General features: G+C 47.2%; 7 protein-coding genes and 1 non-coding gene across 16 annotated transcripts in view; 6 read left to right on the forward strand and 2 right to left on the reverse strand.

Moving 5' to 3' along the window:
* The first annotated feature begins 2,451 nt into the window (after positions 1–2,451).
* On the forward strand, positions 2,452–35,023 carry HAS3 (hyaluronan synthase 3). Of its 5 annotated transcripts, none has more exons than XM_066584170.1 (4): positions 2,452–2,482; positions 24,980–25,585; positions 29,082–29,183; positions 29,370–35,023. In XM_066584170.1, exons 1-4 carry the CDS (start codon positions 2,471–2,473, stop codon positions 30,297–30,299), a joined length of 1,650 nt encoding a protein of 549 aa, XP_066440267.1. In that variant the 5' UTR covers positions 2,452–2,470; the 3' UTR covers positions 30,300–35,023. The 5 variants fall into 5 exon arrangements, with proteins under 5 accessions (XP_066440267.1, XP_066440270.1, XP_066440269.1 ...); XM_066584173.1 differs by lacking the exon at positions 2,452–2,482 and adding an exon at positions 15,771–15,898; XM_066584172.1 differs by lacking the exon at positions 2,452–2,482 and adding an exon at positions 15,771–15,893.
* Positions 35,024–38,241: 3,218 nt separating this feature from the next.
* CHTF8 (chromosome transmission fidelity factor 8) lies at positions 38,242–45,563 on the reverse strand. The gene is made up of 3 exons (XM_066584000.1): positions 45,472–45,563; positions 41,773–41,890; positions 38,242–39,309 (listed from the first exon to the last, which is right to left on the reverse strand). Exons 1-3 carry the CDS (start codon positions 45,492–45,494, stop codon positions 39,082–39,084), a joined length of 369 nt encoding a protein of 122 aa, XP_066440097.1. The 5' UTR covers positions 45,495–45,563; the 3' UTR covers positions 38,242–39,081.
* UTP4 (UTP4 small subunit processome component) lies at positions 45,563–63,990 on the forward strand. The gene is made up of 17 exons (XM_066583999.1): positions 45,563–45,607; positions 49,721–49,881; positions 51,705–51,896; positions 51,981–52,065; positions 52,159–52,248; positions 53,397–53,608; positions 53,690–53,861; positions 53,939–54,030; positions 55,426–55,522; positions 58,511–58,575; positions 59,252–59,374; positions 59,483–59,639; positions 60,537–60,643; positions 60,739–60,834; positions 60,917–61,102; positions 61,319–61,429; positions 63,406–63,990. Exons 2-17 carry the CDS (start codon positions 49,723–49,725, stop codon positions 63,520–63,522), a joined length of 2,061 nt encoding a protein of 686 aa, XP_066440096.1. The 5' UTR covers positions 45,563–45,607; positions 49,721–49,722; the 3' UTR covers positions 63,523–63,990.
* Positions 63,991–74,393: 10,403 nt separating this feature from the next.
* On the forward strand, positions 74,394–102,792 carry SNTB2 (syntrophin beta 2). Its single transcript, XM_066584001.1, has 7 exons — positions 74,394–75,006; positions 88,329–88,530; positions 88,645–88,840; positions 90,359–90,501; positions 98,028–98,224; positions 98,758–98,939; positions 102,027–102,792. The coding sequence occupies exons 1-7, from the start codon at positions 74,469–74,471 to the stop codon at positions 102,117–102,119; spliced, it is 1,551 nt and encodes a 516-aa protein (XP_066440098.1). The 5' UTR covers positions 74,394–74,468; the 3' UTR covers positions 102,120–102,792.
* A 6,180-nt stretch (positions 102,793–108,972) lies between these two features.
* VPS4A (vacuolar protein sorting 4 homolog A) lies at positions 108,973–126,366 on the forward strand. The gene is made up of 11 exons (XM_066584086.1): positions 108,973–109,096; positions 115,971–116,082; positions 116,622–116,766; positions 117,387–117,448; positions 117,912–118,031; positions 118,692–118,848; positions 118,926–119,074; positions 121,572–121,653; positions 124,060–124,279; positions 124,355–124,495; positions 125,766–126,366. The coding sequence occupies exons 1-11, from the start codon at positions 109,076–109,078 to the stop codon at positions 125,865–125,867; spliced, it is 1,311 nt and encodes a 436-aa protein (XP_066440183.1). The 5' UTR covers positions 108,973–109,075; the 3' UTR covers positions 125,868–126,366.
* A 4,337-nt stretch (positions 126,367–130,703) lies between these two features.
* Positions 130,704–135,454, reverse strand: PDF (peptide deformylase, mitochondrial). 4 transcript variants are annotated; one of them, XM_066584093.1, is made up of 3 exons: positions 135,414–135,454; positions 132,689–133,258; positions 130,704–131,164 (listed from the first exon to the last, which is right to left on the reverse strand). In XM_066584093.1, exons 2-3 carry the CDS (start codon positions 133,242–133,244, stop codon positions 131,007–131,009), a joined length of 714 nt encoding a protein of 237 aa, XP_066440190.1. In that variant the 5' UTR covers positions 133,245–133,258; positions 135,414–135,454; the 3' UTR covers positions 130,704–131,006. The 4 variants fall into 4 exon arrangements, with proteins under 4 accessions (XP_066440190.1, XP_066440193.1, XP_066440192.1 ...); XM_066584096.1 differs by having other exon boundaries at positions 135,410–135,438; XM_066584095.1 differs by having other exon boundaries at positions 132,689–133,255; positions 135,410–135,436.
* A 63-nt stretch (positions 135,455–135,517) lies between these two features.
* The window catches only part of LOC136582827 (uncharacterized), a 219,436-nt gene continuing 212,466 nt past the window's right edge, over positions 135,518–142,487 (forward strand). The window contains exons 1-3 of one of the 2 annotated variants that reach the window (XM_066584087.1): positions 135,518–135,645; positions 138,903–139,010; positions 139,929–139,985. In XM_066584087.1, the coding sequence (XP_066440184.1) occupies positions 139,944–139,985 (42 nt within the window). In that variant the 5' untranslated portion in view covers positions 135,518–135,645; positions 138,903–139,010; positions 139,929–139,943. Of the gene's footprint in view, positions 135,646–138,473; positions 139,011–139,928; positions 139,986–142,487 lie in introns of those variants that run through there. The other variant, XM_066584088.1, reaches the window with a different exon arrangement.
* Positions 139,800–139,880, forward strand: LOC136582929 (small nucleolar RNA MBII-202). The gene has a single exon (XR_010787256.1). It is a non-coding gene; the product is annotated as a small nucleolar RNA MBII-202 (small nucleolar RNA).

Raw genomic sequence — 142,487 nt, forward strand, 5'->3', positions numbered from 1 at the left:
TTTTGCGCAGTGTCACACCCTTCCCCTTGCGTATTTTCGCACCTGCCATAGACTTCTATCAGGCCAGGAAAATAGGGCACATCCTACTTTTTTACGTGCGGCGAGATGCGCATGGAAAACGCACTTAGGAGAACGAACCCATTGAAATCAAGGAGTTCTATTCTCAGCCTTTAGCGCAGACAGATCTTGCATGCGCAAACACAGTTGTGTAAAGAAACCCCAAAGACACAACTTGGGACTTAAACACATGACCGCGATTTCGTCATGTTTTGCGGGCGTGAAAATCACGTGTATATGTACAGATTAGGTGCGGATTGCAGAAATATTCCACTCCTGTGAAAGCTCCCTCGGAGAAAACCATCAAATTAAACTATTGTACAAAAAGTTAAAAAAGAGTCTTTGTTGTCCGTAGCAACCAATCGGAGTGCAGCTTTAACTTTTGTAGAGCCACTTAAGAAACAAAAAACGCTTGGAAGACACTTCTGTGCCAAGCGCTGTCTCACACATTCATCGGAAGGGAGCGCCTATTTTGCATTCGTTACCGAGGAACTAAGTGTCCCCCCCCTCCCCTCGTAATTGTTCTCATTATATTCAGGAGCCCAAAAACCTGCAGCAACCGCGACTGCACGGAGTTCACTGGCGGTGCACTGTTACAGCGCTGAGCAGCGATCCTTGCTTGTGCGACGCTCGTCTCTGCCCAAGTCGACATGCAAGCCTAGCCTTACACTAAATTACGTATATGGCTGGATTTTACCTCCCATTCTGTCTTTATATTCTGGTCACCCCCCTCTCTAAAGACCCAACAGCTAGGGAGCCTGCGGCAGCTGCTGTACACAGTGACTGCACCAGCAGAATAGTGAGTGCAGCTCTGGAGTATAATACAGGATGTAACTCGGGATCAGTACAGGATAAGTAATGTATGTACACAGTGACTCCACCAGCAGAATAGTGAGTGCAGCTCTGGGGTATAATACAGGATGTAACTCAGGATCAGTACAGGATAAGTAATGTATGTACACAGTGACTCCACCAGCAGAATAGTGAGTGCGGCTCTGGAGTATAATACAGGATCTAACTTAGGAGTAGTATAGGATAAGTAATGTATGTACACAGTGACTCCACCAGCAGAATAGTGAGTGCAGCTCTGGGTTATAATACAGGATCAAACTCAGGAGCAGTATAGGATAAGTAACGTATGTACTCAGTGACCCCACCAGCAGAATAGTGAGTGAAGCTCTGGGTTATAATGCAGCATGTAACTCAGGATCAGTACAGGATATGTAATGTATGTACATAGTGACTCCACCAGCAGAATAGTGAGTGCAGCTCTGAAGTATAATAGAAGATGTAACTCAGGATCAGTACAAGATAAGTAATGTATGTACACAGTGACTCCACCAGCAGAATAGTGAGTGCAGCTGTATTTTTGGGGTTTTTTTGCACAAGCATCAGTGATAATGAACCCATTGAAAACAATGGCTTCTATACTCTGCACATTGCGTGCGCAAAACGCCTGAGTCAGTCCGCCATTAAGGCAGCTTCAGACGACCGTATTTGCGCATTGTTTTGCAGCCACATTGCGCAGAGAATAGAAACAATTGATTTCATTGAGGTCATTGTCACCATTCTTTTTTCACGCGCATTTCATTTCTTTTTTTGAACATTAAGTTTTTTTTATTAAAACTTTTGAACGTTACGTGCTCTATTTTTGTGCACGGTGAAATTCGATAACGCCGGGGACTAATTAGGCTACTATTAATATAGCACTGACATGCTCTGCAGCGCTGTACATAGACCCCCTGCATCTTACAGTATCGCTCTTCTAGCTCCCAACACTGCGAGAATATACAAAGTCTCCACATATATAGACCTGCTCCTATTCAGACACATAGATCCGGTCCCATAAAGTGGCCTTGTGAACCAGTGAGCACCTGCATGCTGAGACTAGTGGTCCACCAGCATCTTCCAGTCCGCCTGCAAAGTTTCAGGAAACTGCTGAAAAAGTTTATCCTAATCCGTTGGCTCGGCCAGTTTCCAGCAAGGAGTCTGACACACGTCCTTAGACAAACAGCTCTGTGATTCCCGCAGACTATTAGCCGCGGCACTGTCCTCGCCGGCGCACAGTGGAGGTGTATGTCCTGATGATGTTTATGGATGAGATGGACGGAGGGCTTTTTCCAGGTTCAGGAGGACGAGAGAATGAGCTGCCTGTTCCTCTCTCCTCTCCTGGATCCAGTTTCAGACTCCAAACAAGGAGATTTTTGTGTTAAAAAAAAAAAAAGAATTTTATTTATATCCCTGTAGGAAAGTAGGAGGAGGGCGCGAATGTCGGGCCGCTCCATGCAGAAGGTAAGGCAACCAAAAGTACCATTTCTCTACATTGCAAATTATTAGGTGTTTTCTCTACAGTAAGCACTGTGGATGTGAGATACGGATGTGAAGAAGGAAAGTCTTGATATGTATCCACTCTATGTCACAAATGGTAAGTCACTTTTCTTAAGACTTTTCTTAAGACGTCATGATGCCATGCATGGCTTTAGCAGCTGATGGACTAGTAGTACCAGCATGCCCAGGTAGACAAGTTCAGCAAGACCAGGAGGTAGAATACAATACATCCTAATAGGAAAATAACAGTAAATCTATATTCAAAAAGGCACCCAACGTTGGGGTTATGTGGGGTCACCCATTTCTTTTATCTGTCGCCTACAATTACTGCGCCCGCTCTTGTGCCAGCGCCTGTCTATTCTGCATGCAAAGCAGCTCTGGTGTTGGTGATTTGTGGCTATTGTTGGGCTGTTACCACGGAGCTCCTGGAAAAGTTGCCTTATTCATCTATTGCATGTCTGTCTGTGCTTCTGGCTGGAGATCTCTTGAGTCGAAGCCCTCAATCACATCTATGTAGATGCAAAAGACCTTCGCTTAGGATGCTTTTGTCTGGACGAGTGGGCATTTGTATCGGGAGCACAGAGCCAGGCTGTAGTCATTAGATGCCACGTTTCAGTAGTGAAGGCCAAGACTCGGTGGACTGCAATATGCTATAATGTTGTATGCCATATACTTGCTCTGTTTCGGAATTATATATATATGTATATGTGTGTGTGTGTATATACATAATATACATATATGCAAACACACACATATATATGTATTCCGAAACAGAGCAAGTGTGTGATATATAGCATTATGAAGTCTTCGACTTCACTACTGAAACGTGGCATCTAATGACATATATATACTCATTCACATCAGTATTTTGCTGTCTGTTTCTAACAGATCTGCTTTTTAATGGGTCCCTCCGGGTGTAATTTTGTATTTGTGATGTAGCTATGTCCCCGTATATACTATATATAATTGGGCTAGTGTTACCTTGGTTAGTTATTCCTTGCTATCTGACACTCCTGGCCTCTTTCTCCTCAGATGGTAATGTGATCTCAGTTCTGACCAGCTCAGATCTACTTGGGTTTATGCTGTCAGAAACTAGTCAATTTCTCATTCTGTGTGATGCTGTTACATGGTTTTACCACAGAAACTGCCCAAAAGCAGACACAGACACTCTTGTCACAGTTACTGATGATGCTCCTGTCCCACAGTTAGACTAGAGGAGATCACAGCTCATCCTGCTGACTGTATACTTATGGTCTGCAACTTATTTAGGTGAATATAGAAGGTAATGAATAGAGATGAGTGAGTATACTCGCTAAAGGCAATTGCTTGAGCGAGCATTGCCTTTAGCGAATACCTGCCCGCTCGAGACTGATGGTTCGGGTGCCGGCGCGGGGGAGCGGTGAGTAGCGGCATTCAGCAGGAGGGAGGGGGGGAAGAGAGGGAGAGAGAGATCTCCCCTCTGTTCCTCCCCGCTCTCCCCCGCAGCTCCCTGCCCGCCGCCGGCACCCGAACCTTCAGTCTCGAGCGGGCAGGTACTCGCTAAGGGCAATGCTCGCTCGAGCAATTGCCTTTAGCGAGTATACTCGCTCATCTCTAGTAATAAATTAAACTGTTCCCTCGGCAGGCAGAATGGTATAGCTTCTAGCTAATGCTGTGCGGATGCATCATGGGATTGATTTGAAACTGAAAGTAAAAATTTTCACCATCAAGACAGTGTCTAATAAGCATCAGACAGGGGGCTGCACTCCAGGGAAATGACTGGAATACACAGATGAGACCTCCAAAGTGTGACAGGCAATCAGGTGAGGCGATGTATTTTAGCAGGAGCGGCCCTTTAACCCTTTCCAATCCACTGTCTGACCTCTGAAGACATTATGATTTAAGGCTGTGAACAAGCGCTAATCTTGGTGCTAAACTGCCATATGGAACAAAGAGAAGAAGTCAAAATACAAACTGGTAATAAAATACCTAGCAGCGCACAGAGGAGGCTGCCTGGATCTCCCTTTCACACTAAGGGCTCTTACCCACGAGCGGATATACGCCGCATTTTCACGCGCATATATGGTACCCATGTCACACGGGCGAATATGAGGCACGTAAATACGCCGGCGGCGGGAGAAATAGAACATATATGTGGCCGGCTCATGTATGCTCAGTCAAAAGATAGTTCTGGAACTATCTTTTGGCCAATGTACACCGGCGGGTCCTATAGACTCCTATGGGAGAAGGGAGAGAGAAGGGAGGGGGAGGCATTTTTGCAGCATCCAACGCTACAAAAAGCTTACAGGTGTCTTTATATAGGCATTGGAAAGTATCCTGAGGTTTTTAGCAGAGCGAGGGTTTTCCGGGGTGCGGCTTTTTTTTTTCCGTTTAAAAACGACGCTCGCTGTCATGTGAATGGACAAAAAAACACTGTCCGTGATCGTGGAAAAACGCCCATTCATGTGCTTATACGGAGCAGGCATGAAAACGTTAAAACGGCGTCGCCATATATCCGTTCATGGGAAAGAACCCTGACCCCCGCTTGAAGCTGTTTTAGGAGCAAATTATTTTTCGTCCCTCTGACAACATTCGAGGCTCCACTGGTTGACTGTCTGAAGGCCCTTTTACACGTACATAATGATAAATTGCTCAAACAAGCGAAAATGAAGAATAATCGTTCAGTATAAACGCGGCCAATGACTGAATGACGAATGATAAATCGTTCGCTTTTCGTTCTTCGTTCATGTTATGAAAGCATAAACATCAAATGAAATATTGATCGTTCAGTCGTTTTCAGTCACTCAAACATGATTGTGAACGATTGAACAATTTCTGGTGTGAACGAGCCAACAACGTATATACAGGCTGTACGAGGGGACTCCAAAATCATTCACTCTTTCAAACGATAATTGCTGCAACAGCCTTTATTTTGGTGACACTACTAGTCCTCGGCATTCCCCGAAAATAAGACTCACCCCGAAAATAAACCCTACCCCGATTTTTAAGGATTTTGGGGAGGCTTGAAATATAAGCCCTAGCTGTATGATATAGAAAAAAAGGAATTCTTACCGAGCAGGCTTGGTCCGGGTCCTCCAGCTGCTGTCCGGAGCTCCGCCGTGCGTCCTGCAGTCTACGTTTGCCCACAGAAGACCACTACCTATTTACAAGATTCATAAATCCACCTCCAAGAGGCAATGGCTCTGATTGGTTCTTAAGCACTGCTCGGCCAATCAGTGCAGTGCTTGATGAACCAATGCGATGGCTGTGATTGGTACATCGAGCGCTGCATTGATTGGCTGAGCAGCGGTCAAAGAACCAATTACAGCCACCGCGTCGTGAAGGCGGGAATCTATGAATTGGCCAATCCATGCCGCGGCTTAGCGTGTCGGAGCTCCGGAGAGCAGCAGGAGGGACTTGGACCGAGCCTGCTAGATAAGAATAATAAGACATCCCCCCAAAATAAGACCCAGTACCTTTAGATGGAGGGTGCACTTTAAATGCAAATTTCTTTTGTTTAAGTTGGTTACGGCTCTGTATAATCACACACATCTGTATAGATCACATGCGTCAAACTCAAAGCCTGCAGGTCAAATCCACCCTAACACATAATTTTATGTGGCCCGTGATGAGGTCTGGACGCAGAACGATCGGCTCTCCACTTTCCCCAACGGATGCAACCAGTGCTTTGCAGAGGGGGTGACGCCATCTTGGATTCTGAAGTTCTGCGTGTATGTTAAGAAACACGTTGAGGTGATGGCAACCACCGATCGGAATAAAATGCTCGGAATGACAATAATGCTTAATTAGGGCTAGCTGTCTTCCTTTTGTTGTACGCTGGTAATTTCCTCCCCCTTCCTTTTCTCCAGCTGCCATAGAAGTCTATGGGAGCTTACTGCGTATCACGGTGAAGATGGCTCAAGACCTATGTTTTCACGCAGCGCATAAAAAGAGGGGCATGGTTTCGTGCTGACGGAGTGCGCACTTGCACACCCCCATAGACTAGTATGGTGCCTTGGGTGTGCAAAAATAGAGCAGGTCATGTGAATTTTCGCATATGTGAAAATTAGCGCAAAAATGCAGAATGTGAGGAAACCCATTGAAATCAATGGGTTCTACTGTATACGGTTTGCGCAAGTGATTTTGCACGTGCGAAAACATGCGCAAAAAAACTCCTCTGCAGGAGCCCTAATGCTGATGTGGATCTCCATGAAAATGAGTTTGACACCCCTGGTATGGATAGACAGCACCCACACACTGCATACCCAGTCTTTTGCTATCAGCTGGCACTCTTCTGCCAGGCAGTCCTGGCATGCTTGTACACACAAACTATGCGATTGAGACATACAGGCTGATGCTCGAGGCGTCTCTTGGCGCACACTGTTATGCAACTTCACAGAGGAATTCCTAAGTGATCTATAGCAGTCAATACAAGCAGCGGCGCCCCATCCCACCAGGGCAACCACTGCCTATATGCCCCATGAAGCTACACTTATTAGTGTGACAGCAGTGCCGCTCCTGACGGCACCATTACCATCCCAGCTGGGCACATGTTTGTAGGTCGGGCTCCTCTATGCCCTCTTAGTAACAGTGAAATGATATGTGATGGATTGCTGACCTTTATTTGGTGAAGGTCACCTTGCACACAGCTATTTGCAAAAGTGATGTCATAAATACGCTTTGCAAATGGAAACTGTTCTAGGGACGTTTGCATGCACTGTTTAGTTAACCCATTAAGGACCAAGCGCTATAAGTATATGGCGTTTGGTCTTGGGTTTAATTCCAGTTGATAGTAAATATACTGTGTGGGATTAAAACTCCTCCAATCTAGCAGGTACAGGTCAGGTGCTGAGATGTCAGGCACAGCCGAGGACCCGGAGGAGAAGACAGAAGTAGTTTTGACCGCTTCTACCTTCTCTTTTCCAGGCTACATAACAATCAATGAGCGTTACGTAGAGAACGCAGGAAGTGGCACTGCTGTTTCCTGCATGGGACCCGGTGATCATCAGCGACCACCGGAATGTCAGAGCTGCAGGGTCTTTGCAGACCCCTGATCAGCTCTGACAGTGACTATTGTCACTATAGGTGGATTTTTTACCCCACTCCCTTTGTGAACATTTCCCATGCCGCGATCTATATAGATCGCGGCAGGGAAGGGGGGTTAACAGCGCGCTTTTTCTATGATGTAAGGGTACGTCATTTTGCCGGACGTACCCCGCTCCCATGATGTACCCTTACATGGGGAGGGAAGTATAAGTATAAGCTCCATGTCATGCTATTGAAGGTCACAGCTAAAGCCTTTGCCAGGCCAAGTCTGCCGAACCGCAAACTACCCAACAGAAGGTGTTTCCAATGTAGGCTTGGACAGCTCCACCTGGTGACCTCGTCTGGTCTTCATCTCCAGCCTATAGGAGGGTGGTATTTGTAATAAAAATAAATAAATCTTGTTATTTGTATAGCACCAACATATTCCACAGCGCTTTCAGGTAATTTATTTATTACTCCCCAACCAAGCTGGGTACTTATTTTACCAACCTTGGAAGGATGGAAGGCTCAGTCAACCTTGAGCCAGCTACCTGAACCAAGCAGGGATTGAACTCACAACCTTCAGGTCATGAGTGAGATCTTAAGACTGCATTTCTGCTACCTTAATACTCTACGCCACACAAGGCTCAAACACTTATATTTTTACAAGTCCGGTGTCCACATTGTATCCTGATACCTGTGGTGCCGACCATCTTCTACAACATAAAGTTTACGATACTGTCTTACTAATGTACCTGAGAACCATGACATCCTACAACAAAAGTCCTTGTCGTATGAGATTGCAAAAGCTGGTTAAAAACATGAGGCTATTTTCCCAGACCCCACCTGCAAAAGAAACAAAACACAATATAGTATGGCATATAATCACATTGTAGCCCCAAATCTCTGCAGGGCTTCTTCCACTCTACACTGGTCCAAAATGTGACTCAATGACCGCGTCTTGTTTATATTTACGTCCGGCACATTACCAGACCCGTAAAGCTATTATTACTGTAATTATTGTTTTCAACACATTTGATAGTTGACATGACCTCTAGAAGTCCTACTGCCACCACCCTACGCATGATGCCTCCTGTAGAGGTTGTACACGGTCAAGCCAAAGCTACCTCTTCTATAAATCTTCTCGGAAGTGACACCATGACACTGGGCGATGGCCCTCAAGAACAGAACTTTAATTATAGTTAAAGCCAAGCACTTCTGTGGAAACCAGAGTTATGTAACACTCAGAGATGTGCAGTACGTGACTCGAAACCAGATTTCTGCAAGTTAGCTCATGAATATACTACAAAATGGCCACCCCGTCGTAGGAGGAGAACTTTTGCCTACGTTGCAGATGTTACTACTTTAATTCTGAATAGTTGTTATGCAGGGGCGTAAGTAAAGGTTCAGGGGCCCTGATGCAAAAGGTGAGCTGGGCCCCCCCTCTATCTGTATCTGTACCCGTACCCATACCTATTGAAGCTTCTGGACCCCAATGCAAAACCTGTAAAAGGGCCCCCAACTATAATGCTTTATTCATAGTACTGGGCTCCCTATATGGAGAGGAGAGGCCTTATGGGCCCACTAAGGCTCCTGGGCCCGGGTGCAACCGCATCCCCTGCAGCCTCTATTGTTACGCCCCTGTTCTTATGTAGTTCCGTAGTGCAGGTCAAGAATTTATTACGGGGCAACTGAAGTCATTTTTTTCTCCCTACTCCCTCCACCCCCCTCCCCCCCCCCACTTTAAAAAACTTCTTTACTTAAAAAGACCAAGATGTCTGGTAATATAAATCTTCGTGGTGAAAGATAACCAAACACTTCAGCTGTAAAGTCAGTTAGTCCAAACATGCTTCTATCTTTAGTAATGATTACTTTTGCAGCGCCTGGACACTCGCCTTTCTGGTAGATATAAAAACCTGAAAATGTAAAGTGTTGTATAGTTATATATACATCAAGTGTCCAGCACTGTTAACATCAGACGATTACGGCTCAGATAAGCCACTTTTTAAGATATCATCTTGTAGAGTGTTGGACCACCATTGGCCTTAAGAACTACAGCAATTCGTCATGGTGTAAATTCCACTAGGCGATGAAATCATTCTGCAGGAATATCGGCCCATGGTGGACAGGATTGCTTTTTGTCGTCGCTGCAAATTAGCTGGAGATGCTGACATGTTCTGACCAGCTGACAGGAAGGGTTCATCGATTTATCCTCCTTGTGCCATGATGTACACTGAACGACCACTGCATTAGGAACATCTATTCAATAACAGGTTGGTGCACCTTTTTGGGTGATCACAGCTTTCAAACGCTGGGAAACAGATTCCACAAGGCATAGCAGTTCTATCAGTTGGGGCATTTTGGGGATAAGTGGGAACAGATCTTACAGCCCTTTCCAGCATATCCCAAAGATGTTCACTAAGGTTACAGTCCAGTGAGTTTAGGGGCCAAGGTACGGTGAAGAATTCATTGTCATCTTCCTCCAACCACGCCATAGTGATCTGAGCTCGATGACCAGGAGCGTTGTCCTGTTGAAAGATGGCAATGTATTCAGGAAAGACTTCTTGAAGATATGGGTGTAGATGGTCAGCTGACAGGTCTGTAGTGTTCACCATTGTAGTATGATGGCCAATGGTCCTAGGCTATACTAGGAAAACTTTCACCAGACCATGACACTGCCAACAACGGCCTGTTGAACCAATAGTGCACCCATGGGATATGGCTTCATGTTGTTTACGCCAGGCATGAATCTGGCCATCCGTATAGTTCCGCAAGAAACGGAACTTGTCAATCCAAGCAACCTTCTGCCTTGTATTCAAGGTCCATTGATGTCTTTCCTGGGCCCATGCAAGGAGTTGTTGGCAATGACACAATATCATCAGGGGCACCTTTGTGAGTCTTCGGCTATTGAACCCTAGTTGATGCAAGGTACTCCGAATAGTCATTGTGGAAATTTGGTGAACTTTCCCACTGTTTTACTTCTGGGTCAGTTGGTCCACTTTGGAACGTCATTGCTGAGATAATACATATGCCTTCACACTCACCTCTAGAATCGACCACACATGGTCTGCCGCTGTTTGATCTTCTGTCGAATGTCTGTCCATCATTTCACCAGTCTTGGTACACTCTTGGTTTGTGGATAGCCAACAAGTGCAACTGTTTAACCACACCTCTGGGCACCAACAATCTGCCTGCAGTCAAAGTCAATGAAGTCACCATATTTACCCATGACTGCCAAATGTTGCCTTCTGCTGTGCTGAGAGCAGATCATGGCATGGTATTGCCTTACTGATTGCAAGGGTCAAGCATTGATTTGAAAGAATGCGGCCAACCTATAGGTGGCGATGCAGAGGTATTGTTCCTTCTTCCTTACTTGATCACAGGATGTAGCGCGCCAGCTGCTTTCCCAATGCAGTGATCGTCCCTTGTATATCGCCACTCCAAATAGGAACAGCGGAATGAGTGTCAATATCTGGAACCTGGCAGACTGCTCCCCCTACTGATCAAACCTTAATCCTTTCCAATCCACTGTCTGACGTCTAAAGACATTCTGATTGAAGGCTGTACAGCTCCGACGTCAGAAGACATCCGGCATGATATTCTTACTATAGATTACTGGCCGCTCTGTTCTCAGGGGCCTCTCCAGCATGTCACATACTGCAGTACTGGCGCTAGCCAGCAGATGGGGCCATTGTGTAATGGTAGAAAGAGAAAGCCCCCTAGGAAACCCTGAATCCAAAATTGGATTGCAAAGGATTAATGGCCCATACTGTCAATACGCAATACGTTTACTTGTCCATAGTAGTAGAGATAAGCAGCACTATATTATGTTGATAAGCGGCACAGGAAAAGTACTAGGAAAGGTGTAGAGAAGAAGGCATCACACAGCGTTATCCGTTCCTGGTCCCAGCAGGGCATGTTTTAATGCTTTAGCTACAGTTCTTGTTGTCTTCGGTAACTGGGTGTTGCCGTATTTCATGATATATCCTGCAATCTAATGAAATATAATGTGCTTGCTAATTAATCATTGGCGTAATACAGCCAATGCTGTACTGTACCTGCAAGACTTAAAACATAGGGGATTTTGGGATAAAAGTCTTAATTTGTCCCCTTGGGCCTTGAGGTGTTATTTCCGGTGTTATGTTATACAGAAGGGTGCGGTCTATTTGCAAAATTAGTGCTCTGCTTTGTCATGAGGAAGAATAACTCATTCTGTAAATCCCAAATTGTTACTGTAAGTGGGAGGAAAAACTGCACTCTGGGTAAATTCTCCTTAAAGGGGTTTTCCCCTAACTTAAAATTGCTTCAGAACCTCACTATCCTTCCTAGTTGCTGATGATGAGGACATGTGACTGTTGCAACCAATCAATCACAATAGAAGGTCACTGCTGTGGCCTATGATTGGCTGCAGCAGTCACGTGTCCCAATCGGCAGCAATCAGGAAGGACAGAGGGGTTGTGAAGCAATTTTAAGTTATGGGAAAAAACAGGCTCAGACTAGCCCAAAGGGGAACAGGTGAATCCCCCAGTGGGCCCCAACCCAAGCTGTGGACAGTTGGTGAATCGGAAAAAGGTTATATTTGCATGCATCAACTATCATCATGCTGTATCAACTATTTCAAGCTACTATTCAAACAATAGATGTCTTGTGTAAAGCCACCCTGGGAGAAGCTGATATGATTAATCATAGCACTATGGGCTAATATATTGCAAATCTAGATAATGCATACTCTACAGTAACCGTATTCGGAGAACCCAGTTCTGACTAATCATCATGGGTGTAACTTAGTGGCATCGCTATAGGGGTCCCAATTGTGATCAGGCCCCTGAGACCTAAAACCTCCCTTCACCACACTAAAGCTGACATGTTAGTAATTTTACTGTTTCCTCTGAGTGGGCCGATGGCTTCTCTTCCCGTCTCCTCCGCTGTCTGGATTTCCTCCTCTCCAAACATTACAGGGGAGGAGACTAAGCCGAAGTGATGGATGAGATGTGCTGACCGTGAAGTGCGTGGGGACCCAAGCCAAACTTTTTGCACCTTGTCTTATGAGCTTTTAACTACGCCCCTGGTGTAACTACAACAGCTAAGGGGTCCAGTGGGTAAAGATGAGGATGATAGAAGGGAAGAAGTAGTGGATGGTTTGAAGGCAAATTAATAAGAAATCAAGGAAAGGATGAAGTGATATACAATTAGGAGAATAAGGCCGGATTTACTCGGGGGCCTATATGCACATGCAAAATTTGTGCGCGCAATATGTAGCGAATAGAACCCATTGATCTCAATAGGTTCATTCACATGCGCATATTTTTCCTGCGCATATCCGTCACGCAAAAGAAAACGAAGTATGCTCTATTTTCCTGTGCATTTGCATACCAAAAGCCCCCATAGAAGTCAATAGGGATGTGCAATATGCTAGGACAGTGACGGCGAACCTTTTAGAGACCGAGTGCCCAAACTGCAACCCAAAACTCACTTATTTATCGCAAAGTGCCAACACATCAGTGGGCGGGGCCTATCACGATGTATGATTTTACCTCCATCGTTCTAAAAAGGACAAGGCTGTTTCAAAATAGACAGCGTGCAAATTTTTACTGCTTTTTGGATGCAGAAATGCTGCAGAGTTTGCCACATAAATTTCTGCTGAGGACATTCTGCAACATTTCCGCCATGTGTAAACATTCCCTAGCGGTAATAGTGACAACCCACAGCAGACCCAGCTGTAAAGGTGACCCCCCCCCCCCCAGAGCAGCCCCAGCAGTAACTGTGAACCCCCCCTCCCCCCCCCACAGCGGCCCCAGCAGTAATAGTGACATCCCACAGCGGCGCCAGTAGTAATAGTGACATCCCCTTCTTCCCCCGAGACCCATATACTTACCCCCTCCTCCTCTTCTCGGCACTGCTGCTGGCGCTGATCCCGGGTGCACACTGTGACGTCAGTATGTGCTGCCAGATGCCTCCTCCCCTGCTCTCACGAAACCAAGTAGGAGACGTCAGGGGAAGAGGATCCCGGGTGACATCACAGTATACAGGCGGGATCAGTGCTGCTGAGTGAATGCTGACAGGGGAGCCGTAGCCCCTGACGATATTCACTAAAGTGGTGAGCGGCCGACGGCGGCGCATGCCAGCAGGAAGGGCTCTGCATGCCGCCTCTGGCACCCGTGCCATAGGTTCGCCACCACTGTGCCACCATCTGAGACTCATTAGACTAATTACCCAATGGCTAATTCAATGGCTGGGAGCAGCTGTGCTTTTTTTTAAGTGTGGAAATACACATTTTGTGCACACCAAATGTACAGTAAAATACGCCTATGTGCGCACAAAAAAGCAACCTTCATTCCTAACTATAAGCATTTTTAGGTCCCAGACTCATTAGTGAACACAGTCCTGGTGGAGCGGAGGCACCAAGGTTACTAGTTCGGCCCCTGCTTATCATATAGATATGTTACAAGATTACGTTGATGGAAAACCGTGAACTCAAACACCAATTTCAGCGCTCAGTCATAGGGAACCATTGATTTCAGTGACGGGCTGTCTTGAGCCGCATGTCAGAGGTTTGGAAAGGCAAAAATATCAGAGCAGCGCCTAGAGGTTTTCTTTTGAAAACAGGTACAGGTCGGAGATCATGGAGCTCCACCAAAGTCATCGTCTCAACTGTTCGTGGGACATTTCAGAAGGTGATTTTAGGTGGATTATCCCTTTAAGTCCTTTCATTGGTATGGCTTCAAGTAAGTAATGGAAAAGTGCAACTCATATGTTTTAAGATCTCTGTTTGCTGACATGGATGGAAACATTTCTATTGTTCTAGTCTTGTTTCTTCCGAGGTGCCGCTGTCAGCCCTTCAGCACCCCTGCAACATAGTTGCTTAGATCTGCTACTGTAATTATGTTATAAGCTTTGTTCTGGTGTTGTACTTGATAGTAGTCCGCCTGCACACGAACGGGTCGGATTCCTGCTTTTCCCGCGTCATCGCCCAGCAATGACATGGAATCCGCAACTTTTCCGCAATGTCAATTGCGGAAGGGCTACCGGTCGGACAGCTTCCATTGACTTCAAGCTGTCCGCGCCATAATTCACAAAACAATAGAGCATGCTGCGATTCTTTTATCCGTGAGTGGACATCTATTGGTTTGAATTTGTGCGAAATGCCACAGATTGTCCGTGCGGGAGGCGTTCGCGGATTCCACAATTCAAACTCGTTCGTGTGCAGGTGGCCTCAGCTTGGTTCTGGTGACTTATTTATGTTCTGAGCTTGATTCTGGTATTGTAGCTATGTACTGAGATTGATTTGTGTTGTATTTATGTACTGAGCTTGGTTCTGGTGCTGCATCTATATTATAAGCTTGGTTCTGTGGCTGTATTTATGTTAGGAACTTGGTTCTTCTGAGGTTGGTTTGTGCTGTATTTATTTACTCAGCTTGGTTTTGGTGCTGTATTTATCTACTGAGCTTTGTTCGGATGTATGTATTTATTGATCTTGGTTCTGGTGCTCTATTTATGTACTGAAGTTGGTTCTGATGTTCTATTTTTATATTGAGGTTGGTTCTGGTGTTGTATTTATGCACTGAGGTTGGTTTTTGTGTTGTATTATGTTATGAGGTTGGTTCTGGTATGATATCTGCGTACTGAGCTTAATTTGTTCTGTATTGTTCTACTGAGCTTGGTGCTGCTGCTGTATTTATGTACTGAGCTTTGTTCTGTATTTTGTTATAAGCTTGGTTCTGTGGCTGTATTTATGTTATGATCTTGGCTCTGGTATTGCATCTATGTTTTGAGGTTAGTTTGTGCTGTATTTGTGTACTAAGCTTGATTCTGGTGCTGCATTTATGTCTGAGGTTGGTCCTGGTGCTGTTTTTGTTATGAGATTTGCATCTGCTATTGTATCTATGTACTGAGCTTGGTTCCAGTGCTGAATTTGTGTACTGAGCTTGGTTCTGGTGCTGTATTTATGGTATGAGTTTGCTTCTAGTGCTTTATTTATGTTCTGAGCTTGGTTCTGGTATAATATATGTTCTGGTGTGGGTATGCTGCTATATTCTTGCTTTCTGCACACGCATATGCTATATATATATTTTTTTCTTTTTTTCTTACGACAGAGAAGGGGGTGCCAAAAAAATTCCGCACAGGGTGCCATCTAAAATACCCTATAATAACAATTTGAAATTTCCTATATTCTCTTAGACCCCGTCTTGAATAAAAGGAACACCTGCTACCTACTGACAGATGCCCATAGTCCCTGCTCCATATATAACATTTTACGTGCTTTTTGCCTAATAAATGACAACGTAATGATCTCCAGCATCCAGTGGCTGCACGAGGGAAGGGCCTGCAGATCTTATAATTGACGGGGATCTTACAATTGACTTCCATCCTGCAGGCAAAGAAGCACATGGAGAAGAGAGGTGTGCACAGCGCTCCAGCTCCTAGATCAGCGGCATCACATGGAGAAGAGGTGTGCACAGTGCCACAGCACATGGGACTGAGGAAAGGAGGTGCCTCATCATAAGGTGGGGTGAGTTACAAAAAGATAAGGGGGGAGGTCTGGGACTGTTCTGTAGGTGGTGGGCAGGGAGTGGGGGTGGAGGTTAAAGCAACCTGCTGATGGGAGGAAGAAAGCGCAGGGCAATGAGGATAAGAGTGAAGTATATAGTGCAGGAGTGGAATGAATGGATCCCTATGGGACCAGAGGGGTGCAATGTAGAGTGCAGGACGGAAGAACATAGAGGGGTGCAGAGAGAGGACTGCATATAGAGAAGTGCTGCAGAATACAGAGGAAGGATAGATGAAGGAAAGAGGGGAGTAGCAGCGTAGAGCGCTGCAGTATATGCATGGGGTGCAGCGAGACTGCTGGAGCTGCAGTGGGGCAGAGGTGCCATGAATGCACAGGAGCAGCGTTGACCAGAGGAGCCAGCATGCATGAAGAAGAAAGCTGATTAACACTTTTGTCTTCTGCTGGGAGGAAGAAGATGCTCAGCGCTGCAACTGACGAATAATCCATATAGGGGCAAATGCAAGGTGAGGCTATCGCTGCGTGGGATGGAGTCTTATGAATGGGCTCTTTGCTGCATGCATGATGGGATATAGAGTAGCCGGCTGCCAGTTTGTATCCATTCACAGGCATACTTCACGGTGCCTCCTGCTGTTCTGCATTGTGCCCAGGACGGGGATCCTTGCAGCCGGATGGATGTCCTTGTAGGGAAGCAACACTTACTACTATTTCTATATAACCGAAATCGCAGCTTCTGGGGAATGCCAAGTCCCAGCTTTCACTTGCGGTAGATGTCGCATGTGGCGGTGCGACATTGGTACTTTTAGCGTTTCATAACACATAAAGGTCCCTCCATCATTCATTCTGCGGCGAGCGGAGTCAGAGTTACATTCTCCTTCATTTCCCTTCGGCCCCTTACACCACTTACAGGACACATAAGGGGATTTCTTCGGCGGGACAAGACACTTCGTACCGTCCACTAACTCATATCTTAGTAGTAATACTCCATACTCAAACATCATACTCTCTATTATCTCGCGGGGTGGACAAAAATATGGAAACATCGTATGAAAGGCATGGGATTTTAATCATTTACACTGAGCTGCCCTTTTGACCCCTGCTTGGTTGAGAGCTTTCCTGACAAATTTGTGTTTACTTCACCTCTTGCCCTGCTCGGGGGGGTTTGGGGAGTCAGCTGGTAACAGCAGCTCAAACTCTTGCCCAATGGAACCTTGTTGCTCGGGCAGATGTTCACAACTGTGTCATATTACTTCCACTTAAGTTACATGGGATTATAAATCATATTTCAATAAGACATGTAGAGAACAATATTAAGGCATGCATTTCGTACGGTGTTTCCATATTTTTGGCCACGCCCTGTACATCCTAAATTTCTGGAGCCTCACGGCAGACGTGCACTATAGATGCAAGAAGACATCTTTCATAATTTTTCGCCTCACATCTCTCAATGGCGTAAATCCATATCCTGGTCCCGGACTGAGGGGGCGGGGCCTAACATTGCGGCCGCTGGCTGTGAGTGGCTGTTTGCAACCCCCTTACATAATTACGAGACACTCTAAACAGAGTTTTAGAAAGTTTCAGAGATTGATAGGAGAGAGTCCGATCACAGACATAGAAGGCACTTTGGATGGAAATGGTTATTTCTGGGAATTTCTTGCAGTTTTAATGCAGTTTCTGTACATTAACCCATTCTGATGCCTGTGCCATCCCAACCGGCACCGGAAGGGGCATATTGTATATATATTATCTGACAAATGTCAGCATTGCCTTTTATGCCGCCATCCTATAACACTATCCATGGCTGGCCTTAGCTGAGTGTGACCTGTTTGGGGGTGGTACCAGGCAGATGTGGGCTGGGAACAATTGTTCACCTTTGGTCCCCCAGCAAGATGATCTTCTTCCTTTATGCAGAAGTGTCTTTTGAAGCTGCATCGCTCCTCCTGACTCTCTCTCCTCTTCTGTGTTGTTCTGAGGCGCCACTGTCAGTCCATCGGTGCACCCGCAATACAATCATTTAATTTTGCTACTGTATCTATGTATTGAGCTTGGCTCTGGAGCTGTATTCATGTTATGGTTGGTTTGGTTCTGGTGCTGTACTTATGTTATGGTGGGTTTGGTTCTGGTGCTGTACTTATGTTATGGTGGGTTTGGTTCTGGTGCTGTATTCATGTTATGGTGGGTTTGGTTCTGGTGCTGTATATATGCTATGGTGGGTTTGGTTCTGTATGTATGTTATGAGCTTGGTTCTGGTGCTGTATTTAAGTTATGGTGGGTTTGGTTCTGGTGCTGTATATATCTTATGGTGGTTTGGTTCTGGTGCTGTATATATGTTATATTGGGTTTGGTTCTGTATTTATGTTATGAGCTTGGTTCTGGTGCTGTATTTAAGTTATGGTGGGTTTGGTTCTGGTGCTGTATATATGTTATGGGGGTTTGGTTCTGGTGCTGTACTTATGTTATGGTGGGTTTGGTTCTGGTGCTGTACTTATGTTATGGTGGGTTTGGTTCTGGTGCTGTATTCATGTTATGGTGGGTTTGGTTCTGGTGCTGTATATATGCTATGGTGGGTTTGGTTCTGTATGTATGTTATGAGCTTGGTTCTGATGCTGTATTTAAGTTATGGTGGGTTTGGTTCTGGTGCTGTAAATATGTTATGGTGGTTTGCTTCTGGTGCTGTATATATTTTATGCTGGGTTTGGTTCTGTATTTATGTTATGAGCTTGGTTCTGATGCTGTATTTATGTTATGGTGGGTTTGGTTCTGGTGCTGTATTTATGTTATGAGCTTGTTTCTGGTGCTGTGATTATGTTATGAGCTTGGTTTTGGTGCTGTGTTTATGTTATGAGCTTGGTTCTGGTGCTGTGTTTATGTTATGGTGGGTTTGGTTCTGGTGCTATATTTATGTTATGAGCTTGTTTCTGGTGCTGTGTTTATGTTATGAGCTTAGTTCTGGTGCTGTATTTATGCTATGAGCTTGGTTCTGGTACAGTATTTATTCACTGAGCTGTTCAGGTTATGCTGCTATCTTGCTGCTTTCTGTACAAGCAGAACAGAGGCAGATTGCCTGTCAGTGCAATACATATCATATTTTTACTTATGGGGGGTGCCCATAAAACTTCTGCACAGGATGGCATCTAACCTGAGGCCGGCACTGTCACTGTCCCCTATCTGTCTTATTCATAAACTTGCCTCTTAGCTCAGATCGGTGTGGATTCCCTCCGGTGGCGCCGGGTGTTCTGTGTCACCTTCACTGCATAATCCGAGACTTTCTAGCAGGATAAATATCTGAGCTGCATTGCAGGGACGGAGGCTTCTACATGACGTGCTGGGAACGTTGGGAGACAACCAGTATGGCCACCATTGTCCAGCTTTTTGTGCACGCAAAAATACAGTAAACACATAGAGGTGCGCGCAAAAACACAACGCCAATCATGCAAACACACGTGGAAATGCGCTTACACCCGTGTGCAGCCAGCCTAACTTGCAAAAAAAAAAGATGCAGGCATGCTCCCCTTAATTGAAATGCTCAATTAAGTTAATTAGCTCAATATGTACTATTTGTGTGCGAAAATCTGCAGGAGCGAGAATGAAAAACGCATGCAAAATATGCGCATGTTAATGAACCTAGTTAAATCAATGGATTCTAGTCACTGCCTATTGAGCGTGCAAATTTCATACACGGGCCTCATTCAGATGAGCGCTGTTGCGTACGTTTTTTCACGCAGAAAATCTGTTTCAATGGTTGCACTCACATTGGCTGATATTCTGTGCGAGTTTTCACTGCTGGCGAAAATACGCGATATGCTCTATTTTGGGCCGCATTTGCGCCCCAGAGGCTCCATATGAGGCTATGGTCTGCGCAAATGCGCCCTTGAGCCGAATACAATTGCACTATTCACTGTGTAAATTTGCGGTGTTAATTGATACCACCAGGGACTAATTAGGCTGTCCCACCCACTTATTAGAATGCCCCGCCTGTTTAAATATGGCGCGGGGGTCTCCTGTGCCGATGTGAACAGAGTGGGGCAAAGATCAGGAAGGAGCGTAGATCCGCTCACCAGAGGATGGGATCGGGCTTCATTCAGGCCTCCTCTCGTGAACGCCATTACGCCTGCGCCCGTGTGAAGGACGCCATGCCACGCAGATTGGATTGCGGAATATTCCAGTATTCGTGAACGCATCCTTAGGGCTTATTCAGATGACCGTATTGCGCAGGTATTTAGTCGCGTTCAAAAAAATGACCATGTTAAGCATCGGATTGCAATGGGTTCATTCAGATGAACGATTTTTTTGATGCGTAAAATATCTGCGCCGAGAAAAATAGCACATACGCGACTGTTATCGGTTGACGATTTTATACGCCACATGAAAAGATAAGCCTTGCCCTATCTTTTGAGGTAGTACGCAGCAAGCTCCCATAGACTTCAATGACGGCTGAAAAAAAGGGAGGTAAAGGGAGTTACCCTGCGTACAACGCCGGGAAAACAAGACCGCTGGCCCTAATTAGGCATTATTGGTCATTCCGAGCATTTTACAGCGATCGATGGTTTTGATCGCTTCAGTGTATTTTTTTCCTGATACGCAGCGGCGGCGGTATGTGTGAATGGCTGAAAATACGCAAATGAAGATCGGGACTTGATTGCAGCAAATCTTCATGCGATTATATGGTGCGTATGGGCGAACGTAAAAACACATACGGTCCTGTGAAGGAGGCCTTAAGGTGTGTTCACACGTTGCAGAAATGCTGCGGTTTTGTTGCGAAATTTCCCCCGCGGAAACGCAGCAAAAACGCATGTTAGAGTCACAGCAGAAGAGCCGCGAGGGTATTTGCTTTAATCCCATTCACTTTTAATAGTAAACGTTTCCGCTGCGGAAAAACCGTAGCATTTCTGCAACGTGTGAACGCACCCTTAAAGGGGACCAACATATTGATGACCTAACCTCGAAATAGATGATCAATATCAGAACTGTGGGGGTCCGCCGCTCAGGACCCCTGCAGCCTTTTCTCAGGCCTCTGAAGTCACATTCATTGGTCACATATCCTAAGAGCGGCTCAGTGTCATTCAAGTCAGTGAGAATGAGCTGCTATACCAGGCACAACCACTATGACACATACAGCACTGTGCCTGGTATGCAGAGAAGTGACTGCAGCACTCACATCAAACATCTGATTGGCTGGTTGATTTTTCACACAACCGTATTTGCGCATGTTTTTTACGCGCGCAATACGCAGAGAATAGAACCCATTTATGTCAATGGATTCGTCCTCATGAGCGTGTTTTGCGGAAAAAGTAGGACCTGCTAACATTCTGCGTATAGCAAAGCAAAAGCCCCCATAGAAGTCTATACAAAGTGCGCAAACACGCAAGGGGATGCGTGCAACACTGCGCAAAACTACAGGAAAAAAAACCCACTGCTAATTTAAGAGGTGTGCCCCTAATATAGCGCCTCTATAGGGGTGACCGCGTCCCCATTGGTTACACCTTACAAAATCTAAACACAGATCATACAGAGATCACCTCTGATTGCGGATCGTGCAGCTACGGATCGCTGGCGGCCCCCTCACACACAGCCTGTCATTAGGATTCCTCCCCGCCCCTCGTCATACCCGTCCTTTGAAGTCTCTTACAGGTAGCCTTCTCATTTCCTCCTCTTCCTCATTACCTGCTTGAGGCCCGGTAATTATCGGAAGACTATCAGCGGTCCGCAAAACTCTTTTTTTGTTTCTTACGTTAATGGGAAAGGGTCAGTGAGTGCCGCTTAATGACCCCCATCGGCCCGGGGGCTTCAGATCCCATTGAAGAACTTTTGAATCCTACATGAAAAATAAAGATCATAGACACAACAATACAAAACGATCGCTAAGGATGATGGTTGGCCAACCGCGGCAGCCATCTTGTTGTGGATGTCCGTTATGCCGCGTCATTTTAGGTCCAATTTATTAATATAACTATATATGGTGTTGTCTAAAATTTCCTATATTAAAAGAACAATAGCGTACGTGAATATGGCACCATGGATGCGCTACATGATGGTATGGTGCTCGGGCTCCTGGGGGCCCCGAAATGTGTTGTAGCCCCTGTAAGAGATAGAGAGTAAAATAAAGTATGAAAAAGCCAATTTCAAAGTTTAAAGCCAATGTATTTGTGCGCTGAACGAGGCTTTTTTTTGCGGGCGTATGGGAGTATTTCACTGCACTTTTACCGCCCGCAGGGCCGCAAATAAAGGCAGCGATTGACATGGCTAATTTGTTGCAGATGTGTTCTTTTCCCAACGCAATTACACAGTACTTCACGCATCTCCTTCCATATTGCACGCGCGTGTGCGCACGCCCTGTAGACTTCTACCCTGTTTCCCTGAAAATAAGACATACCCTGAAAATAAGACATAACATGATTTTCCAGAATTTTTGAGGATGCAAAATGATTTTTCAGGCTTTTTGAGGATGCTTGAAATATAAGCCCTACTCCAAAATTAAGCCCTGCTAACAGTTAATTTAAAAAAAGTCAATTTAAATAGTGTCCAGGCAGCTATACACGTAAAAAAGTTAAACCTTTTTGAACAAAAATTAATATAAGACACTGTCTTATTTTCGGAAAAATACGTAAACCTTTGGTGTGCAAATACACATTCAGATAGAGCATGTTCTACCACACCCCGTAGTCAAAAGTACTGAGACCGGTATCATATATGCCGGGGGGGGGGGGGGGGGGTGTAAGATGCGACAATTTGAATGGCCAGTGATTGAACGACAAACGAGAATTCATCACTCCATGTAAAGGGGCCTTTCTTCAGGGCTCCTTCACACGGGCATTTACGTTTTCGCATTTGTCTAAGTGCAATACAGCAGTGAACAATGCGCTTTTGCGTGTGTAACGCCGCATTTTATTAGGAGTTTTGCGCACACGGGGCATCTTCACATGGGCACGGGATACACCCCCACCCTGATTTAAAAGGCGATTTAGACTAATGAGGTCCAGATGTGTTCTTTTCCCTTTGGTTTTGCGCTTCATTTTGCACATCCTGTTGCGTGTGCATTTGGCCACCCCCGTAGACTTGTATGGGGCGCTTTGTTGCGCAAATAGTACAAAATCCAGCATGTTCTATTTTATTTCACGCGCGAGAAAGTGAGAATGAGCCAATAGAAATCACAGGTTCTATTCTCTGCTTTTTGCATACGCAAAAATTCCATGCGCAAAACAAATACGCTAAAATTCCGACACATGGCCCTGAATTAATTACCCCACCAAGCGAGTTATCTAGCCCCCCAAATATGTTAACACTTGTGTCAGTGTGGTAGAGATACAAAAAAGTTATACCCACTGCACCCCCGCCGCTCCCATTCTGCAGATGCCTGGTCCCCCACAACTCCCCACTTCTAGCGGCAGCGATGACATCACCAACACAACGGAAACGTGACCACCTACAGCCAATCACAAGATCACTTTGGCCAGTGAGTAGTTGCAGAAGTCACGCCTGTTTTGGTAGGTCATCGCAGCAGCACCAGGAAGTAGAGATCAGCGGGGGACGGGTGCTGGTGGGATGGAAGTGGCAGGGGATCAGGTCAGGTGGGTATGACGTTTTTTTTTTTCAGCATTCATAAGAGTGTGGTGTCCATAGCAACCAATCACAATGCAGCTTTCATTCTACCTCAGCAGTATAGGAAATGAAAGCTGCGCTGTGATTGGTTGCTATGGGCAACAAAGACAGATCTTCTTTTAGACAACTTTTCCCTGGTCCACCCTGTATAACAGTATGCAGTAGGGTATGGTGGCTTTACACTGAAAAAATATGGCGTGCGTCTCCCACTGAACACTGATTGGCTCCCACCTTTTTGACCATTGTGCCATCGCACTTGGTTCTAAAAAACGCATAAATACGTGCGAGGATACACGCGCTGCAGCACTAACTGTTCGGTCAAACAAGCGTAGCGAGAGACCGCAGAGACGAGTGTTCACTTGCTCGTATTTTTATGCATTCTGTGGACGCGGCAGCCAATGAGCGTGCATTGGGTAGGGGTTGAAACTTCAAATACATGCCCGCCAAAGACCCTCACGCCCCCTCTCCCCCCCCCCCCCCCACTCCCCTCTGCAAGCCCCCGCTCACCCCCGGCGCCCCCCGAATCTTTTCGCCCAAGTAGTCAGTTACTCAAAAAAAACGGTGCTCGATTGCGAAATCGCCCTAAACGAGTACGTTCGCTCATCTCTAGTTGGGGTCCATCTACCTCCATTCACAGGCAGTTGCTCATAGATTGAGCGACTCCCTGTTCAAACTGAACGAGAAGACTCTCAGCAGTCGTTCCTTTTCAGTGAGCGAGAACTGAGCTACTCAATGCCGTGTTGGGGTCGTCATTCACGGGTCAACAGTCGCCTGAAATCATTCATTTGAGCAATTATCCATCAACTATTGACCCATGTGAAGGTACCTTTAGATACCTGCACTCATCTGTAGGCAGCCAGTGGTTGCCAGGTGGAGGATGACACAGCGTACTTGGGACCTGTAAGTCCCCCAGTGGTCAGCGCCGGTTCGGTTGTTTTTCTGACCTGGTTTGTGTCTAGAATCAGCGTCCTCAGTAAATGAGCACTTCTAAAGTTAATTTGACCTAAATCGCCTGGTAATAACACAAGATTGAAGGCATGGCTGCTGGATGACAGGTCTCTGCCTGACTGCTAATGTTAGGTTACACAGCGGCTGCAATTGTCCTGTGCCGATCGGTCTTCTGGGAATTGAGGTTTCCATAAAAAATTCATTATCTCAGCCAGGGGGTTTTCTCACATACAAGTAGGACGCTCTAATTAACGGCAAGGGATTTGTTTGCTTAATTCTCCCATAATTCTATTTTAGGACATCAGGGGGCGCCTTAATTATTACATAAAAAAAAGTTTGCAAGTTGGAATAAACTTTTGCAAAGTCAGAAGTGAAATGAATATATAATTAAAACAATTACCATGAGTGATGAAGAACTAAACCGGCAAAGTTGGCAGATGCCGCACGCAGACTGGTGGAGTGGCATGTATTGACTTGGTGCTGGAGTAATATTTCTGACTCTCCCTAATTCCTCTCTGCTTTACTCTTGTGGCACAGATGCCTGGACGGCTGAAGACGGCCCTGAAGATCTTGGGCACAAGCCTATTTGCTGTGCTGGTGCTAGGGGGCATACTTGCGGCTTACGTGACCGGGTACCAGTTCATTCACACGGACCGCCATCACCTCTCCTTTGGGCTGTATGGAGCCATCTTGGGTTTGCATCTCCTCACTCAGAGCCTTTTCGCTTATCTGGAGCACAAACAAATGCGGAAAGGTGGCAAAGGTCTTTCAAGAACCTCCAGGGTGGCATTGTGCATTGCAGCCTACCAAGAAGACCCTGAATACCTGAGGAAATGCCTGCAATCAGCTCGACGGATCTCCTACCCGCACCTCCGCGTAGTCATGGTGGTCGACGGGAATTCAGAGGATGATCGGTACATGATGGACATTTTCCGAGAGGTCATGGGATCAGAGGGCACTTGCTGCTATGTATGGGACAACAATTACCATGATGCACAGGAAGGCGGGCAGGAGGGTGAGCGAGGAGTGCAGGAGCTGGTGCAGAAATTCCCATATACCTGCATCATGCAGAAATGGGGAGGGAAACGAGAAGTGATGTACACTGCGTTCCGGGCTCTGGGCGATAGCGTGGACTACGTGCAGGTAAGGAAGGAGGAAATGATTTGAATGCGTTTATAAAAGGGAAAATCTTTACTGAAAATGTACATTTCTGTTTTGGGTGCTATAAGTTAGATTTAGGGCTCATTCACACGGGCGTGAAATTCACGCAGCCATCGTCTGCGCAAAAAAATCGCAACTATAGCTGTGGAAAATTGTATGAATGGACGATTTTTTTGGGCTAAAGTTCCGAGCCTTATCAGCATTGAAACAACGCTGATGATCGCCGGAAAAAATGCGCTGCCGGTCGGGAGTTCGGGGACGAGAGAGATCGACGCAGCAGCCCTGAAGTCCCTCGTTCGGCTGAACGGAAAGTTTTCACTTTTAAATGACGTGCTGTAAGCTCCTGTTAGTCCCCGGCAGGGGTTAAAGGGAACCCCTGGCGAGATGGAGGGAAGCCCCAGGGAGTCCCCTCATCCCCATGATGCAGGGAACTCTCAGGAAGATAAAGGGAAGCCCCAGGGAGTCCTCCGCCCCCAAGATGCAGGGAACCCCCGGGGAGATGAAGGCAAGCCCTGGGAGTCCCCTCATGCCTGCGATGCAGGGAACCTCTGAGAGATGAAGGGAAGCCCCGCCATTGGGATGAAGGGAATCCCCTGCCACAGGGCTTCCCTTCATCCCTGCAGGGACACAGTGCTTCTGGGTTTAGTGGCGCAGCAAAGCTCCCTCCCCCTCCCTCCCCCTCCCTCCCTTTTTTTCCAGCTCCCATAGGAGTATACAGACTCTCCTCTGCTTTGCACACCAAAGATAGGTTAAGACCTATATTTTTGCGCAGCAGGGAATTTCAGTTGCTGAATTTCAGTCGCTGATGTCCTATCTTCTTGGATGCGTTTTTTTTCCTCTGGCGCGCCTAAAATTCCTTCGTCTAAGCGTTTCAATGGGAATCCATTGGTTCAAATAGTCACATTTTTTTGCGCGTGTAAGCTAGCTGCGCAAATTCCTTTGTGTGAATGAGCCCTTAGGGTGTGTTCACTTTTAGCTGATTTGCTGTGGATTTTCTGCAGCTGAAAAAATATGCAGCAAATGTGAATTAACATCTGAGTCATAATCCGCACTACTTGTCGCAGATTTTGGTGTAGATTTCACTTCCTCAATAGAGATGAGCGAACGTGCTCGGCCACGCCCCTTTTTCGCCCGAACACCGCGATTTCCGAGTACTTCCGTACTCGGGCGAAAAAATTCGGGGGGCGCCGTGGCGGCACGGGGGGTAGCAGTGGGGAGTGGGGGGGAGAGGGAGAGAGAGAGGGCTCCCCCCTGTTCCCCGCTGCTACCCCCCGCACCGCCACGCCTCTCCCCGCCCCCCGGCGCCCCCCGAATCTTTTCACCCGAGTACTGAAGTACTCGAAAATGGCGGTACTCGGGTGCGTAAGTACTCGAAACGAGTACGTTCGCTCATCTCTATTCCTCAATTGAATTTAAAGTGAAATCTGCAGATCTGCACCAAATGATAACAGATAATGATGCAGATTTGCTGTGGATTTTTCAGCTGCAGAACGTGTTAATGTCAGGCTGTGTTCACACGGGACAAATTTGCTACGGATTTTCACTGCAGATTCTCTGCATGGAAGATCCACAGACTGCAGATGAGATCTTCAAAATCTTGTCCACACGCTGCAGAAAAAATATCTGCTGTGGAAATGGACATGTGGTGCAGAATTTAAATCCTCGGCACGTCAGTTATAACAGCGGGATATCAGTATGAAATTCACTTTTCTCAAATAAGGGGGTGAATTCTCACCAAATGATGCGATTTTTTTAAAATGCGGATTTTCCATTGTGGATCTGATCTGGATTATGATTTCTCCAGCAGGCTTTGGGGTATTTTGTCGCTTTCCGAATTGAGTATCGTGTGCACACATCGTCGACCAGAATCAGACACAAATGCTTGTCTAAAACCGGGAGAGTCTCTACACTGGCTAGGCTCAGGCTTTTTATTATAACACATGACAACCGCCCTTCAATGGGCGTGCAACAGATTACATCAGTAACATATAAGATTCTCATTTGTTGGATCATATAGAATCCCCCACCTCTCTGCCCACCCCCTCTCAAGTCCAGTATAATGTGGACTTTTGTCCTAGCTGAAGTCATCTCCGTGTAGTGATGAATCATTGTTTACCTAGCTTCAGGATGAGAGTGGAAGGGGGCCTAGGTAAACACTCAGTATTGAACACAGGATATACACGACACTATGGCCCTTTAACTCTTAGAAACTGGTTGAGCAACTTCTATGTACTTAGAGCAAATACATCACCCATCCATTGGCTAGCAAATACCATGATTAGATTGTGTGTGTGTCCTTTAAACTCTTGAGCTAAAAGTCATTACAACAACAAAATACATTTGGGTTATATTAATCGATAGACATTTTATAAATAATCATCATGTCTATCACAGATCTGATGTGGGATGTCCACTGCGGACACTCTGCACTAAATCCGTCCCATGTGGGCAAAGCCTTAAGCCCATGTTCACACGACGCACATTTGCCGCAGATTTTCCGTGTGGATTTTCTCCATGGAAGATCCGCAGTATTTACAGTAACAGCAATGTGGATGAGATTTTCAAAATCTCATCTTCAGTCTGCAGAAGAAAATGCACCCTAATTCAGTGCAGATATTGACCCGTGGTGCGGGATTTAAATCCACAGCATGTCAATTTTAGCAGTGGATTTTTGTTGTAGACTTCAACGGAGAGGCTGTAATCCACATCCAAATCTGCAACAGCAGCTGCGGATTTGGAGAGCAGATTTTCCATGCAGAACCTACACAGATAATCTGCAGCAAAATATTCCAAAAATTTTTTTGCATGGAAATGCTGCAGATTTTCCGTGCAGAAAATCAGTGCAAATCCGTCCCGTGTGAACATGACCTTCAAGTGGCCATGCAGATTCGAAAGCTGTTAGTTAAACGCTTGTTCTGGTAACACCAACACCCATCTACAAATGTGCCAGGCATGCATGTGAACTGATTGTAGACAGGGGAGAAAGCTGCTGCCAGTGCCTTTGGCGGTGGCTTATCTCCCCATGAACTAAAGGATTGGGTAGTTTTGTCTGCTCAATCCTTATTGCCCCTAACATCTACCATTGGGGGAGAGATAGTCGGTTGGGATTTTCTTTCTCTATGAAGGTGTATTAACTGCACTGCACATTGGTTTCAAGAAGCACCACCACTCTTGTCCATGGTCTTTGTCGGTATTGCAGCTTGAATGTGGCTGAGCTGCAATACCACACACAACCTATGGTCAAGAGGGGCGCTGTTTCTTGAAGGAAAAAAAAAAGGCCTATTTTCTAATCTTTTTCAACTGCTTTACGTATACAATTCCCAGCAGATTTGTCTTGTGACTGATGACCGTATGGCATACTCAGACATAAAACCCGCTTTAGCGACTATTTCAAGTGACTGTTCAGATGTTATTTGTCCCATGTAAAGCATCCAAAAATCACTGTTCTGCTCTCGTTATCAATTCTCCCTGGTTGTAGGTTTGTGATTCCGACACAGTACTTGATCCGGCATCTACTGCAGAAATGCTGCGTATATTGGAGGAGGACCCTAAAGTTGGAGGAGTTGGAGGAGACGTGCAGGTGAGAGTAATTCATCAAGGGCTCATTTTTGAATAGTTGATCATCATCATAAAAAGAAATTTATAGAGTACCTCCTAAAAGTGGGAAGAATGTCACACTTGTTATTTCGCTTCATCTTAGATATGCTTTGTGCTGCCCTCATCACGCTTTTTACTCAACTGCCCCAAAATGTCCTTCTCTTTACAGATCCTGAACAAGTACGACTCCTGGATCTCCTTCTTGAGCAGCGTCCGATACTGGATGGCATTTAACGTAGAGCGAGCTTGCCAGTCCTACTTTGGTTGCGTCCAGTGCATTAGTGGCCCCCTGGGGATGTATCGAAACAACCTGCTGCAGTACTTCTTGGAGGATTGGTACCATCAGACCTTCTTGGGTCAAAAATGCAGCTTCGGAGACGACCGTCATCTCACCAATCGAGTGCTGAGCATGGGTTATAGGACTAAGTACACAGCACGCTCCAAGTGCCTGACCGAGACCCCCACCAAGTATTTGCGCTGGTTGAATCAGCAGACTCGGTGGAGTAAGTCCTATTTTCGGGAATGGTTATACAACGCACTGTGGTTCCACAAGCACCACCTCTGGATGACCTACGAGTCCGTGGTCACCGGCTTTTTCCCTTTCTTCCTGGTGGCTACAGTGGTGCAGCTCTTTTACCGTGGCCGTATCTGGAACATAATGCTTTTTCTTTTAACCGTCCAGCTAGTGGGCATAGTGAAGGCGACTTACGCCTGCTTCCTGCGTGGCAATGCCGAAATGATCTTTATGTCTTTGTATTCTCTACTTTACATGACCAGCCTGTTGCCTGCTAAAATGTTTGCAGTGCTCACAATCAACAAGTCTGGATGGGGGACCTCTGGCAGGAGGAAGCTGGTGGTGAACTTCATGGGTATGGTGCCAGTGTCAGTCTGGTTTTGTGTCCTTCTGGGTGGTCTTGTGTATACAGCATACTGCCAAAGTCAAGACCCCTTCACCGAGACCGAACTATTATTCCTGGTGACTGGCGCAGTCCTTTATGGCTGTTACTGGTTGGCACTGCTCAGCTTGTATCTGGCCATAGTTGCCCGGCGCTGTGGGAAGAAGCAAGAACTGTATAGCTTGGCATTAGCAGAAGTATGAATGACGGGGACTGGATGGAAATGTTGATTGCATATTATGGCAGAGCCAACCAAAGACCTTGCTTCCAGGAGAAGATGGTAAAGTATTGTCCTATGAGGTCTTCTTTCTGGACAACAGGAGGAGGACCCGCGTTACAGGAGGCATTTCTCACCAGCAATGTCTTACAGAGACCTTTACTATGCAAACATATACCTCAGGCAAGTCGAAAGAGAGCAATTTGCCAAAGCAATACAAGCCATAGTTGGCACAGCCTTAAGAGATCCACAAATGCCCTAATGGTATGGTGCCACCAAGCTGTTTAACTGTGAGAAAGTTCTATGGAGCCCAACCATCAGCGTTAAAAGGCTGTCGATAGGAAGATAATGCCCATAGGTGTGCCCGTAACCTACACCAAATAAATAATGCAACATGGTGGAAATCATGGACGACAATATGATTGTACAATGGGGCCTCTCATACCAGCCTGTTCTAGGTAGTCATGAGTAATACTGGCATAAATGAGATTTGCGTGGCATTAACAGTGATGGAGGTGGCGATTCTCTATTTTATAACATATAGGGATTAGTGCAATAAGATATATACATGAACAATACCTTCAATACGTCCAGATGGGAGTCCATATACAACAGGGGCACAACTATCTTTTATTTCGGATCTGCTTTCTGAGACCGTATTTACACGGCCGAGAATTACGGGTGAGCTCTGTGCGAAATGTAGTGAACATGCGCATTGTAGTTACCCATTATTTTCAATAGGTTAATGTACATGAGTGATTTTTCGCTCAAACCAATAATGCAAACTCTATATCAATTTGAGTTTCTTGGACCGACATCGAGCTCACCCGTGTAAATACGGCCTAAGGGTATGTTCACCAGGGGGGCTTATTTGCTGCTGACTTTTCACACCTGGAAATCGGCAACAAATAAGCAGCTAATCTGCTGCGGCCACATGTGCACCTAAAGGCCCATTTACATGCAACTATTATCGCTCAAATTTCATTCAAACTATGGTATATGAGCGATTATCGTTGCGTGTAAACGCAGCCATTGTTCACTCTTCGGCTGAACGATGATTTTAAGGTGAGCTTAAAATCCATCGTTCAGCCAGAGAGAGATAACAGAGACGCTGTGTTCTACACGGGAGTCAGAGATTACATTGTATTCTGCCGACAGTCCCTGTGAGAACAATGGAGCTGTGTGCAGAGCTCAGACCACATGCTGTGTTCTGCAAACAGCTCCCAGAGGCCCTTTTACACAAACAAATTAAGCTATTAAAGTGTTAATTGACATTAGTGTCCATTAGCACTTAATGCAAAACGATCTCTAAAACTGTCAATCTTTCAATCATTTGAAGGACTGTCTTTGCGTGTAAATGGGCCTTAATAAGGTGGATTTTGCCACAGATTTTGGTGCGGTTTTGCTACAGGCTTCAGTGGTTGCAAAGATAAAAATTTGCAGTCAGAATCATAAATAGACAGGCTGATGATATAAAATCCACAGCAGTTTTCAGTCTAGCAACACCCTTGAACGCCATTGTTGGCTTAAGCTGTCTATACACCCTCCAGAACCTGGCAGCCGTTTTCCGTAGTTGTCCCATACACATAAACGTTTGTGTATTTAGGGAGATAAGCCACAGCCGGGCAACTCTGGTAGTAGCTTATCCCTCAAAGAACAAAAGGATCAGATGTTGAAAGTCAACTTCTCCGATCCTTGTTTTCCCCAACATGTTACAGAGTTTTCCAGTGCCTAAACTCTAACGTGTATTGGACCCTTTACCCCATGTATGTAGGCATCTCATTGTACCCAAAACTCAGCTCATCGGAGAAAGGTCTGACAGCTCCACTGATGTTATAAGTGGGGCAGATCCTACCAGAACCACCAAAATCTACTGACCAACGTCTAATTCTATTGCCACATGGATAGAATCAACATTTCAGGACCATGAAACTTGTGAATACCCTCAGACCTCTCTTATATCTGCCTGGTCAATATTACACTCTCCTGCCAAAAGTAATTGGACGCCTGAGCAAGAATCAAAAGTAGTATTTGTTTACATATGTTAATACTTAGTGGGGCTCCTTTGGCCCTAATGACATTGGATACTCTCCATTGCATACTTTCTACTAACATCTGATACACTTCAGCTGGTGTTTCCCTCCATTCATCCTGCAAATGTCTGGCGAGTTCTCTCAAAGAATATGGATACTGTTCATATTTCCTGACCCGATGTTCCAGTTTGTCCCAAAGATGTTCAGTAGGTTCTAGTCGGACTCTGTGCAGCCGGTCCAACTGTGAAACATCCATCTCCTCAAAGCAAGGCGCGTTGTCTTGTTGGAAGTATGGCCGACCCTTCCCAGAGCATTGACAGATTGTTTGCAGCACATTATTGCCTAGAATGTCAGGGTCACCTCTGTGTTCATGCTTCTTGTCATTACAACCAACGAACCGAGACCATGCCACGTAACACATCCACAGACCACGACAGAACCTCCACTGTAATTATCTGTTGGCACAACGCACTCAGGCAAAAGGTGTTCCTGAGGACCCTCCACACCCAGGTACCTCCATCGGATGGGAAGATGGATTAGCGCGATTCATCACTCCATAGAATGTTCTTCCATTGTTCAACTGTCCAATGAGGACGCTCCCTGCACCGCCGTAGACGGGCCGATGCATTGCTCTTCATAATGGACGTCTTGTGTGCAGCGGTACAACCCGCATATCCCATCACAAACAACGGCCGACACCCCCCAAGGGTCGGCATCTCATGCAACATGCTAACAAGACACAATCTATTCTACTGATCGTGGCCTCCAAATACTTTTGGTAGGAAAGTGTGCATGATCCCTTAGGACTCTGGTGCTGCGGCTATGCAACAACCCCATAAGAAAATGCAACTTGCACATTTGCTCAGGGCTATGTCTTACATCCCATGATGGGTTACAGGGACTGCTGCGCTCCATCCCTTTATAGTCTGCATTATAGTCATATTCAGCCATGTTGCTATAGATGATACCACAAGCCCCGGCTCTCAGGCGGAGGGTTGAGTTGGTTCTGCTATGATGTCGGGCATCACACGGGCTACCAGTCCGAACCTACGGATTGTTTTACAAATCTTTTGAGCCTACAGAACCAGCAACGAGTATTTTACCAATATTAACCCTTTCCAATCCACTGTCTGACATCTAAAGACATTCTGATTGAAGGCTGTACAGCTCTGATGTCGGAAGACGTCCGGCAGGGTATTGTTACTGTAGATTACTCGCCTCTCTGTTGTCAGGGGCCTCTCCAGCATATCCCATACTGTAGTACTGGCTCTAGCCAGCAGATGTCGCCATTGTATAATGGCAGAAAGAATAAGCCCCCTAGGAAACCCTGAATCCAAAATTGGATTGCAAAGGGTTAAGGCCTCAACTCAGATGGCTGTATGTGAGCTGCGCCCGGGTACAGCTCGTGTCGCACAGCACACGGACCCGTCCATAAGCGGTCCGATTTTGTTCATCCTACTAATTGCCCTATTAGGGCGGGCGTGACCCACAGATGGGTTCAGTCGGACGCTGGTAGCTGCGTGCAGCTTCAGGTACTGGAGGACTAATGGAAAGACATGCCTGCGCTAGAATACTGGGACTTATTTATTAAATCAAAATACGAGTTTTCTGGAGTTATCAGGCGTTTTTAGACACTTGCAGACAGTTTTTCAGAATTCCCCCAAAAAGGGTAAGGCCTAAGTTGCCATGAATTGCGCCAAAATTTTGGTGCAACTTTTGGCTTAAACTTTCATGAAAAGATAGGACTTGTCATATCTTTTGACGGCACAACGCTGGCCACCCCCTTAGATTCCTATGGGAGCCAGCCGGCAAAGGGAGGGGGCGGTAAGGGGAGCGGCATACTTGCGAACACATATTCGTTCACGTGATTTAACGCTCAAATAGCTGTAATGTATTAGCGCGGCTGAGCGTTAAAACCACGCCCATGTGAAAGAGGCCTAAATAAACCCTCCCCTGTGTGCTGCAGGAGATACAGCATGAAGGGTCAATTTAGGCAAGTGAACGAGCGAACCATGTCAGAGATCGCTCGGGCCACCCGTTGAGACAGGCAGACACATCGCTGGCTCATTCAAACGAGAAATCGTTCAGTCGTTTACATTCGCTAAGTGAATGAATGAGAACGTCTGAATGATCAGTATTTAAAGCCAACGATTAGTGAATGAGCCAACGATGAATTATTATCCTGCATAAAATAAATAACGAACAAAAAGTGAACAATTTATTGTTCAGACTTGTCTGCCTTTAGACTGAACAATTATTGGTCACTTCCGCTTGTTTGAACGATAATCGTTTAGTGTAAAAGGCCCCCAACATTACAGTCTCCCCAAGACATGAGTGCAGGGGCTCCCACCTTTAGGCTCCATTGTTCCTCCCGTATGAAGAGGGTTGGCCAGTGACCGGTCCTGTCCTACGGGCTCCATTTCCATCTGTTCCATACACCGCCCAGTGCGAACAGTCAGCGGTCATTCTCCACCACATGCCACAATACACACACTCTATGCACACGGCAGGGTTCGGCGCGGTCTCTGCATGCAGCATGAAGTAGGACAAGTTCCAGGTCAATGTTTTAACTTTGTACAGTTTTGCAATATTTTACAAATGTTAATTTATTTTGTGATTTGCATTTTGGAAATTGTCGTTTTTAAAATGTTCATAAAATAAAACAACCAATTCAGGACTCCGGTGGAGACAACATTCTTCTGCGCAGATACTGGACTAGATATGTGATGTACAGCCATTGCTTAGACTGCCCATACACCTTACATAGTTATCACCCAAATACTGGGCCATCACGATCCCTCCTGAACCCCCAGACATGCGCACATGGAAGAGGTGAAGAAGCCGCTACTAGATACTTCTGGCAGTGCCATAGGAGCAAGCATGGCGGAATTTAAAGGGGTTTCCGGGCATTTACTACTGGTTAGCTGTCCTGAAGATAGGCCAGCAGTAGTTGATTGATGGGGTCTGCTGCTTGGGCTCTCCCAATCAACTGCTCCTCTGGCCCATTGTCAGTGCAGCAGGGCTGGACATCTACATCAGTGGTCAGGGCCTGAAGTGTAAGGCCCCCCCTCACGCAGGTATTTTCGTACAGCATTTAGCACCGCGCTAAGTGCTGTACAAGACTCCCATTCATTTCAATGGGGCTGCTCACACAAGGCTGAAAACACAGCGTCTTCAACGCTGCGCTTTGACAGCATTGCATTTTCTATTTTTGCCCATTTTCAGCCCTGTGTTACCCATTGATATGAATGGGCAGCGGTCGGGACTTGTCAGCTTTCAGAGGACCTTTCGGTGGTAACAGAGATTCTAAATCCCCACCTCCAGCAAAAGATTGCTCTGATGAAGAGTGCAGCTGAAAACGCAGCCAAGGCTGCTGATAAAAAAAAAAAAAAAAAAAATCAATGCTCACCTGGCAGGTTAAGCAGCTGTCGGGACCTTGTGAAGTTGGCAGATTGCTGTGATTGGCTGAGTGACAGCTGCCTGAGCCAATCAGAGCCAGCGCTGGATGCGTCCAATCACAGCTATTAATTCATTAAATGGCTGTGATTGGACGCATCCAGTGCTGGCTGTAATTGGCTCAGGCAGCTGTCACTCAGCCAAGCACAGCAATCTGCCAACTTCACAAGGTCCCGACAGCTGCTTAACCTGCCAGGTGAGCATTGATTTTTTTTTGATTTTTTTTTTTAATCAGCAGCCTTGGCTGCGTTTTCAGCTGCACTGAAAATGCTAGCATAACACATGCCGGCGCTGCTGAAACGAGCAGAATCTGCAGTAAACGCAGCACTGAAAAAACAGAAACGCCTGTGTGAGGAAGGCCCAAGGCCTCATGTCCACGGGCACGCACGGTCAATTTACGCTATAAATTTTCTTCCCCACATGTGAACGGGATTTCTTGATATCAACTCCGCACTGCAGCTACTGTAAACCGCAGCAGGTTTTTCACAGCCAATTTTGCAGCGTCTGCACATACCCCAAGGACACCGTCACACGCCGCGCATTTGTTGTGGGCTTTCCGCAATGATCAAATCCGCCACCTAAATGGTGTGGATTTTGTTACAGATCTGCTGCGGGCTTTAACCCTTGTATTTTAAAGGATTGTACCACAATGTCAAGTTATTCCTATTCACAAGATAAGACTGCCGAGACCCCCCCGAACCCCCCCCCGATCTCAAGAACAGGACCCCCATCTCCCACCATTGCTGGGGTTGCTTCTCATGATGTCAGCATGAAGGGATCACTGGTGGAGCATGAGCAGTCAGCGCTCCATTCATATCAATGGGGATGATGGAAATACCTGAACGGATGGCGGTCGGGTACTTCAGCAGTCCCATTGAAAGTGAATGGAGCGCTAATGCGCCTGCACGATCAGCGCTTCATTCAGTCTCCTCTTCACTGCAGTAATCCCATAGGGATGACATGGGACCCCCATTCTCAAGAGTGGAGGGGGCGGGAGGGGGGTTGGGTCCCAGTGGTGACCCCCATTGATCAGAAAGTTTTTCCCTATCCTGTAGCTAGGGAATAATTTGAACTTCTGGTACAGCCCCTCTTCAAGGGTTTAAATCCACAGGATGAGCCCACCGCACAAATAGGCCCATTACCGATTAGGACTCACAAGACAGATTCGATTTTACAAAAACACTGCAGATTTGATGCAGAAATGTTTTGCTCCGTGTGAAGATTTAAAAAAAAAACATCTTCTCCCTGTGGCTCGCACTGTAAATTCTGCAGTATGTCCGCCATATGTGAAGGCGGCCTTAGGCTGGTTTCATACGGCCATATTTGAACTGCATGCTACGTGTTTAAAATTTGCGCACGCAATACGTAGTGAATAGAAGCTGCTGATTTTAATGGTTTTATTTAGAAATGAGCGAGTATACTCTCTAAGGCACATTACTCGAGCGAGTAGTGCCTTAGCCGAGTATCTTCCCGCTCGTCTCTAAAGATTCGGGGGCCGGCGGGGAGGAACAGAGGGGAGAGCGGGGAGGAACGGAGGGGAGATCTCTCTCTCCCTCTCTCCCCCCCGCAACTCACCTGTCACCCGCGCCGGCCCCTGAATCTTTAGAGACGAGCGGGGAGATACTCGGCTAAGGCAATACTCGCTCATCTCTAGTTTTATTCATGAGGGCATTTTTGACATGACGTGCGATGGCGTGATAACATGTTTTATCTTCTGCACAGCGCAAGAGCCCATTGAAATCAATGGGCTCTTGCCATGCGTGCATATACGCACAAAATCAATGTTATTCTGTATTTTTTTTTCCGTGTACACAAACACGCGGTGTGTTCACGCACACAATTACCCGCCGCAGTGGATGAAATATGCCGGCATAAGCGCTTTACGGCTACACAAACACGTGGTATATTGGTGCGGCAGAAATGCGCTTACGCCTGTGTGAGCCCGGCCTTATAATGCACTGTATCTAAAGTGTCTCTATCCAGGTAAAGTCCAGATTTTTAAATTTCCAGACCCCAAACGTCACCTATAGTAGAACCGCGCACATTCTGAGGAAGGCCAGCTGTCTTCATAGCGTCCGCACACGCAGCAGGATCTAGACTCTATGTGTCCTTGTTCTACGAGGTATTGATTTACCATTAATCGTGATATTGGATTCCAATTCTGCTTCCGATTTTCTTCCTCGCTTCCAAGAACACAAGTGATGGAAGACGTCTCCCCAGGGCAGATATTGATAGGACATATAACATGAGTGGCAGCCAATTCCAGCTCTTCAAAGGGCTCAATATGACCCCCCTTTTCTGTATAGCCCTATTTGGGCATATATAGAGGGTCTCACAGGGGAGGCCCCTTGCTCTGGACCACCCACTATTAGACAGCGTGGCTCTGGCGGACCGGTTCACCTGTCACATGGCTGCCATTAATCTCCCATAGAAGCAGAATAGGATGGAGGTGGTCTTTATTCTTTAGAAATGCAAATACCAGAACGCTGAAGAAAAAAAACGGAAACGCTTTATAACATTCAATGCACATGAAATGGAAGTATTGACCCGCGCCGCAGTCCTGGGAGTCATTTCTGGGGCGCGGGTTGGACGATTAATAGATCCTGGGGATCACGGATCTCATTGCTGGCTGTAAGAAACCCACATGAACAAATCGCACTTGTCACGTATAAAGGGGGGGCTGTGTGCTCTGCAGCCGAGGCGCCGCTGATCAGCGCCGCTTATCTTTTGGTACTCTCCTCCGATCACCCACACGGGCTCCTGGTGCTGTGAACCTGTCAAGTGCGCACCCCCACCACTCACTATCAATGGGTGATGCTGAACTTGACTGCGAGCGGTGGAGTCCGCGGGGCCTCGGCTGAAGAGCTTTGCATCCGATGCTGCTGACTTTACCCCTCTCAGCTGATTACCGCGGATCCTGAGCGTCCGACTCCACCGATCAACTGTAGATGACCTATCCCAAGGACAGCTCATTAACGGTAAATGTCCAGAAAACCCTTTTGATGGTCCCTATGGACTCGGGTGGTGGGCTTCTTTCATACCATGGTTGGCACTTTGGTGGTGAACCCGTCTGATAGGTCCTTGCACTAAAGGACATCTATGCTGATGATATCACCTGCACACGTACACTAGATTAAAGGGGCGGAGCTAGTAGCAAGTGCGTGATATAATATAGGGTCTTGTCATATATAGGGGTTGAGTCATTTATGGTCCCATCCACGTAAACGTTCCAGATCAAGTGCTGCTCCACGACAGTCCAACCCACCAGCGCAGGGCGGCTCACACCTTCTTGGGCACGTTGGTGATGATGGGTTTTGGTCGGGTTTTAAAAATGATCTTCCTCTTAATAAGCGCGGTTATACTGTATTTGGTCTCCGTCACATCTCCGGTGTCCATTGCGTTCTCCGAGGAGGGGCTGTTACTTTTTACAAGGACCGCGAACGGCTTCTCCAGACGTGCGACTTTTCCGTATAGGATGTGATGTCCAATAATAAGGAGGGGGACTCCCTGGAGAAGAACAGGAAGCAACAATCAGGTATAAATCCTAGAATCCCAGGGTCAAACATATCAGCATATAGGAGGTTCCTATCCGGTCATGTGACTGGCGTCATAAATTACTACAGGTCAAAAGTAGCAGTAACCCAAGTTCTAAAGACTCCCACTCACTTACACTGACACCTTGTGGCCTCTCCAAGTAACACACTACGGACTTTTAAGTTGGAACGTATATTTTATTTTTTGGCACGTCACATGGTTTGGAACGACTCCAAAAAGTTTTAATGAGCTTCATTACATGCCTGCGCTGCGTGAGTATCTAACCTAATCTATTATTACACCCGCAGGCGAAAGTATCAGATAACACGAGAGCGACTTCATAGGACGCCAAATATCCCATTAATAGAGTTACGGAGCGCAGGACCTGGCAGCGGTCATACCTGCGACCCCACAGCTCTGACTACTGTATACCAAGTTGACTCTCAGTACATGCTGGGAGTTGTAGTTCTACAACAGCTGGAGAGTAACAAGTTGCAGTCTTCTAGTTCACAGCAACTTTAGTCCTCCTTAGGCCACAGTGATGATGCAACGATAAGGCTGCACGGCGATACGGGCCACACGGACAAACATAGTGAGGTAGCCTTGCCATCTGATAGAAGCCAATGCGGTTGCATCACGGCAACGACCGTGACCCACAGATCGCAACAGATTAACTTCCTTGGATTTCCTGCGATCTGCGGTAACTTGAGTCATAATGTGATGGCACTGACCTTTATAAGATGGCGAGGTCGCAGGGCTCCACTTGGCTGTATGACCCATGTCACGGCGTGCCCCGTACCCGATACTTAAAGGGGTTTGTAAACTGTATCCAAATCCACAATAGAAGTAGCGGCACTTACCCATCCTCCGCCCCATCAACGTACGATTGCTGCGCCCTGAAGAGGGTGAACGGACCTGTCACGCATTGCCTCCTGACCCTCCTTCCTATGTCTATGGGACTGACCGAGACAGCCAAGCACTATACTTTGGCGGATCAGAATGGCGCATTTTAACCCTTCAGGACCAGAGATTATTTTCCTTTCGTACCCGCTTTCCAAGAGCCATGGCTTATTTGTCCGTATGAGGGCTTGTTTTTATGCGGGGTCAGTTGTATTTCTTAAATGAAACCATTTAATATATGGAAAAACTTTTGAAGTGGGGAGAAATGAAAAAAAATTGCGCAGGGATTAGTTTTTCCAACTTTGTTCTGTGGGTTCGGTGATACCAGATTTATAGTAAAAAAAAAAAAAAAAATTACTGTTTTTAAAACGTAAACAAATTTTTTTCTTAAACAGAAATCGCTTTCCATCGCCGAATTCTGAGACCTGTAACTAGAGATGAGCGAGCGTACTCGGTTCGGACGAGAAGATTCGGGGGGGGGGCGCCGGGGGTTGCAGAGGGGAGTGTGTGTGTGTGTGGGGGGGGGGGGGGGGGGGGGTTGCAGCGTCACCTGTAGTTTTCATTAGCACCATTTTAGGAAATATATATCTTCTTGATCAGTTCAAGTTTTTTGGAAGCTGTGGAAAAAAAATGCAGTAATGGCATTCCACCTTTTCTTTTTTTTTTTTTACGGTTTTCACCGTGCAAGATAAATTCAGACCAAATGTGTGGAGTTTTTTTAATTCTTTAGATTTTTTATGGGGAAACTAAGAAAAAAGGGTTATTTTGAACTTTAATATTTTTACATAATATTAACGGTAAAAAAAAAACTATTAAATATTTTTTTACACTTTTATTTAGACCCCACAGGGGACTTGAACTTGCAACTATTCGATCAGTTCTACCACATACTGTAATACTTCAGTATTGCAGTATATATATATTTTTGATGTTACCCATCAACCCTTCCCACAGGCAGAGCTTGATGAGCATCTATGTTATGGCAGCTCTGGGAGCCTTCAGTTCCGGCCGCGGTCATGAAGGGGTTAGTAGAATCTGGAAAATCCCACTAAAGGGATCCAAGACCCACGAGTCGGACCGCCGCTGTATATTACCAGTGACTTCCACCAGTTGTGCTGCTCCCTGACTCGTGTCCGTGTCACTTCCTGGAGTGGGGCGACACGCTGGAAACTACAAGTCCCATGATGCCCCAAACAAGGCACAGTTAAGGCAGTGAGCCCGCCGTCACTTCGGGAAGCAGCAATACCCGTTTCCGCGCCAGAATTCTGCATGCGGACTTTGCCCATTGACAGGTGCCGGACCCAAACTGGATCACCTAAGTACTTTCCAAACCAGACAATTCCTTTAGTCCGGAATGCTTCAGACCGGACTATGAAATATTCCGGATTATCAGAAGTTCCCAGTTACTGAATTCTCTTATTGGGTCTCGGACTCCTCCTTCTGGTCTTTGTAACCTCCATGTTGGGTCACTGTTCTCTAGCGGATTATCAGATGCCGGATGAACGGACTTCTGCTGTATAGCGCACATCTGCTCACCTCCTTGGTGTAGTGCAGGTCGCCCATCACCTTCCCAGCTAATCCCTCCTGGTTTCGGGCTTCAATCTCTCCCTGCAGCTCCATCAGTAACCACTCCTGCGGCTGCCCCCGGCCGTCCCTGGAATGACAGGAGGATTATACAGAGGAGCAGAGCCATCATGGCCGGCAATAAAGAAGCTGTGCTTACATTCACTGACAGCAAGGTGAGGTTGGTTTCCATTCTTGCTGTGCTATATAGCACTTAGGCAGCCTGGAAGTAAGATCAGGCCTTGCGACCCACACTATATGCGCCATCTCACACCGATAGGACCAGCTGGGACTTGTAGTGCTACAACAGCGGTAGAATCTATTAGGGCACGCTGGGACTTGTAGTCCTACAACAGCGGTAGAATCTATTAGGGCCTGCTGGGACTTGTAGTCCTACAGCAGCCGTAGAATCTATTAGGGCCTGCTGGGACTTGTAGTCCTACAACAGCTGTAGAATCTATTAGGGCACGCTGGGACTTGTAGTCCTACAACAGCCGTAGAATCTATTAGGGCACGCTGGGCCTTGTAGTCCTACAACAGCCGTAGAATCTATTAAGGCACGCTGGGCCTTGTAGTCCTACAACAGCCGTAGAATCTATTAGGGCACGCTGGGACTTGTAGTCCTACAACAGCCGTAGAATCTATTAGGGCACGCAGGGACTTGTAGTCCTACAACAGCCGTAGAATCTATTAGGGCACGCAGGGACTTGTAGTCCTACAACAGCCGTAGAATCTATTAGGGCACGCTGGGACTTGTAGTACTATAAGGACTGTATAGTCTAGGACATTCTGGGACCTGTAGTTCTATAAGAGCTGTGTAGTATATGACATGCTGGGACCTGTAGTTCTATAAGAGCTGTGTAGTATATGACATGCTGGGACCGGTAGTTCTATAAGAGCTATGTAGTATATGACATGCTGGGACTTGTAGTTCTATAAGAGCTGTGTAGTATATGGCATGCTGGGACTTGTAGTTCTATAAGAGCTGTGTAGTATATGACATGCTGGGACCTGTAGTTCTATAAGAGCTGTGTACTATATGACATGCTGGGACCTGTAGTTCTATAAGAGCGGTGTAGTATATGACGTGCTGGGACCTGTAGTTCTATAAGAGCGGTGTAGTATATGACGTGCTGGGATCTGTAGTTCTATAAGAGCTGTGTAGTATATGACATGCTGGGATCTGTAGTTCTATAAGAGCTGTGTAGTATATGACATGCTGGGATCTGTAGTTCTATAAGAGCTGTGTAGTATATGACATGCTGGGACCTGTAGTTCTATAAGAGCTGTGTAGTATATGACATGCTGGGACCTGTAGTTCTATAAGAGCTGTGTAGTATATGACATGCTGGGACCTGTAGTTCTATAAGAGCGGTGTAGTATATGACATGCTGGGACCTGTAGTTCTATAAGAGCTGTGTAGTATATGACATGCTGGGACCTGTAGTTCTATAAGAGCGGTGTAGTATATGACATGCTGGGACCTGTAGTTCTATAAGAGCTGTGTAGTATATGACATGCTGGGACCTGTAGTTCTATAAGAGCTGTGTAGTATATGACATGCTGGGACCTGTAGTTCTATAAGAGCTGTGTAGTATATGACATGCTGGGACCTGTAGTTCTATAAGAGCGGTGTAGTATATGACATGCTGGGACCTGTAGTTCTATAAGAGCTGTGTAGTATATGACATGCTGGGACTTGCAGTTCTATAAGAGCTGTGTAGTATATGACATGCTGGGACCTGTAGTTCTATAAGAGCTGTGTAGTATATGACATGCTGGGACCTGTAGCTCTATAAGAGCTGTGTAGTATATGACATGCTGGGACCTGTAGTTCTATAAGAGCTGTGTAGTATATGACATGCTGGGACCTGTAGCTCTATAAGAGCTGTGTAGTATATGACATGCTGGGACCTGTAGCTCTATAAGAGCTGTGTAGTATATGACATGCTGGGACCTGTAGCTCTATAAGAGCTGTGTAGTATATGACATGCTGGGACCTGTAGTTCTATAAGAGCTGTGTACTATATGACATGCTGGGACCTGTAGTTCTATAAGAGCAGTGTAGTATATGACATGCTGGGACCTGTAGTTCTATAAGACCTGTGTAGTATATGACATGCTGGGACCTGTAGTTCTATAAGACCTGTGTAGTATATGACATGCTGGGACTTGTAGTTCTATAAGAGCTGTGTAGTATATGGCATGCTGGGACCGGTAGTTCTATAAGAGCTGTGTAGTATATGACATGCTGGGACCTGTAGTTCTATAAGAGCTGTGTAGTATATGACATGCTGGGACCTGTAGTTCTATAAGAGCTGTGTAGTATATGACATGCTGGGACCTGTAGTTCTATAAGAGCGGTGTAGTATATGACATGCTGGGACCTGTAGTTCTATAAGAGCTGTGTAGTATATGACGTGCTGGGATCTGTAGTTCTATAAGAGCTGTGTAGTATATGACATGCTGGGACCTGTAGTTCTATAAGAGCTGTGTAGTATATGACATGCTGGGACTTGTAGTTCTATAAGAGCTGTGTAGTATATGACGTGCTGGGACCTGTAGTTCTATAAGAGCTGTGTAGTATATGACGTGCTGGGACTTGTAGTTCTATAAGAGCTGTGTAGTATATGACATGCTGGGACTTGTAGTTCTATAAGAGCTGTGTAGTATATGACGTGCTGGGACCTGTAGTTCTATAAGAGCTGTGTAGTATATGACATGCTGGGACTTGTAGTTCTATAAGAGCTGTGTGGTATATGACATGCTGGGACCGGTAGTTCTATAAGAGCTGTGTAGTATATGACATGCTGGGACCTGTAGTTCTATAAGAGCTGTGTAGTATATGACATGCTGGGACTTGTAGTTCTATAAGAGCTGTGTGGTATATGACATGCTGGGACCGGTAGTTCTATAAGAGCTGTGTAGTATATGACATGCTGGGACCTGTAGTTCTATAAGAGCTGTGTAGTATATGACATGCTGGGACCTGTAGTTCTATAAGAGCGGTGTAGTATATGACATGCTGGGACCGGTAGTTCTATAAGAGCTGTGTAGTATATGACATGCTGGGACCTGTAGTTCTATAAGAGCTGTGTAGTATATGACATGCTGGGACCGGTAGTTCTATAAGAGCTATGTAGTATATGACATGCTGGGACTTGTAGTTCTATAAGAGCTGTGTAGTATATGGCATGCTGGGACTTGTAGTTCTATAAGAGCTGTGTAGTATATGACATGCTGGGACCTGTAGTTCTATAAGAGCTGTGTACTATATGACATGCTGGGACCTGTAGTTCTATAAGAGCAGTGTAGTATATGACATGCTGGGACCTGTAGTTCTATAAGAGCTGTGTAGTATATGGCATGCTGGGACTTGTAGTTCTATAAGAGCTGTGTAGTATATGACATGCTGGGACCTGTAGTTCTATAAGAGCTGTGTAGTATATGACATGCTGGGACCTGTAGTTCTATAAGAGCTGTGTAGTATATGACATGCTGGGACCTGTAGTTCTATAAGAGCTGTGTAGTATATGACATGCTGGGACTTGTAGTTCCCCGCCGCTCGCGCACTAACCGGCCTGAATAGGCGTCCCGGTCGGGAGGACACAAGTGTACTGCGCGGCTGACAGGAGCTGCTGGGGCTTGTAGTCCTCCTGCCCCCGCACTCACCTGCACACGACCACCTGCACCATCCTGCTCTGAACCTGGCGCCACGGCAGAGGGGGCGGGGCCGTGGTGTGACGTGTTTCCGCTTCCGGTGCTCTGGGCTGCACATGTGAGCGAAGGAGAGCAGCGCGGCGGATCGGTAAGTGTGCAGTGCCGGTATATAGCCGGACTAGTACCCCCAGCAGGCGCTCACCCTGTTACGGCACATGCTGGGAGTTGTGGTTCTGCTGGAGAGCCCCTGACATACACAGGAGGCAGCGGGGGCGTGTTATCCCAGGACTGGGGGGCATGAGCTGCTCTCTGGGGTCCCAGCAGACGGACCCCCCCCCCCCCCCCCCCCCTAACTCTGAACAGACTGTATTGTGCATGACCAACAGTGAGCCGCCGCAGTCCTACGCAATTCAGAAATACGGTCGCCCGCCAGAATCCGCTGCAGGCTGTCCGCATGTGAAGTCTGATCGCCCGTGTGAGCCCACCATGATCGCCCGTGTGAGCCCACCATGATCGCCCGTGTGTGCCCGCCCGTGTGAGCCCGCCCTGATCGCCCGTGTGAGCCCGCCCTGATCGCCCGTGTGAGCCCGCCATGATCGCCCGTGTGAGCCCACCATGATCGCCCGTGTGAGCCCGCCCTGATCGCCTTTTACACGGGCGGACAGACTTTTAAACAACTGCAAGAGTGATGACATCACAGCTAAGGTCACCCGCGCTCCTGCGGAGCGTTTACACAGAAAGGCTTCATCGCCGCTCACAGGATTCACGTCTGCTTTTCGCGCAGCGCCTCCTATGGGAAGCACTGAGCATTTACACGGAATGACAACCCAGTGACTAATGAGGTTTTATACGGTGACTGAAAAGTGCGTAAATATACGGCGCCGGGTCCTGGGCTTAAATCCCGGCCGATGGCTAAAATACGGCACAGGGTTAAAGCCTCTGCTGCTGCAATAAAGCAGGAGCAGGTCTGGTCCCAGCTGTTTGTCACAGCCAAGGACCCGGAGGAGAAGGGAGAAGCTGTTTTAAACAGCGTTTGCCTTCTTGACCTTAATACATAGTGCTGATTGAGTACATAGCACTGAATGAGCGCTATGTACTAAGAAGTGGAAGTGGAAATATTACTTACGTTATGCAACCAGGTGATCACGGGAGTTCCCTGTCACAGAAGAGCTGCAGGGTCCTAGCAGACCCAGATCAGCTCTGTCGGTGATTACTGTCCCTGCAGGGGATGGTTTTCCCTGTAACTGCGGCTCCTATGATGCCCCAGCTACAGTGGGAAAGTGTGTAATATAAAAAAAGACAATGTGAATGACCCCCAGTGGTGTTATACGCCATCATGGGGGTCTTAGATGGTGAAAAAAATAGTTACATAAATAAGTAAAAAAAAAAATAGCATAAAAAAGAAACTGACCCAAAGCTGAGGGACCCACTGCTGTAGTTTATTTTAGCATAAATATAGTAATTAAAAAAAAAAACTATAAATGTTAAAAATCTTTTTTTTTTAGCCTTTTACCTTCAATAAAATTGAAAAACTGAAATACAACTTCTGTGAAAAAGATATTAAAGAATCGCCCCGTATGTCACGGAAAACAAACACGGCAAAAATAATTTTGGAACTTTGCTAGCTGAAGGGGGGAAAAAAACCCAAAAGGACAGTAAAACCGCTACATGGGTAAAATCCTCAAAAAGTGTCTGGTCCTCTAGGGGTTAAGACAATAGCAGACCAGGATGAGGGGAGGAGTTCAGCCCCGTTTACACGGAACGACGTCAAGGCTTTATAATGCTGAGCGTTTACACGAAACAAATCGTTGGAGATCCTCGCCGTTTCGCTCGTTAGCTGTGTGAACGCCGTATGTTTGCACAGCTAATCACCCCTCCCCTCAAGTCTTTAGAAAGACTGAACAACTAAGGCCTCATGTCCACGGGGAAAATCAGGCCCGCCGCCGATTCTTCATGTAGAATCCGTAGCGGGTCCCTCCTGCCCCGCGGACATGAGGCCTAAAATCGGAATAAACTCACCTGCTCCGGACCATGCGGATCTTCCTTCCCTTCGCGGACGGATCTTTTTTTCTTCGGGCCGGCGGCGTGCTGCGTGCATGCGGTGGGCACATCTGCTGGGCTGAAGAAAGAAGATCTGGCAGCGAAGAAGGGAAGAACCACATCGTCCGGAGCAGGTGAGTTTAATTCTGGTACGGGTCTCCCGCGTATCCGCACGGCTTCCGTAGGCTTCAATAGAAGCCTGCGGGAGGCCCGCACGAAAATGGAGCATGTCCATTTTTTTCCCGCACGCGAATCCGCGCCTGACGGGAAAAATGACATCCGCAGGTATTTAACTACCTGCGGGTGTCCAATCCATCCCTATGGGGCGCGGATCCGCGTACGGGAAAAACGCGGCGGATTTTAAGCCCGTAAACATGAGGCCTAAACGAACGCCGTTTGACCCAAACGACACGCGAACGAACTAAAGACTATGTTAATGCCGGCTTAAACTCAGTGATGAACTACAAGTGAATGAATAGCGCAAAACGGCCGTGTGTTTACACATAACGATTAATACTCACTTTCGCTCGTTTGAACGAATTTTGAGTGATAATCGTTGCGTGTAAATGGGCCTTAAATACTTAATTAGTCCACTGATAAGGAATGTTAAAGTTTTATGGTCTCTGAATTGGTGTTGGGGGGGGGGTCCGGGAATATGGTGTTCAGTCGGTCATCCTTGTGCAGGGTATGGTGGAGTTTTCTTGCGGTTTTCCTTAGTACCTCTAGTTGCGGATTGTAGGTCACTACTAGAGGCACACGATTGTTTCTTTCCTTCTCCTTGTATTGGAGTAGTTGATTCCTGGGTCTCCTGGTGGCTCTGGTGATTCCTGGGTCTCCTGGTGGCTCTGGTGATTCCTGGGTCTCCTGGTGGCTCTGGTGATTCCTGGGTCTCCTGGTGGCTCTGGTGATTCCTGGGTCTCCTGGTGGCTCTGGTGATTCCTGGGTCTCCTGGTGGCTCTGGTGATTCCTGGGTCTCCTGGTGGCTCTGGTGACTTCTGGGTCTCCTGGTGGCTCTGGTGATTCCTGGGTCTCCTGGTGGCTCTGGTGATTCCTGGGTCTCCTGGTGGCTCTGGTGACTTCTGGGTCTCCTGGTGGCTCTGGTGATTTGGGCATCAGTTGAGGTGGGATGGTAGCCCTGGTTTATAAATGTCCTTTTAAGATGGTACAGATGTTCCTCTCTGTCTGTTGGGTTGGAGAAGATCTGGTTGTATCTGATGGTCTGGCTGTAGGTAATGGACAGGACAAAAACTGAAAGCGAGGATAAGGTCTCAGCGCCACACGATTACAGAAAGACAGAACTGCCTGCGGCCGAGCGCGTTGTTCTAGTCACGGACACAACATATGAAGGTTATTATTAGAGATAAGCGAGTAGTGCCTTAGCCGAGTATCTCCCCGCTCGTCTCTAAAGATTCGGGGGGCGGAGGGGAGGAACGGAGGGGAGATCTCTCTCTCCCTCTCTCCCCCCGCTCCCTGCCGCAACTCACCTGTCACCCGCGCCAGCCCCTGAATCTTTAGAGACGAGCGGGGAGATACTCGGCTAAGGCACTACTCGCTCATCTCTAGTTATATTAAAAGGAAACTTCAAACATCATACACAAATTTGGGAGAACAAGTATAATCATCTTCGACACTCTTAAGACCGGAATGAACCTCAGAGGGGGCTTCATGCATCATTGGAGAATATGAGAAATTTGGAGCACCAATAACACGCTGGCCTGGTGACCCCCTAACACCAATTTTGGGACCATAAAACTTTCACATCCCTTATCAGCTGACTAATTAATTAGTATTTACTCCTCTGCTCATCCATGTTCTGGTATTGTGTTAAGTGCAAATTAACCCCACCATGTCTGTGCCTTTTCATATGTATATGGCCCCTTCAAACAGCTGGTTGTTGGGGCTCTCGGACGGCTGGCCACGACCGATCTTATACTGATGACCTATCCTGACGGTAGGTCATCAATATCCAAATCCCAGAAACCCCCTTTAATGTAACGCCCCGTGCATCCCAATGTAGCGTTTATTTGAGCTAATTAGGAAAAATGATTGGTTGTCGTTGGACACGAGGCCGGTGCCGATGACTGAGGCCGATGGCGCAGCCCGCTTCATGGATATGTATTCTTAGTTTTTCTACCACGCGGCATGTTTCGGATCATTTTTACTTGGTCACATGATCTCGTTGTCTAATAATTAATTCCGCCTCTTTTGTGTCCTTCTCCAGATATGGGGGAGTTTAAGGTGCACCGCGTCCGGTTCTTCGATTATGTCCCCGTCAGTGTGCGCTGTATATCGTACTCCGAACGGACAGAGAGGCTCGCTGTGGCGCGTAACAATGGATCCGTGGAAGTTTACAACTTTTCTGCTAACTACTACCAGGAGAAGGTATGCGGACTAATACATATACACTGAATGGCCCGTTTATTAGTGTCTTGGCCCTTTAATGATTGGAGCTTCCCTGTATGAAAATTACCACCGTGACCCCGGATGCAGCATAAAATCACGTGACAAGTTTTCCACGGATCAGTTTCGGTGTGAATCCACATTAGATGGGAAAATCCAGCGATCGGAGCGATTCCAACAAGGACTGGTCATCGGTGCTCGACTAGCCGGGTCGGGATATCGCTGCTAACTGTGTGGGGGGTTTTCGTGTAACGTGTGGAGAGTCTACAGAAAGTGGTGTGATCAAGGAAAACCATCCTGTGGACGGAAACAACTTGCCAATGAAAGGGGTCAGAGGAGGGTGTCAAGAATCGTTCAGATGAACAATCAAGAGCAGCCATGTCCAAGTGCACAACTCACCGTTCCTCAAAGAGTGAATACGCTTCCAGCTAGCTTTTGACATGTTATAGAGACATGTCTAAAGTATTGAGTCCCGTTGCTGTGACCCCTTGTTGATTGCTAGACGAGCTATGTGCCCCCTCGGCTGTTTTTGCTCCCTCCGGCAGCTGAAGACAGGTCACATAGAGGTCTATAGAAAGCTCTATGCATCTCTATGAGGCCGTCTCCAGCAGCTGGTGGGAGGAGGAAGAAAGCAACGAAGACTCAGGTGAGCGCTACAGCCCCCTCCTTATAGCAATCAACAGGGGTCTCAGCAGCCGGACCCCCACTGATCAATCCTTTTGACATGTCTCTATGATGTCAGAAGTTAGCTGAAACCGCAGCTACTCTTTAACCCCTTAAGAACCAAGCACGGTAAATGTATGGCGCTGGGTCCTGGACTTTAATTCCCGCCCATAGCAAAAATATGGCGCGGGGTTAAAGCCGCTGCTGTTGCAATCAAGCAGGAGCAGGTCGGGTCCCCAGCTGTTAGACAGAGAGGAGAACCCTGAGGAGGCGGGAGAGGTGGTTTATAACTGCTTCTCCTTTCCCGGCTATGTAATGCTCAATGAGCGCTAAGTACTAAAGAGTGGAAGTGGAAGCATTTCTTTCACTACGCAAGTCGGCGTGACCAGTGGGTTATCCCTGTTACAGCAGAGCTGCAGGGTCCTTACAGATACTGATCAGCTCTGCCAGTGACTAGTGTCACCACAGGGGGATGTTTTCCCTGTAACTGAGGCTACTATGGATTCCTCAGCTACAGTAAAACTACCACAGTGGTGAAATCCCTAAAAAGTGCCTGGTCCTTCAGGTACAAAACAGCCTGGTCATTAAGGGGTTAAGCATCAGAAAAACATCTCCTGGTCAGATGAATTCAGATTTCTGTTGCTCCGTGCTGATGGGAGGTCAGAATTTTGCGCAAGCAGCATGAATCGCTGACCCCTTCCTGTCAGCCGGTCAGAACATGTCAGCACCTCGATCCAATCCGCAGCAACTACAAGAAGCTTCCTGTCCACAGGGGCCGATATTCCTGCAGATCGATTTTATCATCGAGGGGAATCTACGCTGCATTGAATTACTGCAGTTCTGAAGGCCAGAAGAGGTTCATTCTGCTACTAGATGGGGGCTTAAATTAAGAAACAGCATAAAGTCGGTGACACTCTGCCATATTTTGGCAGCGCTTTGCGTCTGTAATCCGGAAGTACGTCTTGGCCTGACCACGGGTCTACTGAGCCCAACTCCGAGGAATATATGATGACCCGTCAGGCCGGGACTTCTGTATAGTGGTGGCTAAAATATGTCACTGTGTCTCCGACCTGGAGTTTTTTGGGCTCCTCTGTGCCCGCCAGTATATGGCCTGTAGGCAATACTTTGTTCTTGTTGTGCAGATTATTCCCGGCGATGACAGGAGGTCCACAGAGTCCATATGTTGGGCCGGTGAGGAGCGGCTCTTCTCCGCGGGTCTGAATGGCGAGATCATTGAGTATGACCTGGAGAAGCTCTGTGTTAAATACTCCTTGGATGCCTACGGAGGACCCATCTGGGGCATTGTGCCCAATCCCAGCGGCACCCAACTTGCCGTAAGTACCATCCGCCCCGCCGTTATTAGAATCTGGTTTGCTAGTGTGATTTACACTGACTTGCTACAATTCCTTACTCTGCAGGTTTGCTGCGATGATGGCTCCGTCAAGCTCTTCAGCATCACGCCAGAGAATATTGTCTTTGAGAAGTCGCTGGATCGGCAGAAAGGTGATTGGCAGGCGATCATGTGGCGTAGTCGGCTGCTTCTGGCTGATCTTGACAGACAAGCGTGATGTGTTTCTTCTCTGTCTCTCTCCACAGATCGCATCCTGTGTCTGGCTTGGCATCCATCGAGACCTCAGATAGTCACCGGTTCTGTCAATGCCATCCGAGCATTCAATGTCTCCTCAGGTGAATAACACACGGGGAGGTGGGGTTGGCATTGAGGATGGGGTGCATGCCAGCGGTAAAGAGGTTGTACCACAATTACAAGTTAGGATAGGGTGTAACTTGCTGATCGGTGGGGGTCTCACCTCTGATCTTGAGAATCAAACTCTCTTGTCCTGCTCTGTCTGTCACTGCAGGGGTCGCTTCTGCCCCTGCAGTGACGTCAGCAGGAAGGAAGCACTGGCCAAGCGTGCCCACTCAGAGCTCCATTCATTTATATGGGACTGACGGAAATACCCGGGCGTGTGACGCTCTGGTATCTCCGCAATCCCATTGATAGTGACCAGCACCCCATTCAGTCGTCTTCTTACTGTGTGGAGGGGACAGTAAACTCACAGTGAGGAGGGCAGGTGACCCTCGTTCCCTCAGCTGTGAGACCCCCACCGATCAACGAGTCATCCTCTATCCTGTGGATATGGGATAACTTGTAATTGGCCGGTGCTGATCACATGCAAACAAAGCTGTTACCCTGCACTATGCTGAGCGAGGGCTTGAGGAGGGGTAGTGCATTAGGGCTCACTTACACGGGCGTAGCGTATTCGGTTGCGCAAATCGCTGCGTATCTACACAACCAAAATTTGAATATTCCCTGCGTATTTTAGTTTTTTTGCGCATGTTAATATGCAGTGATCATTGCATATTTACGCGCGTAAAAAAAAAATCCAAGAGGGTGCAGATTTCTCCTACCTTCCTGCGTAAATACGCAAGTATCATGCAAATTCACTGCAGATTTTTCCCACTCCCATAGACTTGCATGGGCTGTTTTGGTCCGTAATGCAGAGCAAAATAGGACCTGTTGCTTTTTTTTTTTCCCTCTCCCACCCGTTCGAGTACCCCAATGCAAGTCTACTGTGCATCAGGTGCGTAAAAAATAATCGCCTAATACGCAGACAAAATACTCCCATGAGAACGAGCCCTTTAAAAAGGGGATTTAAAGGGAACCCAAATAGAGAACCCCCGTCTCTTGCACAGCTCCCTCCTGCTCTGCGCTGGGCATGCCGCGCCAATACAAACTTGTGTCTCTATAATATCGATGGTCCCGGGCAGCTCCGCCTTTTTGACGCTTCACCATTTCACGTTCTGACATTTTGTGTGATGCCGTCTCATATTAGGTCACCTTTTCCAAACCCTGAAGATGGACCGCCCGCTGATATCGGGAAAGAAGCGTGATTGCATTGTGTGGAGTGTGGCCGTCCTGTCCTGCGGAGAAATCGTCAGCACCGACTCTACAGGAAAACTCCGCTTCTGGGAATTGGAGAGGGGGACGCTTATCCGCTCCTTCAACGTCACCAACTCTGACGCTCTGTGCCTCGCCGTGTCCAAGGTGAGAACGCCGCTGGTTGGGTTATAAGCTGGAGGAGTGGGGAATGGTGATGCTGACCTGTGCTGCTGATTGTCACGGCAGGAGGAGGACAGCCTGGTGGTCGGCACGGCGGAGGGGACCATCCTACAGTTCCAGCACTTAGATGTCCAAGCAGGGAAGGAGACTAAGGAGTGGTTTCGCACAAGGCCATTCCGGTATCACACGCACGACGTTAAATCTGTGGCGCACAGCAGCACGGCTCTCATCTCTGGTGGTAGGTTGCCCCCCACCCCATAGATTAGATGTCACCTTGCTCGGACTCCTTTCGAAAGTTTCTTCTTGTCTTAATAGGTTTCGACGGTCAGATCATCTGCCGGCCGTTGATGGAAAAGATGGAAACGAAAACCTATGAAGCCGTTCTGAGGAAAATCATGTTTCCGCATGTGAGTCTTGCTACGACCAGACGTGTGATATATGGGCAGCTCCGACACTTAGGACTCGCTCACACAGGCTTATTGCGCATTTCATATTCCATGTATGTTGTTTTGGGGTTTTTTGTGTATGCGATCCCATTACGATTCCTGTACGTAATATGCACCAAAATAGGCCATGCGATTTCTTCTTTTTTTTGCCCATACACGTCAAAAACGCAGTTCTGAATGTCCCAATGAAATCAGTAGGGTTTTAGCGCACTGCGCATAATACGCAGGGCAAATACGCTCTTGTAAGTGTGCCTTTTGGCCGGGCTCACACGAGTGGATTTCAATTTCGGAATCCGCAATCTACGTCCTTGCAGAGGATCCGCAGCAAAACGCAGGCATTGAAAAGCATGTACTTTTGCTTTTTCGCTCACACTCGCGAATATGAATTACGTATTTCGCGGGCGAAGGAAAAATCGCAGCACGCTCTATTTTGCTGCGGACTGACTCCATTGAAGTCAATGGAGGCCGTCCGACCTGCAGCTAATACATATGGCCTGTGGGTACCCACATCATTGCTTAGTGACGGCGCAGGAAATACAAATATAAATACATTAAAAACGACTGTCTGTGCGCTTTTACACGAGCGATTTGTTGTTCACTTCTTCAATTTTTGAATGAATTGTTGGATGCCTCTACACGGGCCGACATATCGTTTATCGGCTAATTAAGGGGCGTGAGGTTCTTTGGCATACATGTATATGAAATTTTGACCCTTCCCCAACATATGTTGATTGGTTTCCGAGTTCTCTGAACGCACATAAATACATGCGAGCAGGCTTCTGGGAAATGCTCACTGCTGTGAGATGCCACTGAGTGTACTGTCAAAGACCTAACCAGCCAGAGGGGGCAGCAGCGAGTTTTCTTTCAAAGACCAGCAAGGACGGATCAGTCGAGGATCACTCGCATGTATTTGTGTTTTCTGGAACCAATGAGCTCTAAGTGGGAGGGCAATAAGTTAGAAGAAGAAAAAAATTGGGAGCCAATCGGCATTCGGTGGGAGGCGTACGCTAATCAAGCACACACCTCCCTGCAAAGTTGTTGGCCAGTCATTGAAAGGCAACGATTAACTGTTTATATGAGACGATAATGAATCAACCAGCGACTATTTTTAGGTGAGCTGAAAGGAAGCGACTGGGGAATTAATTTTCGCTCTATTCAGCGACTAGTTCGGTGATAGTTGTCCCATTTAAAGCCACTTTTCGAAGGTGCCTATCTGAGCAATGGCTTACTAGTGAGGCCATCCTGAGACTTGTAGTTCAAGGACTAGTTCTGCTCAGGAAATATCAGAAATAACCGGTCGCTGTCTACAGATAATGTTAAGTGGTTAATATAAGCAGCATGTGTTTCTTCCTGCAGCGCCATCTTGTGTCCTGCGCACAAGCCTCCCGACTGCTCCTCTTCCAGTTCCCTAAACATCTGGAGTTATGGCGGCTGGGACAGACGAATGAGTCCGGTATGTTGGATTACTGTAGATTAGATATATTCTCTACACACATTAGAGGAGGTTCTCGTCTTACAAATTATACATTCTTAATTGGAGTCTGAAATTCACTTCCTGTTTAATCAGACTCTTGACAACTACTGCCTCCACCATGCTTTACGCTGCAGCTCTGCTTGTTCACATCAATCAAAATACTAATGACCACCTGTCTGTTAATGACTGTGTGTTACATGTGATGATGTCACCATCATGTGATTAGTCACTGGGGCTCTGAGTTCCATCCCTAATCACATGATGGTGATGTCATTCCGGGTCCTAAAACATGCAGAGCCTGACAGCAGCCATGTGCTTACATAACCGAGCCCCGGTGACTGATCACATGACGGTGACATTATCACAGGTCCTGTAAGCACACGGCTGCTGTCCAGCTCTGCTGGTTTAGGACCTGTGCCCAACTTCAATCCCTTTCACTATATTACATTAGTAAGTGGCGCACTGGTACTAATTATGTGTATAAGCGCAAATTAACCCCTTAGTGACCACGCTATAGTGTTTTTACGTCCTGCAGCTGCAGGACGTGTATGGAGGGAGGTAGCGCCGCTATCTCCCTCCATACAGCGTGGGCGTCAGCTGTTTATTACAGCTGACACCTGCGGGCAATAGCCGCGTTCGGCCGATCGCGGCTATTAACCCTTTAAATGCCGCTGTCAATTCTGACAGCGGCATTTAAATCCCCCGAACGCTGTTTGGGGGTCCCGCACGGCCCCCCCGCGGTGAGATCGGGGGATCCGTGCAGGTGTCATGGCAGCCGGGGGCCTAATGAATGGCCCCAGGGCTGCCTTAGCAGACTGCCTATCAAGCTATCCACACAGGGTGGCTTGATAGACTGCCTGTAAAAAAGCAGTATGACTTAATGCTATAGCATTACGTCATACTGCAGGAGCGATCAAAGCATCGCATGGTAAAGTCCCCCAGGGGGACTTCAAAGTAAAGTAAAAAAAAAAAGATCAATAAAGTTTTTTAAATTGTAAAAAAAAAAAATAAGTTATTAAAGTTTAAATCACCCCCCTTTTGCCATATCAATTACTAAAAAATGTAAATCATAAAATAAAAATATATATTTGATATCGCCGCGTCCGTAAAAGTCCGATCTATCAAAGTAGTGCATTATTTTTTCTGCACGGTGAACGTCGTCCGAAAAAAAAATACAGAATGCCAGAAATACACTTTTTTAGTTACCCTGTCTCCCAGAAAAAATGCAATAAAAAGCGATCAAAAAGTCGTATGTATTCCAAATTGATACTATCGGAAACTACAGGAAATCCCGCAAAAATTGAGCCCTTGCACAACTACGTCGACAGAAAAATAAAAAAGTTATCGCGTGCACAAAATGACCGCAGAAAATAATAGAAAAAAATTAAATATCTTAAAAAAAAAAATACAAGTACTACAGCAAAAAAAAAAACTATATAAGTTTGGTATCGTAGCAATCGTACTGACCCGTAGAATAAAAATATCAGGTCGTTTTTGTTGCAGTTTGTGCGCCGTAGAAATAGGACGCACCGAAAGATGGTGGAATGTCGGTTTTTTTTTCCATTTCTCTCCGCTAAGAATTTTTTAAAAGTTTTTCAGTACATTATATGGTACAATAAATAGTGCCATTGAAAAATACAACTCGTCCCACAAAAAACAAGCCCTCATACAGAGACGTCGATGGATAAATAAAGGACCTACGATTTTTTAAAAGGGAGTAGGAAAAAACAAAAATAAAAAAAAGCAAAAAAGCTCCGTCCCTGTGTGGATGGCTTGATAGGCAGTCGGCTAAAGCAGCCCTGGGGCTATTCATTAGGCCCCCGGCTGCCATGACACCTGCACGGATCACCCGATCTCACCGCGGGGGGGGCCGTGCGGGACCCCCAAACAGCGTTCGGGGGATTTAAATGCCGCTGTCAGAATTGCCAGCGGCATTTAAAGGGTTAATAGCCGTGAACGGCCGAGCGCGGCTATTGCCCGTGGGTGTCAGCTATAATAAACAGCTGACGCCCGCGCTGTATGGAGGGAGATAGCGGCGCTACCTCCCCCCATACACGTCCTGCAGCTGCAGGACGTAAAAACACTATGGCCCGGTCGTTAAGGGGTTAAAATAACATGCAATGCACAAAACTTGTCACACTTACCTAGAAAATCGCAGTTTTGAATGCACCCTTAAGCGTATCAAGTTATGCCCTATCCACAGGTTAGGGTATAAGTATCTAATCAGGGTGGGTCCAACCACTGGGAAACCTGCAGATCATGAGAATAGGGGTCTCTTGTTCTGCGTATGAGTGGAAGTTATAGCTTGGTCATGCTGTACCAGGCTTCCCTTTTGGCAGGTCCATAGACATGAATGGTGCGACAACAGGTACGTTCAGCTGCAGCTCCATTCATATTGGGGGACACAAACGCCTATTTTTCTGGTTGGTGGGGGTCTAAGCGAATGGTGGTCCCATGTCCCCTGTTGTTCTCAGTGCTGGCTTACTGCACCCGCTACAGTGAAGAGGAGACTAAATGGGAGTGTTGCTTGCAAAATCATGGTAACGCTCCATTCACTTTCAGTGGGACTGTCGAGATAACCGAGCAGCAAGCGCTCGAGTATTTCCTTCAGCCCCATTTGAAATGAATTTATTGCCGACCTCACATGCTTGGCCAGCACTCCATTCATTCTGATGTCACTGCCTTGGGGAGAGGCTACCCCTGTAGTGACTGGCGGGGGGGACATGGGACCCCCTTTCTTAAGATCAGCAATTTATTCTCTATCCTACTTATCCTAGGGGATAACTTGGGATCTTGGTACAATCCCTTTAATACTTCACTGTTGTCTTTAAGGTGAAATACTCTTGAAATAAGAAAACTTTAGGAAGCAGATTTGTTAGAATATATTATATAATTTGGCGTTTCCTACAGATTTATCTTGTCTTGTTCTTGATCCCCATTGTAAATATATAATTTTGTGGCTTCTAGGGGTCGATGGAGATGTTCTTAATGTGAGTCAAGATCCAGAACTTCTTTTGAAGCTAAAGAGTAAGGTGAGCAGTACCACCACTAGGTGGCAACATTGAGCCTCTACTGCTTGGGGCTTTGAATGGGAGATGCGCTCAGGGTTCATGCACCTACCAAATATCTTTTCAGCATATTGGCTGGAGCTCTTCTTTTGTGTAAATATGTGCAAATTAAATTAACCCTTTAGTGGCCATCAACAGGCCTTTTTACTGACCTCACTAATGGGCTTTAAACCCGCACATGTGTTTGTTTTTTTAAGGCAGTAGCTTGGCTGACTACTGACAGCCAGGCTCCTGCTCTAACTGCCAGGAATGGAGAAACCTCAGATCCTGGAAGCTTAACCGCTTACGTGCCACAATCCATAGCAACTGCAGCATGTTGCTCCTGTCACTCATCAGCATGCCACAGTGCAATCACAAGGTACCAATGAGTTCCCATGGCAGCCAGAGATCTGACAAAGGCCTGACATGTCTGCCATGTAACTCTGCCTCTGCCAGAGTCTAATAGGCTGCTGTCATAGACCTAGTAGAAAGCACTAGATGAATAGCAGCCCAGTTTGGTATTATAGACACGTCTCTCCTTACACTTAATGGAAGCTCTGCCGCTGCAATTGGTGGTTGTGTTCTCTAACTAAAGGCGTTGCCTCTTATATGTGGGGTTGTTGAGGTTGGTCAATCTTCTAATTGTCTTGTGTCTTTTCAGGGGTCTGAGTGTATCCGCTGCAGCACCATCTCCCGCTGCGGTTCCTGGGTTTCTTACACCACATCTTCCCGGCTGTTTCTTTATAGGCTGCATTATGAGAACCAGAATATAAGTATCAGCCGGGTGAGTCGGGCTTGCAGGGCGGTGCTGAATGTTCGCACTCGGATATGTATGTGCTGCTAGCTGTTGTATGCAGCGTCTTATCTATACACCATTCTTCAATCCTCACAGGTTCCTAAGATGCCTCCATTACAGACTGCAGCTCTGCAGCTTCTCTTCTCTTGGGACGCCAAACAGCTGTATGTAGGGTCGCAGGGCGGACTTGTCTATGTCCTGGAGCTGTCTGATGGCGCCTGTCAGCACAGTTACACACTGGAGCCGCCATCAGGTACAAGAAGTGTAGAAAATCATCATGTACACCCATGAGATCAGAAGTGGGCTATATTATACAACCGTGCTTCTGCTGCAACAGACGGGCTCAGAGATAACCGATCCTGGCAGTGTAACATCGTAGATGCCACGGTCAGTAGCTACCACAGCATCTAAAGTGTGTGCAAGAAAGACAGGGCTCCCTCTGTCAGGCCATCGGCTCATGCACCGCCATTACAGCATGCCAGTAGGTCACCTTGGCAGCTCTTTTAGGGTGAATGCACACGGGCGGATTTGAATTGCGGCATCCGGAGCGGGCGGCTGCCTCCGGATTCCGCAGTAAATATCACCCATAGCATGCAATACAAAAGTGATTCTTCATACACACGGGCGAAAACCAATTGCGGTTTCTGCTCGCGAATGAAAAATTGCAGCATGCTTCTTTATCCTGTGGATTCTGCATGGACGGCTTCCATTAAAGTCAGTGGAAGCCATTCAACCTGCGGCCCGTCCGGAATTGACATTGCGAATGGGCCGCGGATTCCTTGGGGAAAAGCAGGAGTTAAAAAAAAAATCTGTACTGTGCATCTCCGACGGCGAGCAGTGCAGACCATCCGCAGTACAGAAAAGAAGAAAATGAAAGCCGGTATGCACGGACGCCGCTGCAGAATCGCATGCAGAATCCGATCTGCCCGTGTTCATGCGGCCTTAGTCAGTAATGCTTGGAAATATGAAGAATTATGTTAGCAATGACAATACTGCAGCTTCTTGTGCCCCCCTGGGACAGAGAAGTGAAATTAAGATTAGAAAGGGCAAAATAGGCCGTTTTTAAAGGGTTAAGGGCGTGAGAGCGATCTGCGAAGTTAGTCCAGCGCTCTTGCTGAAGAGTCTAACTAGCAAGTACTTGTCTTCTCAGCTTCTCCGCATTCTGTGCATCTTTTGACTGCAAGTTCAGATGGATCCCTGCTGGCGGCGGCTTTTGTCGACTCCCATATTGACATCTATAATGTGAAGACGCAAAAGGTGAGAAGAAGCGTAATGATTAGCGCAGTTTTAGAAAACTGAAGTTCGAAGCGCTTCACGTATTTTATATTAACCTCTCGTTGTCTTCCCTCCAGTATGTATGTTCAGTGCCTCAATACAGTTCTCCTCCCACCGCCATGAGCATCTGTCCTTCCACTGAAAACCTGGTCATTGCTCATGCCGATCAGCAGGTAGGTCGTAATTTGGGACGGAGGCGTGTTACCCTGTGTCTTCATAGACTACAACTCTTATGCTGCTTCTCTCTTTCTCTAGATCCTGGAGTTCAACATTGCTGAGAAACAATACACACATTGGAGTCGCAAAGTTTTGCAGCACGGTCTCCATCGTGATTGGCTTGAACGCGATACGCCCATCACTGGCATCACGTTTAACCCATCGAAGCCTGAACACATTCTTATGCATGATAACTATATGTTCTGTGTCTTGGATAAGTCCCTGGTAAGCCACACAACGTCTTGAGGTCCGGCCTACTGATGTGTGTTACTGGAGAAGTGTTGTGGGTTTTGGAACTCATTGGGAATGTCACACACATGACATTTTTAACCATGACTGGACTGTGGGGTTGGTGGCGACATCATGACAGATCTGCCCAAGTGATTTTTAGGTTTTAGCATGTACATAGGAATATGACTATACGTATATCTTTCTCTGCAGCCTCTACCAAATGATAAAACTTCTCTGACCAACCAGAGGTCATTGAAATCTCTTTCAGAGAAAATGCGAAGAAGTTGTGCGCATGCCTTCAAAATAACCAGAGAGTATAAGGTAGGACCTTGATCCTTTTTTACTTAAAGGGAACCTGTCACCAGGCTTGTGCTGCTCGAACAACGGGCAGCATGGACCCGGGACAGATATGCCCATTACCCCCATGAAAGTGTTATTCTGACCCACTGCATTTTTTCTGAATAAACTCACTTTAACCCTTTCCAATCCGCTGTCTGACGTCTGAAGACATTCTGATTGAAGGCTGTGCAGCTCCGATGTCAGAAGATCTCCAGCAGGGTATTCTTACTGTATATTACTGGCCGCTCTGTTGTCGGGGGGCCTCTCCAGCATGTCACATACTGCAGTACTGGCTCTAACTAGCAGATGGCGCCATTGTATAATGGCAGAAGGAGAGAGTCCCTTAGAAAGCCCTGAATCCAAAATTGGATTGCAAAGGGTTAAAGCTGGTCTCAGATGAATTGCAGATTCGATTTTTCCTTCACGCTCGCGAATATGAATTGTGATTCTGCAAGCTGAAAAAAATTTGCAGTGTGCTCTATTTTACCGCAGAAGGCCTCCATCGAAGTTAATGGAGGCGTCTGACCCGCAGCCCATATACAATTAAAATTGCATATGGGCTGTGGGTACCCGCATCATCGCTAAGCAACAACATGGAAAATACAAGAAAAGGAAAACAATAACCCTGTACTGTGCATGACAGTCTGCAAGCCTTCGCGGTCATCCACAAATCAGGTCCTCGAAGGGTCACCGGCTGGGGTCACAGCCGGAATCCGACCCATTGGTGTAAGCCCAGCCTAAGGTTTGAGTCGTAGCTGAGTACCAAGTCAAAAAAGCGGGCCACTGTGCAGCATGAAGACCGACAGCTCCCTCCACTTTTGTATATAGAGAGAGAACTGTCCGTCAATATGGTGCGGCGGGCAGAGGCCGGCACGGCCCACGTCTTTAACTCAGAGTTCTATTACGAGTCAAACTTCAAAGTGCGTTTATTCTGAAAGACTGCAGCATTTCACAATGGGGGCAATAGGCATTCCTGTTGTATCTATAGGTTACTCATCTTGTCTCCATTGTGGTGTACATTACAGCCCAGGGTGTGAGGACCAACGCAATCACACATCGCCAGAAGTAAAACGACCCCAGTTTAGATGTCAATAATAACAATTTCCAATACCTTATATATTCTTACCCGCCTTTTTGCCCCGAGCCGTAATAGTACATCATGGTGTGCAGGTTGTCCTCACCGTGCTATTATGGAGCAGTGATGATATATCTTTACTTGTGGAGTAGTATCTAAATGAATTTCACAGAGAGAGGGGGTTCCCTCTGTAATGTCGGCAACATGATTGCGGCTGACCAGTGAGTTGCTCTGGCAGCCAACAAAGGCCCCCGTTTTTGCCGTACATGTAAGCTTATTGCGCCTGCCCAAATCGGGCATCAGTGTTACAGAGGTAGTCCTAATACAATGCAATACAGACGTTTTGCAGTGTATTATAGAAGTGATCGAAGGATGGCAGGAACAAGTCCCATAGGATAAGACACCTATCTGCAGAAAGGCCGTTTCGGGGTGTTTGCCCCTCATCACCTTCCAATAGGTGGAGCTGTAGATGTACTTTTCTATCCGCTCTTTGAAGAAACATTTCAAGGTAAAGATAAGATAATCCTCGTTATAAAATGCTTTATTTTAATGTAAAAGTTTTTTAAAAGCCCATTTATAATTGTTCTCACCGCATCCCACAATAATAACCTTGTTCTATTAGTGATGAGTTCTGCTGCTGTTCCTAATATACTTTGTGGTTCAATTCTTTGCTATTTTCATGGTCAATGAATGGAAGACCTGATGCTTCTCACAGCTGAGTGTTTGCTACAGTTGTGTCCAGCCTAGACAATGCTCTGCGGCTGAGCGGCTTACAGATTTAATTTTCATCTCGTTTTTTCTTTCCTCCTTTATTAACTTTGATTTTTTCTTTTCCCCCTCTATTTATGATTACCCTTTCTCCTGGATGCCGGACGCCCTGCAGCCCTTACTTTTCATGGACTTGTTGGATGACGGGGAGTTGGTCATGGTGGAGAGACCGCTCGTGGACATCCTGTCTCAGCTGCCACCTCCAATTAAACTGAAGAAGTTTGGTACATAAGACTCCTTCCAGATCCATCTTCTATAATAACGGAGAGTTGGGGACTCAGAAGACCCGGATTGTGCATCACCAGCATCAGGACGAAGATCGGACTGGAGTTAAAGCAACCCTACGGTATTGGGGATACAAAGATGGCCGAACCGCTTCCCTGACTACCTGATGCACTCTGTGCATAGTAGACCTCATTAGTCTAAGACACTACATGCTGCTCTGGCTGGCCAGCGCTGCTGACATGGGCAGGTATAGTGTCTTAGACTAATGATGCATACTAATACAGAGATCGCATCAGGTAGTTGGAGAAGCAGTGTGGCCATCTTTGTGTGTTCAGACCTGGAGGGTTGCTTTAAATGGACTTTGGTGCTGCACCGCTCAGAACACCAGGCCCACTGGACCCAGTATGACCTTATGGACTGAAAATTTCAGCCTTGTCCATTTTCCACTTTAACTATTATTAAAATGTGGCCTTTCTGCGGTGGCTCATTCGTTGTCTGCGCCAAAAACCTGTAATACGGCGTGACTTTAAATGCTTGCTGTAATTAAGATCTAATGGCACGTTAGGATATTAACCCTTCACGGTATTAACGCCTAAAAATGTGACAAATTCTATTCTCTATAATCTGCAACCGACCAACTATGCCATCTAGTGGCTGCTCTGAGAACCACGTTGTAATACCATGGAGTGTCTCGTATCTGTCACACTATGCAGTAGAAATATATGGAAATATGTGTATAGTATCATATATGATACAAAATACAGTGAAGGGTTAAAAGGGTATTCAAGCCTTTGCAGTACTGATGACCTGTCCTCGGGATAGATCATCAGTAGTTGATCAGCAGTGGTCTACTGCTTATGATTCCCCGGCACTCAGATAATCTCAGCCCCCGTACTCAGCCTGAAGTGCAATAGAAGGTATAGTGCCCATTGAAATTAATGGGAGCTATACCTTCTATTGCACTTCCGTCTCTAACCTCAATGTGAATGTCTGGCCCCACTGCAGTGAGTGTGGGGGCTGAGATCAGCCGATCACCAGGGATTCTGAGCTGTGGACCCCTGCTAATCAACTATCAATGATCTATCCCAAGGAGAGGTCATCAATGCAGTGAGGGGTTAAATGCCCAGAACCTTCGCTTTCAGGTGACACCAGACTCAGTAATCTAGGTGTAATATTGGATGCAGCATGCAAAGTGTTACTTCTTGGTTCTGAGTCTCCAGGGACCCCCCTCTACCCATCACAGATCGTTACTGTCATTTCACCTATGTACAGCCAAATAATTGCTGCAAAGTCTGGCTCACAACCCAGTGATTTTCATGTTGCACTTTTTAGCCCCTCCCCAACATATAACATACTTCCCACAGAATGCGTTACTTGTACATTATGGGGACCTTGGGGGGCACAAGAACTATTCCTGTGGGAGATCGGCTGTGATACCATAATGGCCGTCTGTGGGGGTAACTCGGATTCTGGACATTTAATCCTAACCCCTTAGCGTCTAAGCGGTTTAGATAGGGAGGGAGTTCCCTCTGTCACCACATTGTCCCTGCGCCTCAATTGTGGGCTGGCCAGGAGGGGTGTTCATGCGCTGCCATACTCTGTGGGACAAGCTGTGGCCGGGCTATCTGCATGACGGGTAACAATCCCTTTAGCTACAAGGATCGGAAACCTCGATCCCAGCAGCTGCTAAGGGTTGGCTCTCAAAAACAGCAGCCACCCTTGGAGTATGGTATGGGTTCAGCGCCTGGCCCCGCTCACATCCAACGTACATGTGGAAGTAAGAAAAGTAACAATATAATACAAGGTAAAGTTATCATTCCCTTTATACTGTACAGTGAATAATGGGAAAAATAACAAATAATGTAGAAAATGTACTAAAATTGCGGTATTGCTGGATATTTTCCTTTTCCAACCAAAAAGGGCTTATAACATTTATAATACTGCAGTATAGCCGCAATTAGAACTTGTTATGCAACAACAGTTGTATCGATGGAAAATAAAAAAAGTTATGGCTGCCGGAAGACGAGGATGAAAAAAAATGGTCCTAAAGTTCAAAAGCGGCTGCGGCGGTAAGTTCTCCCTGCCAGAAATCTGGGCTGATGTAAGGCTCCCCCTGGTGGTGGTCAGCTTGTTATGCAGCTTGGTAAATAATAATAGGTTTTTTTGGGGGGGGGGGGGGGGGGGGGGGTTTGCAACTTTTTCCTGCTGATGTAGATGATGGTTCTTGTTTGCAGCTTGTGAACAGCCCCTCTCACTGCTACTTCCCATACGGTCAGCGGCCGTGCCGGGGTCAGCGCACTTAGCAACCACTAATTGTTAGTAGACTCCCTCATTATTTATTTAGAGCCGTTATTTCTCACTGGTTTCTTCATTAAGACTGCCGGCTGACGTCTCTCTTCACAAACGGGAATTATGGCATCTTATGCGGTGATTCATGAGGGCGAATATCAAGGAGGGGAATCGTCATCAGCCGCTACTGATGGGCAGATCATTGCTGGTGACCCAATAATGGAGAACTGATGCTGTTCTACTGCAGCAAAGAGAAAACCCAGAAAGGGCTCTCATCGAAGAAGTCTGTCTGTTCATTCACCGTCGTTGGAAAGAAAGAAAATAAAGAATATTGTACTTTTGCAGGCTTTCTGTTAAAGGGAACCTGTCATCAGGATTTGGGCCCCTAAGCCGCCATTACTGCTGTATTATATGTGGGTAGCCCATATTGAGAATGAGTTGGTTTTTTCCCTTTAAGTTACTACTTTTTCATTAGCCAGAGATCCCTATATGAACTTTTCCCACCATGTACAGGGGAAGACAAAAATATGGAAACACTGTACGAAATGCATGTCTTAAAATCAGTCTCTACATGTCTTATTGAAATGTGATCTGTAATCGCATATAACTTAAGTGGTGGTAATATGACACAGATCCTGCCAGGCAGAAGTGAACATCTCCCAGAGCAACTAGGTTTTATTTCTCAAGGGTTTGAGCCACTCATCTGCTGTTACCAACTGGCTCCCAAAACCACCCGGAGCAGGGCAAGAGGTGAAGTAAAAACAAATTGGGCAGGAAAGCTCTCAGCCAAGCAGGGGTCAAAAGGGCAGCTCTGTTCTAATGATTAAAATCCAATACGTTTTGTATGGTGTTTCCATATTTTTGCCCAATCCCCCGTATGTTAATGAGTAGTATGACATCACCTTGAAGGCTGTCCTGGCTTCGTGAACACCCCTGTGCTGTTCACTGCCCATTTTGTGCACAGGATTAGTTGAAGATCCCAGCTCACTTCATCGTTCACTCGCACATGTGCTGGGGAGGGAAGGAGGAGGCATCAGAAGCGCCACAAGATGTCACAGTGTTTAGGCGCTGGCACAAGTGGCCGATGCCTCCTTGCCTTCCACATGCACAAGTGATCGATAAAGTAGATTACTTCTGCGCCACATCTCACAGACGAGGCCAGGAGAGGCACATTGGACTCATTCAACATATGTGGCAGGCAAAGTTTACATTGGGATTTCTGGCTGGAGGTTTAGGTGTCTAAATCTTGGTGATAGGTTGCCTTTAAGTCCTGCCTGTGGCAAGGCTTAATAGAAGAAGCTCCCTTTAGAAGCCCTCCACAATCTCGAACACTGGCTGCTTATGGAGAGCGCTCATCTTCTGAGCCCACTCCACGTACAGACACCTGTATGGTGGATGTCAGCAAGCGTTGGCCACCTTTATATATAAAAAGTCCAACCCAGATAGACAGGGCCAAGAGGAAAGGAAGGCCAAAGAGGGCCAATCGGCACCATCGCCGAAGCAAGCAATTCGGAATTGGGTGGCTAAAATCGAAGATCGTGGGAGCAGGAAACCGCACTTCCTGCAGAGAAATGTGTCTGTCCTATGACTGAACTGAACAGCCCCAGATGGAACATCCTTGGCTAGAACTGGCTTCCATCATGCCCTCCGGAATTTCCCCAGACAAACTAGTGCAGCACGCTGTGCTACTTCACCTGCGATTTTGGGTTGGATCTGTGCTGGTGGCCCCAAACGGAGCCTATGATGGGTATATTGACACACAGGCACATGCAGTGAAATACTCAATGAGAGGCGCTGGTGGATGAGGTCGCCTCATGTGCCCCTTCATTGGCGCAAATTTGTTAGAGTGATGGCGTCGCTGTGAGGAGGCGTGTATCAGTAGATAACACTAGTGAGGGTTTGTCTAGGCAATGAAGGGTTAATAGTATATGGAAAAGCGTAGCTACCATGGGAATAACTAGTGCTGTAATACTGGCAGAGCCGCCAACATTACCAAGAGGGCCAAGAAACTTTTAGTGCAGTTTTGATAAACTCTTCCTGATCTGGACAATGAGGCACTTTCTCCGTTTTGGCGCGTTCCTCTTGGCTCGCCCGTGTTTACAGTCAGTGATACCTCGCTGAACATTACAAACCTCTGTGATAGCATCCTCAGGAAGGAAGGAAGAAACGCCTCCCAGATAAGCAGCTGTGACACTGCGCATAATTCACCTAGTTGTTGGATCTGGGAAATCAGCTATTGTACGCTGAGCGTTCTAGGAAGACCTGGCGGGAGTTCGTGCGTACGCCGCTGAGGGAGCATTAACCTCTAATGGATGCTTCCTGGAAGCTCATCTAATAGACAATAGACAGTTTTCCCTAAAGTATTAAACTCCTGATGTGTTCAAGTTCTTAAATGGGACCCGTCACATTGGAAATGGAATCCAATCTGCGGCAGCATGTTACAGAGCTGGAGGAGCCGAGCGGAATGATATACGTGATTGTGTAGAAGTAGACAGTCATCCGAACATCCACTCTTTCTAGGCTTAGGGGTCCAGTGGGCGGTCCTGATAGTGATTGGCAGCTATTTCTGAAGCCCAGTCATATAGGGAACCGCCCACTGGACCCCTGAACCCTGAAAGACCAGAGGTTTGCATGAATTATTGTCTACTTCTACACATCCGAGTTAGCGCGTGTTCACACAGGTGAGTTTTACGTACAAGTTCCGTCTGATAGCGATATGGATGGAACATGCGTGTGTTAATAGCACACTGATTGCAATGAGTTTCTCAGACCGATATCACGGTCGCCTATGTGAATGCACACGAAGGCTAACTTCGGATGGGCAAGTGCGATATCGGCCCTATATTGAACTCGCCGAAATGCAATTTCCCTGCGGATGTGAGACGCTTTTGTTTTAAAACCGCCTTGCATCACTTTGCAGGAGTAAATGATCCTCTGCTGCGGATAGTGGAGTTTCACTGGTCCCATTGAAATAATCACAGTGCATTGTGGGAAAAAAATCGCTCCTGTGTATGACCCCTATCAAAAGATGGGTTCAAATTCGTGCAAGATTTGTGTCTCGCAACGCACGATTCTTGCGCAATTTTCTCGCCCCATATGAAGCCGACCTCAGAGAAAACCCCTGTCAAGGGATCCCCCGTGCACTAAAATAACATAAGAAGTTACCTCTGCCGGCTCTCCCATTTGTCCGCGACTGTGACATCCGGTAAACCTGCTGCAGCAGCCAATGACAGCGCTCAGCCGTGATTGCTGAGCGCTGTCAATGGCTGCTTCAGCTTGTTTGTAGAGGGGCTCAGCATGCAAACTCACGTCACAGGGAGACCAGAGTTGGCGGCAAAGGATGACCGGGGAAGCGAGGAGAGGTGAGCAACTGCTGATTTCCTATTTTAATGCATGGGGGATTCTGTGACACGGGTGACCTTAAAGGGGTGGTCTCGCGAAACCAAGTGGGGTTATACACTTCTGTATGGCCATATTAATGCACTTTGTAATATACATCGTGCATTAATTATGAGCCATACAGAAGTTATTCACTTACCTGCTCCGTTGCTAGCGTCCTCGTCTCCATGGTTCCGTCTAAATTCGCTGGCAGCTTGCTGTTTTAGACGCGCTTGCGCAGTCCGGTCTTCTCCTTTCAGCACGAGCCGCTTCAGTGTGCTGCCCGCTACAGCTCTTCTGCGCATGCGCAGACGAGCTGTCACTGCTCGGGAGCGCGCTACAGCGGCCATTCTGTACTTTCCTCTGTTAGAGGAAGGTGCAGAGCTGCCGAGCTGTCCGGAGAAGCCGCCCAGCTGTCCCGCCGTCCAGCTGTCCTGGTAAGTGATGGGCCGGGGGGGCTGCCGCTGCGCCGGGCTGCGCCGGGGGGGGGGGGCTGTCGCTGCGATGGGGGTGGGGGCTGTCTGTCGCTGCACCGGGGGAACTAGCGCTGGGCCGGGGGGGGCTGTCGCTGGGCCGGGGGGGGCTGTCGCTAGGCCGGGGGAACTAGCGCTGGGCCGGGGGGGGGGGGGGCTGTCGCTGCGCCGGGGGAACTAGCGCTGGGTCGGGGGGGGGGCTGTCGCTGCGCCGGTTACCTTCTGCCTGGCGGTGGGTGACTGGTCGGCCGTGTTCACTCCAGGGGTCCGGTCGGCGGCTGCGGGGCGTCGTGTTGTCATGGAGACACAGCTGGTAGCGTCTCGGGAGCGCGCACGTCGGGCTGCAGCTAGCGACGGGAAAAGAGCCGGCGGCCATCTTGGGGAAACTTTTATAAGTTGCTGAAACGCTGGAACGGTAAGTACAAACCAGCTAGAAATGTCATTTACAGGGGGGCTTAGTAATGTGTACTTAATGGGGGGGACTGGGCAAAAAAAAAAATTCACTGCTTCCTCGAGACATCTCCTTTAACTTAAAGAACCCCTTTAACCCCTTCAGTGACAGGTTTATTATTACCATGTCAGCACAGCAAGCCCCGGAGATTTTCCTGAGGTCATTTTAAGTGGCAAATGTGCACAGTGGCACAATAACTGTGTGTCCTGGCTAGCATTTCAGCACTAGAGCTGTCCACGGAAATCTTTCGGGGTTTAACTGCATGATCAGTGCAGCAAGCCCCGGAGATTTTCCGGGTGTGCCACTAAAGGGGTTAATACAAATATGACACATGATTCTAAGGAAATCATCAGTGATTGGGATGCTGCATCACAGATTTGCAGTAACTGAAAGCTCTGTGCAGTGCCAAAGCGACCGGTGTGATCCATAACGTAAAGGGCTAATCAGCGTTACACCAGAGACAGCGCCGCACCTGCCCACTGGTTGGGTCTGGCACTGCAGTTCTCCAGTGGATTTCTGCTCATTTGTGGTTGTCACTTTCCTCGCCTGCTCAAAGTAGACCCTATTTACTACACCAGTACTAATTGTCCTAATACTGCCCCCTATGGACAAGAATCATGTAGGAGAATTTGTATATTTTGAAATGTGATTCCCATTCACCCCCCTCAGCCCCTAACTGGTTAAACCTAAGAAAAATCTTGAATACCACATAAAAGACAAGTATAAATCTGCCCGTAAAACTATTTATACCGCGGCAAATATTTATATAGGAGAACAGAGAAGTTCAGAATGATTACAAAATCTGCCGACCGCACAGGAAGCGTCGCTATGAAATACAGATGGAGGGATACACATCCTAATCTGAGCAGTGCACCATGGGTATGAATTAAGATAATATTCTTCATGCAGTCCTTTAACGCACTCCTTTTTCTACTGTACAAAGAAGCACCCTGAGAAGATGACGTGACGTCCTGATTTGAGGATGTGAAGAAACTGCGTAGCTAGCAATCGCTTCATAGAAGGCTATCAGAGGGATGTCTGGTTCTTCAGGAAGCGTGATTGGTCTCAGTAAGAGAATCCAAGTACTCTTGTGGATATGATAGCTTTTAATGGCTAACAAAAATACATGATGTTATAGCAAGCTTTTGGGTTCTTTCTTATTGACCCTTCATCAGGCTAAAATGAAACTGGTTTGGGTGGCACACAATTATAACATACAGATGCAGGGGTGGAGGGGACACCTCGGGGGAAGGGGGGGGGGAGGGGGACACCGCTCTTGATCTAAATAAATGTTCACACACACAAATTTGAAATTTAAAATAATACCAATCTGAGCAAAGAGATCTGAGCTTAATCAGTCCACTGAGCTGAGGAATGTGACAGTTTTATGATGTCTGTTATCTCTACTTGAACTGCACATGGAAGGAGATGGAAACACGACCTCCGCAGCACCACCTATTGGATGGCAACATTCTTACAATCAATTTCTGAATTTTTATGAGAAAAACAAACAATGATTGGGAATAGGACATCCGTCTTGACCTCCTTCAGACTTTTCATATTCTCCACTCATACAAGAATCCCGGGCTGAGGTTCATTCCATTCTTGAGGATCTCAAACATGGCCATAAATTAATACTCCCAAATTCTTCTGTGACGCTGTGATTTGAAGTTGCCCTTCAGTATGATAACTCATCTGCTCTATGCTGTGTCCGTGACCACAAAAAGGTTTTGCCACAGGTAATTCCGTCTTTTCCTCTCCAATGGAGTCGTGATGAGATCTCATCCTGGCTGTCAGTTTTTGTCCTGTTTCTCCCCAATATAGCCGCACTAAAAAAACCAGCACCTAAAAAGATAGGACATCAGCGACTGAAATTCCCTGCTGCACGAAAAGGTAAGACCTGACCTGTCTTTGGTGTGTAAAGCATAGGAGCCTCCATAAACTATTATGGGAGCCTATGCAAGGTGGCCGCAAAGGGAGATGAAGGGATTCCCCAGCAGCGCAGATTCCAGGGTTCCCCTGCAGGGGAGATGTGAATGAGCCCTGAGGATGTGGTTGGGAGAACTACAAAGGACAGTAGGAAGACCCGTCCTATGAAGAAATACCACCAGGGCAGTGCTGGTTATTAGCCATAAGCCTGCGCTGCCCTCTAGCTGTAATTCGGAGGGGCATATCTACAGTATATAGCGGGTGTTGCTGTCACACCTGGGCCCTGAGGGGGTCCAGACGAACACAGACCGATTTAAATGGCTATTTAACCTAATGAGTTCCAAATGTGTTCCCCCCCCCCCCACACTGAATTGTGCTGTTTTTCACACATCTGCTTGTGTATTGCGCACATATTTGCAGCCCCCCCCCCCCCCCCCCACCATAGACTCCTATGAGGACCTCTGGTGCACAAAAGTAAAGCATGCTGCGTTTTTTTCAAAACACACAAAAAGAAGGATCTGAAATCAATGGGTTCTATTCTCTGCGCATTGCGCACGCAAATTATGCGCACGCAAATACTCTGGTCTGAAGGAGCGCTTACACTTGTTATTCAAGGGTTAATATAATCTAGTCCAAAGCTTGTAGAAGCAGCGTGCTCTTATGGCCGCCTGCAGACAGGCGGAAATTCCACGGCGGGATTTCCCGCGGCATTTCCGCCGCTGGAAGCTGCCATAGGATTGCGTTAACAAACACAATCCTAGGCAGACGGCCGCGATTTGGCCGAGCGAAATCTCGTGCAGCAAGCAATTCGCGGCATGCTCTATTTCTGTGCGGGACTCGTCAATCTGCGGCTGCCGGCTCTGCTCTGTGCATGAAAGATCTGGGGCCGCGGGAGAGGTAAGTGCCCGCGCTGCATTTTGCAGACGCCCGGGTCGGGTCCCGCTGCGAGAATTCTCGCAGCCGGATCCGACCCGGCCGTCTGCAGGCAGCCTATAGCGGGGCTTTGAGAGTTTCATGGAGACCATGTTTAGTAGTTGCATCTGCCTTCTTTTGGCCCCCTTCACACGAGCATATGCATATTTGCGCACATCTCAGCGCTGTTTATTTGCGAATAAACTATGCTTTTTAGTGCGTGCAACGGCGTATTTTACGGTACTTATTGCTTGCGCCAAACAAAGATGTGCCAATAGAAATGGCTAATTAATTCCAGATCTGTTATTTTTCCTACACAATTTGGCATCTCCTAGCGTTTTGCGTGCCCTTTTGCGCGTGCCCATTGACTTCCAGGGAACTTTGAGTGCGCAAATGTGCAGGAACATAGAGTAAGCTGCGTTTCCTTTATTACGTGAGTGACATGCGCAGGAAAATACTCACATGTGAACTAAGCCGTTGAAATACGGAGTTCCAGTCTCTGCGTATTGCGCGCTCGCGGTGACTTCACACGGTTGACGTCTCCTGTTCGCTCTCCGACGATCATCGTTAATTCATTTGGACACATAAGAGAACTCAGATCCCAGTGGTCTTATCAGCGATTCTAAATTTAAAGGGGCACTCCAACGCCAAGTTTACGCCGCCGTGTCCCTTTGTGCCGTCTCTGAGCATTGGCACGTATGCTGCTACCTCGCAGGAAAGCGCAGACATCTGGAATCTGCTGGCTGAAGAGCAACACATGCTCCCTCCAGAATGTCCGTGCCTGGATGATTCTCCTCGCTCTTCTTGGCGCTGCTGCACAGATTTAGGTGGAGCTCACATACTTTCAGATCTTTAGAGGGGTATTCCAAGAGTTTTCGAAGAAGATCCGTGGAGGTCTGAGAACAGATGTCCTAAGGGACTGATCTTAAAGGGAAACTCCAGGGAAAATGGACTTTTCGGAGACTCCTTTATGTGACGCTGGCATCTGCTGGGCAAAACTTAAAGGGGGTGTGCGGGATATTTTTTTTTTTTTTTCTGAAAATGGGTAAAACATAATAAAGAGCGGATACTGCCCTCGCACGCCCCCTGCCGGCTATTCCGAGTCTCCGCTGTGTTGTAATGATTACAAGCTGCAGCAGCCTATGTACAGGCTACAGCGATCGGAAGGACAGCGCTGCAGCGTCTACGATACTCCAACTCCCAGCATGCCCTGAAGGTCTACCCCTGTCGTTCTACATAGTATCAAAGATTTTGATACAACTACAAGTCCCAGCATGCCATGACAGCTGTAGCGTTCTCCCGCACGATGTGACCTGTGCGCGGCCCCAGCTAACCTGCGTGTTATCCGCCGCTAGGTGTCGCTGCCGAGCATACATCCCTGGATGGGATCGCAACTCCAGCTGTCCTGCATGCCATCGGCCGCCAGGGGTCGCCGCGCAGCATGTCTCTGTATGGGGCCGGGAGGAGGGAGCCGCTGACACTGGCAGGAAGTCCGCGCTGGAGGCGGCTGCTCTCCCCACCATGGCCGTGTGGACCCGAGCCTCCAAGTCCGGGCTGCTGGAGCTGCTGCTGCAGGACCACTGGGTGCGGGTCCAGGGGGAGCTCTCCGGGGAGACCCTGAGCCTGACCTCGGAGCAGGAACCGCCCGCCGCCGCACTCAATGGCATGAGCAATGGCACGAGCAATGGCACGGAATCGGCTCCCGGCAGCCCCCGCAGGGGCCCCGGCGCTGCTGCAGGCTCAGACTGCGAGTCCGGCGTGGGCAGCCCAGGTGCCAGGCTCCCCCTGGACAGCCCGGAGGTGGGCACCGAGCCAGTGAGGAGGGTGAGAGTGGTGAAGCAGGAGTTCGGCGGACTGGGCATCAGCATCAAGGGCGGCCAGGAGAACCGCATGCCCATCCTCATCTCCAAGATCTTCCCGGGACTGGCAGCAGACAAGAGCCGGGCACTTAGGGTGGGCGATGCCATCCTGTCAGTGAATGGCACAGACCTGAGGAGTGCCACCCATGACCAGGCGGTGCAGGTGCTCAAGAAAGCTGGCAAGGAGGTGACCTTAGAAGGTTAGTGCCAACTTCAGAAAACTTCCTCAAGTGCTGCTGAAACTTTCTGCCAATCAGTGTGGCTATAAAGCTGGCCATTAATTTCTGACCATCTGGGTGATCGCAGCCCCCCTGTCTATGGGGAGGGGTCTGCCATTCGTTCAAGGGAGAAAAATGTATACTATGGCCAAAAAAAATAGCGCCACTCTTGCCTCTAGGTCGTGTCTGGTATTGCAACATCGCTCTATTGACTTGAATAGGAATAAGCTGCAATACCAGACACAGCCTGTGCACAAGAGTGGCGCTGTTACTGGAAAAACTTTCTATTGTTCCTAATTCTAGACAGATCCCTTTTTACAGAGTAACTGTACTTTAAAAAAAACAAAACTTTTTGACTTTTCAAAAGTTTGGATTAGTGGGGTCCAAGTGAGACCCCTACTGAGAGCTGAAATGAAGAGGCTGCAGTCACTTGAGCGCTGCGCCCCTTTTTAGTTGCCTATTGGCTGCTCTCAGCAGTTGCAGATGGACGCGTAGACTTCTATAGACCTCTCGGTGTCCATCTCCAGCTGTGACGAGGAGCATACGGGCAGCGATGAAGGGGGTACAGCGCTCGGGGGACTTCTGCAGCCCCTTGATTTCAGCAGGGGCCCCACTGATCATGCATCACTTTGACATGTCAAAAGTTTTTAAAAAGTGCAGTTACTCTTTAAAGGGTTTTTCCAGGCCATCAGAGCTGGCATACATCGGGCTGGAGCGGAAACCGCTGCGCCGACCCTGTATAGTGGCTGGCACTTGTAATTGCATGCACAGCTTCCATTGATTTCAATGAGGCCCCAGCCTGCAGTTACGTGCGCCAGCCACCAGATGGGGGTAGAATAGCGGCTTCTGCCCCGACCCCTGTGTACTCCGGGCACTGCCTGAAAAAACCCTCAAAGGAAGGTATCAGTAAGATGATTAGGTCATCCCTCTTTCGCTCATTGGCTACCAAATTGGGTATCCAGATGTCCTTTGGGTGGCACTTGACACTTGGCAGGTTACCAGTAAGGTGGTTCTTGATCGTCATCCAGTATCTATGGGCATCTGAATAAAATGAGGGCTGCACCCCAGGATGGGCCTGATTTCCTTCTAGTTCTCTTCTGTGCCGTGCTTACCCGCTGTGCCCTAATCCTTACCTGCTGTGCCCATTGTAACCACCTGGGACTGTACACAAGAATTAAAGGGGTATTCCCTTCTTGGCTTTTCATGGCCGAGATGGACAACCTGACTGCTCTATATCGACCACCTGTCGGAAAGAGCCGGGCGCTTAGCGCAGCGCGGTTTCTGTAGCTCTCATTGAAGCCATGGAAACAGGAGAGACGTCTTTTTGATATTAAGTTGCTAAAATCCTAATAGGTGTTTTATCAGTGCCTGGGAAAGCTGAGTGATCATTAGGGTCCTATCACACGGCTCTCCCAGACTCTGAGGCAGATCTGCCAGTCATGTGTTCCCGTATACAGGGCAGCCTTGTCATTCAGGAATCGGAGAGAGCAGAGTTCTACCAGCAGCCATATTGGTTGGCACCCAACTTTCCCAGAAGCAGAGGTACTTCAGAAGTGACGGAATAGTGACTTCCACCTCTCCTCTGTGCCCTGTAGACTTTTGCCTACATAAAATAAATCCTCCTACAGCGTCCACGGCAAGCGGTCACTTTTGTGAATGGATGATGTCTTGGTGATCCCCGATACCTTCCTGTGTGGCCGTCTCTTATTGGGCTGGATTCACACAGCTATAGAGCAAGATGGGCCTTAGAATCTCAGGTGCAGCTCACGTTGGACAGCAGACAAACGCCTATACGTGTCCTACTCTTATTCATGAAAACGGATTATTCAAAGAATAACTCCAGAGCTGCACTCACTATTCTGCTGGTGGAGTCGCTGTGTACATACATTACTTATCCTGCACTGATCCTGAGTTACATCCTGTATTATACTCCAGAGCTGCACTCACTATTATGCTGGTGCAGTCACTGTGTACATACATTACTTATCCTGTACTGATCCTGAGTTACATGCTGTATTATACCCCAGAGCTGCACTCACTATTCTGCTGGTGGAGTCACCGTGTACATACATTACTTATTCTGTACTGATCCTGAGTTACATCTTCTATTATACTCCAGAGCTGCACTCACTATTCTGCTGGTGGAGTCACTGTGTACATACATTACTTATCCTGTACTGATCCTGAGTTACATCCTGTATTATACTCCAGAGCTGCACTCACTATTCTGCTGGTGGAGTCACAGTTTACATACATTACTTATCCCGTACTGATCCTGAGTTACATCCTGTATTATACTCCAGAGCTGCACTCACTATTCTGCTGGTGGAGTCACTGTGTACATACATTACTTATCCTGTACTACTCCAGGGTTACATCCTGTATTATCCTCCAGAGCTGCACTCACTATTCTGCTGGTGGAGTCACTGTGTACATACATTACTTATCCTGTACTGATCCTGAGTTACATGCTGTATTATACTCCAGAGCTGCACTCACTATTCTGCTGGTGGAATCACTGTGTACATACATTACTTATCCTGTACTGATCCTGAGTTACATCTTCTATTATACTCCAGAGCTGCACTCACTATTCTGCTGGTGGAGTCACTGTGTACATACATTACTGATCCTGTATTGACCCTGGGTTACATCCTGTATTATCCTCCAGAGCTGCACTCACTATTCTGCTGGTGGAGTCACTGTGTGAGTGCAATGTCAGACTTACAAGTGCGTTTCTCGGACTTATGTTGCAGTCCTGCGTGTAAATACAGCCTGAAGGAAAAAAAACAACAAAGTTTTGACGTGTCGGAGCAATTTGTCGAAAGTTTTGGTCAGTAGGGTCTGGGTACTGAGACCCCCCTGATATCACCTGAGCGCTGTGCTCCTTGGGCTGTCTTTACTATCTGTCTCCTGAAGACAGCCGCATAGACTTCTATAGACATGTGTCCATCTTCAGCTGCCGAGAGTCGGTGATGGGCGACAAAAGGGCACAGTTCTTCATTAAGCGCTGCAGATCCTCGGCTTCAGTAACCCGGACCCCACAGATCAAAACTTCTGACATGTCGCTCCTGCATCAAAAGTTTTTGATAAAAGCAGAAACTCTTTACAGTGGGGATATCCCTTTAAATGCCCCTCACCTTTCCCGCAGTGTCACCTGTAACCTTGTAAGGCTGCCCATAGACACTAGATGATCTGGGGTCTACTGACTGCCTGTTCCTCTGCACCAACACCTCACATCGGCGATAACATTGATTGACCGTGCCCCGCTTTACTCTAGGGGTTCACTTTTTTTTTTACTTCTGCAGGACTCTATAGGACGCCCCCTACAGGTTGACTCTGCTGATAACTTTTTGGGTTGCCCCTGACCCGGCAGACGCCTCTCTAGTATCTACGGGCAGGTTTGTTCCAGAAATCGGGGTGTGTTCGGTGTGAAGAATCCATTTCTCTTGCAGGCGCTCATTGCCAAAAACAAGAACTTTCTGCAGCCGTGTTAACCCTTCCTGTGCAGAGCGGTCCCTCGCTGCTCTGCTGCCTCCCAGAACGGAGGGATTTGCTGAGTCTGCGCCTGACAATACTAATAGGTCTTAAGTCGGCATTAATATTACCCCCTCCCCCCCCCCCCCCCCCCCCCCAGCCCCCGCTGATAACGGCTGTCACCTTACATGCAGCATAATCTGTTTCATTGTATTTAGGCTGAAAAGTAGGAAGATGGTGGCGTTACATTGTAACACAGCCGCGACCTATAACATCCTAATTAGGGGATTATGTCATTATCCCAGTCTCTGCTCTCTGATTGGTGGATTGTGTAGGAGCTAGAAGAAAATCCTGACATAGAGGCCGGCGGCTGTGCGGCTCGGGTATCGATAAATCTGCGCGAATTTCCGGAAATATGACATATTTGTTCCATCAAACGGTTAAAAATAATTGGCTTTGGGCAAGGGAGACGCAATATGGAACATTAAAAAAAACCCCCGATCCATTAATGGCAGTTTGCGGGCTGCGAGGAATGTTAGAAATGTGACACAGATGGTAGCACTAAAAATGTCGCAATTCATCCACACGCCGCCATGTTTCCTGAGCGTTCGCTTGGAGCCTCCGGCGCTGAATTTAGTTTAAAAATGGAATGAAAAATTGCAACTTGCTGCAAAAAGTCGGAAGTTTGGCCGGAAATAACGCAGATCCCTTTAATGGGGTCATTCCGCGCCATTCTGTGCCATCGTAGAATGGATTCGTTCGTCGAGGCGTGGCCGGTTTCCTGCTCTTCTAATAGAGCCGCCAAATGCTGATGTGAGCCAGCTCTAACTTGGGTGTCTTACTGACAGCTGATGGACTACAACTCCCAGCATTAAAGTGATTAACAATATAACAAAAGGTGCTGTACTTAACCGGCCTCTGCCGCGATCCGGCGCTGCAGCCCTGCTGTGGTCAGCTTACCTCGGCAGCCAATCGGAGGATGCAGCTCACCGTTGCGGTTGTGAGAGCTGGTGCCTATGGTGGTGACTATGGCGGGGCTTTAACAAGAGAAGCTGCAGACCTGACTCTTTCCACAGCTGCGCGTTTGCTACAATGTATCCTGAATCTGTTTATGGCCTCATGCACACAGGTGGGTTCGCAATGCGGAATCCAGGGCTGGCGTTCGCCTCTGGGTTCTGCGGGCAAATTCCGCCCATAGCATGCTATGGCAAACTGATTCTTACTGCATGCGAATGGAAATCAATTGCGGTTTCCGCTCGCGGAGGAAATGTTGCAGCATGCTCCACTTTTGCGTGGATTCCGTGCGGACGGCTTACATTGAAGCCGCCCGTCCGCAAAAGCAGGAGTTTAAAAAAAAACTCTGTATTGCGCAAGTCCAGTGGCAAGCTGTGCGAACCATCCGCAGTCCAGATTACAGAATAGCAGCTCCGCGCGGACGCCGCTGCTGGATTCCGCATGCAGAATCCGACCCGCCCGTGTGCATGTAGCCTATCTCAGGATTCCATGGAGCAGATACAGTTGTAGCAAACCCTCAGCTGTGAGAAATAGAAGCGTTGTACAAGTTTTCCGCCTCTAGGTGTAAGGGCGAATTCACACGAGCATATATAACTACGCTTTTTTTTTTTCTACACGTCCCGAACAGAACCCACTGATTCCAATGGGCGTGTTCTTTTTAGCGTATTTTCACTGCGCATTTGTTTTCATGCGTATTTACGGACTAAACTACTGTCTTTGGAGTGTGTAAAAACGCTGGTAAAAACGCACGCACTTGCATATTTACGCAACTGGAACTTACAATACGCTCATCTGAATGAGCCCTAAAAAAGATGTTTCCATTCAGTGACAGCAGGCAGAGGTTTTTTTGAAAATGGTAAAGAATTGAAGTATAATGCTTATTAAAAAGGCTCTCCGTGGCGGCTGCAGCTGGAACATCCCCCCCTCGACCCCCTGTCACATACTCAGCACAGGTTGGCAATAAGGACTTACAGACCTCCGTGTTCCCCATCTGGTGGGGTGGGAGCGGACGGGTCTCTCGGCGCTGGGTGTGCCGCCAGCATGTGCTCTGCGTGTGACCGATACATAAATGTTACAAGATGCTTGTGTTTACTCAGCTTCGTAAAACATTCGCGGGTGGTTAAAGTATGGGAGTGTTCACGGAAAACAGCGAGGGACGTGTATAAAAAAAGTTACACTGAATGGCCACTTTATTAGAGACCCCCCATCTAGTAGCACGTTGGACCTCGTTTGGCTATCAGAACTGCAGTAATTTGTTATCGTGCCCATCCACAAGTATCAGATGACCCATGGGTTGCCAAGAATACCTTCCCCGCACCAGGCTGAGAGGAAGGGGTCATCAGTTCATGCTGCTTGCGCCAAATTCTGACCTCCCATCATTAGACACAATGGAACTGGTTGTCTGATGTTATAGCCCATCCATGATTGTATACGGCTACGATTTCCTTGCACCTGCTCATCAGAACGATTCCTGACATCCTCCTTTAACCCCTTGCCGTTATAAGTTGTTTTCGTCCACAGGACCCCCTTTTGCTGGATGTTTTTTCCCTGATCGCACCATCCTCAGTATACACTTTACATGAGAAGACCACACAAGGTTGGCTGTTTTTGAATTGCTGGGTCATGGGTCTCATTTTCATGCAGGGAAACTCCAATCCTGGAAGGGCCGGGGGCTCTAATAAAGTGGCCGATCAGTGTGTGGTAGAATTTTTTAAAATATCTTTTTTTTTTTTTTACTCAAGTATCTGAAAAGTTGGTCACTTTTTATTTCAGATCAACAGCAAGACGTTTCACAGGATTTCCTCTCAAAAACAGCGCCTCTCCTGTCCACAGGTTGTGTCCGGTATTGCAGCTCATTCCCATTCACTTCTTAGAACTGCACTGCAATCCCCAACACAACCCATGGACGGGTGTGGTGCTGTTTCTGTGTCAAAACAACCATGCTTTATAATATGGAATAACCCCTTTATTGGTGGAGGAGCCTTTGATTACGGGCAGCTTCACGTGAGCGGTAAATTGCACTGCGTACTTGATGCCATGCACTATCTTTTTCATATATAATATGAGATTAGTACAGATCCTGTCCGCCATCTTTTTTGAGGAGCGCGGGTAAAGGGTGTAGCAAGTGAGTCAATACTATTGTAATATGATTGGAGTCATGTAAACCCTCCAGCCTTAGGCAAATGGGATGACAAGCGCCTGCATGCCATCTGGTTGTGTGAGAAGTCGATGACAAGTGGGACATCCCTGATCAGCGGTGGAACTCTTCATTCTGGAGCAATATATCGAATAATTCCTACATATTGTACTGGTTCCACGGGGTGCACAAATCGGAGTTCAGGGGTGCTGAATGCAGGTCACAGTCCCTCTGAACAGGACATGGGCGGAGCTTCTGGAGGAGAGTCCTGTCCATCAGAAGCCTTCCTCCAATCAAGGGGGCTGACAGATCTCCTCGTAAGGGACCACCCACGTGTCTTCTTCAGAAGACTGTAACCTGCACTCTCTGCTCTGGCTTAGGGTCCCCTACACCCTCTATTATTACGCTTTGATACCCTTATTTAAAGCACTTCTGTTTTGGGAGAGGAAATGTTGTCCCCCAGCAGTGAAGACCCCAAGAGTCTCCTGATGAAAAATAAGCATCTTCAGTGGGCTACGGAAAAGTAGTCAGTCTCTGACAAGACTGCTGCAGGAAGAATGAGCAAGTGGATTGTTTTTCTAAAGCTTTATTGAATTACCGACACGTTATAACAGACGCTGTTAGTGGTCCACGTTCATTTTTATGCACCTTTGTGCACATTGTAACATTTTGGCTGATACTGACTGCAGCTCTTCAACAGTGATGCCTCGGTTAGTGTTTGTTCTGTTTTCCTTGGGCTCATCTGGTGTATGCGGATCATTGGTGTACACTTTCTGCTTTAAATTTCCAAACTCGCATTGCACGAGTTTGGGGACCGAGGTGGCCATAACGCCTTGCTTACAGTTCCCTCTCCTGTATACAGTTCCAGTAGCAGAGAGCCGCGGGAGGTGCGGCATGCTGGAATAAGCAGTGCAATCTTTCTTCTGGTGTGTGGTGGTCATAAAACTTTTCAAACTTGTCCGGATAAACTGCAAACTCCAGTGGATTAGGAGAAGGTTAGGCTCCCTATTGTACCTAACGCTGAGCACCAAACGCCGATTTTCTGGTGTCACAATGGTGTTTTGGGATCAGGCAGGGATTTTCGGTAGACCAGCGCCTCGTATTCTGTGAATTCGTGTGACCTGATAAATGAAACCGCGCTTCGCCTGCCATAAAGTACAGTAATGGGTCCAAAAGTCCTCCAGTAATTGTAGCCGGCACCCACGTACAGTGATCTACGCATTCAGCTTTCTCGCGCTCTTTCGGTGCGTGGTATTCAGTATGGCTTCGGGGTTAGAGATTCCAGCGCTCGCCGACACGCCGTTCGCGATTCTCCATTGCAGTGAAGGATCGTTACTTCCCTGAAGTGATGCGAGGCATTAACACAAACACTCCCATCCGTGGGGACATCGCACGTTGGCGAGCGTGGTATCAGGCCGAGTTTCACGTCCCGATATCGCACTCGCCCGTGTGAAATTAGCCGAACAACCAAGAGTCCGGTGCCGGGATCAGAGGCGGACTACTTTTACGCGGCCCACCCTGCATATTACATACCCGCTATCTAAACGGGTCTGTTGGAGCAGAAGCCGCCCGCTTGGGGCTCTGAGCGGGACCCTCCCTCTCTGTTACACTCACTAAGCCTCAGCCGGTAACGATGAGATAAGACGTGTTTTATCGCTTCTCCATGGAAACTCCTTTTCTTGTCGCCAAATTTGGTAGAAGAATCCCAAAAGGAGGAACAATAGGAACGTCTGGGTGTAGATCAGCCCTCTTGTGGAGATTTAACCCAGTGTGTGCCCAGCGTATCCGGTGCCCCGTACGGGCGTGTTACATATACACCAGCGCTCTACGACACCTGCGCCTACTGGGAGTGGTAGTATAACAGCTGGAGCCGCTGGTTGGAGATCAGACAGATCAGCACTGACCCCTTTCGCCCGGCTGTGACCCCCTATTTTCAGCGACCTTTGCTGTAATGTCCTTGTATAGGGCTCATTCACGGATGCAGTTTCAGAACGTGAAATATGCGGCGTTTTCATGGACCAAAACTGTACAGTAAAATAAATTGCGCTGCGGTATGCGCAACAACAAATACGCCCGTGCGAAGGGGCCCTAAATGTGTTTAGCGCATAGGCGTATATCATGTGTATTCATATAATCCCATTGACTTTGATGAACAATTTGGGGTCTGTAATACGGACCAGAATAGAACATGCTGCGGTTTTATTTATTACACGCGTGTCGCAATACTGCAGTGCAAATCAATGATGTTTAAGCTCCTTGTACTACATGCATAAAAAATACGCATGTAATAGGGATCACAAATACGCCCTTGTGAATGAGCCCTATGGCTGTGTTCACACCCACGCCAGGGGATTCCGTTTTCCGACTCCGTCATGGGAACATTAAGGCCGCCTGCACGTGAGCGGGTCAAATTCTGCAAGCGGGAGCCCGCAGTGGAATGCGACCCTGCATACCTGTCATGTATCTTCTTTTTCAGTACTGCAGATGGACGCAGCAAGCTGCCGTCGGACATGCGCAGTTCTCGCGACCTATCCGCAATATCAATTGCGGATGGATCGCTGGTCAGACGGTGGAAGCCATGCATGTGGGCACCACACAAAAATAAAGCATGCTGCGATTTAAAAAACTCCCACCCCCCCCCCCCCCCCCCCCTCCCTCCACTCACAGGTATCGCAGTTTGTTTCTGCGCTTTTCCATAGCATGTTGTGAACGTTTTTTTTTGCTGCGGGCGCCAGCTGGGGATTCCGCAGTGCAAATCCGTTTGTGTGCAGGTGGCCTGAATGGAATCCTCTGGCCAAATGTATCTGTTTTATGATGGAACCAAGCACCGCCAAACGGACCCCACCGGCCATAATGGGGTCTGTACGGATTCCGCTCGGCCAGCCGGCATTTAACCGGATACATTTTTCTTTTTTTTTTTTTCTTCTTTTTATGCTGCGCCTTTTTTTTTTTTCTTTTTATGCTGGATCTGCGATGGAAATTTCCGAATGGAGGCTGCAAAAATCGCAGATGTGACCATTGCCTAACTAGACTCTGTGCCCTTCAGGAGTTGGGAAAAGTTGAGTGACGCTATAGCTTCCTAGAAAGGGGCGACTATTAGAATAGTATTTTGGCAAAAGGAAACCCGTCGCAAAATTTAACATTTTTTTTTAATGCATCCCCAAGGGCAGCGGGTGCTGCAGAGACCCTCCGCTGCCCACTTCTACCAGCCTCTCCATGCCACCCGCTCTCCCTTATATGGAGACTCTCCCTAATCCTCTCCTATTCTACAACAATTAATGTAATCTGCAGTTAGATAGCGGCTTCAGGCTGGATTAACCCCTCCATGTCCCTGGGGGGGAGATGTCTGGCAGGCACCATCAGGCGACTTCATTACTTCATGCTTTATTTATTCTGGGGCCCCCATTTAAGGGAAAATTATGGGAAATTCTTTCCCCCTGCCCCCTTCTTCATCGCATTACTCACATCTTATGCAACGTCCAGGAGAACTGGAAATATACTTAAGATTTTTCGCCAAATATTCCCAGTAAATTTTTGCTTTCTCGAGTTGTCAGATCCTATCCTCATATATTTGCATCCGTTAAAGCTGCTGCAAGGTTTTTGCACCCAGCTTTCCTAGGTTCCTGAATGGCAGACTTGCGTGCAGCGATGCGCCCCTTTCTCTATGGAGATGCTTCACCATGTTGATCTGCCAGACGGCGAGTAGTGAGCCCAATGGGAGCTGTAAGACCACCATATTGGGCTGAGTTCACACTAAGGGCTCAGCCACATGGGCGTAATACGTGGTGAATGGAGTCAATGAAAGTAAATGCATACGCCCATGTAAATGAGCCCCAACGTTTAGTCTTTTGTCTCATTTTGCTCCGTTCGTGGGGTCGAACAGAAAAATCCCAAGTGCTGTATCGGTCATATGCCTGACCCCACTATAATGGGGTCTGTATGGCAAACGGGCAGAAACTTTTTTTTTTTTGGGAAATGTCCAGGATTTCATGCCAGACCGGATCTGCGCTGGAGGCAGCCTTAGGGCTCATTCGCACAGGCGTACGGAATTTCGGTCCGTGAAAGATGGACTAATTTCGCTGTATGTGTACGTGCTTGTTGCGTATTCGTCGCTTACGCGCTGTTCCGTACGTCTGTGTGACATTTGTTTTTAAGCTTGGGGGGGGGGGGGGAAGCTAGAAAGCCCAATTGGCGAGTTTTTTTTACAGTCTCCTTCCAAAATGCGTAAAAATCCCAGCACGCACACATCACATCCGTGTTCACTGCTTTTTAGACGCTTCATCAGGTGACTTGCCGTACGTACGCGAATATAGGGGAGTGTGGTATAAACCACTATGGCCGCTGTAATGGTGGCTCTTATTGTTGTCACCCAGCTTTCCCATGTTCTCATGGCGTTTTTATTTTTTTTAATGCCCTTCACTCCATAAACGCTTCATCAGATGGAGTTGCCCGTCATGGTGTGAGGTAACGAGTTAGCAGCTTGGGAACAGTAATGTTGGTCATATTAGATGTCACCCAGCTTTCTCAGAGGCTGATATAATGAAGAAAGCCATAAATAATATTTAAAGGCTTATCTAGGGCGGCCGTGGAAAATAGGCCGGCACCACACACTGATGGAAGCTGACTAAAAGAAGAGCCCCTAGCAACCAATCACAACGCAGCTTTCATTTTACCTCAGCAATATAGGAAATTAAAGCTGCACTGTGATTGGTTGCTATGGGCAACACACTCTTATGAATGCTGTCGTTAGGATAATCTGTGTTGCCCCCAGCAACCAACCACAGCGCAGCTTTCATTTTACCTCAGCAGTATAAGAAATGAAATCTGCGCTGTGATTGGTTGCTAGGGGCAACACAGACAGATTTTTCCTCCGCACAGTGTGGTGTCGGCCTACTTTTTCATGGCCGACCCTGTATGTCCAGTAAATAGTCCGGGATTAAAAAAAAACATGGCTGCTTTCTTCCATAACCGGCGCCACCCCTGTCCAGGAGTTGTTTCTGGTACTGCAGCCCTGCTTTATTAAGGCAGCGTTCCCACAGCCAAGAAAATCGCATTCCTCGGAACGCATCGCCCATTGTTTTCCATGGGACGGGAAAACGCATCGCCCAAAGTGCGATGCAGGATTTCCATTGAAAAAGATGGGAAACGCTTGCCGATCCAGAGGATCGCTACTTCCCAGAAGGGATGGGAGGCGTTTTTGACAGAAAGTCTCACAGTCGCAGGTAAATCGCATGTTGGTGAGCGCGATTTCAGTCTAAATTTCACGGCCCGCATTCGCTCTCGCCCGCGTGTTGCTAGCCTTTACGTTCACCAAAAGCGGAATGAGTGCGGATTTTCCACAGCGAAAAATCAACACCAAAATCCTTGTCAGTCTGCACTGTTCATGTGGAATTTGATTCAGATGCGCAGCGGAATTCACCCCTCTAATTGAAAGGACGATATGTGCTACAGATCCACACCAAACAGTGTGGATTTTGTACCGATTTTTGGTGCGGAACTACACCAAAATCCTCAGTACAACATAAATTGCACATTTTGGTGCGAATCCAAGAGGGCGTGTTCATACGGCGGAATTCCACCTAAAAAAAAAAAGTCAAAATCCATGTATTTCTGGGACGGTTTTGGGGGCGACTCTGCATCCATTGACAAGACAAAATTGCCTTGCACTCACTCGCAACGGAATTTGCATCTGTGTTTTTTCATTTTACTTTTCCATTTCAACCACTGGAACAACATACGTTTTTTATTTACTTTTTCTTGTGCGTGCGTGTAATGCGGTGCAAATCTTTCGTTTTTAAAGCGGAATCTCATCTCAAAAGCATTTAAATCGCAGGGCGAACGAGTGCAAGGTTCGATTTTTCTCATCTCTAGATCACACTCACCCGGAGAAATACAGCCTTACGTGAAGAGGGCTGAGATGCAATACCACGCATGACCTGTGGTCCTTTCTGGTGCTGTTTCTCGAAGACAGTAGCCGTGTTTTCCAACCTCTTTAAATCTACCGTATATACTTGAATCTAATTCGAGTTTTTCAGCACAAAAAAAGTGCTGAAAAAGCCCCCCCTCAGCTTATACTCGAGTGAGGTTAAAAAAAAAAACCCTCAATACTCACCTATCAGCCGGCGCCTGTGTCCCCGGTGGTGCAGCCAGCTGCTGCAGTCTTCTCCCTGGCTTGCTTTGAAATCCCCGCCGTCAGCGCTGTGATTGGATCGAGCGCCGGCCAATCACAGCCGGTGCTCGATAAACCAATCACAGCCATTCAGAATCACATCACTGAATGGCTGTGATTGGTTTATCGAGCACCGGCTGTGATTGGCCGGCGCTCGATCCAATCACAGCGCTGACGGCGGGGATTTCAAAAGCAAGCCGGGGAGAAGACTGCAGCAGCTGGCTGGCTGCACCGTCGGGGAGAGCATCGACCGGGGACACAGATGCTGTCTGATAGGTGAGTATTGCTTTTTTTTTTTTTTTTTTTTTTACCTACGGTACTATATACTCGAGTATAGCTAGGCTTATACTTGAGTCAATACGTTTTACCAATTTTTGGGGGGTAAAACCTATTGACTCGGGTTGGATAATACTCGAGTATATACGGTATTTGTTACTGTATCCTAATATTGCTCCCATAATACTGCTGAATGTGATCTATATCATCTTCCATCTTCTTCCCTAACAGTGCGGTTCCTGCAGGACGTGTCCCCCTATATTCGGAAGGCGTCCCTGGTGGGTGATCTTCCCTGGGACGGTTGCGACGACCTCAGTCCAGCACGCAGTGATTCATCCGGTTCCCCCAAACATGGCTCCAGGGACTGCAAGGTCATTCCCTTAAAAATGTGTTATGCTGCAAGAAATCTGAGCATGTACGACCCCGAGGGACGGTCAGTGACAATGTGTGCGTGACTCCCATGTTCCTGTTTGTCTCTGGACGAGGTACATGCGGCAGTGTGCCTCACACCTCTTCTCCATGCCTCTTATGTCTACATCTCTTACAGACTGGTAGAACTGCGCTCGCCAGATGGATGCCACTCCCTGGTGCTCCGCTGCAGAGACTCCGCCGCCGCTCTGTCTTGGTCACAGGCTCTGCACAATAACATTACCGCTCTGCTGCCACAGGTCTTGGCGGAGACCCAGTGCATGCTCGGAGCTGCCACGGACGACCTCCGATATTTAGGCTGGGTGGCCGAACAGGTGCATATACAGTTTTCTATCTACTAACTCTGGGCATGGATTTAAAGGGATTTTCCATTTTTATGTATGTATGCTTAAGGTCCAATGTCGGACGGATCTGATTTGGGGAATCCGCGTGGGTCATGGGCATCCGCGCATGAATTAAAGCATGCAGATTTGTTTGCGGACCTTTTGGCCGCACGGACAGCTTCCATTGAAGTCCATAGAAGCTGTTCAATCTGCGGCCTGTCCGCAATTAAAAATTGTGATCGGGCAAAAGATTCCATGGTAAGCAAGGAAAAAATTCTACGTGCATGTGTGGCGGCGCACAGACCGGCGCATCCGCACACATCCGCAGTGAAGAAAATAGAAAACCGGATGGGTAAACAGGGTCCTTGGCCGTGGGCAGGGTCGGATTACACTGTAAGCTCCCGCATGTAGAATCGGAACTGCCCATGAATCTGAGGCTAGAGCTACAGGGCGCGCATCTGAAGATCGTGGTATACTGCGACATTCCAAACTAATGGAAGTGAATGCAATCGTGTTGCGGCTGCCAACCTACCGTGACCCTACCCAAGTCGCTGGATTTCTTCTGATGGTCAGGTCGCAATCACATCAACTTGCGAGCTGCAGCGTGACCACATTCACTTCCATTGGTTTGCGATGCCGCAGGACTCGTGTCGCAGTCAAGGTTGCTGCTAACCTTAGCTTTAATCGTTGCTTATTGACAGACGTTTAACTACTTCCGCCTCTGTGACGTATATGTACGTCACAGAGGTGCAGCGTTGGTATGCAGCAAGCTTGGGTGCCGAGCCCACTGCATACCCAGCGAGTGCTGGCTGTTTCTGACACCCACCATGATTGGAGCTAACTTTGATCGTGGCTGCTTAACAGCTTGCAAACGTGGTCAATCCTGACTGCGGCATGTAAGCGTCAGCCAGAGAGGTGTGTGTGTGTCGTTCCCTCTGACTCACCACTGACCCTCTGTGATGCAATTCTCGGGTACCAGTGGTTGCCATGATAGCTGAGTGAAGACTCGCAGGGCTACAATGTATGTAACTATATTAAACCTTGCCTATGGCAAGGCTTAATATGTCAACAATTGAGAAATACAATATATTGTAGAAGTAATCAAATCCAAGAAGACTAAATAAGTGTAAAAGTTAAGTGAAATATATATATATTTTTTAATAAAAAAAAAATATATAAAAACCCTTTTCCTACTTATCTCACAAAACGATCGAAACAATAAGGAAAGAATAAGCATAATCTGCATCACCACATCCTGCGGCCTCCCTCACACAGACATTTTTGTACAGCGTTTAGTGCTGCCTTTTCAGCACTGTGGGCACTTCTGGATATGCAGCTGATGATCATGTCTCCTAAGGTCCTACGTTGGACATGAGATGTATCCATGAAGACATGGCCGTCTACTCCAGTAGCTTGTCCAGAGGTGACCACAGTGGAGAGACCCTTTTAAGACTGTTGTTTGTGACTAGTGCTGCACCCTGTCCTGACCCTCCTCATTCTCCATCCCAGATCTCTCAGGACGATGGACGGGCGTTATGGCAGGCGACACTTGCCGTTGCTTCTCAGAAGGATTTTCTTCTCTTTGAGGCGATGCCCAGGACACGGGAAGAATGGGCGCACCCAAAGCATAAGCTGCCTCTTATCTCCACCAGGTGAAGGATCGTTTTATAGATATTAAAGGGGGTTTCCATGAGTTTATTATTGATGACCTATCGTCTTCTTGGGTCAGTAATAGTTGATCGGCGGGGATCTGCTGCTTGGGATCCCCGCCGGTCAGCTGATCCTCCAACTTGCTGTCAGTGCAGTTGAGCTGGACATCCGCATTGCGGTCACAGCCAGAAGTGTAATAGAAGTCATGGCTCCCATAGATTTCTATGGAAATGAAGCTATTACACTTCCGGCCTTGACTACTGATGATGGCGACATCCGTCCTTCTGCATTGACAGCACGCCAGGGAATCAGCTGATCGGCAGGGATCCAAGCGGTGGACCCCCGCCGATGGACTGTTGATGGGTCATAAATAGTAAAAGTCACGGACAACCCCGTAAAATCTTCATCCAGATACAAAAAATGATACAAAGCCATTTCTGTGGGTGTGACAACCTCGCCAGAGTTATCTTCACAGACTGGCTCTCCCTGTTATCATGTTCCCAGATCACATGATTGGCCCGAAACTACATCAGTTTGCATAACTTGTTTGTCGAACATATCCTAAAAATTGCAGAATGCTGCAACAAAATCTTTATGGCGTGGCCTTTTTCTGTGTCATGCATTGTACTTTGCATTCACGGTCCTCAATACTGTTAAAATGTGCATTGTGCTCCAGAGCTGTATTCATAATTCTGCTGGTTTGTCATTGGAAAGGCTTAGCAAGCTTGTCAGATAACTGTTATGCGCTGAATGTAAGGGCAGCTTCACCCGTAATGGAATCGCTGCAGAAAATTTCATAGAAATCTGCGCCAGTTGTGCAATTTCTTGTGGATTATGCAAAAATGGGAGAATAATCAGTGCTTTTGAAATTTGCACTTCTAGTTTTGTTGCAGATTTTAACTTTCTCATTAAACTTGAAAATCTACAAAGAATCCGGTTGTCATGTAAAAATTCTCTTCCGCTATTGTAATCTGCAGCATTTTCGCTACTTGTCAATTCAGCCTGAAGAGGACACGTCACAGAATGTGCGCCATCAGAGTAACCAAACCAGCAGGAAATGTGAGGTTTCCGCTCGAGGCCTGCAGAGTTAATATGCAGCGCAAAAAATCTTTTGATTTACATCGGCCCATTCAGTCCTGCATTTTTTCACGCGCGCGTATTACGTGAAAAGACAAGCAGCATGTCCTATTGTGGTGCGTATTACGTGCTATCATCATAGTCTGGTGCGTAAAATATGCAGTAAATACGCTTGTCTGAGTGAGCTTTTATGCAGCTCTGGAGTATAATACAGGATGTAACCCAGGGTCAATACAGGATCAGTAATGTATGTACACAGCGACTGCACCAGCAGAATAGTGAGTGCAGCTCTGGAGTATAATACAGGATGTAACTCAGGATCAGTACAGGATAAGTAATGTATGTACACAGTGACTCCACCAGCAGAATAGTGAGTGCAGCTCTGGAGTATAATACAGGATCTAACTCAGGATCAGTACAGGATAAGTAATGTATGTACACAGTGACTCCACCAGAAGAATAGTGAGTGCAGCTCTGGAGTATAATACAGGATGTAACTCAGGATCAGTACAGGATAAGTAATGTATGTACACGGTGACTCCACCAGCAGAATAGTGAGTACAGCTCTGGAGTATAATACAGGATGTAACTCAGGATCAGTACAGGATAAGTAATGTATGCACACGGTGACTCCACCAGCAGAATAGTGAGTACAGCTCTGGAGGATAATACGGGATGTAACTCAGGATCAGTACAGGATAAGTAATGTATGTACACAGTGACTTCACCAGCAGAATAGTGAGTGCAGCTCTGGGGTATAATACAGGATGTAACTCAGGATCAGTACAGGATAAGTAATGTATGTACACAGTGACTCCACCAGAAGAATAGTGAGTGCAGCTCTGGAGTATAATACAGGATGTAACTCAGGATCAGTACAGGATAGGTAATGTATGTACACAGTGACTCCACCAGGAGAATAGTGAGTACAGCTCTGGAGTATAATACAGGATGTAACTCAGGATCAGTACAGGATAAGTAATGTATGTACACTGTGACTCCATCAGCAGAATAGTGAGTGCAGCTCTGGAGTATAATACAGGATGTAATTGAGAATCTGTACAGGATAAAGGCCTATTTACACAGGACGAGTGTCGAGGAAATTAATGCTGGACACTCGTCCCTGTGTCTCTGCGCTCCTGTGCTCCTGCACAGGAGCTAGCAGAGCTGGCTGGGTCATGGAGCGCCCAGCAGGGGAGGCGGGGTAGTGCAGGAGGTTTTTCTCCTCTCGCTCCCCTGCCTCCCTCCAGTGAGATAACCCTGCGGCCATTCGTTATTGAACGGCTGCTGTTTAAACTGCGTAAGGAGCGATGAGCTTCATTGCGCAGTTTAAACAGCGGTCGCTCAATAGCAAACGGCTGCAATGTTATCTCACTGCAGGGGAGCAGGGGAGCGAGAGGAGAGAAACCTCCTACACTGCCCTGCCCCCCTGCTGGCCGCTCCATGACCCAGCCAGCTCTCCTAGCTCCTGTGCAGGAGCACGAGAGCGCAGAGACACAGGGATGAGTGTCAGGCACTCGTCCTGTGTAAATGGGCCTTAAGTAATGTTTGTACACAGTGACTCCACCAGCAGAATAGCGAGTGCAGCTCTGGAGCATAATACAGGATGTAACTCGGGATCAGTGCAGGATAAGTAATGTATGTACACAGTGACTGCACCAGAAGAATAGTGACTGCAGCTCTGGAGTATAATAAAGGAATAACTACGGATAAGTAATATAATGTATTACCAAAGCAACTCAGTGTTTTATGTAAATTAGTTCTTTATCTAAACTACTGTTTCCCCTGAAAATAAGATACTGTCTTATATTAATTTTTGCCCCAAAGAAGCACAGTGTCTTATTTTCGGGGAGTGTCATACTTACCCAGCCACTGGCGTCTGTGTCCCTCACACTGATCCCCACGCTGCTGCAGTCCTCAGCACTGATAGGATTCTCTTCTCCTGGTAACAGGGCTTTGAATACCCCGCTTCTGGTAAGCCCTGTGATTGGTTCATCGAGCGCCAGCTCTGATTGGCTGGCACTTGATCCAATCACAGCGCTTACCGGAGGCGGGGTATTCAAGGCCCTGTTACCAGGAGAAAAGAATCTTGTCAGCGCTGAGGACTGCAGCCTACAGCAGCGTGGTGACCAGCGCGAGGGACACAGATGCCGGCGGCTAGGTGAGTATAAGCAATAAGGTAAAAAAAAGGAATAATAACCTAGCCGCTGGCATCTGTGTTCCCTGGGGTGGTCCCCACGCTGCTGCAGTTCTCAGCGCTGACAGGATTCTCTTCTAGTTACGGATCTTTGAATACTCCGCCTCCGGTAAGCGCTGTGATAGGATAGAGCGCCAGCCAGTCAGAGCCGGCGATCGATGAACCAATCACAGCCATTCAGTGATGTCATTCACTGGCTGTGAATGATTGAGCGTCGGGTATGATTGGCTGATTTTTTTTTTTTTTTTTTTAAACCTAGTGCATTTAGGACTTATTTTCAGGGGAGGGCTTATATTTCAAGCCCCAGGATAATCGGAAGGTCCCATAGATTGAAAGCATATCCCACTGATATTCATCTAGTGTGTATGGAAGTCTTAGGGGACTTTTGATTGGCTGCTCATGCCAAAAGCGGATAAAGTAGATGCAGCAGCGATGAGATGCAGGATTATATGTTATCTGTATATGATATTTCCTGCTTCGCAGAACAGGAACTGCAGTGTTGTCAAATCTTGTGTAACAAAGGATCCTTTCTTTGTATCCTGTTTATCTAACGGCATCCCGTCTGATCTATGATGAGTGTAGTGATGATACAATCTACGACACATCGGATTATAGGCATGTGATAAGAGCCGGACCAACATGTTCTTGATTATCGGATGGCCATGCAAAAGTGTTGTGTTTTGTATTACAGCTATCCCATCCAACCATCCTGTTTTTCACAGGATAGTCCCACAAAGTGGAGTGGGTGGAGCTTATGTAAATTTGCCTGAAAGTAGGTGTTTCCTGTGGATCGGGCCAGAACTTAAAGGGAATCTCATCTACTTTTAGCTCAATAAGCTAAACCTATGGGCTGAAAGTTGGTGACCCGCTGAGTCCGGGAATGTGTAACACTTATCCCCCCCGTCGTTCCCCTGGTGTTGAATTTTACAATGGGAGGACTGCTTGGCAGCACCACTCAATGCATTCAGCAGCGGCTCTCAGTGCTGACATTGGGGGAGGTAAGTATAACCTTTACATGCCCGGACTCCACGGGTCACCTAGTTTCAGTCTACAGGATTAGCTCAGAGATCTAAAAGTAGGTGACAAAGTCTGTTTCTTCTTCCCAGTTGTGGATACAAACGTTAAGAGTTATATAACAGCTGTAATATCAGGACCCTCAGTGGCTCTAATTTAACGAAGATGCACAAGGGTCTATAGCGATCTAAGTCCAGTTCGGTCAGACGTTGGGGGACCCAGGTATTGCGGGTGTAATGTCCATGCTAAAATGGCAACAGCGTTTTGGCCATCAACCTAAGGGCTCATTCCCACGGGCGTATGGACAGCGGTGGAATACATTACCCTTAGAGAACAATATAGCTGTACGTGCGTAAAGGCCCATTTACACGTAACAATTCATTATAATTATCGCTCAAGATTCGTTTAAACGAATTTAAGTGATAATCGTTCAGCGTGAATGCGAAAAAATCGCTCAGTTGTCGTTCGCGGTTGTTTAAGTGGACTTTTCAGTCAGCTTAAAAATTCAGTTGAAATGCTCTGCACGAGCGATGACGACCTTAGCAGTGATATCGGTGTTCGTGCAGTCATTTAAAAGACTATTCATGTAAAAGGGCCTTAATATGCGGTGTAATACTGCATGCTGTGATCTATTTCACGAAATGTGTATACACTAATGTGAATGGATCAATGAAAATCAATGTTCTTACACCGTGGGCGCAATAGACTGTGACATCACACTTGTGAGAATGAGTCCTAAGGTAAAAGCTTACCAGGGGAACAGCTTCATACAAATTCTGCTGCTGTCAGTTTCGGCTCTATTTACACAGGTCAGAAAAACTGACTTGTCCGCGCTATCTTTATTTTTTTTATGTTTTTATTCGACTTTCACGCTTTTTTTCCCTCTGTTCTACGCTTCCTGGTTCTTTTTTTTTTTTCATGTTGTCCCCATAGTGACATGCATTAAGAATGGATTGGAATTGTATGCGACTCGCATGGCATGTGATTCCGATCCGTTTTTACACGCCCATAGAATATAATGTACGACCAGAGGACATTAAGGTCCTAGGGCCGCATGGAATCTGGGGCAGTGAGGTAGTTAGTAAGGTTAGGCAGGTTTTAATGGTATCTATAGGGTTAATTACAGGAGCTATGGTTGGTGCCAGAATTCTGGCAAAGTTTTCTGAGCCTTGGTGACAAGAGTTGGTCGGACAATGGTTTTCGGTGGGAACAGGTGGAATCTGCCAGCTGAGTGATGCCCTGGAGACGGGACAGGGATTGGCCAGGTGTGTGGAAGAAAGAAAAGGGGGTATTATAAAGGGGTGATGGCTGGACGGGACCTTCAGTCTGAGGAGAAGTCCAAGTTGTCCCGCCCGTTTATGTGGAGTTTGTGAGGCTGTGAGGGGCGTTTTTCAAAAGGGGGATTGCCTGCCTTCGGATGGTGGGCATCAGTGGTCGAGTTTATATTTGATGGTGATAGTCTGGGTTTGTATGACCAAGACTAATCAGTTTGATACAATTTATGGAGTTATTTAATTGTTCAACCCGTTTGGAAATAAATGCTGCGGCTATTAATCCCAAACAGTAGTCTGAGCCGTTAGTTCAGGTTAGGGTTAAGGCCTCATGTCCACGGGGACAGATCCGCAGCGAGTGATCTGCGCCCCATAGGGATGCATTGGACACCCGCAGGTAATTAAATACCTGTGGATGTCATTTTCCCCTTGAGGCGCGGATTGCGTGTGCGGGAAAACACCTGCAGCATGCTCCATTTTAGTGCGGGTCCCCCGCGGGGGCGTCTCCCGCAGGCTTCTATTGAAGCCTATGGAAGCCGCCCGGATTCGCAGCACACCCGCAGCTGAATTCCTGCTCTCCGACGCGGGAGAGCAGGAGTTAAAAATAAATAAATAAAAAATGGAGTGTACAGCGCATACGCCGGCAGCGTGCCGAGCACATCCGCTGGGCCGAAGAAAGAAGATCCGGCCGCGACGTAGGGCAGATCCGCAGCGTCCGGACAGGTAAGTAATGCTTACGTTTTAGCCTCATGTCCGCGGGAAAGGAGGGACCCGCTGCGGGATTCTGCATGAAGAATCCGCTGCGGGCATGATTTTCCCCGCGGACATGAGGCCTAAGATTTTATCCTATACGTAAGATTCCATGGGCGATTTCTTGAAGAAGAATCGCTTTTACAAGACATGTAGTAATTTTTCGAACTCTGGTTATGTTCACACGGCGTTAATGGCAGAGGATTCCCCATTGATTGTGCAACAAATCTGAATTCTATTTCTTTCAATGGGATTCTGGTCAGTAGTCTATAGGATGCGGATTTCAAAATCATATGCAGGCGAAAAATAAGTGGCCTCTCACTACTTGACAGATTCCCTGCCATGTTTGTCCATAATCCACGTCGGGAGTTCCACATGCAGATTCGTCCATTGAACAAAGCTGAATGCGGTTTTTAGACGCGGAAACTGCCCCAAAAATTCTGCATGTGAACATCGCTTCTATCATTGGGTTTCTGTCCAGCTTCTGATCAGGTGGGCTTCAGGTTGTCTTGTAGTTCCTTCTGGACTGTTGGGGTATGTTCACATGGCAGATTCCACTACAGAATTTACCGCATGGAATCCATTTGTAAAACCGCAGCAGAAATCTGCGAGCATACCGCACGCTCGTGTCTCAGTGTTTGCTGCTGACCTGGACAATGATTTAGCATGGCCACTTGGCAAAATCTGCGTGCAGAGGGTGCAGGTCACTTTTTGACCGTGATCAATGCAGAGACTCATTAGAATTCCGCACGCGGCTTTTGCCCATTGATGTGGCTAATTCCAAGTGCGGATTGTTGGCAGAATAGCCGCAGATATCTGCCATGGTAATAAAGAAAACTCTGGCGGAATCTACCATGTGAGCGTGCCATTATATCGTGCAGGTAGTAGCCATGAATATGCTGTAGACCGGACATGAACCTCCCTATGTAGGCTTATTAATGGGAGTGTAAAGAAAAAATGGCAACGCTGCCCGTAGCAAGCATTTGGATTTGCGCTAACACTTATGTCACAGACTAGAAAATGAAAGCCGTAATCTGATTGGTTGTCGTGGAGGAATACTGTCAGAAATGGCGCCACTCTTGTCCATGGCAGTCTATATCCAAGTAAATGGGGTCAATATGAAATCTAGCCAATGGATAAGAGTGGCATCGTCTTCATTTCTTAGTAGTATATTGTACAGTAGTCGTGTGGCATCATTGTTTCACTTTGTCCTTTTCAGATTGGTGCACTCAGGACCTGGGCACAATTCTCACACTCTGGGGACGCATCTAACGTTCGCCACTCGTACGGGGTGCCCTCAGGGGATCGATATGCGTGTCTTTCGGGTGGAGAATCAGCGGGATCTTTCTGCCTGGACGAGAGCGCTGGTGCAGGGGTGTCACGCGTCTGCGGAACTCACCAGAGAGGTCACAATTAGTAAGTAAAATGGAATATAAAATGTGTACAACTCTGCTTGCTGTCAGTGAATTGGAAAACTCTTCTTTACATGCAAAGACTGAAAATGGCAGAGGGCTTGCTCATCTGTACTGCATGTAATGGGAGCAAAATCTCAGTTATAAGAAGTAGAGATCCCAATAGGCCATTAGGACTGGCGTTGTCTTAGGTCGTCACCCTTTATTTAGAGTTCTTCATTCCATGAATATACCAGCGCACATACTTCTGGCTTCACATCGGACTCCCGGCTGAGAAAACTAGGATGCCAGAATCCTGTCATCGCCTTATATATAACCCTAGAAGGATTTCGAAGCGCTTTGTTACTAAACTATCTAATGAGAAAAAAATGTAAGTCCCCTTTAAGACACATGGCGCATAATTAATGCCGTTCTTAACCCTTTGGACTTCTGTATAATCCAACATAACTTTATAATTGGATATAATACACATTCAGTTACTGTCGTTGTCCTATAATACATCCTGATGTGTCTTCATGGATAATGTCTATTTTACAGGCTGCACTCTTCGTGGAGAAGCCGTTTCTGTCGCCATCCATTATGACGCAGGATTCACAGTGTGCCGCGGGGGCCCCTCGGGTCCCGTCATGTACAGATACCCATTCGAAAAGCTCCGCATGTCTGCAGATGATGGGAACAAACATCTATATCTGGACTTTGGTGGTCCCGAAGGAGAACTGGTAAGAGATGTGCCTTTAACCCTTTGAGGACCAAGGGACATATTTGTCCCATAGTTTCAAATTAGGTTGAATTAATTTTGGTCTTGAAAGTGTTAAGCGCAGTTTCTGGTCTTCAGGATAAGTCATCGATAGTTGATCAGTGGGGTCCGCCACTTAGGATTCCCGCCAATCAGCTCCTCTTTTGCACTGCTATCAATATGGACAGCACTGGAAGCAGATAGCGCTGTTCAAATTGCAGTGTCCTGGTTCGGTACTGCAGCAACAGCTGAATTCAATACAATACCAATCTGGGCCACTGCAGTGATGATCGCACTGTCTGCTTCCAGCAATGTCCACACTGACAGTGAGCCCAGGGAGCAGCTGATCGGCAGGGGGCCTGAGTGGCGGACCCCCGCCGATCAACTACTGATGAGGACAGTTCATCAATAGTAAAAGGCTAGACAGCCCCCTTATTGTAACAGTATATTACATAGGAGAGAGGATTGATAAAGCATCTCTACTCATGATGCAATCCAATGAAAAAGAGAAGAGCAGCACTCCCTGGAGTGCTGCTCTTCTCTTTTTCATTGGATTGACATACTTTTGATCCAGGGATCCAGGATCGTGACGAGCGTGCACCACTTATGTGATGATATCCTTCCTTACAAGCTAAGGTGAAGCGTGTGCTGTGACTAATTGACTATTTGTGATTTCTACTCATGATGCAGATACAGCAGAGCTGAATGTGTCATTTAGCTGTTTTTGTTCACTATGATTATTAGCTTGTCGCTATGAATTGGGGTGATAAACTGAAACCTGCTATTTTTGACACACTCAACTCTGCTGCAGTCACATAGCTGCTGACAGCTATTCCTTGCAAGGCCTCCATGGACTTGCATGTTCTGCTCTAACAATACTTGACACTAGCCGTGCTCTGGCTGGCCTCTGACACTCAACTCTGCTACATCTTACTTAAAGGGGTTCTGTCATTAATACTTACCTATTCCTACCCAGGAAGTCTACTTATTGCACCTTCTTTCCAACAATCTTCTCCTGCAGCTTCCACCGGGTCACCTCGCCTTCAGCCGGCCAATTCTTAGTCTTCCGGTGACGAAGCGTCCATTAGCTGCAGTCGTCTTCCTGCAGGTCAATGTACGCTACGTCACTAGTGACGGAGCACAGGGAGCGCGGGGGCTATGTCGAGCTAATGCATGCGCGCAGTCTCGTCGCGAGAGTTTCTATACTAATGCCCCGAGACAGCGTGCATGCACAGTCTTGGCATTAGCCCAACATAGCATCCGCCGCTTCCTGCTAGGCAGTTTACAGTATTTCACTATGATGTAGCCTACACTGACCTGCAAGAAGAAGAATGCATAACAGAAAAAGAAGAATCCGGTCGGCTTGGGGTAAGGTGACCCGGGGACTGCAGGAGCCAGAAGATGATCGGTCAGTAGAAGATGTGGTAAGAAAACTGCCTGGGGAGGAATAGGTAAGTTATAGATTATTTTTTTTGGACAAAACCTCTTTAAGTAACTTGAAGTGGTTGTGCCAGATTAAACCACTTTTGCCCACTAAATTAAAACTGGCTTGGTTGTTAAAGTGACCCTCTGGGCCTGGACAGAGACAAAGATGGCCAAACTGCTTCTCTGACTACCCGATAAACACACACTGCATAGTATTCTTCAGTAGTCTAAGATATCACATGCTGATCTGACTGGCCAGTGCTGATCATATGGGGGTCTCAAGGGCCCATTAGGGTTAAATTGTAACCAATCCCACCACAGCCTTTACCATAAGCTGAAACTCGCAATTGGGTCCCCTTAAAAAGTAACTTTTGCTACTAATATATTTTATTACATAGCAATAAAAGTTACTTCTTGGAGGGGGGGGGGGGGGGGACCCAACTGTGGGTTTCTGCCTATGGCAACGGCTGTGGTGAGATTGAGTGCTGATCATATGGACTGAACTGGTCAACCAAAGCAGGTGTGCTGTCTTATACTAATGATGTATACCAACACACAGCACGCATCGGGCATCCAGAGAATCAGTGCGGCCTTCTTTGTTTGTCCAGGCCGTAAAAAGTCCAGTTCTGTCCTTACCCGAACGTTTGCATATTCTGAGATTACTATGTTCATCTAAAAATTCACAGGCATGTGCACGGTTAACTGGATCCCGCACATACGTGTTGACTTGTCCACATTAGCAAATAGTTTTAGTGCAGTGCGCCTGTGCCGGGCTGTCCAATCAGAAAAGAGTATTATGGGATCGTGTAGTGACACGCCTATAAGTGCAGAAGGTAAACAAACGGGGCATCTGGCAGTAGCATTGGGAATAACCTCACACAAGGTACTGGGTTACATTAGCGACACTGAGGCTGGCTGTCCACGGGCGATAGTTCGTAGCGTGATCCACAGCGATAAATCGCACACAGATCATGCTTAACTATGGAAAGCGCAGCTCGATGTACATGAGTGTGAAAACCATTTTCCACTCGCGTCTAAAAATCACGGCAAGCTGCGATGAACCTATCATAATGATAGGTTAATCGCGGTGACTTTAAATGATCTCCCGCAGCAAAAATCCACTTATGAGAATCCTCCCTGCCCGTGGACAGGCGGCCTTAGGCTCGCTTTACACGAGTGATAAAATCGTGCAATATTTTTTCGCTTTGAGACGGACACATATGAACCCCATTTATTTGAATGGGGTAGTACTCATGAGTGATGGTTTTTTTGCATGGCATCACAATGCAAAGCCATGCAGGAAACGAATTTTGGCATGTTCTGTCTGCATGATCTTGCATTGCAGCCCCCCATTGCTTTCCGGTGGCAGTTGCGCCGGCCCCATTGAAAGGAACTCCACGATCCTTTGCCACGGCTGCGACAGACGCGCCGGAGGATCCCTGCATCCATGGGGATTTGACATGGTGGGGAATGCAATATGTGGACAGGATTCCTGGCCCCACATCACGCTCGCCCGTGTGAAGTTAGCCTAATAGCGCAATATAAAAAAATTGATCTTGGAGCAAAAAAAAAAAACCCTTTAAATAACGTATAAAGTTCAGTATTTTCAGCCGTTCCTCTCTAATCATCTTCTTTCCTCTTCCAGGCTCTGGATCTGCACACGTGTCCGAAGCCCGTTGTTTTCCTGTTGCACACATTCCTTTCTGCTAAGGTCACCCGGATGGGTTTGTTGGCGTGATCCTAGCGCCCTCCACAGGACACAGTTCACACAGGGCTACCCTTATAATCCGTGCCTTCCAGTGACAATCACATGTAAGGAGGGACAACGTACCGTTCCCGCTCATACCACGTGTATTAACCAAGGAGCCATCCTGTCTTATGCCCGCCGCTGACTAGCGACCGCACTCACCAACAGGACCCCTCCTCTTCCCAAAGACGTGAGCGCAGTAGCTACAACCAATCAGAACTCAACAGACATTCACTGTTTGTTTTTGTCTAACGATACCCGCCTTATCCCAGAATTATGGGCGCAGCGCCGCATCCTTATTCACTACAGTGACTGAAGTTTTCCTCTGGGAATATGAAGCCATATTGTTTTTATGACCAAAGTGCCTTTTATGTTTTATTGCTGCCTTAAATTTTTATTACGCACAAATCATATTTATAGAGGATAGAGATATATATACCTATGTATAGATCTACACCGTTACATAACACGTATACCATTCCTAGACGCAGGTTCCTCGCGAGCAGCCGGGAGCCACCATGTTGGGACCCTTTGGCTGCCGCCAGGTCACCGTTTTAGACCAAATGAGCATCAAGTTTAACCAAAGATTATACCAGATGGGGGAGATTTACGTATTGTGGGGAAAATGACTTGCTTCAATGAAAAATATACATCATTTAAAGGATTTCTGTATAGTTTTTTTATTCTTCTGTCACTTCTATCAGTAAAACCTTATGGAAGGACGAAAATTGCGCATATAATCGCGTGTTTACATTTACTGCGTGTATTCAGATCATAGCTGTGTGAAGTTTTAGGTCTGCAGCCCCTGATGCCAAGCAGAGGTCTTGAAGATGGTGCGGTATCGAAATAAAGTATATTGTGATGACTTCTGCAACTTTACTCAAAACTTATAACCCTTTGCAATCCAATTTTGGATTCAGGGTTTCCTAGGGGGCTTTCTCTTTCTGACATTATACAATGGCACCATCTGCTGGCTAGAGCCAGTACTGCGGTAGAGGACATGCTGGAGAGGCCCCCAACAACAGAGTGGCCAGTAATATACAGTAAGAATACCCTGCCTGACGTCTTCCAACATCGAAGCTGTACAGCCTTCAATCAGAATGTCTTCAGGCGTCAGGCAGTGGATTGGAAAGGGTTAAAGGGGCTATGGCAGGTTATAAAGTTATCCCCTACCCACAGGATAAGGGATAACTTTATGATCATTGGAGTGACCGATCGCTGGTACCTCCACCGATCCCGAGAACAGGGGTCTGGTCAGTTCCAGAGTAAATGGAGCAGAGGTTGAATAGGTCACTTCAATGACAACGCCGGAGATGCTAAGGAGCTTGAATTCTATGATCTCCAGCACTGTCGTTGAAGTGAATGGAGCTGCGGGACGACTTTATAATCGGTGGAGATCTGACCACTGGTACTCCCACTAATCTTGAGAATTGAGGTCCGGTCAATCATGCTGGGGCGACTCTGCTCCATTCACTTCAATGACAACATCGGAGAATGCCAAAGCACCAGAAATTGGTAATCTCTGGTGCTGTCAATGAAGTGAATGGAGCACTGGTGTGCTTGCGTGACCTGCGCTCCATTCACTTACTGGATCCCTGTTTTTGGGATAGGTGGTGGTCTCAGCAGGCACCCACTGATCAGAACGTTATTCCCTATCCTGTGCATGACTTTATAACTTGGCACAACCCCTTATAAGCTTTATTTACACAGAAAACTAATAAAACTTTTGGAACAATGGAGGGAACTCATCAGACTTTAGTAATGTGATGCTAGCATTGGAGAAGGGAAGCCCTTTGTTCATAGGACTGGTGGAGAACTTAGTAACCAGACACCATTTGATCAGGCGTTTTTTACCAGCCATTGTTCTACAACAGGCCCGTCATTTTGTATGGAGCTGTATTAGGACGGCCGTAGAGGTCCATGAGCCCCTCTTCCCCTTCTGTACCGCTACCTACTTCCGATTCCATGCAGAAATAAACTAGCTGCATGCGCCATCACACTCTGAATGAACAGAGGTATTGGTACTTCTATGGAAGAATATATCTGTATATGCAGGGTCTGATAGAGCCCGAACAATTTGCGTAGAGATTGTATGGCTTTTACTAAGCAGCCGTACAAGCTCTGTGCCCAGGGCTCTGCTGGTACGTGAGCTCTCGATTACGCTAATTCGGGGGCCATCCGCAAGATGGCTGAATCTGCTTTACTGATGCTCAGTTATACAGTGGTCTCATAGTGCCATCTAGTGGCCATTTTGTAGTAAAGCTCTGTAGTGAGTAACCTGAAGTACTGTAATATAGTTCTCTTTTTACATTAGCTTCCCATATGGGACAGCACATTGGGGCATTCTCCAGGTGCATTAGGATACTGGTAATGCATTTGTGTAATAAGCATGAGCTAATTCCAAAATATAATTATATATAGTCCATCATAATAATTATGTATATTAGTGCAAACATATACCGCAGCACACGGGCTCGGGGGTGGATGGGCCGCGGCGCGGCGACGGGCTCGGGGGTGGATGGGCCGCGGCGCGGCGGCAATCTCGGGGGTGGATGGGCCGCGGCGCAGCGGTTAGACAGGAAGCTAGCCAGCACTCAAGAACCAATCAGAGCAATCTATTACTGGAGGTGGGGTTTTCAATCCCCGTTATAAGCAATAGATGCTCTGTCGACGCTGATAAATGCATGGGAAGCCTACAGGAGCGTCTGAGAGCAGCGAGCTGGACCTAGACCGGTGCCTGCTAGGTATTACTTTTTTTTCCTCACGTAGTGTAGCTAGGGCGTTTCGCGCTGCCAAAAACGCTATATCAAGTTGTGCCGCGTTTTTAGCAGCGCTGAAAAGGCTACCCGTTCATCTCAATAAGCGACGCCTGGTGTTTAAAAACGTTGAAACGTCTCAAACTAGACCATGCACCACTTGAAAATAGCGGTGCTGAAAAGCGCTGCATTCGAGTGGCTGTGTGAGCGGCCTCATTGAAAAGAATGGGAGCGTTGTACCACGATTAGCACGGCGCAGAAAGTGCCTTGTGAGAGGGGCCTTAGAGACCGTGCATAAACTATCACTAGTGACTTCCAGTAGTGAAGGGGTGATGTGTTGGGATAGGTGTATAAGTGGATGTCATCAGGGTGGAGATGGTACTAAAAGCCGGATCTGCTGATAGTGGCCGGGAGCAGAGGACCAAAGCCCAAGAGGAGAAGTAGGAGGAAAACTTGGCGAGAGCCGTTATCCATAAGGCCAATGGAGGGGACGTACGGAGGAGGAGCAGTGATCATCGTGTATGGTGGGAGAGCTGCTGGTAGAGGCATACCCCCCCCCCCATTCTCCCAACGGGCAAGAAGAAGAATGTCCTCCTAGCCTCCATTGGGCTGGTATAGGAATCTGTCAGCTCCTATAAACTGAGGTCATGGAGTCGTAGGAGCCCGAGCACCGGCTCTGGGGATGTGACTCCAAAACTAATTTGGAAATGTAAGTTTAAGCCAACAAAGGGTCCGTTGATTGTAAGAGCGCCCCCATGTGGCATGTGGGAACACTATAATGTCCTGCAGAGCAGACTTGCATATACAGCTCTGGATACATGCGGATATTATATATGGCTAAGTGCTGTACAGACTACTTCCATGGCCGGACTGAGACTACATCTTAGCGTCCATCCCACGATGATCCTCGCTCGGCTCACTTGATCTACAGGCGGTGTCCGTAATGCTGCCATCTGCGGCGTTCTATTGGCTGCGGTGGGACCCATTCAGATGTCATGTTTCATCCAATGGTTTGTAGACAAAGGCAGGGAGCGAACCATGATGGCCGTGAACTAGTACTGAGCCGATTGTCTAGGTACACACTAGTGTATTTAGGGGCCATGTAATTCCACGGACAACGCACCGCCCTATAATAGCATATAAGGCCATACGGATATTTATGCGTCTCGCAGCGCACAAATCTTGCAGGAAAGTGGCCTAAGGCTAGTGCGCAGCAAGCGATGGGGTAATTCACAAGGACGTGTTTTTGTTTGTGTTCAGTCTTCATTTCTTACTGACGGAATACGGCCAGCGCATCGGCCCATCGCATTAAATTGGTGCCGTCGGATGTGCATTGTTTTTTATTACGCGGACGGATGCTGCGTGTATTGGTCTCTATTCACTGACACAAATAGCCAATTAAAGTCTATGGATGTGTAAAAAAAAAAGAAAAACTAAACTAAAAAAACCTAATTCTTTCTTTTTGCGCGCTCTGTTTTCATTGGATTGCGACAAAACTGACATCACTTGCCCCGTCCTGCATTCCTTTTTGCGTGTGTGGAAAAAAGATGACATATAGATGCAACACGAGTGCAATGCGAAGGTTTGCGTTAAAAACCTTGGGAAACGCTTACTGATCCTCCGCCACAGCTGCAAACCGCGCCGGAGGGTCACAACTGTACGGAAGTGATAGGAAGCGGTATTGACACAAAAACGCCTCACATCCTTGTTACATCGCACGTTCCTGAACGCGATATCAGGCCGAGTTTTGCTTGGCCATGTGAAACTAGTTGTAATCTGGACTCTACTTCCTGCCTCATTAGAGTTTCTGCACAGTCCATCCCCTATACTTTACACTGCAGCTCTGCTTGCTCACATTGGTTGCTGTGTATAACCACAAGCCCCCCACTACCGATTCATCATATGTTCTACCACTGAAATAAAGACTTTGTGCACATCGCTGACTTCAGTCGGCACAATGCTGTACAGAACAGGACTAGGTTACGCCTCGTATTGCCATTAAGGCCTCATTCACACTATTGTATTGGGTATAATATGGGTATTTAGGCGCCCGTGTTATGGATGAGTTTCCTGGTCCAATTGTGGGTCTACTAACCCCACCTAACTGCATTATAGGGGTTTATAGTCCACTTGGGACACTCATCCATAATACGGTCATGTGAGCGCAGCCTATGGCCGCTGTCAGACTAACTCCGAATATGGCCTGTGCTTTGCGGACCGTTAGAAGAGTAGGTCTTCAGATTTGGTAATAAGGTTACCGGGATCCGCGTTCTCTCATGTGTCTGAATTAATAAGCGATGATCATCGGAGAAAGAACAAGAGACGTCATCTGCGTGGAGTCACCGCTGCGCTATTTCTAACGAGCCCATTGAGCTTTTATTTATCGTGTCCGGTCGGGCTGAGCGACATCCAGAGTTACACCTTACTGAAGGAAAAAGAGACAAAAGTCGAACGCCAATTATGTGACGAGCGGCTTCCATCACTGTCACTGATAAGAGTCAAAGAATGCGGATACAATGACTAAATATGGTCTCACGGGAGCGTCCAACCCCCCTCCCCTCCCCCGCTACCAAGGATTCCTCAGGCAGGTCTGCTTTAAAGAGGCTACATTCACACAGGCGCGTTCCTTGACCCGATGTTGCGCTTGTCACCGTGCGGTTTACCCGAGGATGCCAGGCGGTTTTCATACAAAGACGCCTCGCATCGCTCTTGTGAAATCCTGATGCTCTCAGCGATCGCAGATCGTAATGTGGAACATCGCACTCGCACATCACACGGCCTGCGATGTCTTTAAGGTCCCATTCAAAACAACGGGCGAGGCGTTCTGAGGAACACGAAAAAACGAAATTACTTTTTTTTTTTAACCTCACAGCATCACTGTGATGGAAAACCTCGCTCATATGTGTGACTCTATTCGAAAGAACGGAGTTCGCATTCGCGTGCGTTTTGTGCATATTGCAATGCATAAAAAGTGCGCTAGTTTTGGGCTCATGTGCATGAAGTTTAAGGGCAACTTCACACGGGCGTATGCGTTTTTGTGCACGACTAAGCGTGACATATTTGTGCTACGAGCTAGTCTTTTTTTGCATCCATATCGGCGTATTTTACTGTACTTTTTGCGCTCACAGGACATGATTTTTTTGAGCACGAGACACAACCAAGCCCTGATTTAAGTAGCTATTTAGTGGTATTTCCAGCGGAATTGCACAGTCTTTTGCGCATCCCATAGACTTCTATGGGTACCTTTGGTGCGCAAATGTGTACAAAAGTAGAGCATGCTGTTTTGTTTTTTTTTTGCTTGCTTCAAAAAAGGAAAAGCGAACGAACTTATTGAAATCAATGGGTTCTATTCTCTAACATGCCTGCGCGCATAATGCGTACAAACACGCACTTGTGCGGCGGTCCATAAAGTTGCATTAACCCATGAATGACCAGTGGAACAATACCCTTAATACTTTCACACCGTAATACGGGGCTAATATACATCTATGTATCTATTCACACAGCCGGATTTCTCACAGCTATTTTTAAAAGCGCCGCATGAACTCATTTTTTCCGTATTTGCCTCCATATTGGTATTCTTTTCTATTGGGTAATTACGGATCAGTATTTGCCCAGTAGAAATTAAAACCAAAGAAAGTTAAATGAGATGAAATGCTTTTCACGTACTGAAGGCGTACAATAATGTCACAGCGTGTCCGTATTACGGATGTGTACAATACGCTCTTCTATAACTGGCCTAATCCTGAGCCAACTATATGACCTAATCCCTACTCCTGTGGCCAGACAGCGGCTGCCGAACTACAACTCCCAGCATGTTCTTGTTTGGGGCATACTACGTTTATTACACATTTTATGGGACAGTTTGCAGTTTCCCACAGAGTTTTCCTGTTTTCTGTTTTCTCTCCCCCTAGATGTTACACTAGTCCCCACCAGAGAAGCTCCCAGAATTCCAAATTGTACATTCTCATTCGAAAAGAATGCTGGGAAATGTAGTTTTAGCAATGACAGAGCGTTATGGTTACCATGACAACGGCCGCAGCGTTTTCGCAACGTCTCACATGACCTGGACAGTTGCTTCCGGTTTCGTACGGAGTGTGTTAAGGTTTCGTCATACGTCACTTCCGGTTCCGGCGAAGTGACGGCCCGGAATCCAGAGGAACTCCCGAGACACCGGGACCGGGAGATGAGATGACAACGTCAACTCTGCAGGTGCCGGCGGGGACCGGGGCAGGGGGAGGGAGACGTTATATCTAGACGGGCTGCTCTATGTCACCAGCAGGGGGCGCGGACAGAACAGCGGGAGCTCAGTGTCCTGGGAAAGCTGGGTGGCATGCCTGTGCGTCCTGTCACCCCGCTGTCCCGCCTCCTGGTGGGCACAGCTCTATAGCAGGCGGGTCTGTTCGCTATCAGGGACCCGGGAGAGCTGGGTGGGGGTGCTGGAGGTTGTTAGTTGTCACCCAGCTTTCCCAGCCTCCTCAGTGTGATCTGTATAATGACCTGCGATAAACCGCGGAAAGTAATTGCGAATCGTGGAAGATCGTGGATACCACCATTTTTCCGCGCCAATGTACGCACCGCACAGCGCATCATCCGTGCCGCAGAAATGAAGTTATGAAGTCGCGAGCGTTTCCGCCGCTCGTATGTAGTGTGAATTGCGCATTTCGCACGCAGTCAAATCTGTTCGTTTTCCGCTAACCGGAATTGCGTCCGTCCGTGTGAATTTTCGTTCACCCAGATTATCTAGGGCAGTAAAATAGCGCGGCACTGGGATGCGTCGTGGTAGAACGTCCGCCGCAGGTCGTTAACCCTTCAGGCTCCTCAATCAATTTGGCGGCGTTGATAACGCAGCGAGCGCCGGCCGTCTTAGGTTGTAAGGGCCTCAAAATCGCCACCGTGCGCTGAGCGTCTCCGATGTTTCGGCGCTGGAGAGAAGCTTCCGGCACGGATGACACTGAAGACAGATGCGCTATTTTAAATGTGGCACGAAGTGCGCCAAAAGTCTGGCGTATCGGCCGCGTGCGGAACGTAACGTGTTTAGCGCAAACCTTGTAGTCCGAAAAAAGTGTTAGAACGTATCGCTGTCATTGGTGGAAGTTAGTTCAGAAGTGCGAAGTTTTGACAGTGTTTTAATTTATCTTACGTTTGTGTCCGTTTTTTTTTTTTTGGGTGATATAGAGAAATGTGGCGCGGACCGCAAATTCTGGTCAGTGGGGATCGCAAGCTGCGTTTCTATACGTTTTTTTTTTATCAGCTGCCCTAGGCCGGTCCCATTTGGATCATGGATTCCGTGATCGGCGTCTGCGTGGACTTCTCGCGGTAAGAAACGGGCATTGAAAAGCATGCGTTTTCGAGTTTTTCCTTACCGCTCCAGAATTGCAAATTCCGCAAGTGGAAGAAAAGTAGCAGCGTTCTTTAATTTGCCGCGGAATCTGTGCAGACGGCCCCCGTTGTGTATGGGCTGCGGGAAATACAAACAAAAAAGACCATGACCGCTTGTGAGCCGCCGTAGTCATCCGCAATACATTAAAGGTACATGACAATCCTAATGTAAATGGCGCTGTAGAGACTTTTTTGCGCCTTGTGAGAAAGTCTTCCGGTGCTCAGGAAAAGGGGGCGGGGCTTCAATTCGTAAATCCGTCAGATATATTAGTGGTGCAAAGTAATGACGGAAAATGAGCCGGGCAAGATGTGGTGGAAGGAACAGAAACACGTCTATCACACCGCGTGTGCCTCCAGGATTAAAGGGAATCTGTCAGCTGACGCACGCCGTCCAAAGTAGGCGGAGCCGAGCGGACTGATATGCGGAATCTTTCGCCATAATCTATATAACTTGTGTCATATTCATTTATATCTCTGCATGTTCTGAGCTGAACAGTCCAGTGGGCGGAGCTATCTCTATGTACACAGCTGTCAATCCCTGATGGCTCCGCCCACTGGACTGACCTCATGCAGGTTGTGTCGCACGTCTCCCCCTGATTGATGTCATATCCCGGCCCCCCGACACACACCTTCTGCTGCAGTAGAAGTAAGGCTACACTGCTTCTTTAAGGCTCGTTCACATAAGCGTATTTGAGCAGAGAATAGAATCCGTTGATTCCAATGGGTTTCGTTCACGCCGTGCAGAAAACCTGCATATTCGCTGCGCATATATGCACAAAATCAATATTATGTGTATATATTTTGTGTCCGCCAGCACATGGTGTATTCGCGCAGGTAAAATACATGGGTGTAAGTGCATTTTGGGCGCAAGGCGTGCCAGGAGGATATGACACCCAGCAGTCACTGTGGTCACAATTGTTCAGGAGGACTAACAGAGGGACGGCACAACACGGGGTTAAGATTACTTAGGATTTACTTATATTAAGGCCCATTTAGACACAGACGGGGCCGCTTGTCTTCTGCATCTAGCTGTTCCCTGCTCAGAGCGACCGGCTGTTATACAGCCAAGCGCTCCTAGCGGGGGATGAAGAACACAGCTGGACAGCTGTGTTCTTCATACCCCGCCTGTCTTCAGGGTGCGGGATACAGCTGAAACAATAGTATCAGCTGTTTCCCGCTGTGAACTCCTGATAAGGATGATCGTTGTCTTTCAGCACGCTGAAGGAGAATGATCAGCGACGACTTAACGAAAACTGCAGTCAGTGCAGTTAGACACAACGATTATCACTCAAAAGACGGCTTTTGAGCGAATTTTGAGCGATAATCGTTGTCTAAATGGGCCTTTAGAGCAGGAAAGTTCAGCAAGACGTTTGCGTGATGGATTACCTGTCCAGATTCCTGTTAAGGCCCATTTACATGCAAAGACTTTTAAACGACTGAAAGATGGAAAGATTTTGCGATCTATTTGCATGAAGTGTTAATTAACACTTTAGCATCTTCATTTGCACGTAAAAGGGCCTCCAGAAGCTGTTGGCAGAGCCCAGCTGTGCACGGGGCTGCATTATTCTGCTGGCAGCTGACAGCAGATTACAACGTTATCTGCCGCCTCCTGTGGAGATAGCCGCATGCGGTCTGTTAAGAGATACTCTATCTCCAGTGACTGAACGATGGATTTTAGGTTCACCTTAAAATCATCATTCAATCGAAAACTGCCCTTTGCCCGCGTTTACATGTAACGATTATCGCTCATTTTCGTCTTTTTTTGAGTGATAGTCGTCACGTGTAAATGGGCCTTGACCGTCCTGCGGTCGTAAGATGGTCCCGGAGTGTAGGGGGGGAGAACGTCGCTCAGCGGAGATCCGTTTATTCCTTCTACGTATGGATGTGTCTTCGTGCTGCAGTTCTGTGACCCATCCTCGTGTCGCCCCGGCCTACGGAACCTGATAGTGCCGTGTACCCTCAAACACGAGCCAACGGCTGAACGATGAACGAGAATTGCGCGCTTCTTGTTAATTGTTTATATTCAGCCGGCATAAAATAAAAATAATCATCGGCTCGTTCGCTTATCGTTGCCTTTAGATCCTCGCCGTTCAGTGTCTCATGTAGTAATAGGAACGCTGAACGCTTCTCAACGATGATCTGCTGTCTAAGCGAACGAGCGGGTGATGGCGTCGTTCTGTCCTGAGCCGTTGTCTAACGTAAGCCCATCTTATACCGGCGTTCATTGTTCCAGCGCAGTGAAAATAATCGTGCAAGTAGTCTGAAAGGGGATTGTAGGACCTTCATAGGATACGGGGGATTTCACACTTGCGCTCCGGGTGCCATTTTCCAGCTCCATTCAAGAAGTAGAAAAGGGGAATCCCCGTGGCCTAAAAGCACCAAATGGACCCCTCTAACTATAATGGGGTCCGTTCGGTTTCTGTCCAGCTGCCCGGCTTTTACCGGAAGAAAACGCGCTGCAAGCACCGACTGAACGGCGAATGAGCCTATCGTTTATCATTCACTTTCTGTATGCCCGGTTCACTTCGCCTCTCTTCACGGAGCGATAAGCATCCTTGTGTAAAGGCACAGGAGAAATCGTTGCTAGTACGACCTATCGGGCATCTGCACCCAAAAAAGGGCCACAAAAAACTAAAATCCCCCCTCCCCACAACTCTAAACTCTACACCAATATAATCGTGTGATTCTAGGTAATGAACATCCTGCTGTCACTGTGTGTACACAGCTCCTCTGCAGAGCTATGTGTCTCCAAGGCTTGCGGGCTATAAACAATCCCTGTGTGGTCTGATCCTGCAGTCATATCCCTCCTATCTACCCCTTGTATTGGGGGGGGGTGGCTAGTTCTATATGCTAGCGGCGAGCAGATGAGTGGGTGATATGTGGCACATAACATCAGAAGAGCCGCTGGTTGTCAGTAGGATGGATAGGAGGGGCTGTCACCAGTGTTCACCTACCTACGATTCTAGGGACGGGCCACCCGACTACCAGATGGTTGCTGCACTACGTCATTCACTTGCTCAGCACCGGCTGCAGTCTCTTGCTTGGTGGTAGTCGGGTTGTTGCTGTGCAGGAAAAAAACAACTTAACGCCGCTGCCCCTCCATTCTCAGGATCGGAGGAGGTCCCTGACGTATGACCCCCACTGATCATACAGTGCTGGCGGGTCCTTGACATTAACAGATTACCTCTTTGAGGTGCGTTTACACGTCATTGACTTGCTGCGGATCTGCAGCACATTTCACCCTTCCAATTTCATTCAAGTTGAAGGAGTGAAATCTGCAGCAGATGGCGACGTATAAACACACCCTTAGCCTGGGGTCACGCAAGCAGGATTTGCCGCGAAATTTCGCTGCGGCAAATCGGCCTGCGGCGCTAATCCCGGCATTGGCCAGCCATGTGGATAAGATTTGTCAAAAATCTCGTCCACACGTCGCAGCGAATCCGTCGTGGCAGAAGCCGATGCTGCCGTGCGGAGTTCCGGGACGCAACATGTCCAATCTTTTTTTCTTCTGCGTCCGGTGCTCTCCTCTAAATAAGCGCCAGCCGCAACAGAAAAACATGCTCCAAAACCTGCGGCTAAGTGCCACGGGTTTTAAAGCTTCGCTTTCCCGGCGGAAATCTGACGTTTTTTCGCTGCCGCAAGATTTCCGCTGAGAATACGACCCGTGGGATCCCCAGCCTTAGGGTACAGTCACACATAGTCAAAAATCCGCACTAAAACCTACATCAAGAGTGCGACAAAAAAGACATCAAAATCTGCGCCATTGGTTCAGATTTTGGTTCACATTTTGATGCAGATCTGCAGCAGATTTCACCATTTTCAGGGGGAGACATCTTCTGCTTATCCGCATCAAAAACCATATCGAAATCCGCACTATTTTCCGCCACGTGTGGACGTACCCTGAGGGCGCTATTAGGCAAAATGATTATCGACCAGACGAGCAAAAGGCAGCGATAATCGTTCAGTCTATTATACGGTTATTATCTATTAGCGGCACTAGACATCCCTGCCGGCGAGACGAGATCTTCCTCAGGTGTCGGGCAGCGCTGATGCCGTTTACTTCCTTGAATTCCTGCTTTTCCTGTTGCGTCTGTCCTCGTAGTGATCCGGTTAAACCTCTAGTTAAAGCGCCGTCATGTGATCGCATGGCCTCGCTAAATATATCAGCGGTGACTCAGGAGTCACATGCTATATTGTGATGAACGCAGGCTGGGCGCACGGCGACTCGCGGACCTCCATTGTTTTATCATGTGACACGCCAATGCGATAAAGTGATGTCTCCATGTTGGCGGTGCAGGAACACGTGCGACCGCTGCGTTGGAGCCCCTGACGTCGGGGGCCGCAGGCCTGTAATACAACTAGATAATAGATGTAAAAGCACAGGAGCGATAATCTTTGGGATGACTGTTGTGCGCGGAAGCGTTCGACAATCCTTCCGTGTAAAAGGACTTTTGGGACCCTTTTATACAGGATGACCTATTATGTATAGGGGTATCCCGAATCTACCCAATGGCAGATGGGGGGGGGGGGGGGGGGAGGGAGAAGGTTCTGACATGTTGGATCTCATTTTCTTCTTAGGCAAGGCTCACACGAACGATCCAGATTCCGCATATGGGTTCCCGCAGCAGCGGGACCCCACGTACCTTCTCTTTCTGTACTGCGGATGACCCCCCCCCCCCCCACTCGCGAAATATGCAATTTGTTTCCACGAGTGTGAAGACAAAAGCGATTTTACATACCATTGCATGCCATTTGCTGCGGACGCCGACCGCGGATTCCACAATGGATATCCGTTCGTGTGAGACCGGTCTTAGAGGGGTTCTCCAGGGGGAAATACTATTGATGACCTATCTTTAGGATAGGTCATCAATAGTTGATCGGTTGGGGTCTGTTACTCGAGACCCCGACCGATCAGCTGAGCGAGGCGCATGCTGTCAGTGCTGCAAATGCACAAGAGGTCAGAGCTGGAGCAGCGGACGTCTCCTCGCCAACCTCTGTGTAGTGGCCGGTGTGTGTAACTGCAGGCTGGGGTCTCATTGAAATCAATGCAAGCTGTGTCTGCAGTTACAAGCGCTGGCCACTACACAGAGGTCGGCATGGAGGCTTCTGACAATATGCGCCTGCTCAGCTGATCAGTCGGGGTCCCGAACGACGGACCCCAGCCGATCAACTATTGATGACCTATCCTGAGTATGGTATTCACCCTGGAGAACCTCTTGAAGGTAGAGAAGGTGTTAATCAGCAGCTTTCTCCTGTCTGTCTCAAGGACATGTGCGTGCTCAGGCAAGCAGAACGTTCATATATACGAAGGGAATAGGATAGACCGCTATGTAATATATAGATCTCTAACTTTATCCCTGTTGCGCCATTTCTCTTAGGCTCGCTTCCTGTTTGAAGCTTTTGGAATCTTCTCCAGTGATTTCTGCATTTAGAGACGATTTTTTTTTCCCCTTCCGTGTATTTCCCGGACAGCACATGGCGCCATTGTACCCAGTCCTGTTCTGTTCCAATTAACAGACGTATAGTGCCCACTGCCCTTGGTATCGGACAACACACACGTGTCTATGTGCTGGCCAATGCAGGTTGCGCTCTATAATCTTGCGCTCGGCCGTCTGACTACGCCGCCGGTCTCCTGCACGGAGGACACTCGCCTTGTCTTTCATGTAAAATGTTTATTGATCAGAACTTTTCTTCCTCCTTCCAGAAAGCCATTGATTTGGTGACCAAAGCCACAGAGGAGGACAAGAACAAGAACTATGAAGAGGCTCTGAGGTTATACCAGCATGCGGTGGAGTATTTCCTGCACGCCATCAAGTGTAAGTCTGTGGGCATGATGTGGAGGTACTGCAGGGATGGAGATATGGGCAGCTCTGTGGCAGCAATGGCGCATCCATGACCCTTGGTCAGTCATATGAAGGAGTTGTATCATCAGATCCACAGGATAGGTGATAAACGTGTGATCGGTGGGGGCCATAGAACTCAGTGAGACCATAGAACTCTCTGCTGGAAGATGTGGTGATGGCGAACTCGATACAAGAGTACAAGAAGGACCTGGACACCTTACCTGAGAGATACAATGTTATATGACTGATTACTTCAGAAGGGTCGGTAATCCCAGGATTATTCCGACTACCAGATTGAAATCAGGAAGGATTTTTTCCCCTCAAATGGGGGAAATTGGCTTCTACCTCATTGGGGGCTTTTTTGTTTTCCCTCTGGATCAATTATGGAGGGGGGGGGGGGGTGTAATAGGCTAAACTGGATGGACATGTGTCTTTTTTTCATTCTGTGTATGTGTGTGTATATATAATATATATTATAGTGGAATGTGTGTGATCTTTATCTTTGCCTACAGATGAAGCTCACAGTGACAAGGCCAAGGAGAGCATCCGAGCCAAGTGTATGCAGTACCTGGACAGAGCCGAGAAGCTTAAGGATTATCTGAAGACGAAGGACAAGCAAGGCAAAAAGCCGGTGAAAGAGTCCCAGAATGAGAAAGGGTGAGCTGTTCTCTACATACTGCACGGGGTCTCATAGGGCGCCCCTCTCCTAGAATCCTCTATCACAAGTGAATTTTTTAACCCTTCTGTTGTGGAAATGTTCCTTCACCTCACAAGGGCTGTTGGTCTAGTTGTGGAACTACATGTCCCAGCATGTGATGCCCACTCTGCTCAGTGCAGGTAGTTGAGACCTCTTCCGCCTCTGACGGTACATTAAATGTGTCCCTCTTAAGAACAAGACGTCTATCTTATGGGAACCTCACTATAAAATAGCGGAAGGCAAATGAAAGAAGACCTAATGTACCCCATTATCTTCAGCCTTCCTTGCACCTGACTCAAAAAGTTACATTTTTACAGCAAGGTTTAGGAAGCCCCCATCTGCAGTGGAGAGATGGGTGGAAGCTCCGCTTGCTGGTTGTTATCCCCACTGACTACAACTGAGTGTTTGGTCACCTCTGCTGCACCTGCAGGACATTGAATGTATTGTGAGGCCCTCGGTGGGGTCCAAGATTTCACCTGAGGTTTTATAATGTAATAGACCTCCACTGTTTTAGAAGATCGTGTATTATATACCTGACCTCCAGGCGGATCATCCATGTTGTTTTTTTGTCTTTCCACAGAAGTGACAGCGACAGTGAAGGGGAAAATCCCGAAAAGAAGAAACTACAGGAACAACTAATGGGTACGACCTGTGGGGTAAAGAAAGTCCTCCAGGATATGGGGGAAATCTGAATGGGGGGGGGAGGTAAAAGAGTGGAGATGGCACTGATACAAGGGGCATACCACCTTTGTAGAGGGAAAAGATGAAAACGGGCAGAAGACCTGAAGGTATGGGGATGTATCATGAAGGGGTTAGAGGGAATCGGACTGAGAACAGCGGAGACATGATAGACAAGGGTAGTATGGAGAGGAAGGGATGTTTTAGGGTTAACACATGATACCATAGAGCAATATGGTGGAAGCGTGAGGTTTTATGGCTATTAGCAGCAGGGAGTGTATATAGTCACATGCTTTGACTCGCACAGTAGGGGATGTACAGCATCCCTTGCAGAGTCCATTCTAAGTCTCACCATTTCCCTGCAGCCTTGGACTGACTTTTGTCTTTATCTCATTACGGCTTCTCCCCCCCACCCCAATATTTGCAGGTGCCATCGTAATGGAGAAGCCAAATGTGCGGTGGAATGACGTGGCCGGCCTGGAAGGAGCGAAGGAAGCTTTGAAAGAAGCCGTCATTTTACCTATTAAGTTTCCCCATCTCTTCACAGGTTAGTCTTATATCTTCAGCATAAACAGCACTTTATTTGTGCTTTTATCCATGTTGGCCCTCGTGGACAAGGGGCTGGTGACATCAAGCAATACAGCAGACCATTCCCAATGGCTTCTGTGGCTGTAGATGTATATTAGATGTAGTGCAGCCCTCACTAGTGTGTAACTACATATGTTGGGTCGTCTTTTCACTCCCTTGTATTACTTTTTATTGTTCACTATATGGGGTTGGGGTTCATGGTGTGATGTCTACTTTTACTTTGGTGTAGTTGCTCACATATTTTGCGCTGCTCTGTGATTGGCCAGCGCTAATAAAGTGAGCAGCGCTGATTAGTCAGAGGGCAGGTGTAGTATGTTGGTACTCTGACAACCTACTACTGATGCACAGTGTGGATTAGGTCATCAAAAAAAGTGGCAGCCATCTTGGATGAGTGAAAATGGGGCTCATAATCAGCAGATCTGTGAGACCTCACAGACCAATGATGGGTAATATAACACCCCTCAGATTCCTGGGCAGAATTTTAGATCGTGATTAGAGGGTCACTTTAAGTGCTAAGAGCACCGAGTTCTTTACCTACTCGTGATTACAGTGTAATCCCCTGTCTTCCTCTATATGCACCGTATGACTTCTGTGTTTTCGCTTTTTTTTTTCCTTCCAGGAAAACGTACCCCCTGGCGCGGCATCTTGCTTTTTGGACCTCCAGGAACAGGAAAATCCTACTTGGCCAAAGCTGTAGCTACTGAAGCCAATAACTCCACCTTCTTCTCCGTGTCATCCTCGGACCTGATGTCCAAGTGGTTGGGAGAGAGTGAGAAGTGAGTAGTCTGGGTAATACAGATACATGCAGGCCTTCGAGGCAGACATCATGGCATTTGTGTTCGATGTCTTACAGGCTAGTGAAAAATCTCTTTGAGTTGGCGAGGCAGCACAAGCCTTCTATTATATTCATTGATGAGGTTGACTCCCTTTGCGGCTCTCGGAATGAAAATGAAAGTGAAGCTGCTCGGAGAATCAAGACAGAATTCCTGGTGCAGATGCAAGGTAAGCGGCCGACCCTATAAATATCATCCAGCATCCACAGAAGCTTGCAGGGTGAAAGCACAGGAGCGATAGGAGTTGGGATGGCTGTCAGATCTTAAGTGCCTGACAGGCATTCCATATAAAAACATCCTTAGGGTCCTTTTAGGTGAGCCGATTTATCGTGCAAATGAGTGAGTGACGTCACCGCCGAGAAATGGTTCAGGCTTTCACATTCGCTGTATAAGTGAATAAGAAGAAATGAATGAGTGCTGGTTAACCTCTAAAGGACCAGACACTTCTTGTAGATTTTTTCCATGACACAAAGGACTATTTTTTTTTATTTTTTTTTTCACTGATTTATTTATTTTTTGGGGTTTTTTTTGTTTTCTTTTCATTTAGTGTTTTTTTTCTTTTTAAATTACTTTATTTTAACATATATATACACTGGGAATGGGTTCTTCATTTTGTTTTAGCCATTTTGATATATGTATAGTAGTGGATTAAAGGGCGCATACGGCGACTGTTTTGGTTGGGTTATTTTCTTTCTTTTATGTATATATTTTTATTTTGTTCTGTAATTTTTTTTAAACTTATTTTTGTAACTTTTCTACCATCTATGTCCCCTATGATGTCATATATGACCTCTGGGGGTCATTCACATTGTATTTTTTTTTTAAATTTAATTTATATCACACTTTTCCCGTGTAGCTGGGGCATCCATAAGAGCCGCATCCATCGGAGCCCCAGTTACAGGGGAAAATATCCCCCTAAAGTGACAGGGGCTGATCAGCATCTGTAGGACCCTGCAGCTGTACTGTAACAGAGGGCACCCGGCGGTCACATAGTGTAAGTAATACATTCACTTTCACTTTTTAATACATAGCGCTTATTGAGTGAAAGGAGAAGGCAGAAGCGGTTAAAAAAACGCTTCCCCCTTCTTCTTCTGTTTCTCAGCTGTCACTAACAGCCGAGTACCTGACCTGCTCCTGCTTGATTGCAGGATCTGAGGCTTTAATTCCGCACCGTACTTCTACTATTGGCAGGGATTATGGCCTCTTTCACTTGTGTTATAAAATCTCGCTACAAAAGGCATGTACGTAAAGCCCTTGGTTTTTAATGGGTTCTTTCACATGAGAGCTGTTTTGTAGCCCGTACAGATGCAGCCTCATATTCAGGACCAAGCGACGTATGTTTTTCTGCACTTAGTGCTTAAGGGATTAAACCGAACAATAAGTGAACAAGCCAACAATGATTTTTATGCCTGTATTAAATAAATGCTGAGCGAAAAACAAACGTTATCCTTCGGTCGTTGGCCCATGTTTACTAAACGATTAACGTTCACTTTCGCTCTTTTGATCGCAGTTCCTTCTAAAAGCACCTTTACTCTTTGCACTTCACACATTGACTATCTAGGATCAGATAAGCATTCCAGCTTTCTTCCAAAAACCGCTCCACCCCTATTCACAGGTTGTGTATGATATTGCAGATCAGTGCAGTATTTACTTCAATGGAGCTGAGCTGCAATACCAGACACAGTGGATAGGAGTGGCACTGGTTTTGGAAGAAAGTAGCCGTGTTGCTCAAATCCTGGACAACCACCTTTACTTAGACACTCCCAACCCACCCACCAGGAACCACCCCATCTTAATGAATTTGATTTCAGATGTCCATAATATGCTTGCATTTTTGCATCCATAGAAAATTTGTAACACCTGGACCCCCACTGTTCTACTGAACCTAAAGGCCCATTTACACGCAATGATTATCGCTCACGATTCGGTCAAACGACCGTAAGTGAGCGATTATTGCTGCATGTAAACACTGCCATCGTTCACCTTTTGGCTGAATGATGATTTTAAGGTGAGCTTAAAATACATTGCTCAGCCAGAGAGATAACTGGGACCACACACTGTTTTCTCCATGGGAGTCTGAGATAGGTTACATTGTATTCAGCTTGACAGCCCATGCAAAGACAATGGAGCTGTGTGCAGAGCTCAGCCCACATGCTCTGCTCTGCAAACAGCTCCTGGAGGGCCTTTTACACACAAATGAAGATGATAAAGTGCTAATGGACATTCGTGTCCATTAACACTTATGCCAAATGATTGCTAAAACTGTCAATCTTTCAATCGTTTGAAAGATTCTTTGCATGTAAATGGGCCTTAATTTAAATCACTGTAAATCCCTTTGGTGGTGATGATTCAGCTCAGTAAAGCTATAAGGAGTGGGTACCGGATCTTGCAGATATGTGTGATGACAAGGAGCCATATTATCACCATATGTAATGAGGGTCAGGGTATGGGCAATCTTATAATCCACGGATAGGTTCTGCTTTAGATTTATTGGTTGCACCACCTGCCCCTATATACAGCAGGCCTGTTCGGCTGTTATCAGTTTGCCAGGCCCTCTGTTAGAAGGCTATTGCATGCCGCTGCCGCCGTCGTCCTTCCTGGCATTCTCTTGATGACCAGGATACACTGGGTGCTACATTACATGACGACGTGTTTTTGTTCTTCAGGTGTTGGGAATAACAATGATGGTATCCTGGTCCTGGGAGCAACCAACATACCCTGGGTGCTGGACTCTGCCATCCGGAGGAGGTGAGACATCAGAATATTGTGCATCTGTAGCCATCAGATCGTCACTGTGCAAACATATTCATTTGTTTTTCCAGTTGGGGGGTTTAGCCAGCTTTATACGTGCATATAGGTTGAAATTTATTGAAGAATGGAGATCCTAGTCTTTACCAGCAGTCCGTCGGATTTATTAAGAGATGCATGCCTCTGATTAATAAAAATATTTGTGACAGTGGGGGGGGGGGGAATATATATATATAATACACCCCCCCCCCCCCCCCCCCAATATGTACCTGTTCGGCTGCAATGGTCACGGGGTTATTTACCCACATCACCGCTGGAGCCAATAGGAGGCCCCAACATTATTATATTAGAAGCCCATGTGACCAGTTTGTTGATACGGTAAGTACATTGCTAATATATCATTTTCGGGCACAGGGTCCCAAAACTATATTAAAAAATACCAGACCATCCCTTTTAATTAATGTTTTTGTCTCACTCCCAGTCTTCATCTGGAATGCAATCCCAACTCATTCCAAAATGTGGGGCAACAGAGGACACACGTGCGCACCTCATCCATTCACTTCAATGGGACCACTGGGGATCACAGACCTCAAGTGCTCGGCTACCTCTGACAGTCCCATCGAAGTAAATGGAGTAGAGGAGCGCATGTGTGTCCTCCACCGCCCCACACTTTAGAGTGTTGGTGCTGCATTCTAGATACAGGCTGTCTAGAATTGCACTACAGTTTATTGTCCCTCTGCAATTCCTCTTGGGGGTTGATCCCGCTCAATACAATGTGGGTGATGCGAGACTTACATGCGAGACTTGCCCCCAATTCTGACAGCGTTATTTAAATGTTCAGGGGTCCCTTCTGAAAGTCCTCAAGGCTGTCATTGCAGATTGCCAGATCGTGGTATAATGTAATGCTATTGCATTACTTCATACTGCAAGAGCAATCAAACCATCGCAAGTTCATGTCCCCTATAGGGACTAAAAAAAATTTTTTAATTACATTTAAAAATGGTATTAATTATTGGCAATAAAAGTTTGAAAAAAAAGTTTGCCATACTTAATATTAAGAAAGACTAAATTAAAAAAAAAACATATTTGATATCACCGCGTCCATAAAAGTCTGATCTAGCAAAGTAATGCATAATTAACCCCCCATAGTAAACATCGGAAAGAAAAAAAAAAAAATGCAGAATTTTTTTAATTTTTTTTCCCCCCTCCCCCCCAGTCTCCAAAAACATTTCATAAAAAGCGATCAAAAAATCGTATGTACTGGGAAATTGTACCAATAGAAACTACAGGACATCCCACAGAAACGAGCCCTAGGCAGAATTAGGTCGACCAAAAAATAAAAAAAAGTTATGGCTGTCAGAAGATGTCGGCAGAGAAAAAATTAAATATCTTTGGAAAATAAATAGTAGTGCAGCAAAAAAATACCATATAAAGTTGGTATCCTAGTAATCGTACCGACCCATAGAATTAAGTTATCGCGTAATTTTTGCTGCAATGTATACGCCGTGAAAACGAGACCCCCCCCCCCCCCCCCCACCAAATAATAAAAAAGTCCAAAAAGATGGCAGAATTTATTTTTTTCCCACTTCACAAAGTTTCTCAGTACATTATATAGTATCATTGAAAAATGCAACTCGTCCCGCAAAGAACAAGCGCTCGGACATCTACCTTAATGAGTCATGATTTTTTTTTTTAAGTGGGGAGGGAAAACTGAAACTGAATGGGGGAGGGACCACATCGTTAAAGCGATTTTCTCACTAATTGGGGCTTTTAGGTTTTTCCGTATTTCTCACAGGATACAGTCACACATGATGGTTATATTTAGAGATGAGCGAGTATTCTCGCTAAAGGCAATTGCTCGAGCGAGCTTTGCCTTTAGCGAGTACCTGCCCGCTCGAGGCTGAAGGTTCGGGTGCCGGTGGTGGGCAGGGAGCTGCGGGGGAGAGCAGGGAGAAACGGAGGGGAGATCTCTCTCTCCCTCTCTCCCCCCCCCGCTCCCTCCTGCTGACTCTGACTGCTGCTACTCACCGCTCCCCTGCTCTGGCACCCGAACCTCCAGTCTCGAGCGGGAAGGTACTCACTAAAGGCAATGCTCACTCGAGCAATTGCCTTTAGCGAGTATACTCGCTCATCCCTAGTTATATTGCAATTTTTGCAATACTGCAATATGACCATTGCCTGTGAACGAACCCACGGAGTTTGTATGGACAGCCACTCCATACAATTCCTTCTCACTGTGGACCAGCCTGTTAGAAGGAACCAGGGTGACAGTTATATCTCATAAGAAAAGATGAGATTGTCTGCGGCATGAAAAGTAGTCTGAATAGCGACAAACTGTATGTTATAGTAATGCAAGAAAGCCACTTACCTCACTGACCTTCTGATGGCTCACATCCTGAATTGCAGGTTTGAGAAGCGGATCTACATCCCTCTCCCCGAGGAGGCGGCTCGAGCCCAGATGTTCCGGCTGCACTTAGGTAATACGGCTCACAGTCTGAGTGACGTAAACATCCGCGAGCTGGCCAACAAAACCGACGGATACTCAGGAGCTGATATTAGTATTATCGTCAGAGATGCTTTAATGCAGCCCGTGCGCAAGGTGCAATCAGCCACACACTTCAAGAAGGTAAGTCCAGTGCAAGTGGTCCGTGTGCAGCAGCGCTGGTGGGGAGAGTACTGATAGAGTGGTATTTGTTCCTAGGTACGAGGTCCGTCTCGCACCAACGCTGGAGTCACAGTCGATGACCTCCTAACACCCTGTTCTCCGGGAGACCCCGGGGCTATTGAGATGACTTGGATGGACGTAGCCAGTGATAAGCTGCTGGAGCCTGTAGTATGCATGGTAAGGAAATATACCACATGCAAAGCAATACAGTTCTCACAGTAGTTCAGCTTTCTGTTTTCAGAGGGACATTATATATATGTTTGCACTGAACGATCACTGCATTAGGAACAGCTGGCTTGTGACCGCTTATGATAAATAACACGGTGCTGATGATGGCCGCACCGCAATCTGCTCTCAGATAATGTGCTGACCTCTCCTTTGCGTAGCAGAAGGCAGTCATGGGTAAATGTGGTGACCTGAGTGACTTTGACTGTGGGCAGATTGTTGGTGCACGGAGGTGTGGTGCCCAGATTTCTGAAACAGTCACACTTGTTGACTGTTCCTAACTACGGTAGCAAGGGTTTACCAAGACTGGTTGAACCATGGACAGACATCCGACAGAAGATCACACAGTGGCAGGTCACATGTGGATGATCGTAGAGGTGAGTCTCAGCAATGACGTGCCAAAGTGGACCAACTGACCCTGCAGTACAACAATGGGGAAGTTTCCAGAATGACCATGTAGTGTACCTTGCATCGACTAGGGTTCAATAGCCAAAGACCAACAATGGTGACCCCACATCATCATCAATCATCATCATCATTAACAACAATGTCTTAGATGGGCACAGGAAAGAAACCAGTGGACCTTGGCACAGGGCATTAGGTCATCTGAAGTGATAATTCCTGTTTCCTGCTGAACCATACAGATGGCCAGGTTCACATCTGGTATAAACAGCAGGAAACTGTATCTCATGGGTGCATTGTTGGGATTCAGCAGGCTGTGATGGTGGCGGTGTCATGGACTAGGACCACTGGTCATCATACCACAACTCTTAAATGGTGAACCTATTTGGGACCTGTTACCCGACCTTCAGCATACATATCTTCAGGAAGTTTTCCCCAACCACAGTGGCATCTTTCAACAGGACAACGCTCTGTGTCTTTGAGCTTGGCTCACTAGGGAGTGATTAGAGGAACGTGACCATTAATTCCCCACACTGCTTTGGTCCCCAAACTTTTATCGGACTGTAACCCTATTGAGCATGTGCTGCAAAGCGCTGAGAGATCTGGTTCCGCTTATACCCAACGTGTATGCTAACTGCGGTGGGCATGGGTCAGATTGACCATGGAGGATGTTCCCTGATGTCTGAAAGCCGTACTCTCCCGAAAAGCTGGACCAACCCGTTATTGAGTAGGTATTCCTAATGCAGAGATCGTTCAGTGTATATCTGCTAGTATTACTTTATGTATAATGTCTTATCTGACTCTCTCTGTTTCCTCACAGTCTGATATGCTGAGATCTCTGGCTACCACCCGGCCCACCGTGAACTCGGAGGACCTGCTGAAAGTGAAGAAATTTACAGAAGACTTTGGGCAGGAGGGATGAGGTGCCTGTGCGCTCCGAGGGGAGGGGGGCATCAGGTTTGCTTGCTTATCTCTTAAGTGCCCCTACCAACAACATCACTGAAAACTGCAGGCTCTGGTCACCCTCTCCCACTTCCAGGACTCCTATCCTCCTGTGGGGCCCCGAACTGCCTGGGAGGCATCACTTACCTTCAACGAGCTTCTGTATCTGAGGTTTACATTCATCCATCACCAGACCTTCAATGTCATGGCCTTCCATGTACCCTCCCCCTCTAACAAACTGCGGGGGGCTCCAACTTTTCCTTCAATAACTGACTTCTAATTGACTGTAATGTCCCTTTCCTTTCAGTCCCCACTGGGACGATGGGCAGGTTGGTTTCATTATACTGCCAATCCCAGACCCCTTTACCCCAAGTGAAGTCCATATCCTTCCCCACCTCCCTGCCGGTATCTGACGTGTGCATTACTGGGGATGAGTGCTCAGCTGTGTAAATATATCTTATCTCTCTCTTTCAAATCAAGTCCAATGTCTGATGCTCATTCTTAAATAAAGCTGCTCATACACCGCTATCTGCACCAACAGCAGAGGGGCAAGTAGCCGGCCCCCAGAGGGCCAAATGTATACCCTTATATCTACGAGAGTCAGATGTATCCGATATCACAGATATTCAGATCACTGCTTGTAGTCTTGGAGCTGAAGGGTGAAGGTTGCAGAAAGAAAGTCAATGTTTCTTGTCCAGGAGCAAATTTATCCTCTCCTCTCGATGCAGGATTCCGATTGGAGTTGTGAATACTGATGTTTTGCAGACGTCTTACTATCACTTATGCTTAAAGGGATTGTCCCACTTCTAGCTGTAAGAAGCAGACGCCTCCATACTTTGTGCAGTGATCGGGGTTGGAAATACAGACTCAGTACTATTGCAGTGAATGAGAGACTGCCTGCAGTTACCCCCTTGGGCCACTGTGCATTGTACAGTGCTGTCTGCTTCCTGCAGAAGTGGGAGAACTCCTTTACGGTCTTTAATGTGTAATGTTCATCCTCAAGGCCACAGCAACAAATGCACAGAGGGCTGGGCTGTACCCTTGTGCAAACATCCTCCAACAAAGCCATAATCAAAAGAATTTGGCTGTGCCACAGCCCGGCTCTCAAGCTGTGAAACAGACATTAACAAGGGCTACTGCTATGTAAAGGGGAATTCATATGCTGCAATGGGAACGCTCCAAGGTATGGGGCTACGCAGTTTTTATAACTCCCATTCACTTCTATGAGAGTTATGGTTGCAGCATAGGGCAGCCCACTCGTTGTTTCCTTTACTCCTGACCACTTGCACACAGCTAATCCTCTGCGAGCTTTGGTTTTCAGACTATGGTATATTATCTGGCTGTGCCATAAAGATCTTAAAGGGGAATTACCTTTTGAAAGGGGTATTCCAGGCTTTTACAAATGATGACCCATTCTTGACGATCAGCTGGATTGCTAACAGTACAGTAGGGCTGAATGTCGTTATGGGTGGAAGTATAATAGGCAGGCTTCATTCCCATTGAACTCAGTGGGAGTGCTACCGCCTATCATGTTTCCCCGACAATAAGATCTACTCTGACTTTGAAATATAAGCCCTAGCTGTACTACATGAAAAAAAAGGTAAGACTTACCTAGCTGGCGTTGGCTGGGTCTCTTCTGCTGGTCTGTGCAGTTCCCACTGCCGACAGAAGATCGCTTGCTGGTAACAGGGTTGGCAAACCCTGCCTTCAGCAAGCGATTGCTCTGATTGGTTCTTGAGCACCGCGGCTCAGCCAATCACTGCAGCGCTCAATGAACCAATCCTAGCCAAATGTTTATTAAAAAAAAAAAAATCTCTTGCTGCAGCGCCAAAAACCTACCAGTCCTCACAAGGGAGAGGAGAGGAGAATAGTGCTGCGTAAAAGGACCTTTAATTCTTTGGCGGTGTGAGGAGAAGCCAAGCCTTCAGAAGGCTGGAAGGTAAAACCTCTGAAAGAGCTGCTCACTGAATGGAAAAAGTAGGACTCCAGCCATTACTTATATGTTACGTCTGACGCTCTGGTCGTCCCCACCAGTTATTTTCCTGAAACAATGATGCAATGCAAATCAATCTGACCTCTGCAGCGGATCACCGGCCGCAGAGGGGATGCCAACATGTATGGCACATGGCCAATGATGCCAGGAACCAGCTGCAGTGTTCAGCAGGATAACCATGTCTGTTCTGATTACATGAACCAAATGCAGATATTGTACGGTTAAAAACCAATATCACACTGTTATGAAAAATGTCACAATACACAGAACTGATCTTACTCTTTGTTAAGCGTCTGCAATCAGGACAAAGTTCAATCAATGGCTGGAATTGGTTCTCGAGCGCCGCGGCTCAGCCAATCACTGCGATGCTCGATGAACCTATCAGAGCAATCGCTTGCTGATGGTGGGGTTTAGAAACCCTGCTACCAGCAAGTGATTTTCTCTTGGTGCTGAGAACTACAAGGAAGCATGCTGGAACTGTGGAGGCCAGCGGGAGGGACCCGGATGGCGCTTGCAAGGTAAGTATAAGACATCTCCTGAAAATAAGACTCTTGGGACAAAAATTAATATAAGACAGAGCCTTCTTATGGAGTAAATATATTACACTTCCAGTTGTAACAGCAATGAGTAGATTGACGTGTAATTGGGGGCATCGCTCCCAATGCTTTCAGTGGGAATGAAGTCTGACCACCGATGACAATGTCCAGCTTGCTACACTGATAGCAGGCTGGACAAGCAACTGAGTGGCGGATCTCCACTGATCAACTAGTGATGGCTTAGCCAGAAGATAGGTCATCATTGTGAAAGCCTGGAATACCCCTTTAGCATCTTACAGTCAACCTACACCTAGAAAAGACTTATTGTCTTTTATATCTTTATAGGGGTTAGTGCTTCGTTCTTCTAAGACAAAGCTTCCTATTTCATGGCCATAGTGTTAGGCTGGGTTCACATTCGCAATGGAACCTGCAAACAAAATACTGGAAGTAATAGCATCCCATGCAGCGCCTTTTCTTCTGGTAAGAGGCACTGTAGCTGAGCAGAACCCCATTATAGTTAATTGGCGCTGTTCGGTTTTGTCAGGCTGCGGGGATTCTCCTTTCCTGCTTCCCGAACGGAGCAGGAAAATGGAACCCCCTCGTAGCTGGGAAATCCTGGCTGACTGCCGCCACGGCTCTCACTCAACCAGATGATAAATCCCGATTGAAGACAGAATTGCATCGTTTAGCTCTTGGGTGTTGTGAAAAGAAGCAAAGTCTTCCACGCTCTGTAATCACCTCCAAGGGTGCGTTCACACGGGCAGTTTTCACGCATGATATCTGACCGACTGCAATATAAAATATCATGCGTGAAAAGCGATATTATTTTTGCCTTGGACCAATGGTCTGCGATCGAAACATCGCTGCATGTCCTCGTTTTGGGCGTCACTCTCTCAGCATCGCCATGGTTTCCTGTGGCAGGAAAAAATAAATTGTATCGTATTGGCACATAGAGGTGATTTTTCTATTAAAACATGCAATTTTTTATGCAGGTGGAAAAAAAGACATGTTGCACTCGAAGGAAAAAAAAAAATCACAGGTTTGCAAGTATGATAGAAGTCAGACCGGTAAATAGAGAAACAGTGCCAACAGCACAATCCTTGTGCTCAATCTCGCCAGACGGCCGATACACGCTCGTGTGAATAAGTCCCAACTCTGCTGAAAATCGGATAAATGAATAGCCATGACCAAGTCGTGGCTATTATTCGCAATTTTGCAAGCCGCAGCCCTGAAATTCCTCGAGCGGCAAAACTACAATCGGATTACTTTACCTGCCTCATTAGAGGCACCTGTCAGCAAACCGCTGCTAAACTCCCTCCTATTTTCGGACAGCTCCCATAGGAGTCTATGGAGCCTCCAGCGTTGGTCCGCCCAAAGATAGGGCAAGACCATAGCGCTCATGTAAACGAGGCCTTACTGTGTTTGTAGTGGTGGAAAATGTGATTGTTCCCAGCAAGAGAAACCACGTAATCTTGTAGATTACGAACCTCTTGGGTTCTTCTTTACTAAAATTAGGGAAGGCCCCTGGGTGTCCCAGGAATTTAAGCTAGGGAAAGTGTTTAAAAAAAAAAAAAAAATCACCTGCTGCTGCAGCTCTGACACCTGATTGGTCCTCACAAGTTTTTGCTTTACCCTGAGATAACATGACATGAACCCCATGGCCAAGGCACCAATCACTGGCCTCAGCAGTAACGCAAGGATAGTACAGCACGTGGTTGGTTGGCTGAAGTTGCTGATTGGTGTCTCACTGCACACATTCACACGCCACAATCATCGTGCAATCTGACAAGGGAATTGCACGATAATCGTGCCATGTAAACGCTTTAATTCTTTGGTGGTGTGAGGGGAAAGTAAAACCTCTGGAAAAGCTGCACACTGAATAAAAGAGGATTTTCATTAACATTGAGAAATATAAAGTAGGACTCCAGCCATTACTTATATGTTACGTCTGACGCTCTGGTGGTCCCCACCAGTTATTGTCCTGAAACAATGATCTGATGCAAATCCATGTGAGCACTGCAGCGGATCACCAGCCGCAGAGGGGATGCCAACATGTATGGCACAGGGCCAGTGCTGCCAGCGACCGGCTGCAGAGAGGATGCCAACATGTATGGCACAGGGCCAGTGCTGCCAGCGACCGGCTGCAGAGAGGATGCCAACATGTATGGCACAGGGCCAGTGCTGCCAGCGACCGGCTGCAGTGTTCAGCAGGATGACTGCCTGTTCTTAGTACATGAACCGAACACAGATGTTGTACAGTTATAAGTCAATGATACACAGAACCAACTTCAGCTCTTTAAGTGATCTTACACTTTATTAAAACGGCACTTCAGCAGCTGCAATCAGGACAAGGTGCGATCTCTTTACTACAGTCTCCCTCCACCCATCACAGGGCTTATGGAGCTGTTAAAGAGAATGTGGAGAACAAATAAAGGAGGATAGAAAAATGTACCCCATCCTGAATCCAATCTTTCTGTACTACATCTTATTGTGCAGAAACTGTACTGATCCCGCTGACCACTAGAGGGCAGCTTACATCTGTCAGCGAGGAGCTGCACGACCGTATTAGTGCCAGAGGAAATTATTTACTTCAGTCATTTACTTCTTGCCACCGAAGGTTCACAAAGGTCCGAGGAAACATTTTATCAATATAAAGGACTCCATCCAAGTGGTCCATTTCATGCTGGGCGGCCCGGGCGGCCCAGCCGTGTGCCTTCCAGCTGGTGGGATCTCCCTTCTCGTTCAGACCTGCAGAGAGTAAAGACGGAAATACGGCTTGAGACCATAAACACAAGCTCAGTAATAAAGTAACAGCTACTTAAACATGTAGAAAAATAGCAACTCTGGGGTCCAAGGAGTAAAAAACTAAATACAGTTCTGGACCCGATCGTGCAGCTATTTGTTAGAAGACCACCCCTAGTGTTCCCTCCATGACAGGTACTCTGAGAGCTCGCCAAACTCACACGGCCCCTTCCTCTCTGGAGGGTAGTGGAGATATTTATGATGTATACTATATAAGCCATAAAAATTAAAGGGATATTTTCATCTGAGATATTTAAAGGGGTTGTCCGCCTCTACAGTACTGATGATATCCAGGATTCCGTTGTTCGGGACTCGGGGCTTATCTCCTGGCAGCTGTCAGTGTGCGCAGAAGCAGATGCAGTAGCTCTGTGCACATTGTAGCAGCCCAGGTTGGTTGGCAGACACTGTTCCCAATTAATTCAATGGGAATGGCGTCAACATTACAAACTCGGGCTGCTGCAATGTGTACAAAGCCATCAGCTTACCCCTCCATGCACAGGTGATCAGCCGGGGTCCTAGGCAGCAGACCCCTGCTGCTCAGCTATCGATGATGGGTCATCAATAATTTTGAAGCAAACAACCTTTTAAAGGAGTTTTCTGGGCAAACACTGTCCTCAAGACCGGTCATCAATAGTTACAGGGGTTGTCCAGTTGCAAACTATTTATGGCTTATTATCAAGCTAGACCATCAACAGTAGATACGTGGAGGTGCATCATCCAGGAGCTCCACCAATCCGCCGTTTGCCTGGCCATTCATTGCCCTTGTGCACAATGTAGGGAGCAGACAGCTCTGCTCTCACTGCTGTGGGCAGACTAGGTATTGCAGGCCACGCTCTCATTCATTTCAATGGAAACTTTGCCTGCAAAACCAAGTCTGTCCACTACATTGAAAGTGGAGCTGTCTGCTTCCTGCAGAAATCATCACCATGCATGAGGGCACCAGCCTAGAGAATAGTAGATTGGTGGGACTCCTCGGTGACAAACCACCCCTGACCTACTATCCTGAGAATAGGCTACAACTGGACAACCCCTTTAATTCCCTGGGGTTCACTGCTTGGGACCTCAATCTAATGGAAAAAGTAATGGAGCAGAAGTAGTTAGCTCCGACCCCAGTATAGTTGTTGGTGCTGGTAACTGCAGGCACAGCTCTCATAGCCACTACACAGGAGTTGGAGCAATCTTCTTCTGCTCGTGTGTTGTGGCGCTGCCAGCGGGCGCCCAAACAGCTGGTCGGCCGTGGTCTAGAGCGGTAGACTCCAGCTGATCAACTATAGACAGCCTATTCTGGGGATAAGTCAAAAATAGTATTTGCCCCTTTAAGTTTTAATGCAGCCCTTAGGTGATAGGACCCTTGGACTAGAAAGGTTTGTGCACCACTGATCTAAGGTCGTAATCAAGGCAGAGTATTGTGGGGCGACACGACCCCTGGGAACAAATCACATGTCCCTCCATAGATATACCGTACGTCACCTGATATCTCCACAGAGTGACAGCGGGGCACGAGGGCTGAAAATCCGTGAAGGCTGGTGCAGTTCTCGTGGAAGTGCAGCTTTCGAGAGTCCAGAATTCGCATAGTTGGGTTGATAAAGATTTTAAGTGGAAAAGGATGTATCTCGCGCTCCGCCATCAACTCAGAAGGCAGCTTGCACATCCCTTCTCGGAGCTCCAAAGCTATAATTCTTAGTGGGACCCCTAACTGAGGGGCACTTATTCCCATGCAATCACCGGACCTCAGGATATGCACCATTCGTTTCAGAATAACCTGAGTATCGGGGTGCGAGATGCGATCTTGGGGAACCAACTGAGTCTGGAGCCGCAGAACTGGATCTCCTGTCTGAACGACCTTCTTGTAAGGCGGGGAGGGGGCTCCTAGGATCAACCTCCTCAGGGTCTTCCAATAAGGGCGCTTCTTTTCTTCAGTCCAGGAGGCATAGAGACGGGAAGACTGGGGGCCACTGGAGCCAAGACCGTGAGAGTAGTGGGACACGAGGAGACCGAAGACTCTGCAACTTCTTAGGATTATCATTGTCTGGGCATCTGCTAAAAGAAAGCAAGAGATGAATGGCAGGGGACGCTATACAGAGCTCCTATCCACTAAGCGGCTGTTTTAAAGCCCTTTCCTGCACACACATCTCAAGCCGGGAGCCCGAGAGAAGTCATCCCTCCGCAGGGATTGCCGAAAATCAAATCTGTGCAGGCAATACATTACTGTGAAGCAAGGCTGATTTTGTCATTCAGGAGCCTGGGAAAGCAGGGTGAGGCAATTGTAATGGAGTTAAATCTGGGACGGCTGTCTGAATTGGGGTTTAGAGGGGTAATCCCACAATCTATGCCCTATCCACAGAACAAGGTATAACTTTCTCAGGATCTATTGAGACCCCCACCAGCGAGAACAGGAGACCCCTTCCCCCTTCCCCTCCCACCTGCAGAGACATCATCTTCGGGAGTCCCACTGAAAATAAATGCAGCAGCCGCCAGACATGCGTGGCCGTTGCTCCATTCAATCTCCTCCTCACTGGGGGGAGGGGGCGTTTGTAGGAAGCCCATAGTGAGGGAGGGGGACATGAGTCCCAACAGCAAGACCTCAAATTATTATTTATTTATCCCCTATCCTAGCAAAGGGGATAACTTTAGATTTTGAGATAACCTCTTTAATAGCAAAACCATTAACAAGCTGCGTCTGTATCAGCTCATTTTTCAGCCCCTGGCTATAAATAAGAATGTTCCCATCACCATCAGCTAGCATGAATGTTAGGAATGAATACAGAAAGTATATTGAGCTGCTGCAGAACATCTTATTGCACCGTGAATAACCTTTATTCCTAAAACATGCTTATTTCTAATGCAGTAGGGAGATCTGTGAATGATGAGAGTTGTGGTGATTACATGAGCGGTCTTGTAACCCGAGGCCCTAAAAGTGGTTCCCCCTTGGCCTATAAGAGGCTCTCGGAGGCTCCTTGTGTGTAGTGACCTCTTCTTCTGCTTGTGTGGAGCTTGTCGACCAGACGCCTCAATCTTGCCTTTGCTGTGGAGTGGCACACTGCCCCCTGCTGGTGTGGTGGTCTGGAGGGACATCATATGACAGTCGGTCCCCCCTAGTAGTGGTACGAGGGACAATGACAGCTCAGCGATATGTTCAGGACATCCTGCAGCCACGTGTGTTCCTCTCATGGCGGCTTCCAGCAGGATAATGCTCGGCCGCACACACAAGGGGGTCACAGGAGCCCCCACAACATTGTCACACTTCTATGACTGCCCGGTCACCAGATTTATCACCAACAGAACATGTATGGGGCCGTGTGGGACGCCAACTTCAGCAGCCTACGGGAGTCCACAATCTACAGGCTCAGTTGCATCAAATGTGAGCGATCTGCTGCAGAATACCATACAGAACTTGTATGCCTCCATGCCCGCCCGTATCACATCTTGTATCCAAGCTAGAGGCGGTACAACAGGGTACTAGAGCCTCCATGCCCGCCCGTATCACATCTTGTATCCAAGCTAGAGGCAGTACAACAGGGTACTAGAGCCTCCATGCCCGCCTGTATCACATCTTGTATCCAAGCTAGAGGCAGTACAACAGGGTACTAGAGCCTCCATGCCCGCCCGTGTCACATCTTGTATCCAAGCTAGAGGCGGTACAACAGGGTACTAGAGCCCCCATGCCTGCTTGTATCACATCATGTATCCAAGCTAGAGGTGGTTCAACAAGGTACTAGAGCCCCCATACCCGCTTGTATCACATCATGTATCCAAGCTAGATGCGGTACAACAGGGTACTAGATCCTCCATGCCCGCTTGTATCACATCTTGTATCCAAGCTTGAGGCGGTACAACAGGGTACTAGAGCCTCCATGCCCCCCGTATCACATCTTGTATCCAAGCTTGAGGTGGTACAACAGGGTACTAGAGCCTCCATGCCCCCCGTATCACATCTTGTATCCAAGCTAGAGGTGGTACAACAGGGTCCTAGAGCCTCCATGTATCACATCTTGTATCCAAGCTAGAGGTCACACAACAGGGTACTAGAGCCTCCATGCCTGCCTGTATCACATCTTGTATCCAAGCTTGAGGTCATACAACAGGGTACTAGAGCCTCCATGCCCCCCTCGTATCACATCGTGTATCCCAGCTAGGTCTAACTGTGAAAAAATCTCCTTCTATGAGTAAGCCCGCCGCCCCGGCACTCACATACATGCTACTTCACCTGTCCAGCGGCGCGCGCATTATACGTCATCCCCGCACAAGGCATGCCGGGAAATGTAGTTCTCCGTCGCCTCTAACTTCCACACACAGATTTACATGACAGACCAAGGTTTGGGCCCATGTCCGGCCCCTCTGGCGCCGCCGCTCCGCACATCTTCCCGGCGCTATGTATGCTGTTCGGGGGTTTCCTCCTCTCATAGTATGAATATCTCGGCCTCCGTGTAAGGAAACGGTCATTACACGGCCGGGGGCTGTAGGGTGAAAACGAAAGTGAGACAAATCTGTGCGTGTTGCCTGTAGCAACCAATCAGATCCAAGCTTTCATTTTTCAAGCACAAGTTAAAAGATGAGAGAAGGGATCTGATTGGCTGTTACTGCTCTGGGCATCCGCCATGTTTGTTGTCGTCATGGGGATGTTTATTCATGCAGTTACCCCACGGATGCACATTTTTCGCACCTCAGCACTGCGTCTTTGTGGGATGAGCAATTAATTATTTTTACGCGCATATTTCTGTATGTTTTCTGCTCATGTGACATGTTCATTTGCGCGGCAAACAAGACGCGCCATTTGCATTGGCTAATAAGTTCCGGATGTGTTATTTTTCCAGCGCAATTACGCCCGTATCACGCATCTCCTTGCATACTGCGCCCGCATTTGTGCATCTCCGTTTACTGCTATGGGAGCTTTGGTGCGCAAAAAAGTAAAGCATTCTGCAGGTTTGGTATTTTCGCAACCGAAATGCACGCGCAAAACATGGGAATGTGAACAAACCCATTCCGATCAGTGGGTTCTTTTCTCTGTGTATTGTGCGCGCAAATGTGTGAAGGAGCCCTTATATTAACGTAACATCTGCTTGCGGCTGCCGTCACGCGGGCGGTAAATCGCGTGATGTGAGAGTGCGTAAAAAGTCAGAGTTATGAAACCAATGATTTTCAATGGTTTCCTTCCCATTCGAGAAAAAAAATGGCGGTGTCCTCTATCTTTCTGCGGTTTTTTTTGTATTGCGCCCGTGTTTCCCAACGGAGCCTCCCTATTTATGGCATCACAACGCACAATCTCGCGATTTTTGTGCGATGAGTCTTTAACATTAAAAACTCCTATTGACTTCCGCAATAAAAAAAAAAATCACACAATGGCGAGCGGCAGCGATGCGAGGTTATTGTCAAGAAAAAGCATTGCTGGCGCTCAATAATCGCGGGAACAAAGGCGCGATTTTGTCGTGATTTTCTCGCAATCACCCGTGTGAAACTAGTCTAAGACCGCTCTCACCGCCCGCTTTTTAGTGCGATGCCACGCCTGCATTGATTTCTATCACGCTTCGCAGACTAGTGCTCAAACTCGGCATTTCTAACGTCGCGATTTTTTTAGCGCTGTCTGCTGTATTTTCGTGCGTTTTCGCGCTTTTTAACGCACCTCATCACCCATTACAATGCTGGGGTGCGTTAATAAATGGCGTCAAACGTTGTAGAATGCGTTTGAAATCACCGCGGTTTCAAACACGGAGATTTGGTAATCGGTGTGTGAGAGCCGCCTTAGGGTGGCTTCACACGGGTGAGAAAATTGCGCCATTTTCGCCTGCTGCGATAGTAAAAAAGCAGATTATGAAACCAATGATTTACAACGGTTTCCTTCCCGTCTGCCATGTTTTCACTCCTGCGATGTTTTTGCGATTTTTTTTTTTTTACTTATCTCCCTTGATTCCCCATGAAGCCTCCCTTATATCGCAACGCAACAAATCCGAATTTCACAATAGAAAGACCCATTGACTTTGGCGATAAAAAATCACGCGGTTTCATCGCGGGCGGCAGCGATGCGATCCGCTGCGGAAATCCTGCAGCATTTCCACCCTGTGTGAGCACACCCTTAGAGACCTTGCACGCGCAAGAGAATTACGTCAAAGCCGAATCCGCAGCTGTGGAATTCCACACCAAAGTCCGCAAGGTCTGACTGCGGTTTTGGCGCGGAGGTGCAGTGCAGGTTTTCGCCATTTTTAATTTTGCATTAAAATCGGCAGTTTGCCGATGGATTTTGGTGCGGATTTTATCGCGGCTTGCGGTGCCTCATGCGGCCTATTCTATTCCTTTGGCCAGATGCACCCTAGCATACGGAAGCGTACAGATTTGCGCGTGTAATATGCAGTGAATAGAACGTATTGATTTTAATGAGTTCGTTTAGATGTGCATATTTTTCCTGCGCATTTCAGATGTACAAAAAACCGTAAAATGTCGCTTGCTCTCTTTTCCTGCACTTGTGAGCTTAAAAAAGTCCCTATAGAAGTCAATGCGGAACCGCAAATGTGCGCCACATATGTAGGAGATACGTGCAACACCGTGTAATGGCGCAGGAAAAAAACACATCTGGAACTCATTAGTCTAATTAGCCATTTCAATCAGTGTGTATTTTTTTGCCATGTGCGCAGAAAACGTACAGTAAAATACGCCGACGCACGCACAAAAAAGCATTGTTCCCTCCACTAACAGCGCTACTCTCATGTGCGATAAATACGTATACGCACGTCTGAATCTGGCCTTGGATTTAGAACATTTATATATCTCTCCATGTTCTGACATCGGTTAAAGGGGTTTTCCGGTCATAAATACTACCGATGACGTATCATCAGGATAGGTCATTAATAGAGATGAGCGAACGTACTCGGTAAGGCCGATTTCGCAATCGAGCACCGCGATTTTCGAGTACTTCACTACTCGGGTGAAAAGTACTCGGGGGCGCTGTGGGGCGTGGCGTGGCATCGTGGAGCAGGGGGTAGCAGCGGGGAACAGGGGGGAGCCCTCTCTCTCTCCCTCTCCCCCCCCCCACTCCCCTCTGCAACCCCCCGCTCACCCACAGCGCCCCCGAGTACTTTTTACCCGAGTAGTGAAGTACTCGAAAATCGCGGTGCTCGATTGCGAAATCGGCCTTACCGAGTACGTTCGCTCATCTCTAGTCATTAATAGTTGATCAGCCGGGATCTGCCGCTCAGGACCCCGACCGTTCAGCTGCGCGGGCAGAAGCTGTCAGCGCTGCAATATCAGACGTTAAGACAGAAGCATCCTCATGCCCGTCGCAAAAATCGCAGCATGCTCCATTCCTGCGCGAATTCCGCGCAAATGAGATTGCGGAAAAGTTATGAATTTTGCGTCATTGCTGGGCGATGACGCGGGAAAAGAAGGAGTTTAAAAAACAAATCTGTACTGCGCATTTTCATTGGTGAGCCGTGTGGGCCATCCACAGTACAGAAAAAAAAGAGAAACTACAGGTACACGTGGACGCCGCTGCTTCCAGGTTCTGATTTCACTGCGGGCTCCCGCATGCTAAATCCGGCCCTGCAGTGTGCTCAAGGTCAGCTAGATGAGCTTCTTGGATCTTAGTGAAGCGTGCAAGTTATGTCGGAAGGCCAAAAGTCTGGAATTTTTCTGCAAAGATTAAATTAATGCAAAGATCAATCATCAGAAGTTGTCTGTCTGTCAAATTCTGCAGAGACAAGTTGTTTCCAAGAAAAATCATGATGGTGGTCTGAGCCGGATGGAGAAGAAAAGGGAAAGTGAACGACTCAGTAAGAGAGGATATCACTAGTGATTACTGGAGGTAACTGTCCTGTAATTACTTATACGGCCTGCAGAGCTCCTGTGTACTGTGCTGTGAACTGCTATCTACCCCTCTATGGTCACTGTATGGGGGTGACATCGGTCTTTGTATACTTTTTTTCAATAACACTATTATGTGGACACATTCTGCGGTTATTATTTGGCTCTCATACAATCTTTGTAATAGTTTTATTCAGTAGTAGTACAGTGCTATTATTTCGTCACTATGTGGGGTAATATAAAGGAGATCAGCAGCACCAAAAATTACCCCGCACTGGGTCAGGACAGAGAATGCGACAGCCAGGAAAGGGGTTGGAACCAAAAACTGCAAGGTAGAATCCATAAGAAAAAAGTGAGACCGGCAGCATATAGGGATGTAGTAAAAAAATAATTTATTACCCCATGACCATCAGAAGCAACGTTTCGGCCCTGTTGACTTCTTCAAGCGGCACATTACTATATACCTCCAGCTCTAACATGTTCTGTGCTTCGTAGATCTGCTGCAGTGATCTATCCACGCCACGTAGACTTCTCCCCTCCTACAGTCAACAGAGCTGCAGCTGGCGGATGCTGACCTCAGCCTACTTGTGCTCACCCCACTTGCTGCTGATTTAGACCCAGCTACAATGCTCATAAAACCTGGATATTTGGTTGCTATAAACAGCAAGATGACTTTTTCTGAGACTGATGCGCTGATATGATGAGGTGGAGGAGTATTGACCCCAGGCTGCTGTCCCAGTTCATTCCAATCTCACTTTCTCCATATATCTCCTTCTATCTACAATCAGAGAATGACAACTTCTCCGGAATCTCTGCATAGCTGTGATGATTTGTTTGAACTCTTTGAAGCTGATGACCCCCTATGAGTCTTCTCTACAACACGCCGGTATATTAACATTGTATTTCTCTCTTATTCCAGGCTGAAGAGTTGAGGATGGGCGCCCAACTTAACGCCACTCTCATGCCAATCGATTGTGTAAGTGCTTTTCATTTTGCAGTTTTTACTAGATTAACCCCTTAATGCTATTGGACATAGAGGTACGTCCTGCAACGTCGAGGTATGTATGAAGGGAGATCGCGCGGTGATATCCCTTCATACAACACAGGCACTGACTGTTTTAAACAGCCGACACCCAATGACAACAGCTCCGATAAGCCGTGCGGCTTATTGGAGCTGTTAACCCTTTAAATACTGCAGTCAATTCTGACAGCGGCATTTAAATCCCCTGACCAATGTTACGGGGTGCCTAAGATCACAGGGAGCTGTGCCGGTGCCATGGCAGCCTTCTTAAAAGGCCCCAGGGCTGTCTTGGCAGTATGCCTATCAAGCCATGCCCGCGGGGTGGCTTTATAGAATGCCTGTCCGATCGCAGCATGATGTAATGCTATGTAATGCATACATACACCGAAACAGGATTTAGCTTAAACATTCACACCCACTGAAATAGGGGAATCCCACCCATGGGATACACTGAAACAGGACTACTTGAGGTCTTCATTATCTCCTCCTTTACTGTCCAGTTCTTCTCCGTTGTGTCGTTCTCCATGCTGACCACCATAGTACTGGATGTACTCTGGATCAGGTCGTGAATGCGATCATACGCTGCCAGTATTTCCTGCTGACTAGCAGGGTACTTGGACGCACAGATCTTCTAGGCTGCGGATCAGGTCATGAAGATGATGATATTCTGCTTGTACTTTTTGTCCCACAACGCTGTCTGGCATCAGTTCTGTCTCCTGGTCATCAGCCTGGATTTGGTTTTCTTCCAAATTGTCCTCCTTTTCCTCCTCTTTATTTCGCAGGCGTGCTTAGAACCGTTTATTTTTTTTGTTTCTAAGCTTCACTTGGCTTTTGCTGGCCGTCATCTTCACAATTCTTTTTTGTTTTAGGTATCTCCTCGATCTTATCTGCTTCTTACTGCTAACGATTTCTCTTCTTTTTTGCCTTTATTGTATCACAAAGGCAAATATGTAGAAGATATAGAAATGCGCAGATTGTTTCTCTCACTTGCAATCTGCTGGCTGCAGCAAGTGAATACAATGGTTATTAGATGTGCAAAAGAATATTCCGCTACCGCCATTCTGATGTCACGACGGCCATTGTGATGTCATCAACCGTCTTAAAGGGGTTGTCCCGAGGCAGCAAGTGGGTCTATACACTTCTGTATGGCCATAATAATGCACTTTGTAATATACATTGTGCATTAATTATGAGCCATACAGAAGTTATAAAAAGTTTTATACTTACCTGCTCCGTTGCTAGCGTCCTCGTCTCCATGGTGCCGACTAATTTTCGCCCTCCGATGGCCAAATTAGCCGCGCTTGCGCAGTCCGGGTCTTCTGCAGTCTTCTATGGGGCTCCGTGTAGCTCCGTGTAGCTCCGCCCCGTCACGTGCCGATTCCAGCCAATCAGGAGGCTGGAATCGGCAGTGGACCGCACAGAAGAGCTGCGGTCCACGGAGGAAGAGGCCATCTTCAGCGGTGAGTAGAGAAGTCACCGGAGCGCGGGGATTCAGGTAAGCGCTCCGGTGAGCTTTCTTTACCTCCCTGCATCGGGGTTGTCTCGCGCCGAACGGGGGGGGGGGTTGAAAAAAAAAAAAACCCGTTTCGGCGCGGGACAACCCCTTTAAGGAACGTGCTCCAACATGTCCAAATATTCAGCATGCAACAACATGATGTTCTGGTTTCTTCCATAAGGCAGTTGATGACATCACAATGGTAGGGCAGGAGGATAATTACTAGTTATTTTTTAAGACCACGCTTTAGAATATTTCACTGCTTAAGGACCATACCATGGAGGGAGGAGGAAGAGTGGGAGCCGCAAAGGTAGCGTGAAAAGAAAACAATAGAGTTTTTGGAGAGAGGGGTATGGGAGCACCAGGTCCAGGTAACCGATACAAGGAACCTGACAATTGGGTCGGGGAAACTTTGACCAATTTGATTTCTATAACCCAGAGAATTTAGGATCTCAATCCAGTAGTGCCATGTTTTTGGAAAACTTATCCAGCAAGTCTTTGATAGATGCTGTAAGTTCTTCCATCTCCATCGTCTTGTGGATCATGTGAAACCAGATCGAGATAGAGGGAGGGGAAGCTTGTCGCCATAGCTTCGGAATGCATGCCCTAGCTGCATTAACCAGATGTCTGACCACAGAGCTCCTATAGAAGTATGGGGGGATGTCACTAAGGTGCAGGAGGAAGAATGTGAGTGATTTTGGAAGAGCAAAGTCCGTAAATTTTGAGGTAATGTGCCATACCTCTGACCAGAAACCCGACAACACCGGGCACTCCCAGAATATATGAAGTATAGTTCCCTGATCTGTTCCGCATCTCCAACAAAGCAGAGAAGCAGATGGTATCATTTTATATAGATGAGAGGGCACCCTGTACCACTGTCAGAGAATTTTGAATCCAGTTTCCTGAATCTTAGTAGAGATGGAGGATTTATGTGTAAAGGAGTAGATTTTAGCTAATGTTCT

Source organism: Eleutherodactylus coqui, chromosome 11 (genome assembly GCF_035609145.1).
Source record: "Eleutherodactylus coqui strain aEleCoq1 chromosome 11, aEleCoq1.hap1, whole genome shotgun sequence".
Taxonomy (NCBI): Eukaryota; Metazoa; Chordata; class Amphibia; order Anura; family Eleutherodactylidae; genus Eleutherodactylus; species Eleutherodactylus coqui.

Bases quoted from the DNA above. Each gene is read 5' to 3' on its own strand.
- PDF (XM_066584093.1), bottom strand. From the start codon at position 133,244: ATGATAATCCTAAGAAGTTGCAGAGTCTTCGGTCTCCTCGTGTCCCAC. The intron at 131,165-132,688 runs GTGACGTACGGT...TACTCTCTGCAG, and splicing joins TCACTCTGTGGAGATATCAG to GTCTGAACGAGAAGGGAGAT.
- CHTF8 (XM_066584000.1), bottom strand. From the start codon at position 45,494: ATGGTGCAGGTGGTCGTGTGCAG. The intron at 41,891-45,471 runs GTGAGTGCGGGG...CTGTCATTCCAG, and splicing joins GTGCAGGTGGTCGTGTGCAG to GGACGGCCGGGGGCAGCCGC. The intron at 39,310-41,772 runs GTGAGCAGATGT...GTTCTTCTCCAG, and splicing joins ACCTGCACTACACCAAGGAG to GGAGTCCCCCTCCTTATTAT.
- VPS4A (XM_066584086.1), top strand. From the start codon at position 109,076: ATGACAACGTCAACTCTGCAG. The intron at 118,032-118,691 runs GTTAGTCTTATA...TTTTCCTTCCAG, and splicing joins GTTTCCCCATCTCTTCACAG to GAAAACGTACCCCCTGGCGC. The intron at 124,496-125,765 runs GTAAGGAAATAT...GTTTCCTCACAG, and splicing joins TGGAGCCTGTAGTATGCATG to TCTGATATGCTGAGATCTCT.
- SNTB2 (XM_066584001.1), top strand. From the start codon at position 74,469: ATGGCCGTGTGGACCCGAGCCTCCAAGTCCGGGCTGCTGGAGCTGCTG. The intron at 75,007-88,328 runs GTTAGTGCCAAC...CTTCCCTAACAG, and splicing joins CAAGGAGGTGACCTTAGAAG to TGCGGTTCCTGCAGGACGTG. The intron at 90,502-98,027 runs GTGAAGGATCGT...TGTCCTTTTCAG, and splicing joins CTGCCTCTTATCTCCACCAG to ATTGGTGCACTCAGGACCTG.
- UTP4 (XM_066583999.1), top strand. From the start codon at position 49,723: ATGGGGGAGTTTAAGGTGCACCGCGTCCGGTTCTTCGATTATGTCCCC. The intron at 54,031-55,425 runs GTGAGTCTTGCT...TTCTTCCTGCAG, and splicing joins GGAAAATCATGTTTCCGCAT to CGCCATCTTGTGTCCTGCGC. The intron at 59,640-60,536 runs GTACAAGAAGTG...TTGTCTTCTCAG, and splicing joins CACACTGGAGCCGCCATCAG to CTTCTCCGCATTCTGTGCAT.
- HAS3 (XM_066584170.1), top strand. The intron at 25,586-29,081 runs GTAAGGAAGGAG...CCCTGGTTGTAG, and splicing joins ATAGCGTGGACTACGTGCAG to GTTTGTGATTCCGACACAGT. The intron at 29,184-29,369 runs GTGAGAGTAATT...TTCTCTTTACAG, and splicing joins GAGTTGGAGGAGACGTGCAG to ATCCTGAACAAGTACGACTC.